The sequence below is a fragment of the Tachysurus fulvidraco genome, chromosome 10 (assembly GCF_022655615.1).
Source record: "Tachysurus fulvidraco isolate hzauxx_2018 chromosome 10, HZAU_PFXX_2.0, whole genome shotgun sequence".
NCBI classification, from domain to species: domain Eukaryota; kingdom Metazoa; phylum Chordata; class Actinopteri; order Siluriformes; family Bagridae; genus Tachysurus; species Tachysurus fulvidraco.
In genome coordinates this window covers 13762455-13906633 of record NC_062527.1, presented here as the reverse complement: position 1 = coordinate 13906633, position 144179 = coordinate 13762455, and the positions used below count along the sequence as shown (strand labels likewise).

At 37.0% G+C, this 144179-nt stretch overlaps 2 protein-coding genes and 1 long non-coding RNA gene across 9 annotated transcripts in view; 2 read left to right on the top strand and 1 right to left on the bottom strand.

The window, feature by feature from the left end:
- LOC113659989 (polycomb group RING finger protein 3) overlaps window positions 1–12387 on the top strand; it is a 47621-nt gene extending 35234 nt beyond the window's left edge. For 6 of the 7 annotated variants that reach the window (XM_027173127.2, XM_027173128.2, XM_027173130.2 and 3 more), the window contains 3 exons: window positions 4103–4240; window positions 5672–5752; window positions 7031–12387. In XM_027173127.2, the coding sequence (XP_027028928.1) occupies window positions 4103–4240; window positions 5672–5752; window positions 7031–7078 (267 nt within the window). In that variant the 3' untranslated portion in view covers window positions 7079–12387. The other variant, XM_027173132.2, reaches the window with a different exon arrangement.
- A 22818-nt stretch (window positions 12388–35205) lies between these two features.
- LOC113659936 lies at window positions 35206–85580 on the top strand. Its single transcript, XR_003444721.2, has 3 exons — window positions 35206–35551; window positions 35644–35711; window positions 85373–85580. It is a non-coding gene; the product is annotated as an uncharacterized LOC113659936 (long non-coding RNA).
- Window positions 85581–94581: 9001 nt separating this feature from the next.
- On the bottom strand, window positions 94582–133530 carry LOC113659871 (complexin-1). Its single transcript, XM_027172915.2, has 4 exons — window positions 133136–133530; window positions 131966–132080; window positions 101001–101176; window positions 94582–97627 (listed from the first exon to the last, which is right to left on the bottom strand). The coding sequence occupies exons 2-4, from the start codon at window positions 131994–131996 to the stop codon at window positions 97430–97432; spliced, it is 405 nt and encodes a 134-aa protein (XP_027028716.1). The 5' UTR covers window positions 131997–132080; window positions 133136–133530; the 3' UTR covers window positions 94582–97429.
- Between the last annotated feature and the right edge of the window lie 10649 nt (window positions 133531–144179).

Genomic DNA, 144179 nt, shown 5'->3' with positions numbered 1-144179 from the left:
ACAGCATAGCAGCCTTCAGTGGCGTCTGAGAACCTTCAGTCTCGTCTTCAGTAATGTCTTTTGACGTAAAAACATCCGCAGTGTAATTCAGAGCTCGAAGCTTCAGCATGGTTGCTGTTGTTGATGTGTAGTGTTAAGACTAGCATTGTATTGGAAATTACATCATCTCCCCACTAGCTTCACTTTTCATTTAATGGGAACGGACACAGGTACTTGACTGGGATGTTGTTCTGCGTTATCCTGGGGAATCTCTCTCTCTGTCTCTCTATTTGCTCTACAGTTCGCCACAGTAGGCTCTCTTCATGACGCATGCTTATGAGACAGACTGAGTTATTCTCTAGCAAAGGTGGGGAATTTCATGTAACAGCAGGCCTTTACAAAACTCATCCCCCCCTGCAGGTCACTGAGGTATTACTGTTGTCATCATTTCCGTTACATTTTTATCTGTGTGAAACAATATAAAAGACAAAAGAAAAATAGCTTTCCTTTACCGTTTTGCAGCTTTGTTTGAACTGGACTTGTTGTACTTCACTGACGCTGTCAGGAGACTGTTTGGTATTCCATCCCATCTTCAGCCTATCACACTGCTTAATAATGCAGGAAGTGAAGATTGGGGCTGCGAGTGTCATTTTCAGACTCTTTTACTGTCCCTCCAAGGGTGGTGTCTGAGATGTCCTCACACGTCCTGTGTACAGAATACAGAGCAGGATTTCTATTTAGCTGTGTGCTTACTTGTGCACTTTCTGCCTTCTCACTGAATGCATGCCCATGGATATCGCCTGCTGTTTCTAGTGTGCAGTGCAAAATAAAATGCTGTTATTAAGAAAAATAGTCGGATTCAGCAGTGTGAGATGTGCGTATCGTGTGTGTGTGTGTGTGTGTGTGTGTGTGGTGTCTAGGTGCACGCAGGAACCTTAACATTCTGCACTGCCTCAATTCAAAAGAAAAGATATGTGAATATGTGATAACCCTGTGTGTGTGTGAGAGAGAGAGAGAGTTTTTCTCTTGGAGTTTGCTGAATGCTGTATTCACATTTGGCGAGTGTAGTGTGTGACTCGACCAAAGGGAGCAAGATGGAGCATTTGGAGGATGGAGACCAGTGAAAAAGCACATCCATCTCTGCGGGGTTTTTATTTGGTTTTTTTTTTGTGCTTGCGTGTGTGTATTTGCACGTGTTGGTGATATTTGGCTCCAATTGCTAGTTCAAGGTCGCAGAGCAGGAGGGGGGTCTCTCTCTTTCTCTCTCTCTCTCTCTCTCTCTCTCTCTCTCTCTCTCTCTCTCTCTCTCTCTCTCTCTCTCTCTCTCTCTCTCTCTCACACACACACACACACACACACACACACACACACACACGCACACAAGAAATGCTTTACAGGCTCCATGAAAATATTTCTTAATGCTATTATGAAAGGACAAGCTTGAATATAATCAAGCTGTAATGCTGGTCTAATTGTTTTTGCATAAGAAGTCCAGCTAGCTGACGTGTAGCTGGATAGCAGTGAGAGTCGAGCAGCGAGGGACATTTGGGGATATACATGTACATGCTGAGTTTGTTCGCAAAATGACCTCTATGTCAGTTTGGGTCCATTAGAGAGAGTTTTAGAGTGTGTGTCTGTGTGTGTGTTAGTGAGAGAGATAGAGAGAGCCAACTTTGGGGTTTTTCATGCTGGTGTGTAACATTCTGGCTGTAGTTATCTCGTTATGTCCTTTACTTACATGAATGCATTTTCTGTGCTGAGTAAGCTAGCTATCTGATGTTAGACACAATTCCATGTAGCTAACATTAGCTAGGAAGCAGTGAATAATTTGTGCGAATCAGATAGACTAAAGTACATCTCATGGTCTTCTGAATTAAAGGATATATCTTTTAGGCTGTACTTAAGTGACTGCCTCACACTAGGCAATGTTTTTTATTAAAAGATAAACATGGGTTAATTTTCCACACAATATTATGCATATATTACTATTTGTTCTATTTATTATTAATATATATTTTTTACTATTTATTATTAATATAGATTATGGATTTGCGCTGATTCCAGTTTTGTGGTGTAAAATGAAGCATTTTGAATAGAGTTGAACCTCAGGCTTGTTAGTCATTAACATGATTAAACAGGCTTAAAAACAACAACAACAACAGTATAATGTGCATGGGTTTCCTCCTTGTTCCCCGGTTTCCTTCCACCGCCCAAAATCATGCATTCAGGTGAATGTTATGCTGAAATTTCCCCAAGGTCAATATTTGATCTACTTATATTTCTTCACTCCCAGTTTTAAAAGGACATGATCCACCAGACGAGTATGAACAGTTACTGAAGAAGAATGAAGGAATGATGTCTATGTAAAAAGCTCCAGAGATTAATTTTAGTGTTATTCTGACTTTAAAAAAAACAAATAAACCATTTGATGGTGTAACTGTAATGCAGACATTTATTCTGAATGACAAATCGGCGCATTCTCCTTTCATTTACATTTTCCTTTTCCTGTTAACACATATTTGAGACAACAAAGAGGTAGCTGTGGAACTGCCACATACTTATGCAGCTAATAAATGTCTGAAAAAGCAACAGTGTCTGGAAAAAGAATCCTTGCTGTATGTATTTTCTCTGTAAACAACAGTACAGCTCACTACAACAGTGCATGTCTGCTACCTTTGATTCTTTCGACTGTGATGAGTAGAAAATTTAAGACGCTACAGAAGCTTTTGGTTTTGCGAGCTGCACATAGATGTGTGCATCGAGTCTCTCTTGCTTTCATCTGGAGGTGTAATTGGCCTGATCTCGAACTGCATTAGTCATTTGTGTCACTATTTGTGTCGATTATAACTGGCCCGCCTATGCGGTAATGACCCAGTAATGATACACACATGAGCTCTCATACACAGAGTCATATTTCAGTTTGTGCCGCACTAATGGCTCACGTCCCTGCTGCTTGACTCTGGCCTGTTGGGTTTTTTAGCATGCTCTCTTTTTTGGCTGCTGCTGTGTTCATCCACGTGGTTTTCGCCAGGGATTACAGCACCACTCTCACACTGTTTGCCCTTCAGATAGAGGTGTGTTTAGCATCCATAAACACAGTCAGAACTCTGTGTGTGTGTGTGTGTGTGTGTGTTTGTGTGTGTGTGTGTGTGTGTGTGTGTGTGTGTGTGTGTGTGTGTGTGTGTGTGTGTGTGTGTGTTTGCTCGGTGTGTCCATGAGGCTTCTTAGACGCAGGAGTTCCATCCTTCTTCATTAGCGTTGGCTGCTGGAGGAGCCGAGCCCAAATTGAACTGGGCCAAAATCTGGGCCATCACTCACACACACTCTCTCTCTCTCTCACTCACACACACACACACACACACACACACACACACACACACACACACACACACACACACACACACACTCACACACACACAACTTCAGATTGGCTCAGAACAGTGACTGAGCACCCATGGCATCTGGTTCTTTCAGTGGCTTTGTTTAGGAAGTTGCTCCTTTTCAAGTGCTATAGAACAGTGAGAGGGCTTGTGTATGCTATCTGACATCTCACTGGTTATAGGAAAACAGTCCATGAACTGCATCTTGTTGGTGCATTGAAGCTGCTTCAAGCTTAAGCTCAGCTCAGGGGTTAAGGCTCGGGATACAGATCACAAGGTTATGGGTTCAAACCTCAGCACCACCAAAGCCTGCACTGAGAAAGACCCTGAACCTTCTCTGCACTAGGGCTACTGCATCTTGGCTCAACCTGTGCTCTGACCCCAGCGCAGTAACAAGCTTGGGAAAGGCGGCTGCTTTGGTTTTTTCTACTGTAGAATGCTGTAGTTTCCTGTGTGCGGCTTACTAGCTTTCTTAACTACTTTACTAATTACATTTCAAACAAAACACTTTACATGACAGATGATTAGAATTTAAATAACCCATAATTGTATGTGTGCCCGTGTGCATGTAAATGATAACGGTGTTCCTAGGCTAGATCCCAGATCCACAGCAGCTTCGTACACGAAAAATCAATGAATGAGTGAAAACATGAATGTTCTTATATCAGTGTTAATAACTTTCTTAATGCCCTCTCTCTCTCTCTCTCTCTCTCTCTCTCTCTCTCTCTCTCTCTCTCTCTCAGGTGAGCATCTGTCTGGAGTGCAACAGCAGTAAGCTCCGTGGACTCAAGCGGAAGTGGATCCGTTGCTCGGCCCAAGCTACCGTTCTTCATCTTAAAAAATTCATTGCCAAGAAGCTCAACTTGACATCTTTCAATGAGGTCAGTCCAGAAAGAACATCACCTGCCTTCTGTGTAATGCGGATTTATATAATCAGAGCGTTCCTAACTCAAACATCGTTTATATTGAACAGATACTTTTAGGATCCTACAGGAACCTGTGAAAGGAGTTTCCCTCATGTCAGGCACTTTACAATGGACTGCAGCAACAGTTCTTTCTACCACTAATCAGCACAGCACCATTTTTTTTTAAAGCAGGGGTTCTCTGGGTATTAAGTTGGATCTGAATTCTGTAGTTAGTTTTGCTGCTACAGTGGCAGTGAATCGTTATATCTCTTGGGATCTGTCTCCCCTTTCTGTCACTCCCTCTTATCGAGTCACAGTGCAGCATATCAGAGCTCGTTCACACACTGCCACGCTTTCCCTTCAAGCTTTTCCCACTGTATTTTCAGCACAACAGAAGCTCTTGTAATATCATTTGCTTTCCATAAAGTATTGCGCCGCCTGTCAGGAGCTTCATGGCCAACTTTGGAACACGGCTAATCATTATCTCTCTTCACCCGTTTTCCTCGTTGAAAAAGTCTGTGGGTGGGCTTCTGCCACCCGGCGCCGTCTGAGCCTCGCTTGCCACAATATAGCTGTCAGATGTCTTTTGTTCTCTACTGAACATGTATTCACTGGCACTGGCAATCATAATGAACGCCTAAAATAGCACAAGCTGGTGCTACAATTTTCCTACCACGCAAAGGACCAAAGAAAGTTAATGAAACAATAGTGAATAAAGACTGGGGCGCTTTTCATGATTTCAGGATTGCTGTGATGTTTGCAGCTGCTCTATAGAGTGAAACCATAGCTTGTTAGTCGTGTCTAAAGCAGGGCACCCTACTGGTTACTGGCTCCTCCAGCAGGGGGTGCTGTGGTTATTCCACACTTCGGTGTTTTCTCAGCATGGTTTGTACACTCTCGTACTCATAATACACACACACACACAGGACATTCTCAGTTGCACTGGAACGGAAACTGGTGTGTTCCGTCTCCAGTGTATTCCCGTATGTGCATAAATACACAAGTTTCTGTTTAAACACCAGATTCAAATACTACAGAGATTCCCTATGAAACCAGATTTTTATTCAATCATGTTTCCCAAAATCCATTCAGTCTACGTGTGGATTTCTGATCTCCCATTCAATTAGCTGTTCATTCATTTGTTCATGCATTTTCTGCTAGTTTACTCACATCAGATGACACTCAGGCTGGGATTTTATTTTACATTCTGAAACTCATGTGTCTTCCTTCTGAATTGCAGTAGTAATGCAGACGTTCCTCGGAGTGGCTTCAGGTTATATTTGTAGCTTGTCTAATATGATCCAGCACGAGGCTCGTTAGCAGTCTGCTACGTTCAGGGCTCTTGGGTGCTTGTTGCGCTCTGCTTTGCTTACTGGGCATCTTTTGTGTGTGTGTTCTGTTCTGCAGCTGGACATTTTATGCAACGAAGAAATCCTAGGCAAGGACCATACGCTTAAATTTGTGGTGGTTACAAGATGGAGATTCAAGGTAAATATTTTTAGTCCACTGAAAGGTTGAGGTGATGTGAAAAAGAGCACATTTTAATTATTCATCATGTTCAGAGGTTCAAGCGTGTTGGTGGATTATCCCTAATCCTCTAACACTGTTGAATTCTCAAATCTGATTGGTCAGTAGGTTTAAAGGCTTAATTCTCTATAACAGTATCTCTGACAGTAATGCTGGCTATAATTCAACATGTTTAATCTACTTGTTCTAATAGTTTCTGTAGTAATAGCTAATTACAACAGGTGGACACTCCAAAAAAAAAAAAAAAAACTATTTAAAAGGAAAGTTAGAATGTGTTATTAGTATTATGGCATTTTTATGGATGGTTGTATTAAACATTTAAGAAAGGAGTAAGGGTTAGTAAGTTTTCTACATTTAGGAATGTTTCCTGGACGATTCATCTTTATGTGTCTTTGATACCCAGGATATCAGTATCAGATACTCTGCATCACTTTCAGTGGTTTTTGAGAAAACAGAATAAATTTGATCCAATTCTGTAAAAATAAAAAGATTGGATTTTTCTTTTTGGATTGTAAATGTTTACATACAACAATTCTGACTTATATTTTTTATACTTGTAATGTGAGTGATTTTTTTGTGTGAAGTCCTGTTTTATCTGTGTTTTTTTAGTGATTTAAAAATCATTTAAATCTTAATCTGTAAATTTTAGTTTGTTTTTAAATAAATAATAACATGGGTCTTAATATACTGGCTGATACTCAGAGTTTAAGTATAATAGATTGGCACATTGTTGCAGTATAAGAGGAATAAAACACTTCAGAATGTGTTTTTACTGGAAACGAAGACTTTGTGCTGGTTGATTTAAGTTCTTGTAAACAGATATTTAATGTTATCGTGGTATGAGCGTTTTGGGTTAATTATCTGGGTTGTTGTCATTAAAAGTATCTGATGTTTCATATTATAATAATCATAATAACAACAACAATAATAATAATAACAACAATAATAATAACAATAATAACAACAATAATAATAATATATTAGAATAATCAAATAATCTATTATTCAGAGTAAAATGTACATTTCTTCTGTAATCCACTGCCATAAGCACTAAGCATGCTGTAAACACCCACGCTCAGCAAATATTCCCCCTTCCCATGTGCCCTTTCTACCACTATAGCTGTAATTAGAGGTATAACCTTTAAAGAGCAATGTCAGAAAAGAAGCTGAAGAATGGCATCACACGCTGCCCCTGTTGACCTTCCACTCACTTCAATCATACCTGTGTGTGTGTTTCAGAAATCACCCCTCCTCCTGCATTACAGACCCAAAATGGATTTGCTGTAGTTGGACAGGACGGTTGTTTTGGCCCAGGACTGCGCAGCGCACTATTTATGCAGAGACTATCAATGCCACACACACACCAAACACACACCAGTCCCACGAGACAGTCCTGACACGAGCCAGCAAACAACCAATACCAACTCACTTAATGCTACTCTGGTGATTCAGCCAAGCCAAACAGCTGCAGGCGTTCCGTCTACTCATCACCCGCTATGTCCTCGATATGTGAAAAAAGAAAAAAACAAACAAAAAAAAAAAAAACAAGAGAAAGCATATATTTATACTTTTGTACAGACGAGAGACATGGACCCAAGACGCTATAACGGTGCTCTGTTTACACACCAACAACAAACAAAGCGGTGAAGGTTTTATATGGCGACCATGGCTCATGCTTCAGTGCAGTGAAGAGCAGCCACACAGTGTGTACGCTCCTGAGTGGGGGTCCTATCACACTGCTCACTGCGGAGAAACATCTTCACTGCCCACTCACTCGTTCAGGTCTCAACCGTCTCGGGAGCACAGAAAATACAACTATATGACAAAAGACATCGTTCCTAACACGTATGAGTTGTGAATTGTCTCAGAGCATTTTTTTTCTCCTCCCCTTTTTGTTGCTTCACCGAACGTGGAGTTGTGAATAGACAAAATTTTGTGTAGTAATTTATGTTCAATTTACAAGTATTGTACATAGAAATTGTTACAATGCAAGAGAGATAAAAAACTGATAGATGAAATGTAAGAGTGAGCGAGTGTGTGAGTGCAAGACAGAGATTGACTGACAGACTGTTCAGACTGAACGCAGATTTTAATGGAATGATTCGAGGAAACCAAATTTACACCAGTTTTCCACCTGAACACATAAGATACAGTGCTTTGCATAAGTATTAACCCCCACATGAACGTTTCCAAATTTTGTAGTGTAACAACCTGGAATTGAAATAGTTAATTAGGATTCCATGTCTTCATGTTGGTTATATATCTCTTATCTGCACAAAATAACCCTGAAGATTTAAATGGGAGGAGAAATTTATATAGTTCCCATATATTTACCAATAAAGAGCATAAAAGCATAAATATTCAACCCCTGTTTCTGTCATTAGTTTCAGGGCCATCAGATGTCAAATCATTAGTTATTTGAAATCTAAATATTAAATTAACTAATTTCTGAAAGGCCCCAGAGAATGTTGAGGAAAATACCCCAAACCCTCAGCGTCATGAGCTCAAAGAACTTCCAAAACAATATTCTGGGAACATAATCAATCAGGGCTTTGGTTATCAAAGAAAATCCCACAGAGCACCATTAATGCATATTTGTACATAATGTTGCAAACTATATTGTTTTTTCATCTTTGTGGTCAATATTATGCTCAATTTGGTGTTGATCCATGACATATAATCCCTGTTAAGTTCTTTTAGTTTCCTGGTTGTAAGGCTAAAAAATGTAGACCGCTTAAGGGGGGGGGTGAATACTTACATAAGGCAGTGCATGTCCAGAATTTTTTTTTTACTTAGATGTCAAACGCATCCTAGTTTTTGAATTATATTTGAGGTGCAAAATTGGTGTTAATTGTTTTTCTTCCCCCTCAAACATTCTTTTAAAAAGTCAGATGTGTGAATATATAGGGACATAAAGACTATTTGCATAGTGAGATTCCTGATCAGAATGTGTCCTTTAACAGAGGGATGGTACCTTATCTCACTAAACACACACTTGTTTTCCCCTTGAAATTGAAGGGGGTGTTTAGTGTCTGTGTGACAATAATGGCAGTGATATAAATTAGAAAGCGGTTTTGAAATGACAGTGCTTTTAAACCATTCTCCCGAGTTATTCGTTTGCCATCGTGGAGTTATTAATGTCGTCTAATGATGGATCGTTAACTTAAGGCATATTAGTCATGCAAAATATCACACTCTTCAAATGAACAAACTGCCTTCATTAAAAAAAAAAGAAAGAAAGAAACGGTAGCTTGTATTCGGAAGCAAGCATTTACTGTTTGACGTGTGTTAAATACACTATGCGATACATTTCTATAGGGTTTGTGTCTGGACATGGACGTGGAAATGATGCAGCACAGAAAACGTAATCTGTATCTCAGCATCCGTCCCTGAGGTTCCCCTACACCACACCCAGTCTTAGAACCATATATGCAATACATAGGCTTTATTATAAGTTTAGCAGAAGCGAATTTTAAGCATTTTAGGTTTCCACAGAAGCTTTAGTAGCCCACTCCTCTACAGAAAGAATGTAATCCATATGAGTATCCATCTGTACCGTTCATCTCTTGTGTTCTGCCACTTTTTAGTGCCAAAGGCTCAAAGACACCCTTCAGGTTTCATGTTTATTCTGTATGGCAAGCTGTGTGAAAGGCAAAATGGAGAGATCATAAAAGAAAAATAGTATTTAATAATCTGAAATTGCCGTTTGTCACCATTCGTGTTTTCAGAAATTAACAATTCTTATTTTTTTTAAAACCTGGAGCCCTCTTTTAAGACGCATCGATTCATAATATTTCAGACTTTGCTATAGAAGCTCATATGAGCGATGTCTAAAGGGCTCTCTATCAGTACATTCAGTACCATTTTCCTCTCAGCTACTCAGTGATGAAATAATAACAATCAAGTTTTGATACTGAGATTTGATATCTCATTTTTAATAAAATGTCTCCTTTTTGGAAAATATATATATATATATATATATATATATATATATATATATATATATATATATATATATATATATATATATATATATAAAATAAAAAAACACCTACTCGGTAGACAGGGAATGAAGTGGTACATATGAGGTCTTCTAGCTGCTCACTCATTCTGTGTGTCTACTTTCACACGGGTAAAATGCCAAAACCAGCTTGACCAAATCTCATTTTATTTGGTTCTCCAAGTTACTACACATCTTGTTCTGTGTTAAAGACTACAGTCTCGCATCAGATCTCCTGCCTGTATCATGTTTTATCCTTTCTCTCTGGATGTGCTTATTTTGTATTGATGTCTTATAATGTGAACTATTTCAGTATGTAATGAAGAAATGTTATGCTTTACTGTTTCTAAAGCACAGGTTCTGCTTATTTGTATATTTTAGGTATTTTTGACCTAGTCCTGAATGGTTCATGAGCAATCCACACCTTAATTACAGCCGTCTCATTTTTGTGCTAATTCATTGTATTACTGGATGAAATCATGAAACCAGGCCAGCGAATCACCATGAATAGTCTGAAATGGAACAAGCACATGCGTTATTATTGTTGTTTGTATTATTTCATGTACTCATTTTCTTTTACATGAGTACAGTTCAGGATTAACGGAAAATGGTCTGGATTTGTTTTTTCTTCGTGGAGAAGGCCGGTGGTGCTGTCTTTCTTTTGAGTTGATAAATGGTGCTAATGTTTTCTACACTTTGTTTAAAAAAAAAAAAGGAAAAAAAAAAAAAGAAGGCTTATGCTTCAGAGCAGTGGATGGTAAAAAAGAGCCGCTTTTTTGTGTCTGGTGCTCTCGAATTTTGTATAAGCTCATTTCTCCAGGCTGTGTGTGGGGGGGAAATATCCACAAACCCATATGTTCTTTTTCTTGTGTTATTACAGTATAAGCAGAAATATCACGACTGCACCATCCATCCCCATCCATGCAACTAAGAAAAACAGTTTCTGGCAAAGCTTCATTACGTCTACGCTTTTCCTAAACACAGCTCCACCTGCCTTTTTCAGACCCTGCTGGTCTGAAGTGCAGTACCCTGTTACTGTTAAGTCTGTACGGGCACAAGATTTGTTTTGTTTTTGTTTTGCATGTGAAAGTGAAAATCTCACACCTGCATTGCATCTGAGAGAGTAGGAACTATTCAGGCCTGCATTAAGACATCAGCGCTACACTTGACAGACAGGCTGTAAGAAGATTATGTGAGTGCCCCTTGAATGCCCGGCACTCTGAAGGCCTCTGTTTAGAGACCTGGACGGTGCCAGATCCCTCTTTATCTCTCTCAGTACTGGTGTGTGGTTTTGTTTAGACACTTCCCTCATTGGTGATCATTCTGGATCTGTTTAGGCCACAATTTAGTCAGATACTATCATGAAAGTTTTTTTTTTTTGTTTTTTTTCCGTTTTGTTTTTTTATAAAAAAAAAAACTTTTTCTTTTCTTTCTTATACCTCTGATTGTTTTCACCTTACATTAAGCTTATCATTAATCCCTAAACCTGCGTGTGTATTTTCAAACAATTGAGCAAAGAACCTGATGGGGGAAGGATGGAGAATTCTGCATACAGAGGCATTGGAAAGATCTTCACCAGCAAGCCTCTCTGCTAGGACTGCATCCTGAACATATTGCCATGGTTACACTGATTGAAAGGTGCTAACGATTGGTCAGTGACTGTGGTTTGCCAGGTGTTTCAGTTACATGCGTGGCAACACCCATCCGTCTTAACAAGGCACCAAACTTTACACCTTCTAAACCTGGCTTTCTTTAAAAAAAAAAAAACAACTAACTTTCTAATTGCATTAATGACAAATAATTTTCAGGACCAACATTGACAGTGGCACCTTCCTATGAGCCATAAATACTGTCCAAACTTTGTTTTTTTTAAATTGTATTTATTTATACTGTAAAAAAATAATTGACTCTTTGCAGTAGCCTGTTTTTTGATATGTCATGCGATCTGGTGTCTTTTTTTTTTTTTTTTGCATTGAATTATTTGTGTGTGTTTTTTTTCTTTCTTTTGAACACATACAGGGCTTAAAAATGAACATGTCACAACTGTCCTTTCTGTCTTTCTGCATGTAGTCTTATGCCTGTAATTCCATTGAACTGATGTGTGTGTTATTGCTCTTTGGCTACAACACGCCTGCTGTAATCTGATCAGGTTCGACTGCGAGAGTGTCTCATCTTTGCTCGGATGCTTCATTGTGTTTATGAGGAGGAAAAATGTGCAATATACATCTCTCAGATGGATCCTGGTTTCAGCTCAAGAAACTCCATTGCTTCTTTTCTGTTTCCGTCAGGCGCTCAGGTCACTGAACGAATCCTTTCAGTCCTCATCTCACATACGTTCTACACTAATGTTTCATTCTCATCAACTTATACCTTTGGGGGTTGAACTTTGGCACTTAATGTGGTGCCATGTTTCTTTTTGTGTCTTCATTAACCGTATTATGATTATTTATTGCACATGTAATATGGATGGTTTCCATGGCTACACTTAAAGGAGTCTGAGTTTAAAACTAGGCTGGAGTTTCTTACAATTTTATGGACGCTTTTGTTGAAAAATTTAAAAGTGTGTATTTCATGAATAAATGCCTTAAAAGAACCATATTGTAGTCCAGTTACAATGATTCTTCTTTGTCTGTCTTCATCTATTCCTGCAGGGGAAAGTACAAAAATCTACCATCACACTATAGCTTAAAATTGAAATTAAATAAAACCCATTGTCATTTGGGTGATAATGGACAGTAAATACTAATACTAATGGAAAGTCTATTATGTTCATTCTATCCTGCTCTGTTTTATCCTGGTGAATTACTGTAACATTTACAGGTACAACCGCATGTTTGAAAGCCATTACAGTCTACAGATGCATGCACACACACACACACACACACACACACACACACACACACACACACACACACACACACACACACACACAGTATGAATGGGCCATTGAAAGGTTTACCAAAGTGGAAATGAATTTGTGTGATCTAGAGGGAGGTAATGAGCCTAGCATGCTCTTTTTCTTCCACTCATTTTTTTCTGACCATGCCACAATAGCATGGGTCTAATGAAGCAGGAAGAACAAACATTGCACTTCATTCCTGCTGTGTTATTTGGTTGCTGGGCCGAATGGCTGTGGCATTTCTCTTACTAAACTAACATTGTGACATTGTTAGAAGGAGTGAATGTTGGAACAGTGTTGCTATGGTAAACACATAAGCAGAGATATAAATGTCACTGTAAACATGCAATAATTAAAGGTTGGTGTGATCTGGGGCTGTTTGGTGACATCAGACTCTGACACTGAGGAACAATTCAGAGACCAGATTGCTGTTTATTTTTTCACATCAAGGTGACTTTATTGTTTTTTCTTTGTGATGTAACACTGATTTGGTTGTAGTGGTGTTTCTCTGGTGCCAGTGTTTTGGTGCATTTAAACTGAATATGGGAATTGGTTTTCCCAACATGGAAAAAACTATAGAAAAACAACTGGGAAATATGGCCACTAAATATAAGCTAGCTGAAGAAGACCAATAAATCTTATTCAGGCAAAACAAAGACAATGGTGTAAATAAGGATAATGTATGGGAGCATTCTGTATGTACTTTAACTTGACGTTGGCAATATGGTCTGTTACAATATGTAAGGGACACGTCATCATATTCACAAAATATTACAGCTTATAGCAGCACACTAGGCACTTAAAAATACTTAATCAATGTTTTTAAGCTTCTTATAGTCAAGGATTTTTAAAACCTTTGAAGGTTTCCCCAGAAGCATACAGTATTTGAAGAATTAGGTCAACAAAATTGACATTTTTTAAGTTTAAATATTTGTCTCAAAAAGGGTATATGTATGAATCATATTTATGGATTATTATAAATATGGATTTCTGAGGTTTTGCTTTGCATTATTAAACAAACAAACAAACAAACAAACAAACAAACAAACTCTTTAGTTTCATTTCTAAACAAGTACACATAATCACAGAGACTGGACTGGAAAAGTGTACTATGACTGGTTCTTAAAATAATATTTCAATGAGAACATTTATTAGTTTTATTGTTTGGTATGATTTTCATACCACCAATCTTTTTTACATGAAAATACTCATATGTAATTGTGTTGAAACAATGTAATCACTACAAATGATCAAATGCCAGCTGTAGGCTTAGAGTTCCTGAAGACACTGTATCAGGCTTTAACACAATGACAGCATAGTAACTTGAGCATTAGATTTGTCCAATTGACATATGACAAGAACCCAAGGGGAACAACTCAAGGCCAAGTTACTTTCATACAACACATTGTGGAGATGTCATCCTTAGTTAAGTTACATTATACCGTCAGAAACAGGCACACATTTTCATTCTTGTGGATTGAGTCTGTTCAAATGCTTACAGGAGTCCTTACTGCAACCAACAAATCAAAATTTTGCCTCAAGGAGTTTAACACAATCTAAAATAAATAAATATACAATTAAATAATACAATAATAATAACAATAATAGTAATTATATTATTAATTATATATATTTTTCTTCTCCTTGTTATGCCATTTTGCCATTTATTACATGATTTGACTGCAGCTGGTGTTTGTAAGATGTGTGTTGAGCACTAACATTTACTCTAAACCCTGTATTAAGTTGCAGCCCTCTTAGTTCCTCCTGCTTTCAGATGTCAAGTCCTTTAAAGCCTATGTGCTTGAATTGCCTTATCCTTGACCTAAAGGCTTTGGATAAACAACTCTGCCAACTAAATAAATGTAAGAGTAAAATGGTGAACACCATTTGGGAGTTGAACCTTCACATGCTCACAGTACATGCCCAGTTTGATGTCTTCCCACACCATCTCTCTAATGTCTTCTAGGCCAGACAAAGGCATTTTCCTACAGGGAAGATCTGTAGCTTTTACTTGAGCTGAGAAAGTTAGTTCCAGAAATCAAAAGTTTCATCACCGCAGGATCAGCAAAGCATGACTGCAGTGTCCTCCAGAATGATGGTTCTGACAGTAGCTCATGTCACACAGCATACAGTATGTGTGTAAGTCTTGTAGTGGTGTTTTCTTGAAGGTTTCTAGTGTATAATAGCACAAAAATATCTGAAGTAATGTTGCATCATTTGTTCATTGTCTGCCTTCCACACGTTAAACTTTGACTGCCAATATATTGCTGCATAAACCGGCCTTATTGGAATTATCATACAAATCTCTGCACATTTATTTTACAGACTGCACAAAAAATTAATGGGACACTTAAATCACACATTGAAAGTATGAAACATTCAAGTTGAAACTCTTTACTTATATACATTTATGATTTATTGAGAACAAATGTGGAAATCAAAATCATCAACCCACTGAGGGCTGGATACAAACTCGCACTAAAAATCAAAGTAAAACATTTCAATTACAGGCTTGAATGACGCATACATTTTATCATGGTAACTTATAATACATGTCAGTAGTCTGTATGACCACCTGTGCCTGTATGTTCCCTCGACAACATCTGAGCATACCCCTGATGAGATTGTTGTGGTATTGTTTTGCCTCTCTAGTGCATCTGTTGTCAATTTTATTTGCAAATTGAAACTAATTCCCAATGGTTTATGCTTCCTAACTGGGCAGACTGATATCCCTGAAGTGAAATATTGTGATGATTAAGTGTTTCTTTAATTTTTTGAGCAGTGTATAAACAATATGGATTCCACCCAGCATTATTTGACAGCTTATAAAGTAGCACTAAAAATTATGATGCAAGCAATCCAGTGTCAGGTTCACGTATAACTGAGACATCTCTGTTTAAACTCCACCCCGCACATGTAACTCTAACATGACATCTGAATAGCATTTAAATTACATTACTAGTTACATCTGAGCACAAGTTTAATTTGACTAGTTACTAGTTACTATTATGACTAACACTATATACTATATACATTTATCATTTACTCTTTACCTTTACTGAGTTATTCGTCACATCTTATCTAACCTCACTGTACATACATAATTCAACTCTAAGCACCATGCAAAAGAGGATTTATTATTTTTCAACTGCTATGTTTGTGATGAGGGAAATCCCAAGCATTTAGGACTAACTGCTGTAATTTTGTGAATGCTGTTCAAATGAATATATGACAACAACTGCTGAATTGGTCTGTGTTTATTATTGCTGTAATTGCAGCCACCCCAAAGAGTAATGATAAAATAGTGTGTGATTGCATGAGTAATTATAAGATATGAGCCACAGGCTATCACACGAAGAGCATTCTAAGTGCATTTTCTGGAACGTTTTCAGATTACATGCTTTAGGCTAGCCATTATCCACTGCCTATGCTTCATTTGTTTGCCATACGCCACCTGCTCAATGACCATAAACCTTTTCTGACTGTCATGAAGCTGTTTAGTTGTGAATGCCTTGTGACCTGCTGTCAAACCAAGCACACTAGACATGGCTTCTTCTTCAAATGATGCATAACTGCAAGCTAAGCAAGCAGCAAATGTCATGCTAATGCTTGCTCCAAAGCTAATGCTAGCTCCAGAACTGGGTTGAAACCAGTGAGTTGCAACAGTAGTTTAATTATTGGTTTGACAAAGCAACTTCTATGTTTTTCATTTTTTTTGTAACGTAGCTAGCTATTCTATGCTAATTTGAAATGCTAGCTTTGGCTGTAGCTTAGGTATTTTAAAGCATAGAGAGTAGTTTGTGGCTTTCCCAAGACTGCTCACTCATAATACACAACACTGGAGATACAATGACACCTTTACTTGAATCTGTGCCAACACTCTTTTAAAGAAACGTATGCAGTTCACACTATTTATTGCCACATGATGAGGTGAGGAAGGATTCTCTCCAAAAAAATCTCTGCCAGGTGCTGTTTTGTAGTTGGTTGGCAGGTGCTATGAATAGCACATGAGTAAATGTGTCCTGAGGTTTCTACTCTTCTCCCTTGTGAAGAATTCATGAGCACAATGCTTTGAGATCCCCTCCTTTGTTCCCCCAAACCACATACGCTTACAGAACTGACGAATTTCCGATGCAATCTACACCTCTGCAGTCCTCTGGTGGTGTGTGAGGTTAGTCATGTTGGAGCATGTATCCCTGAAGTATCCTTCAAAAATTCTGAAGGACAAAAAAAAATGCAGAGATAGGTTTCCTGTGTATGATTTGCTGTTGTTTAGAATTTTAGTGTACAGGGTTGACATAAAAAATAAATTAGCATTATAGATTTGGATGTATTTTACAAGACTTAAATAAAGAGAACACCTAACCTGGAATTGGCAAAGTTTCATTTAACACTTAAACTGATTAATATTTTTATTAAAGCATTCAAGCCTTCATCAAACTTTCATTCAATCTCTATTTTGATAGGCTAACAATAGTTCCAGAATTGGGAATAATTCAGAATAACTTGTGATGCCCACTGAACTGATTTGGAACACAAATCCTGACTTGAACACAAATCCTCATACTGGACCACATAGGCTTGAGACCAAACATAAAAGAAGCCAAAGAATCTTGTACATACATAAGGAACTAAGCAAAGTTACTTTGGAAGTGCTTAATAAAGTGGGTTTTCAGTTTGCATTTGAAAATATCCTGAGACTACCTTTGGACTGCCAGGACAAGTTCTACAGTACCACTTCCTGGAATTACAATAGACTGAAAAGGCACCTGAGTGGCCTTGTTTGAAGGTAATTGTCTAAAGTAGTGTAGTGTGATGTTGTACACCAAGTAATCATTGCATCATGTAGCTAGAGTGATATCTAATAATCCATCAACAAGGTTTTGCATTTTTTTCACCTTTTCGGAAAGGAGGGAAACAGAGCAGTTTAGTCTTGCTGGCATTCGGCCATTATGAGATGTCTGCCAGAACGGCAGAGCTACAAATAATAGCCTGGAGTTAGCTTCGAAGTAGGACAAAACTACCTCACTCAGACAGTCTTGGAATGGCTTTTTTTTTGCCCACATGTGAGTTTTGTGGTCTCAAAATCAAGGCCTGAAATACAACAAGGTTTGATTCAAACAGAGGTAATGCTGCATGTCTAAAAGGACCCTAAGAAAATGGATAAATGTATGAAAAGAAGTGGACCGAGCACTGATTCTTGTAGGACATATAACCAATAACAACTTATGGCAGTTTGCTTTAATCGAGTAGCATGAAGCTTCTCAGTAACTACCACACCAACAGTGTCCAGTTAATGTTTGATCCCAGGCTTTTTGGGATGCTGGAGTGTTTGGTGAGAAACTCAGTCAACTATATAGCAGTACTGCTCAGATATATTCTGCCCCCACACACACACACACAAAACAGAAGGTAAATCAGATCTATGAAAATCTGTGCCAATACTCTTTAAAATAAATGCATGCAGTTGAGCTTTTCATCAAAACCAATTCTGAGCACACTCACATGTAAGTGGTGCGGTTGGATAAGGACAGTGATATTAGTCTGACCTTTAAATCAGAATTGTGTGAAGACCTTAGGAGAAAAGTTGATCTGGGATTTCTCTTGTCCTTGTTGTGATTCATTAGAGGATTTTTTTAAAAATAGAAAATTAGAAAAAACCCAGCATACCTGCCATCCCCCAAAACCCACACATGCTTCTACTTGCATATGGTGTGAGGTTAGACATGTTGGCACGTGCATCTTACAAATTCTCAAAAAGCACTGAAATTGAACAAATTGATTCAAACCTCGTTGCATTTCATACTTAAGCAATCAAGTAATCTTTCCTCTTTTCACAATCTTCTGATCAGTTTCTTTTCACAGACAGCTGAAAAAGAAAAGACATCAGCCTTAACACCCAGCTTCAATGTTTGTTGCCATTGATTCTTCCATCTTAATGACTCTTTATTGATTGGTGTGTTTGTGACCCCCATCGTGTGACCTGCACATTCTATCTTTGGTTTTAAAACAGTTTATCTCAGTGGTTTATTAAACAACTTCCATATTTTTTTCTTCATCATCGCTAATGTACAGTACCTCAATCACTCTGCTATTATCATTCTTCCTTTTTATCAGTCTAAGCAGATAACAGTCCAATAACAGGCAATTTTTCTCAAATACTGGTCCTCATTTCTTAGCTGTACCTTTGGACTGGAGAATAAAAACTCAAGAAGTTTCACCTTCCCTTTTATTATGTGAGCAAAAACAATTTTCGTCTTCTCTCTTGGGAAATTCTGACGTTTTGCTTTTGGAGAGACACTCAAAATGCATCCAAGAGCAGAATTCCAGAAAGCTGATAGAAGTCTGTGTGGAAACCTTTAAGACTGCACTACTGAAGGGTCTTTGCAGTTGGGGTGACCAAACACTTGAAAAGATGTCTGTACTGTAGACTGTCCTGTAGACTGTCCTCTTTTTCACAGAAACCCCCTAGGTGCTTTGTATAATGACTGAACTTACCCCAGCTGATGTGCCACTTGAAGCAGACAGACAAGTGCAATTGCAGGTTTAATAGTTTATTAAAAACCTGGTGGCAGATAAATCAAAAGACTAAGTAATGCTCAGAAATGTGAGGCAGGTTAAAGGCCAAGTGATCAGCAAACAGGCAGACTATGGTCAAATATTAATCAAGACAGACAGAGGTTTGGTCTCAAACAGACACAATGATGGAGCTATGCTTATACAGTATGACGCCTACAGGATGAGCCTTCAAACGATTTACTCCTCTTTCAATCTAATCAGAATTTCATTCAGAATAAACTCAGTTGGATCCATTTAGGTGTTTACATGAAGACATTTCAGTCCAATTGTGCTACCAATACATTACAATAATGCATTATTTGGTTACATTTAAACATACCGAATGAGTCTGCATCATTTAAAGGGAGCATTGTGATGACAATCAGGTGAATGTCTTAAGCACGCAGAAGTTACATTTAAACAGGGATCTTAACAGGATCTTATTCATAATACGCATTTATGTATATTTATGTATATACATTATTTTTCACTTATATTTTCATATTTTATATAGTTTTCTTTTCCTTTTTTTCATTTTTCTTTTTTATATAGTTTATACTTTTTTATTTTTTTACCTCCTTTTGGATATATTTTATATCCCTAATTGCATTCCTTATGTTTGAATACCGGACAGATGCAAAAAGCATTTCACTGCATGACGTACTCTGTATGTATGTGTATGTGACAAATAAAATTTGATTTGATTTGATTTGACTGAATATACAACTTTGGGCCTGACAGCCACAGAGCAAAGAGCAGTTCCTTCAGACAGTTTCACTATGCAGAGGAAAACAAAAAAACTCTTTGATACAGTCCTAAAACTACATGTAGGATACATTCTTCCATTTAAATATCCATTATATTTAGGTCATGTACACCTGCAAAACTAATATTAAGCCTTTCTCAGGGATTGATTCTTTGTATGTATGCCAAAAAGAAAAGGCTGTTTTGATTTATTGAAGTAAGGAAAATTGCAACGCTATTTCTCTCCACCAGCCAAATTACAGGCATGAAAATATTTATACACATATTTATATGCCATATTTAGAGGAAGCTTGAAGGCAGGAGAAACATTATACTTCAGAGGACTACTATCATAAACAGGACAACACCTACAACAGTTTTAAAATTGAATTGAAAATCCAATTATATAGTTTAAAAACCTGTTTATCAAATATATAAGTGGAATTTAGAACTTTTGAGTTTAGAAAGACCTTCCCTAGAGCATTTTATAAATGAGGTAATAAGTAGCTGCATGTGCAAACACAGTACAAGGGAAAGATTCCGCATAAACATCCTCAAGGTTTTTCTTTCACTGTCCTGTTTTCATAGGATTACGACAGCAGAGCTCGTCGCCTGTGGCATATCCGTTTAAGATTTTGATCAGATACTGTAGATTCTTGGAATGGGACTGAAAAGGACTAATAAGTTTCTGAACGAAAGCAGTGTTAGAGGTAGTGTTGCTAGCAAAAAGCAATAGTATTTCAGTTCCCTTAACATAATCGTGATCTTGATTTTGTGGTCGGAACTAACTGAATACAGATCTGCTAACTGCATTGCCTTACAGTAGTTCATTTTGTTCAAATGTGAATGAGTAAATATATACAGTACTTCCACTCCAAGCTCTCTCTTCAAGTTCAGTGGAGTCTGGCACAAATGCTTCTCACTGACTGTTTCTTAGCTTCTGTATTGCTAAAATGACACAATCAATATAGGACTGATTTGCTTTTGAAAGAATTCCTGACAGGCAGTAGGTCTCCATTTAATACTGTCCTCCATTTTCCCCCTTGATTTTTAAGGCATTCTGTAAATGCTTATTTGGAATAAATGGCCTATTTTCAGTTTGTCTAGCATGCCTAAGCTTGTACAGAAGAATAGCTCATCTGCTATAATCTCAGAAACCCTCTTACTGTATATGTCTCAATCTTAAGGCATAATATAAGTGGTGATGAGCCTTTTGGACTGCTTGTGTTCTTGCTTCTTCTGTCTCATTCTCTTTCACCCTACCACTCATCTGAGTGTATGAATCTCTCTTTGATGCACTGCAGCTGTGCTCCTCTTAAGACCACATGAGTCAACAGAACATGAAGAGAGTGTTTGAACCCCATGGCAATCTATATGCATTGTGGCCTGCGCAGGAAACCGACTCTCTCTGCTTTTCATTTGTAGAATGCTATCCGTAATCTGATTGATCGTGGAAGGACCTAGGTGCAGCCTTTGTCTCAGACATTGTACTGCTTGGATGGACAGAAGATGGATTATGATGGCAGACAGAAAGCAGGCTCTTAGGCGTGGCGGCTAAGTGCTGACTCCACAGAACCTCCATACTCTCATTCTCGTATGTAGGATTTAAGCTATGTACTAGGGTGCCCTTATCTCTGATTCCCACAAAAGACACCAAGAATAAAAAGCAGGATGTTGGACCAACAAGATTAGAAGCCTCCTGCACGGAGGCTATTGTAATCCTAGCTTTATCATAAATAGCCACTACTGAGTCCAAAAAGAAACAAGAAAAAAGTGTCATTGCAGGTGGTTGGAAGGCATGGGTGATGGCAGAGGGGGGCATACCATTTAACATATTCATTATTTTAATTTATGGCAACAGAAGCTTCACACACACCCCAGTGTTTCTACTGACACAGACTCTAACACAGAGAAGACCTGCAGAAAATGTGCATGCTTTTGAAATCCTGCAAAATTGGGAGACACCCTCATGCCGGAAGATCTAGTGTCCCTGAACAGCGGCGAAATCACAGCGCTTTCCAAAAATAAGCACCATGACCTGATTTGCATAGCATGCTGATGTTACCAGTTGCCCCAGGATCTCAGAGCTTGCATACACTCATCTGATGCCACCTCACATTGCACAATGCTGATGGAGGGGTACATACTGTAGATCGATAACTATAGTATCGCTGTCCCTTTGGGAAATCTGAAAATCTGGTCCACATTCTGGCATTCATTAGAAAGAGACATGGTATAGTATGATAAAGCATCTTCAGGTCCAGTAATCTGCTAAAGCTGTGCCAAGATCTACTAAGATTAGCTGTTTCCTCTCTGAGAACAGATATAGAATAGATAACATCCACATTATATTTTTGCTGTATTGCTGTATTGCTCTGAAAGGTTTGAAACTAATAACAAATAGAACAAACAAAGGAAGCTATGGGAAAATAGATATGTCAAAGACAGAATATTTTTGTCAACTCTTCCTCTTAAATGACCTGAAAAATAGATTCTGAATGCACAAGAAAATTTAACATAAAGTATATAAGCTGTAATTAATCACAAAAAGAAAATATAATAAATAATAAAAATATAAGTATTCAACCCCCAAAGAATTGGTAATGTATGTCATGTATCTTCACAAAAATAACCCATATTTTTAAAGCGATGAGAAATTTTTTAAATAAATAAATAAATAAATAAATAAATAAATAGTAATTGCAAAAGTATTATTAGTTCTTTTAGAAAGAGACTTGTTCAAATGTTCAGCTTGCTAATGAGATAACGTTTATTATACTTTTTACACCCTATAATACTATAACAGAGACTAGCTCTTTTGTTAAATCTCTCAATTAAATTTTGGTCTACAAGATGATTTTAATTTAGATCACAGATTTAATCATTAGAAGCTTTATTAGGCTTGCAGGACCCTATATCTGAAATTCTCCACAATATTCCTGAAGACGCATTATACACTTCTGGCATCTGTTCAGCCTGGTTCACAAGGGATGTTCAACCACAAGGCTTGTCTTAGACTTGTAATGTAGGCCAAACACATGACTGATTAGTTCTTATTGAAATACAGTTTTAAAAATAATATTAAAATAGAGTTTAATTCAGAAAGGAAGTATACAGAGGCGTTAATGGCAATAATGTACATTTATCCTTAAACATTTTTAAATAATAAGCCTTAAGCCATTTAAAGGATATAATATATAGTATCTGTTAGTCATATATAATATCGGTCTGTTATTGTCATTGTAATTCAGGACGCAACAACCTGTTTTTTTTTTCTTTTCATTTTATCATCAGTAAAATAAAACCCAAAATTGACATAATATATCACGAACGAGTCTGCAGGGTGACTGATAAATGTTGGCTATGACTGCAGTTTTATATGTTTATGTGGTTCTGATCATGGTTGGGAAAAAATGGGGTGTTGTTCTCTTCCCTTCTCTGTTCTGCCTTTCTTTTTGAGGATGCCTTTACTGAGGAACCTACAGCCATCTGTATTTGCATTTTTATTTATACATTTATACCCACAGAGATGGATCCTATAGTGCTTTGCTGAAGCTTTGCTCTTTTAATCTCTTGGCTTAGCACCAGAAGTGAAGGCATATCTGTTAAAATAAAACATTCTGTGAGTACCACTGTAATCAGCTTCCCCTCTGCTAGATCACTGTGTAATTCGCTGATTTTCTCATGTTGCACAACAGCAAAAATGCCTTCAAGAACAGACAGTATGCAGATATTAAGAGTGATACTTTTATTAAGGATTAAAAAATAAGGAACTGATGTATAAGGTAGTTAATCAGGAGGCACTTGGTATCTTTGGTGTTTAGAAGAAATTAACTTGAACAGTCTGACATATATTCACACAGAGTACAACGAGATTGTCATGTGGGAAAGAATTTGAACTACAAAATGTTCAGACACAAGTCACATCCAAGGCTCCCAGGCAGCCTTTTGTCCATTGTGTAAGAGCAATCAGTTGAATGGTCATCAGTCATTTTTGACATTCTGCCTCTTCTAAAAAAGTTCACTACCTATGACTGATTTGCTGATGTTATTGCCTTTTGGAGGGAAGATGCTAAATTCTTAATGATCTTGAAAGCAACTTGGAACCATTAAAGGGAGAGAGTAATACCGTCTTTCCCATCCAGAAATAATGGGCAATTTTGCTGCTTAGGACTCTTGCTCTTGGGTGGCTGTGGCATCATTGGGATCAAAGATTGCAAGCAAACCTGTGGAAGAAAAACGTTTTTTTTTTTTTACCATTGTGCATGTGAAGAAAATGTTATTATTATTATTTTTTATTTATTTTTGCACTGGTGGGGTCACGAAGCACATACAGACTGTAAAAACCTACTGAACAAGTTCTATTACTTACTTAGTTTCCAGACTTGAAGCAAACTACACAGGAAGTCAGGAAAAATAGCATAACTTGCAGAATTATATAAAAAAAAACAGATGCGCCATCATGAAAAAAGGGCCCGGCCATTGGTATACAAATATCCAAAGCAACTTACGTACTTTGTTTTCTGCTTGTCTTGAGTGCTAGGATTGATTATAGATTCCAACTACTGGAAATGTCAAATAAAGATGCCGTGTCAATACAAGTAGGTTCAAGTGCTTATGAGAAAACAGTGAGGGACTCAGCTCATCTTTAAAGACCCATGGGAAATACATTTCACTATTGTAATACCAGTCCAGAGAAAAGACTTGATGCCTGTCTTCCTTGTGTCTTAAAAACTGTAAGGTCAAGGTGAGCTATACTTTTGGCTCAAAAGGGTATGGTGTGTGGTGCAGGATTTGAGAATTACAATTATATAATTGACAACTGGTACATTTTTGGCTTTGTAATCAAGCATTAGGGTTTCAATTTAATAGGAATTTAGAGCCCCATCACAGCAAACGGAAATGCAGCGTTGGAGTGACATAGGTGAAATGAGATCGATTAAATCCAAGTCAGGCTGCTGAATTCTAAATTAGTTGCAAGGACCCAATAGATGATGCAGGATTAGCAGCCAAGGGGAAGCTGTAGTAGTCAAGTCTTAAGATGCCGAAGGACTGAATAAGCATTTGAGTGCCCTCTCAAAGAGAAACGCTTGGGTACTTCTGCTATTGCGCAGAAGAAATCTGCATAATATTGCATACAGATGTGTGAACAGGGAGCTCACTTCCAGATTGAGATTTTGGGATGCAGGAAGAGAAAGATAGATATTATCATTACTGTAGACATGCGAAGATATGAAATTCCATCAAGAACTCAAATGGATATAGGTGGCATAGAGGAGTACATGAAGACCGAACACTGAGCCTTGAGGGACACCATTAGAGAGAATGGATGGAGCAAATGTAGACAAATTTTTTTTTTTTAAAGGCATAACAGTAGCTGTTGATGTCTACTGCAAATATTTGCATATGAGAAAACATTTGCATATGAGAACCACACAATCAGTCTTTAAGTCTTATTTTTTTGTAGTGTTTTGAAAAATAATAATATTGGTATAAATGTAAGACATTTCTTATTATATAAACTTATAATTAAATAATAAATCTATAATCCACCAATACCCCCCTCTCCATTATTCCCATATAGAGGATTCCTTATATATTTTCTTTTGACTGAAAGCCAGTTTCACATCTCCATAATAGTAACAAGTTAATTTTTGGGTGACTTTAGATTGATAGTGCAGCCAATCTCTGCTTAGCACCTGAGTTCCCTTGGCTAGTGCAATTTCACACTCCCACACACATACACTCTGCTTTCTGTGAAAAGAAAAAAACACACATTCCCAGTTATTGGCTGCAGCATCCAATTGATCTAGAATGAGTCTTTATACTAAGACAGGGGATTACTCAATTTCCAACATCTATCTGCACTCTCCCAGTTCTCTGCCTGCTGATGTCTCTGTTGTATTTTTATTTTCCTCTCTTCTTCTCCGCTTTCACACTAACATGTTCCTCTCTCTTGATCCCAGTACAGACAGGCACAGGATCACAAGAGAGTATAAAAGTGTCAAACCTGGTAAGTGTGACAAATTTGCTCAAGAAAATAACAGTTTGCATAAATGTCATTTTGTTTCAGCCTGATATTTTATTCATTAATTATTATTATTATTATTATTATTATTATTATTATTATTATTATTATTATTATTGAGTAAGACCAACTCAATGTGGATGAGAATAATAATAATAATAATAATAATAATAATAATAATAATAATAATAATTATGGACATGGTGGCTTAGTGGTTAGTACGTTCGCCTCACACCTCCAGGGTTGGGGGTTCGATTCCCGCCTCCACCTTGTGTGTGGAGTTTGCATGTTCTCCCCGTGCCTCGGGGGTTGCCTCCGGGTACTCCGGTTTCCTCCCTCGGTCCAAAGACATGCATGGTAGGTCGATTGGCATCTCTGGAAAATTGTCCGTAGTGTGTGATTGCGTGAGTGAATGAAAGCATGTGTGTGCCTTGCGATGGGTTGGCACTCCGTCCAGGGTGTATCCTGCCTTGATGCCCGATGACGCCTGGGAATAGGCACAGGCTCCCCGTGACCCAAGAAGTTCGGATAAGCGGTAGAAAATGAATGAATGAATGAATGAATAATAATAATAATAATAATAATAATAATAATAATAACAACAACAATAATTATTATTGTTGTTATTATTATTATTATTATTATTATTATTATTATTATTATTATTATTATTATTATTATTATTATTATTATTATTATTTATTAAGTGTGTTTAAAATTGGATAAACCACAACATTGCAATGTTGAACATGAGAAAACCCTGGCCCTACATTAGTGAAATGTTTTCATATACAGAATTAGATATTGATAATCTAAAATAATGCATATCCTTTGACACCTTTGGCATTATCGTTATCTAATTTGAAAAAGCATGTTGTTAGAAAGTTTTGCTAATTTGCTAACCATAACTGGCCATATGTAACTTATTTTTCTTGCTAATACTTAGACTCCCAGTGATATTATTAGTTAAATTGACTAGGCAGCAACTCAAATTTTAGCTAGTGGTAAATTTTTTAGATTGTTTAATCCCTCTAGCCCATTGATAGAAGCCTCCCATGCTTGTCGTATATTAGAAAATGCACAAAATATTCAGTGAGGAACAGATGTTCTCAGCAAGGCAGGTGGATCGGATTCATGTTTGCCTGTAGAGAACACTGTATCACACTTTTCCTTTCACATCTTCTTTAACTGCAGCCAACCTTCACAATGTCTGATTTTGATTGAAAGATCTGCCATGTTTATGAATATATCTCTCTCTGGCATAACTTACTCTGGTATCTGGAAATGTTATACCAAGAGCCATTAAAGAGAAAAGATAAGCATACACCTCTTTACTAATATCAACCTGCACCAGGAAGTACCATCAACTGTGGCATACAAAGCTGGCACATATCCCTATTTCTCTATAGCTTCCTCTCTTTTCCTCTACCCACTTTTGAGACCTCCAGGCACTCACGATGCCAGATGGCACACTCATCTGTGCTACCTCCTCTGCTAAATATTAATATGCTTGTCTCCATTCAATTTTCTTTGTCATCACTAATATCTCCTCAGGTTTCCATAAGTTAGCTAGATCAAACAGAATACTTGCATGCTGATGTGATGACGTAACTGAAGGTTTATTGGCTTTTTAAAAAAAGCCAGGTTTATTTTGGGCCATTTCTTCTTCTCTCCCCATCAAATTTATGACTCAGGGTCCAACTTTTACTGTCCCAATTAAAATGATAACAGGTTGTGTGAAAGTTGGTGTAATCTGTGATGTACTTTATCTATGTTTCTGAATAACCGCAACAAATTAGAGCCTCTCTAGCATAGTGATGAATGTCGTATTAGATTTTAGGGCTTGACAGTGAATATATTATACTTGTGTGTGTGTGGACGAACGGACGGACGGACGGATGGACGGACGGACGGACGGATAGATAAATAGATCATGACCTGTCAAGGATAGATAGATAGACCCGTCAGCAATGCAAATAGAGATCAAAATGATTCAAATTTTAATTGGTCTAATCTACTGACACAACTGTCAGTGACATGCTGCAGGAGTCTACAGTCTGGGATAGAAAGAAATAAGCCCAGATGTCTTTCCTTCAAACCAGTCTATATTGTTGCTGTTATTCTTTGCTTCATAAAAATCCAAAATAATCTACTATAAGAAATTTGTTAATCTCCTAAATCAACTATTCCAGGGTCTTGACTACACAGTACAGTGTGTCACAGTAAGTTATGGAGGTGTCCTTATTCCTGTATAGTCTCTATAGTTTCTACAGTTCAATTAAGGCCTGGTAACTATGGAGCTACTGTAACAAGCCTTTTTAGACCAACTTTTACTGGAATTTCCCTTCATTAAAGCAACTAATGAGGAATACCTTATGACAAAAAATAAAGCCCATTTGCATTGACATTCTCTCTGTGCTGCCAGTCGCCTGCAGAGTTAAAAATAAAAGCCTAGTGAATAGGACAGGAGCTATTGTGCTAGGATTATAAGTCATAGCTTTTATTTGCCCACTTTTTTTTATTAGTCAAGACAAATCTGTTGCTTGCCTGTTACTTCCTGTTTATGTTCTATGTGTCATGACATAACCCAAATTATTATTCAGCAAATATGAAATAGCCCTAAATTATGTGGAAATATAATTAGTTAAAGAAAATGCTGCTGAGGTGTGTTTAAGTATCCTTCACTATGTCTGTGCTCATTTAAGATATATATTTATTTATTCATCTTCATTAATCCTTTATCTTCAGCAGGGTTGTATTGGAACCAAAACTTGTCCCTGGAACACTGGATGCGAGGTGACGAGATACCCTTAATGGGACCCCAGTCCAACACAGGACACCATGCACACACACATTCACACACATTTTCACACCTAGGCATGCTGTGGGAAGTGGTAGGAAATTGGATAAAACCAAAGGAAAACCACATGGACACTGACAGTCTACAAAGAGAGTAAACTAATTTGAGTTTGAGTTTTGAGTGAGGTGTAGAGCTGAAGACTCTGGAGCTCAATGGCAGCAAACTGTGCCACTGTGCCAGTGCTTATGACTGTAATAATGAATTGCATTGCAATAATCTGTCATTCATCTATTAATTTCTATCTAATTTTGTATAATTAATACATTTTACTCTAGGTGCATGTTAGTGTATTTTGGGTTCACCGCATGCGCATCAAGATTCATTAGAATATGTGTCACACTGGAATATGCACAGTTAAACATGCAAAGATATTCAAGGCCGAGTTCACATCTGCAAAAAGTACGTCACTGCTCGTGTAATCAGAAAGAGCGAAGCACCTCGGGAACCTCGCTAACAAAAACAGCCTAAAACCCAGCTGGGTGAGCTCTTTAAGCAGCATGCAAGATGCATGCACTTTGTTTGATCTGTTTTTATTTTTAAAGATGTTTAGAAATATGCAAATGTGTCATTTGCTTATCCCACAGAGCATCATTTTAAAGTATGTTTAGAGATATGCAAATGTACCATTGCTAATTCTGTTAGAAGAGTTTGTCCTCTCTTTACTCGCTAGTGTCATTTGAAAATAAGAAGCTGTTGATGTGAGAATTATATTACATTAACACGAATACATGTACAAGAAATTATTTGATTTGATTTGATCTGCTGCTGTTTTTCTTTGGTAATAAACATAAGAAATCGAATAATAATCCGAATAACAGGCTATCCTCAAACCAGTCTGTAGATTTCATCTAAAGACATTTTTTGTTGAAATCATTTGCTGAAATGATTTCAGTAATTAACACAACTCTTGAAACAGCTCTACAAGCAACACGCTAATGCCTACACACTCTGGTGAACTGGTAAATCTACAGCGTTTTGCAGTAATTTGAGTTTAATGTAAGGTATATTAGGAGAAAAGTAAGACATAGATATGAAAAAATGCTGATAAAGCAGCATTACCTTTTAAAATAATGAAACTTAACATGTCGATCAACACATTCATGCGGCACTCTGTTTATGTTCACTGTCTATGTTCTGCTTATTTCATATTGCAGGTTTTGTTTTTCCAATGCCAATTTTGAAGGAAATCATGTATGATTTCTATAATGAGCTCACTTTCCCAAATATGAAGAACTCACTGAAAATAGAATGTAGAATAGAAAGTTTTAGCAAAATATTGTGTAGGACTGGTGGAGAAAACGGCTTGCTGCATGCTCTGAAGTGTGTAGATGACATAGAAATTACATGGTTGTGTTTGCATAAAGCATTGTAGTTAAAGGCATCAAGCTGAATAAAAACCACAGCCTATAATAAAGTCATGTAAAGCAAGCAGCCATTTGAACATTTGAGGTTTACTACTGGTTGATTTTATTTGATGTTTGTAATTAGTTGCAGCCTGTAATTGAGAAGTAAAATAAATAATAATACATTTGTTTACCGTGTCTATTATTAAAAACATATAATACAACATATAATTAATATGAATGTGTATTCAGAATTGGCAATTCAACTTTAAAGTTTACATCAATATTTACACAGTTATTTATGTCCGGAGAAACTGTCAAGCCAATTGTTTATTGAACTCAACTCCCATATTGTCACATAACCAGTTTCTTGTTTCTACAGCTGTTATATGAACAATGATTAAGATTATCATGGTGGCTGTTTACCCCAAAATCCCATTGGGTTACCTTTAAAACACCTGTGCAAAATGTTAATGTTATTTCTGATGAAATGCTGCTATGAGGGCAAGCAGACAAATTATTGTTAGCATGATTAACATCATCAGCATAGCCCTATTTCTTGCTTATGCTTGTTAGGATCAGTTAATCTAACAAATGACTCACACTCTGCCAAAGTTGAGACACACATAATGCTTTGTTCAAGTGTCTTCTGTTTGTGATGGCCACATTTGCATGTCACAGTTGAAGTCCTCACCTCACTCTTAATGATCTGTGTTACTGCTAATGAACAGATTAAGCTCCTTTTCCACTACTGTGATCAATAACAATGTTACAGGTCAGAGTACTGATTCTGCCTGTCCCTATGACAACTGCTAATTAATCACATGGAAGTGGGATCATACAGTAGTTATTCGTGTGAGAAGGATGTTTAGAACCATAAAGGACTCTGTCATGCACAGAATACATAACCTTCCCGACCAATAGATTCACCCCTGGTTGACAATTTCACACAGCGTACATGAAGTGACAGGCCGCTTAGCAATGCACTGCTAACGTAGCGTAGCCATTATTACTTGAGCTTGCTTTATTTAATGAGGCTTGCCACCTCTGAACCCTGTGGTTATAGAACACTAAAGCAACACAACTCAGTGGTTTGTGCATCAGTGTGTGTACTGTAGGTTATATTTAGATGAACAGTTTGTTAAATGCAAGGGCATATAGACTCAGGTGAGTCAAACGAAAGAAAAAAGAACAACATTAAAAGTAAAAGTCAAACTAAAAAAGTCTCCGCAACAAGCCGCCAGCTTGGCATAGATTATACATCTCTTTGGAAATTTACAGAAGGGATGAACAGCATTCATCTAAAATACACAGTATTACCTCAGTGGTAGTGATGGAGACCTTTGCTTTGCATCACTTTCATTTTCCTCAAACTACAGTATTCAGTGAGCTCTTGTGCCCTGTAGATGAGGTTGTTGTCACCCTGGAATAAACCACTCCCATCGGAGTCTAAATGTTTTATCACAGGATAAAAAATGTGATAAAACTAAGAATAACTTTGCATTGACTTGCCTCTGAGAGGACAAATGGAGCCAAATCATAGCAGCAAAATGCCTCCCACAGTGTAACATAGATATCGGTTCTTTCATTACTTTCAAATTAATTTGTCATTCTTCTGTGTTTGCAGAGCATATGACAGAAATCTGAGTAGTTATACTAAAAGGGTTGGCAAAACACAACTCTGGTTAATTTCTCCAAAAAAGGTATTTAATGTATTTCTGTGGTCTTTTTCCATAAACCGAATATTTATGAACGTCAGTGGAAACAACCTAACCCCTCAAAATGTCATGACATTTTCTTGCATCTCTAATGGCAAAAAAACATGCAGATAAAAGTCACATTGTAGTCTTTTGACATGATCAAGCCCTGTTAAAATAAACCCACACTGTGCATCCACACTGGGCAACACTGTTTTCATTATGATATAATGCTGGTATTCGTATTATGTTTTGCTCCCACCTAGGAGTCATACAGAATATATTGTTAAGGCTGCTGTAACATTAGTCATGTACATGCAACATTTGGCAGTCTGAGTTTTTCTCAGTGATTTAATTCAAAATCTAACCATCTCTCTCTATTATGTGCTTACAGCTCATTTGCTATTTTTTTTTTCAGAACCCAGCTGCATGTTAAAAATGAACCATCATCATCATCATCATCATCATCATCATCATCATCACCGTTTTCATTTGAAAGGTCAATATTCAAATTCAAATTTTATTTGTCACATACACAACCATAGACAGTATGACGTGTAGTGAAATGCTTTTTGACTGTTTGTGCCATAAAAGTAGAAAAAAATAGAGTTACAATAAAAATAGAAACATTACCTGTATAGTAGGAAAGGGAAAATATCTAGAAAATATCTAAAAATACTATACTGAATATGGATGAATTTGGATTGGTGGCTCATCAGTATGACCATTATGAATAAAGTGCAAATATGTGTGATAAGACTTTCAATTTCTTTTTTCTTTTTCATTTTTTATCTTCTCAATGTCCTTCATAGAGACCACCTGACCTGGTTGGTTACTAGTTTTTAGCTTTCTAATAGGATTCTACATTCCATCTTTTCTGCAAGAATTTGTTGTAGGATTTTGCATAAACTTTAAGAGTTCTAAGAGTGCCTTTCTACCAGCTAGCATTGCCTGCATCAGCAGTAACCTGACAGTACAACAGACAATGATAAACAGATCGACAGAGAAGACAGAAAGACATCTTAATGTTCTCTATATAAGACTAAACACATGACAAACACATGCACTATTTTTCATCCGTAGACTTCAGAGACGATTACCTTTAGAAAATATTTCTCTGCAGGCCTTTTCCAGGTTTAGAAAAGAAAGATTATTATTATGAATGAGTCTCAAGATGGATACACAGCTGAAGGGTTTACAGACTGGGTGAGGATGAATGGTATGAGAGAAGCATTAATCTGAACAGAAAGATGCAAGTCAGAATGCATTTATAACTCTGGTAGCTCAGTAATAATAGAAAAAAAAACACTATAACTATAATTAGACAATAAATACAGAATCAACATTAAAAAGTACATCAACAAAATATATGCAAAGTATAACACAAAGAAATATTGCACAAAAGCTGGATACAAAAGTATTACAAACTGATCTTGTGGATTATTGACTAAAGTGGTCTGTAGTGTATCTCTCTATGACCTTCAGATTGTATGTATTGACACTAGTGATGCTCCGATTGATCGGCCACCGATCATGATCGGCCGATATTGGCTAAAAATAGCTTGATCGGCGAACCCCAAAAGCGCCGATCAAAAAAGCAGATCACGTGACGTAAATTACTCGCGCGACTTTTTCACACGTGCATGCACGGCGCACAGGTAAACAACAGCAGAGCAGAGCTTACCAGTGGCAACATGAGTTCTCCCGTCTGGAAGTTTTTCAAAGTGTCCGATAAAGACGTAAAGTTAGCCATTTGCAATGTATGTCGTGATGAAATCCTTCGAGGTAGAAGCAAGCAACGGCATTTTAATACCACTAACATGATTAGGCATTTTAGAACACGCCATACAACTGAATATGCTGAGTATAAGAAACTAAACCAGCCGAAGCCAACAACATCCCCATTCCTCAACCAGTGATACATTTAAACGATGTGAACCATACAGCAGGGATAGTACGAGGTGGAAAGACATCACGTTAAGAATTATGGAATTAATTTGCCTCGACGAACAACCTCTATCCGTTGTGGAGGATAAAGGGTTCCATCGCCTGCTAAGCTGCCTTGATCCAATGATATGACCCCTCAGGCAGGAAATACCGAACTGATGTGCGTCTCCCCACGCTGTACCAAACAGTGAACACAAACATTGACAGGCTTCTGTATATATTAGCTTCACATATTTATAAAAATGTATAAATTTAGTAAATATATTAAAATTTTATTTACATTTTATCTACATTTTACAAGTAGCCTGGGCCTATGTAACCTCATACCATCCCAAGTTCATCTGGGTGTAACTATCTGCTTGGCCTCCTTGTTTCTCTGCCTTGTTATTTAGAAAGGATGGCATTGGCTTACAGTAGCTTTCATCATTTTATTTTTTGGATCTGATGTTCCTCAACTACATCAGACGTTCATAATAATAACAGAAAAAAAACCAATTGCCATAGTTTTGTCCTTTGTGGCAGTAGCCAATTTTGGTGTAACAAGCTTTACATTTTGCTGCCAATTATAAAATGTAATCGGTGTATTAAGAGGCTAAATCCCATTAAGCTGATCTGATGTGTGTTGGTCTGACTGACCCCTCTTTGTTTGGAATAATTTTAAGTTACTCTGCCTTATTTGGGAAAGATGGCCTACAGTAGCCTTAAGTTCTCATTTTCTAAAATAAACACTTGGTGGTTCTTCAAGATATTGACTGTAGCCTATTTCTACAGTTTTTTTTCCTCAATATAGTTAATATATAGTTAATTTCATTTCTAAAAATGGTGCAAACTCTGCTAGATTATAGATAAAAGATTCCCATTCCCCTGCCATTCTGTGATTGGCAGTGATCGGCAATTGACAGACCATGATCTTGGTGATCAGTGATCGGCCCCAAAATCTCTAATTGACACATCTTCATTAAAATAAAAAATATACAGTAGTATTGATTATTTATTCCATTTAATCTGAATAAAAAACCTTCACTGTATCAAGAGAGATTAATGGGTAAGTACGTCCAGAGAGACGGATAAAACAAAGGTACAGAATGTTATTAATTATTATAGAATAAATAAATATATAAATAAAGCCATGAACCTCTGATACAATATTTGAAAGAGAAACTTTAGCTAGTATATTATTTTTATTGCATAATACAGTTAATGTATTGGGGAGTAAGAGCCACTATATGTGGGTGTGATAATTACAGGGTTGATGGTAAGAGGTACAGTTTAATTGCTGAATATATTATAGAACTCACCTATAAAGCTATCTGGTGGTTAATCCTGGAGCTGGGTGGTGCAGTCATTTAGCCAGGTCTGGATTTATGATAGTGATCTCTAATTAGAAGAAACTGGGCTTAGTAAGATAGGAACTTTCTCATTTTACCCTATTTTGAGAGACAGGAATCAACACAACACAGAATCTCACTTCAAAGCGCTGACAGACATGACCACCACAGACTTCAGTTCACATCAACTGTAACCCCTTCCATTTTGTATCCCAAATTCTGAATAAACACTTATTAAGCACTACTTTAAAAAATTAGTACTGCCCCTTTATGTGTGCCTCTCTTGCAGAGAGCGCTTGCAAGGCTGCAAAGCAGAAAAACTTATGTGTAAGCAGCTGGGAGAAAACATATAGAATGTGAGTAATGCTGACTTGTTTGATTAAAATGGGTATGTATATTGAAATTAAGTTAAATGACTGGTTTATTGGTTTACATGCTCGCTATGAAGTTGAATTACTGTGGAAGCATGCTGAAGTTGAAGAGTTGCTTTCCTTGATTGTTTACTGAGACATTCTGGTGAGTGTATTCTATGTTTATATATATTTATATATGACTATTTTGTTGTTATTGTGTTATTATTTAAGTAAAACCAGTTAGAATGTATGGATGTCAAAGAAAATGTGAAGAGTTAAATATGCTAAGATAGCCGCTAAGTGTAGCATCACGATGCTAATCGTGCAAGGCCCCGTGTTCTTGTTTCTTTCACATGTAGAGTAAAATTGCTAATGTGTAAATTGTAACTGTGCTCATTTAAATGATGTAAAAGTGTGTTATCAGTGTTCAGACTGTCAAAGATGGTTAAAAAAAGGGTTTGTTTTGTCAACTTTTTCAAAGAAAAAATGGAAAAATCTTATAGTCAAAAACATGTAAACAGTTTCTTTTAAGGAATGTTTAAGTGTTTATAATGTGTTGATTTAATCAGAAAAAAAGCATTCACATATGCTGCTACAATATACATCCCTGGTTTACCATTTTTTGTGTGTGGCACTGATTCATTTGTTTTAATATCTCTCTTTTATGATGTTTTCAGTTGTTTCCCCCCCCCAAACTTGAGTATTTAACGGACACCTGCCCTAAAAGCTCCTTGAATGAATTTAGAGGAACAGACATTTAGATTTAGATAAGCCCTGAGACAGGGTTTACACAACCACCATTGCTCTTGTATTGTTTCTGTTATTTCTTGAATTTTTGCATATAAATTTTGGGAACAAAGATCGATTAATGCATGACGCCTTGCACTTGGTTTTTTAGTCTGTAGGTTTCTCTAAAAAGGACTGCAGCTGCTTTAGGACCCATAACATGCTTCACAGGGACATGCAGTGAGCTGTAGTTTTCGCCATTTAGCAATGTGACCTTGACCTTTTACTGACATTAATGCTAAATGAAATAAAGTCTGAGTTATTGCCAATAACATTTTTTTCTGGCAGCTCTAACATTTTGGAATTTTTTTGGCCATTTTGCCCAGTGACATGAATGCTTCGTAGTAACCAAGATGACCAATGGATTGATTCTACCAGTTTAATTGTATTTCACTAACTAGTTACATTTCATGGCTATAGGGGAAACGACTAAAGTTCATTTTATTGATAAAAGGAAGTTTTGGCACAGAGATGATTCTTTAAGCTAATAATCTGAAAGCCATATCAAATGTATCATTTCCACCCAACAGAGTTTTAGACTCATGGTATCCTTAGTCTGTGACCTAAGTCTGCAAACCAATATTTATGTATTCATTAATGGACTTTTGGACATTGCTTTTGATAATGCTATCTGCCAAGTAAATGCGTCACATACAGTTTAATATTTTGACACATACTTTATCTACATGTCTGTATGAGTGTATATGAGCCTGCATTATTCACTTCAGCAAATTTTAGTACATTTTATTCTGGTTAAAGGCAAAGTGTGAACGCCCCAAAACACCTTATTCTATTAGTTTTGTCTACTGGCACCACACCAGAGGCAGACTAACACTTGCACTACCCAATTACACCAAAACCACTACCTCTCTCCACAGAGCAGCCTCAGCTCAGCATGGCATTGCTGTTTGATTGAGCCTTGAAGAGTGAAAAGAATGGCCCTCAAGCAATGCCATTCATCTACACACACACACACACACACACACACACACACACACACACACACACACACACACACACACACACACACACACACACACACACACACTCCTCAAATGTCCACTGGGTTTTATTTAACCTTGAGGGTTTGGTATTAGCTTTTGTTAATTAGGTCTCTCATAAAGCAGGCACTAAACTAATAGGCAACTAGAAATCCTTTTTAAGGTTAATATAATAGAAATTTAAGTTTAAATGAATTGAAAATGTTTTCTGGATATTTGCAATTAATCATTATTTTCTCTACTATACCAAGACTTGATTTACATTATCATCAACAGAGCACATAAACAAACAAAAGACTAATTTAAACCCCTGTGAATTACACAGTTGTTAATTAGTGGCTCTTAATTTCTAGCCTCAGCCCGGCTGAAGTTCTCCAGCTTATAAATCAACTAAATTTATTTATATTATACTTATATTGTGAAAAGGTTAACATCTTCACATCTACTATATTATGTCATGTAATTACTGACAGCATTATTTTCCAGGTAGCTGGTTGTGCTTTAGATGGATCGGTCAAAGTATATACACAGTAAACAGTCACCCATCACGAGACCATCGACGGTCTATCGTATGCCTATCATCACACAGCCTTTTGACTCGTTTTAAACAATATGTTCCTTTTTGAGTGGATAATCTATACACACTTTGTATATTAACAAATTGGCCCATTATTTGAACAGATGTTTATAGTTCATAGTGTTTAGTAGATAACCAGGTCAATCCTAACAAAAACTGGGATAATTTATTTGATAAATTTCATTTGATACCTTGTTCAGAATCACTTAAATGGCCTGTGGGTGGCTTTTAAAAAGGATTCACTTGACCATCCAAATAAAGTTGTCATTATTGTAATACTAATGGCTAATACCTCTAGAGAATGTCTATTGCAAGGTCCAAGGATGTTGCTGGTGAGTTACTAGATACATGGAAACAGCTGAAAGCCTTAGAGAATGACTGTGTGGAAACATTTTTCTCATGACTGCTTCGAAACTTCTAGTCTTTACTTTATACTTACTTTATACTTTATATTGTTCCACATGAGATGTACAGTTGAGGCCAAAATTATTAGCCCCCCAGGAATTTTGGAACATTTTCCTAAAGATTGTTCCAATGTTTGCAGCATTGATAAAACTTGATATAATCAAACATTCACCAGTGCTATTTAGTAGCTTTTGGTACATTTTGGAATATAAAATACATTTTTAGGCTTGCTTTATATCAAATATAGTGAAAATCGGGTGGGCAAAAATATTAGCCCCATGTCAATTTTCGCTTTCAAAACACACCTTAATTAATCAATCAGCTTTCAAAATACACCTCTGCAGTTAATTGGCCTCCTAACAACACCTGGGCATTCAATCAGAATAAAAGGACTCCAAGGAGCAGGGCACTTGATCAAATTATTGGGCGAGACTACTTTTACTCACCATGCCAAACACAGGAAGACAAAGGAAATCAGTCTTGAGCTCAGAAAGAAGCTAATGGAGGCTCATGATAACGGGGAAGGCTATACTGCCATTTCCAAGTGTTTCACAGTGTCTAAAACTACTGTACGTTGCATCATTGCCAAGTACAAGGAGACAAATTCTGTAAGAAACAAACCTGGGTGTGGTCGTAAGCACAAGATTTCAAGAACTCTGGAGAGGAAAATAGTCAGAGATGTCAGCAAGATGCCCCAGACATCTGCCAAGACGTCCCAGAAGAAGCCCTTTACTCAAAAAGCGGCACATCACAGCCAGACTGAGGTTTGCCCGTGAACATATGAAAGGTAAAGATGAGTTTTGGGAGTCTGTGCTTTGGTCTGATGAGACTAAACTGGAACTGTTTGGGCACATGGATGTTGCTTATGTTTGGTGAAGAAAGGGTGAGGCCTTCAACCCTAAGAACACAGTTCCCACAGTTAAACATGGTGGTGGGAGCATCATGCTGTGGGGCTGTTTTGCAGCTTCAGGCACAGGGAGCCTTGTTTGGGTGCATGGCATCATCAAAAATGAAAATTATGTTGACATTTTGAGGGATAATATGCAGAAATCTGCTCGTAGTCTAGCCTTAGGTCGTCGCTGGGCCTTTCAACAAGACAATGATCCAAAGCATACATCGTAATTGGTCCAACAGTTCCTGAAGGATACCAAAACCAAGGGTCCTAGAGTGGTCCACACAGAGACCAGACCTCAATCCTATTGAGAATCTGGCGAGTGCTCAAAGTGAATGTCCATGCTCAGAAACCATGCAATTTGGACCAGCTGGAGCAACTTGCAATGAAAGAATGGGCTAAAATCACTCAGGAGACCTGTGCCAACCTAGTAAAGAACTACTCTAAGAGGTTGTTGTCAGTTGTGGCTCAGAAAGGGTACACTATTGACTATTAATGACCAGGGGGCTAATAATTTTGGACGTTTCATTTTTGCCCTTTCTTGTTTCAGCTCACTATTTCAATTAAATATCCTAATCAAACTTAGTGGACATTTTGTCTTTGTTATTTTGGAAACAAATACACTATAAATCATTTGTTGTTAATTGTCATTTCCATGGAGAAATCAAGAGTTTTGTCTAATTTCATAAGGGGGCTAATAATTTTGGCCTCAACTGTATGGTATTAGTTGGGGAGCTTGGAATGCCTGGTTATGAAAACTATTTGAGATGATATGAAAATGAATAAAGTAATCAGTGGCGTGAGACTAGTGCTAATATGTGTGCAAAGTCAGTGATGAGGACTGCGGTCTATTTATACTTTTATTCGTGTGTTACTAAGACTGTATACTCTCAGGAACAAAATTTCGAGTTCTATGAATCTGGTGTTCGTCCTTATGTCAGCTCCGGAGGTTTTGCCACTTCTTCCTATATACAGCACAATATACAGATTGCCTTTCCTCTATCCATAAGATTCAAACCAACAGTGGACCCAAAAACAGAAAGAATACATTTTTAAAACAAATAATTTCAAATCCTGTAGATTTCTGAAACAAATTGGATGAAGATTAAGAATAAAAATGAACTGATCAGGATTGAAAGCACACCATGTCACCTGCAAAGCATGAAAACATGTAAAATACAAAATGTGCATTATGGACTTGACTCATTGGTCTATATTCATATGCATGTAACATATTCAAGAGTGAACAAGCACATTTATTAACTTCCCTGCAAATGAAGCAGATGATCATGAACTAAAGGAAGCACATGATCAATTATTTATCACTTAGATTCAGGCAAATGATGGAAAATAGGGTAACTGATGTATGTTGTTTCAGAAAAACCAAAAACATATTACTTGATGATCTACTGAGTGTTTTTCTAGGGCAAAAAATAGAATGTCCTTGACAGGACAAATCACAGTGTCTGAATCACCCAGTGAACACACTGAGGATTTCACTGCAGAGTACATACTAAAACTACACAGTCACTATACAATGGTCTGTAATAGCCATTATTAATTTTCTAAGAATTCAATGTATGAGAGTACCATTATTGTCCCACTGTTTTTCTATTTTTTTCTATTTCATTCATTTTATCAGTTCTCAAGAATCCAATCAAAGTAGCATTCAATATTGTAATACCTATCTTTGTAGTAAACACCTTTGTGAAAGGCTAAATGGTACTTACAGAAAAAATCCCATCTCTTTTTTTAGAAACATCCATGAATATGCTAAATAGACTATTCTCTTGACAAAAATGGCCCTATCTTTTTCCCTTAGTGATTTGGCAGGCAGACACAAAGATTGCTGATTATGGAGTTGTTTTCATGCCTGATTGAAAGCTTTATTCTCTAAGGTCAAACTCTTTATATTAAAGAGAAAACCATTTCTTATCCTCTTGTGGTGAATTATGCTATTTTGTCGAGTACACAAGTAGCTATAATAGCCTTAAAATAGCCAAATCAGTTTTAGTTTTAGTTTTAGTTTTTAAATAAAGTTTTGGAAGTTTTGGTGACAATAAATCCATTTTTCTATTCATCCAAATTGCACATATACTTTGTTTACACTGTATACGCTCCTTCAAACTGTGTGATGGAATATATGTATAAACTTAAATACAGAACTTTAGTGTGTTTTCTAAAAATGATCACAGTAGCTAAAGTCTACGGGGTGTTATTTTATAATTGCAGTCCTCTTTAACATTTCAGTGTAAGAGGTAATAATTACTGCTGTGAACCTTGTGTTTTTCCCCTCAGCGATCATTATTACCTGCAAACGCAAGTAGGAAAGGTGCGTTCAGTACACGAGTAATTATATCTGAAGTATGGACGGCTCTTAAAATAGCCCGGCGTGTTTTTTTGTTGGGAGGTGAGCTTGTGCCGATACAATCCACTGCAGATGGTTTTAATGAGCTGTTGTCATTGCATCCCAATAGAACAACGGAGGAAAATATCACCTGACAGGAAGCGACTGGTGAGGAAAGTTTACACAGGGTCAGAAGTGCAGCAGGTTTCAAACCTGTAGGTGTTATACAAAGTGCAATGTTTGTGTTAGGATGTAAACCGTAAGCACACAATAAGATGCAAAAAAAAAAAAAAAAAAAAAAGATATGACTCTGGCGATGTCATCAGTCTTCATCAGAGTTACTGATTCTGAAGTAATGATCTAGAAACTACCCTCTCTGTCCTGCTACTGTATAAACCAATCATCTTTGTTACCATATAAATGCAGATAACTATCTCTAATAATTGGAGAAGGCATAGACTCCTATTTCAATTCCACATGCTCAGCCTGAAAGCTGAGGCTGGCGAGGGTCTTTGCGTTTATTACAGGAGATTGCTTTCCTGGAAAGTGTTGTCCATACAGCTTAGCCCTGGGGAGGCCGCATCTGTGCCTTAGTTTTACTTTGTTTATGTTTAAATGTTTATATATTACAACAGCAATATCCACTGCCTGGCCAAAAAAAAGTCCCACACAATAATATTTCATTGGACTGCCTTTTGCTTTGATAACAGCACGCATTCATCATGTCATTGTTTTAATAATCGTATGCAATACCACAACGTTTATTTCCGTTTAGAGTGGTGTTAATTTCTCACCAAGATGATGTATTGATGATGGGAGAGTCGGACCACTTTGTAGTCTTCTCCAGCACATCCCAGAGATTCATGTATGGATCCTAAGACATCTAGAGATGTACCAGTTCCAGGTGGTCTCTGCTTCATGAAATATTCGGACATACTAAGAGGAGATGCCAACGACATGTGGTCTTTGAGGACAGCAATCTCCTCATCAATACCTAATTGTTGGACTGTATATTTATAATCACGCCCTTCATTGTCACCCAAATGAGGATGGGTTCCCCTTTAAGTCTGGTTCCTCTAAAGGTTTCTTCCTTTACCATCTAAAGCCCTATTCGGACGGGACTAGTTTTACGTGGGTACGTGGAGTAATGCAATTTTACAAAACATTTTTGCATAAAGTGAGTTACCCCTCCCACTTCTGCTAGTTTTACTGAGATGTCTTGTCCCGTGCGAATTGGCCAATTAATATTACAGACGTCCTGAGGTAAAATTGCATTGCTCCACGTCCCCATGTAAAACTAATCCCGTCCGAATAGTCCTATTGTCCGTAATGATTACCGAGATGGCACATTCGGACGGGACTAAAATCGCAGAGAAGCTCTGGTAATAATTACTTTACCCCCACGTCCTCACGTAAAATTAATCCTGTCCGAATAGGGCTCAAGGGAGATTTTCCTCCCCACATTCACCTCAGTCACCTCAGGCTTGCTGATTGGAGATAAATACAAATACATTTAAATATATCTAATATTAATCCAGAATTTTTGTATTATATTAATCGTTATATTAACTTTTTGGTTTATGTTCTGTAAATCTGCTTTGAGTCAACGTCCATTGTTAAAAGCGCTATAAAAATACATTTGAATTCGAATCTGAATTCTCAGTGAGGTTAAGGTCTGGATCGTGCGGTGGCTAATCCACATGTGAAACTGATATCTCATGCTTCCACAATTTGTGCCTGATGAATCCTGTCATTGCTGCCTTAGAACATGCCCATGTCTTTAGGGAAAAAAGAGCCATTGATGGAAAAACCTGGTGATTCTAGGGTTTTTTTTTTTTTTTTGCACATGTTGCTGAAGCTAGACCTGACCAACTGAAGTAATCACAAATCATAACACTGCCCACACAGCCTTGTACAGCAGGCACTAAACATTCTTACCCTGATGCAACCCATCAGACCATCTCTATGCTCTCTAGCATTTTTTCTGATTAACCTCATTAATAATCGGTTTTCTTAAGGCCACAGGACTATTTCGTCCCAATCTGTTGTTTTCTTTGCATGTTTAAATGCTCCTATTAAAAATGAGCCATTTTTTGATTTGATTTCACCAAACATTTAAGTGATTTCTGACTGATTATGATCATACAATATTTTTTTTCTACATTTTTATTACTACATTTCTTCCACAAAGATAATAGTTAATAATACAATGGACCCAATTTTAACATTTTAACCCTTTTAACCCAATTTTAGTGGTTTTAGCAATCTCCTAACCTGACCATTCTAAAAGAGTAACATCTTTTCAAAGACCACATATGTCTTCCTACATGTTTTTTTAAGAAATAAGAAGCTCATCACTGCATCAGTTAGGGTTAAATAACATGTCAGCTGAAACATATTAATCATTGCAATCATTATCCATTGGATGGCTCTTTCGTATTTGCTCAGTTAAAACCAGGTGGTGACTATTTATCACCAGGCAGCGTATCCAATCTTTCTTGAGTTGAGTAGTATGGAAGCATTCAGCTGAGCTTCTCTCCAGCGTTTGCGAAAGTGGAGAGAAGCTATTAAATATAGATGAGATGATTAATGTGTGCGCTCCTTATTTTACATGCAAGGGCTTCATTAATTAACCTCCACCCCCCACGGCTGTATGTGAGTGGGTGGGTTACAGATGGCACTGGAACCCTCTTAATCCAACTCTCAATTTGGTGCTTCATGGCAGTGGGACTCGCTCAGACAGTTCCACTTCAATTAAAAACTCCAAGTTTGCAAAAAAGTAGCCGTGAAAACGATTTAAGATTGACAAAATGAAAATGCAGTCTCTTTCTTTGTCCAAGGTGCGGGCGATGTGTGAGATTATAAAGCACTTCATGACTCAACTGCAGCTGTAGTGAGAAGGTTTTTTTTTTCTAGACAAAGTGGGAATTGTGTCTAAAGGTCCAGATGGCTGCCTCTCATTTTTCTAAACAGCAAAAAAGTTCAGCTACATATTAGCTCATGATACTCTGAATCTAATCACATTCTTATCTTATCTGCTACAATTGTGTGACACAACCGTCGTTCTTAGATTAACCAGAGCAATATTTACATGTACAGCAATTAGAAAATGCACTTATACAGTGTTTTGTAGTCAGCATCAGGGTCAGGGTTAACTATGAGAGCTCTTCCCCTAGTTCACAACACTTCCCCTGTGATTATAATGCAACAGACGACTTTCTGAAAAAAAAAAACAACAACAAAAAACTATCTCTAGTCAATAACCTCTAAGCACATTTCTTCAGAACATCCTCCTTAATCCTCCCCCTACACCGTAATCATCATCATCATCATCTGGTATTGCAGCTGCATCAGCAGCCTTTCACAGGGAGGTAAAATTGGCCAAGTGCATCATACTCCAATATCGAAACCTAGTGAGAGGCACATGTGCAGTATCATCAAAAAAACCATAAACACCAGCAGCTTCATATTGCTGCCATTTGACCAACTAGCAAACATTTTCTTCTCCCTCCAAATCGATAATATACTATTCATCCTCTGCAGACATTCATTTTACTACACCGGTGCAACTGTCTTCATCTATTCAACTCGAATTACAAGCTGTTTGCACAGACTAATGTGTTTTATATGTGAACATTTAGTCCAAATTTGCCGTGTTTAATATCTTAAATAAAATCTTGAATCTTTTTATTTGGGTCGTACACATATGCTCAGTCAGTATGTGAAAATAAATTAGACTCTGGCATTATTTTATCCTTTTAGGTACACATTATCCTGATGTAACCAAATATGAATACATTATTTTAAGTGAACAGATGTTTTTGCCACTTAGTTACGACTAAAGCTGTGCAAGACGTAAATCCTGCAGATTTCCTCAACATGACACTGTCTTACTTCAGTTTCATGTGCACATCATGTAATATGTGATCGGATGCCCCATTCTTTTAAAAAAGTTGAAACCTATATTGATTAACTGTATTTATGAGCGACACAAAACGTGACGATCTGGTCTCAAATAAACCTGCAAGCCACAATAATCTGCTTTCAGTGTGTCTCTTAAATAGCACTGATGGATCTGCTCTGTCATCCTCTCAACCTCCAGGATGAGAGGCTCAAATTAGACCCACATTTAATTTACTCTTTAGAGAAGAACGCTAAGCCTGCATTTATGTATGACAGTTCGATCCAGTTTCTGAAGTGTTCATAACCATGGTCCTCTTTACAATATAATATTTGAGTGTGTGATCAGGACCAGGGAATTATTCAGCTGTAGGCAATATCAGGGGATTGTTCACCTGTGATAGATAGATAGACAGACAGACAGACATTTACAATGTGGTAATTATGGACAATAGGGAAGATTGTCAGCTAGGATTCTTTAAAATCTACACCTAAATTAGTGGGTGGCATAATGCTGTTCCTTCCGACCGCCCTCGTCCCTGATGGCTGCTTTCTCTGGTCTAGTTGCCTGTGTGTAACGATATGCAGTTTGCCTTGAAGCACTGGCATCATAATGCTAAAGCAGATTATTTTATGTACTGTGAAAGCAAAGCATATGCTGTGTAATTTACAGGAAATTAGGTTATCAGATACAGTGCCCCAAAGCTTTTCTATAAAATCTGAAAGAAAAAATAGTTAGCTTGTTTACTGTTAGGTGAACGTCACCTCAAGCCTGCCTGGGACTTTACTCCCTGATTGTGAAATGATGTCCTCAGTAAATATGAGGTGTTTAAGGTTTACTGCAGATTTTAGAGCAGTTCAGGATGCCAAATGCTACAGAAACCGAATCAATTCAGCTAGGCTGTGTTCAATTACCGGATATTGGTCATAATTTTCAATTATTTATGCGATGCTTTTTAATATGGAAAATACAATTATACAATTTGTCAATTATAGTCCAAATTCACTTACTGTGTTGGAAAACTTTACATGCCACTGCAAGATCATGCACATGCAGTACATGTGATGATAAGAATAAAGCACTTCCTCTAATGTGAAGGTGTCCCCTAATATTAATGTCTATTTCCATGTCGCAATCCTTATAGTTCATGAAAAATAAACTAAATAAACCTATAATCCTAACCTTAACCCTAACCATAACCCTATTAATTGCAGGATATAAATGCAATTTTCGGTGCCATTCAAGTAACAATAACAACATCATCAATAATAATAATTTAATTTAATTTTAATAGACAATGTCGGTGATATAGGTGCACTTTCAAAGGGACATCAGTTAATATCATTGTAAAAAAAAAATTGAGAAAATGATCCTCGCTTGATCTTCAGGAAATTTGTAACCGGGTAACAGGTTTAAGTGAATATTATGGGATTAAAATACACATTTTTCATCATAACCTATAACACTTCAAGCTTGAGATGTTGAACAGATTTACACATCAATGCACAAACAGTACAGTTTTCAAATCAAGTATTTTAATGATTACAATTCTACAGGAAACTGTACTGTAGTTACAGTGGGCTGGACCAGTGTCTTTGAGCTAAAGATGATTTTCGTATTGTACTCTGAGAATTGATCTGATCAGGATTCAGTAGAAAAGGGGAAAAAAATGAGGCTGGGTGGAAACTTTCCCCAGCAGTGTCGACATGCAGAATCATAATTAGAGACAAAAAGACTAAAGATAATGAACTACGACACTTGTTAATGGATTCTCATTAGGACTATTTCTGACTATATTTGCAGCTAAGGAAAAAAGAAGATAATGGTTCCTTCAGGCCAATTCTTTTGGTCAGAATCAAACGGTTTTGTTTGGCCTTTGTGTTTTCCTTTCCCAGTGAAACTCTGAACATATATGGGCACTTTGATACGAGCTCATGGCCTGATGTGAGTTTGTTACATTCATTTGTTATGAGTCCCTTTTGTTCTAAGGAATGTGGCAGCAACATTTGATCTATATTTAAAGAAACACAGTCAGAAACAGAGTTGGTGGTAAAAGCAAAGAAGTAAAAATTATATTTATTTTGCTGCAGCAAAAGGTGTCTTCCAACAGTGCAGAGTGCCAAGTGTACACAGTGAAGAGGCAAAGTTTAGTGAGTCAGCTCTCCCTTTTATCAGCTCTCCCTAGGTGTGTGCTTGTGTAGCCTGGTACTGTATGTGTGTGTTGGTACATGTACATTGTGTGTGTGCTTGTGTTTATGTGACCTCTCAGTCACCCCTTGTAAGGTCAGATCTTATCAAGCACGTGCACCCACACTCCCCTAAAGTTCCCATCATTTTAAGACATTGAATGTTTAAGGAAGTGGACCATTTGTTGTAGGACTGCTTATGGTAGGGACATTCATTCCTGTTCTCTCTCTCCCTAGTCTGACACAGAATTTACCATTAAAGCACAAAAAAAAATTCCACTACAGGAATAATGACTGTGTGTTTTGCACTTTGCTGTGCTGTGTTTTAAGAATGTTGGGCAAATGTGCTAAGACTTGGAGTTTTGATTAGTTATGTGATGACTAGATGAGAAAATGGCAGAATAGACTTTTATCACAAATAGCTGAATGGATCAGTGGGTTGTCAGAAAATGGAGGAAATCTAGTTGCGGATTATTGAGGCAGGAAAACCAGTAACCCATCCTGTGTTTTTGCTCTGACTGTGTAACTGTCCTTGTCTTGGGAAGACTGTAGAAAATGGAAGACTGCTGGGTTATACAGTATGACGAGTATAGGTGAGCTTGCTGATTTGGATTCAGCACAAGCTCTCTTCAAGCCTGTCACACTGGGCAGTGGAATTAAATGTTTGCTTCCCTGGTGGGAAAACTACACAGTTCTACAGGCTGGACTTGTCCATGCCTGTGCCTGTAGGGAAGTTTGCATTGACTGTTGGCTGCCAGTGTGCACCTGAGGACTGAATCGGAATGAAAATTGTACTGAAAGCCTTTTGTTGCTTTGCTTGGAATGAAGTATATTTTAGTCCAAGAAAGGAAAAGCCTGAGCAACATTTACATCCCTGGTGTGTGGATCTGCACAAAAGATTAGAATTAGAAATATTGATAACATTTTTCATAAATGCAGTGTTAAATAATGCCTTTCATAAAAACTACAGTGTGACTGGAAAAGTGGGACAATGGGGACAAAGCGAAGCTTGTTGCACATTTTCCCCTTATTGAACCATATTCTTATGGCAAGCCGTATAATTCAAGTTTGAATGGTGCTGTTCAAATAACACAATATAAAAAGCGGTCAAAACTGTATCGCTCAGTTACTTGCTTCCTGCACAACTAATAAGGATATGATGTCTTAATCACCTCAACAGAAAGCAAGGGCATAATAAGAGCATATAAAACAATAGTATAAGCATTTTTAATATTTAGAAAGATCCAAATACACTTCATTATCCTCACATTTACACAGTTTGTATTTATGGCTCTAACACATATTTAACCAATACTGCATGTGTGGCTAAACTTAATATCGGCTATTCGGTATATCAGAATATATTCAAAACATTATCTATTCAGTATAAATGCAGTATTATAAGTTCCAGAAACAATGTTAATTTTATTCTTTGCAAACAAGAATCCATGCTTCTACTCGCTTCTTCACATCTAGCTGGCTAGCTTGTTCACAATGATGCGTACATTCCTGCTTAACAGATTTACACACTTACTTACACACTGGAAAATGTCCATTTCAGGCATTTCAGTTAAAATATACTAATTTAATACAATTTTCTTGCATGATTTTGGCTCTAGCCTGGAGCAGAGTTTTATATGGCTAAAATTGTGAACTACACTTATTTGGTCATTTTCATTTTATCCTTTAAATTATTTTCTATACAGTGAACTGACAAAAAACATAACCAATATTTTATTAGTTGCCCCAATCAAAAATGGTTAAATAAATCAAAAACATAATTTAATAGCCTACTGTACATTACATTATACATTTATGACTTCAGTTTAGTACCTTATTTGATTCAGTCAGATTAGTATATTTTATTCTGGTTCTCTTTGCCACATGTTAGAGAAGCCAATGAGAGGCTTGGATTTAGACAATTTTACACTTTTTTTTTTTTTGAACATTTACTCAAACTTACACAGAAACACATACAAACCCACTTTAATTTAAGGTTTTATCAAATATGACCTTAAATATGACTTTTACTCACTCATGGTGTTATATCAACTCTTTATAAGAGCTGGGACCTGTTAAAATGAGCTTATTGATATAAACATATATCATATCTATACCATCAATGGATTTATTGCCATTCAAAAACTTCTACATCTAGGTTATGTAAGAGCTTCATTTGAATTACTCTTACTGATATGGCAGAAAAACCACACACAAAAGCTCTAAGCTGCACGGATAGAAGTTCAATATTATGTGATTTGGGATTCACGGTAGGATTTGGGGCTCTAACAAACTCTATACTAAATCAGGATGACGAATGAATGGAGTATGGAGTGATCTAATGAAAAAACTTTCCAGAAGCAAATTAGTTTTCATTGATCCCCATCTGTTTTCTGACCCACTGTTTATACTAAATCACAGTTTATTACTCTCACTAGAATTCAAATCACAAACAGGTCAGATAAATTACATGCAGCAGATTTAGCTTGTGATTTCAAAACTGTAAATCATTTCTAAGCTGGTTTGGAACAGCAACAGGTAACTAGCACTGATTTAATAGAAGACTGCATGGACTGACTTGTACAAAAATTCTCCCATTATCAGACATGGCATTAGTTAGTTGATTTACCAGTGTAAATTAACATAACCTGCCTGATTTGCTGTAGAATAAATACGCAGCTCTGCCACATGAGTCATCTTATGTATATAAATGATTGGTAGGTGATTTCAGTCAAAATCTCAGGACACTCTATAACTATGGTTTAAAAAATTTTTTTTTTTTTAAAACAAAAAGCCTGAATTTTGTTAGGGAATGTGATGTGAAATGTTATACACAATTCTGTATGTTCTTCCAGGAGCATTTATTATTTTTCTGCTCTGATACACTCACTAAATCTGGTAATTAACTGGTGAGGTGAACCAGAATTAGTCAACAGTGACACTTTAATAACACTAATACTGTACGTTTGTCTTGGAAGAAAAACAAAAAAACATTTTCCCCAGAGTTTGTTTGAATAACCCACAATCCTGTAGCCCGTTTACTTTGATTTTCACACCGCCTTTGTTTTTGTTTGGTGTACGGTGGTGGACCAGGACCTTCCTAATTATCACCACACACAGCATGGGTTCCCTGTTCACGCTGACTGACATTTTGATTCAGGAGCAGGAAAGGGAAAGCAATCAGCAACCAGCCTGGAGCATCCAGCAGTGTTCGCCATCCATTTGTGACATGTTTATGTCGCTTCCCCACACTGCCATCATGATGCAGGAGCCACTGTTCTGTCAGAAGTGAGCCTCTGCCTTTGCATGCTTCACTGGGTTCTGAAGCATGCTTAAGGACGCTGTCTCACAGCAGGCCACTGCTCCCTGTGTGTGCATAGCTTTTAAAAATGTCTGCAAAAAAGCAAATTAAACAGAGCAAGTTTGCTTGTGTCAGAATAAGTAAGAATATGCAGTGTTGCTCGCACATTTGCAAAGGAACAGAAGTTTAAACTTTGAAATATAGCTTTCTTAGAGAATGGATGCTGGCTATAACAGCTTCCCCTGGATTACTTATCAAATATTACTTATTTTCAAGTGTAAAGGTAGTTTGCAACAGGCCTTTTGTACTGAATGGAAATAAAAGCTTGAGATAATGCAGATGTCATTATTGTCATGATAGTGAAGTAATTTAGATGCACTTTTACCTTCAATTTTAATTGAGCTTATTAATTGCATAAGAGACTGAGAGACTAAATGTTGAATACAATACACAAATCTGAACAGAATCGTGCTTTGAAAATGGAAAAACAGATAAAGTGGAAAAAATATCCTAAAATATATTTAATATGTTGGTAACAGTTTACAATAAAAGTGCATGAATAATCATGAATAATTCAATTCAATTCAAGTTTATTTGTATAGCGCTTTTTACAATAGACATTGTCTCAAAGCAGCTTTACAGAACATAAACATAGAGAAGAAGTTAAACATAATTAATGATAAAGGAACTAACAAATAATAAAAGAATAAGAATTAACAGAATAAAAATTCTAGATTATTATTAGATATATATAGTTCATATATAGCATCACTATAGTATATAGTATTTATCCCCCTATGAGCAAGTCTGAGATGACTCAGGCAGCAGTGGCAAGGAAAAACTCCCTTAAATTGGTAAAGGAAGAAACCTTGAGAGGAACCGGACTCAAGGGGGACCCATCCTCATATGGGTGACACTGGGGGTGTGATTGTAATATACAGTCAGTTAAATGTTGTATTGGTGTAAGGTTCATGGACTTCGGATCACAGAGTCTAACTGGAGATTCTTAGCGTCGGCCTCAGCTCAGTGGACGTCCAAAGGCTTCGTCCCACAGAGGACGTTGGGAGCTGGTACAGTGTCTGGATGCCTTGGGATAGGTACAAAGAGAGAAGCAGTGGAGAGGGATTAACATATCTGCTGTTCATAAAAATGTGCAGGTCTGATGTACTAGTGCATGATATTATGGGATGTATTATGTGTACGCCTGACTAAAGAGATGAGTTTTTAATCTACATTTAAACTGGGAAAGTGTGTCTGAGCCCCGAACACTATCAGGAAGACTATTCCAAAGTTTGGGAGCTAGATAAGAAAATGCCCTACCAAATAATAATAATAATACTTTAAAGAATAATAATACTTTAATTAATACTTAATGTGATTAAGAACTAAAGCATGTAGGCTACTAATAACAAGCTAATGAAGAGATAACCTTAACGAGACTCTTATGAATTCATGCATGAAATACAGTTTATTGTTAGTACATATTTGTTGGTTATGTATTAATTAACCAGCAATAATCTCAAACAATTCCATTTATTTAGAGGATGTACAAAAATGCTTCAAGAATACATCAACACTGGTTCATTAGGTCACAGACTTAGGATACCATCAGCCTATAACTCTGTTGGGAGGAATTTTAGCACTTTTTAAATACTCGATCTCAGTGGCAGAACAGAAAAGAGTCTTGCTGTATACCTACCTCTTACCCTGAGAGATGGTGGGAGCAGTGCCAGTAGATCTAAGGGAGCAAGGTGCAGTGTGAGGAGTGATAAGAGCTTTGCAGTAAGAGGGAGCTTCTCCGTTTATGGCTTTGTAGGCAAGCCTCAGTGGTTTGAATCTAATGTGTGCAGTTACCAGAAGCCAGTGGATGGAGCGCAGTGGGGTGGTGTGTAAGAACTTGGTTGAAGACAAGTTGAGCAGCTGCATTTTGGATCATTTGCAGAGGACAAAATGTGTTCATACTGTAGGTAGACCTGCCAGCAGTGAGTTCTAATAGTCCAGTCTCAAAATGACGAGACTGTACAAGTAGCAGCATGTGTGGATAAAAATTGTTGAATCCTTCTGACGTTGTATAGAAGAAACCGACATGAGCGTGTCACATTAGGAACATGCAACGAAAAGGACAGTTGATTGTCCATGGTTACCACAAGGTTGTGAGCAGTGGCCGATTTCGCAAGATCCTGACCTGGGGTAAATCACTGGGGATGACGAGCAGTTCAGTTTAACTGGTATTGAGTTTCAGCTGGATAACTTGTAAAATCTCTTCTGCTGCTACAATTGAGGAAGGATGAAGCCGGTGGAGCCAGAGGGTTGATTAGTGAAGAGAAGATGTAAGGTGAAAGAACTGAGGAGTGAATCTATTTCTTCTATGAAGTCTCCTAGGGGACCAGGAGAGCGCTAGATGACGATGATGTAGAGGTTGATTGCAGAGGTAACTGAAACTGTGTGGAATTCAAAAGAAGAGATAGTTGGATGAGACAAGGGAAGCGATGTGAAACCCCATTTCCGTGACAACAGATCCGTACCATGCTCTATACGAAAGATTATGAGATAAACATGAATCATTTCGTTATTCATATAAGCAGCCTATAAGCAAGTGTTAATTCAGTACTAATATTATTCATGTGCTGTTATAATAGTGTTACAATATGCTTATACTGAATTAAAGTTTCAAAGGCCAATTCCTCCTAAAAAAAAAAAAAAAAGAGAAGAGAACAAAGCTTCTGTTCTCACATGGGACTCAAAGTCCCAGAATGTAAGGTAGATGTATGATTCAGATCGGCTAGCTGAAACTTTGGAATCTCGTTTATTGGAACAGAGTGTAGAGATGAGGTAAGAGAGCTGGACTAAACATCCACTTCATCACATTCTTTAAATAGGTTAAATCCCACCTGCGTCTCTGTTAGCAGGGATTATGGCATTGTGGGTAATATGGGAAACCAAAGTTAAAAAAAGAAAATTGTAAATATTTTTGAACTAGAAAAGTGAAATGATTTCATCACATTGTGGTGACTGAAAAGGTTACATTGCATATGCAAGCTGTTCAAAGTGGCTTTTTCCTTCAGGTTCTCAATAAAAAATGTATGCCTTCTGAACAAACCCATTGTTTGAGCCTGAGTGCTGGATAATCAAAGGAAATTTGTTTTGTCCTTCATTTGTGGAAGGGAACAAGTTTTACTCGACACTCTTCATCTAGAGCTTGAGTGATGATGCAGGCAGCAGGAAAGCAGAACGCTGTTTCTGTGCTGTTCAATATCACACACTGCTTGAGAGGAAGATGTATCACCTGATATAACAATATTGTCCAAGTGAAGCGAGGATGAATTCATAGCTATCTTCTTCTCGAGCTCAGCAGATGACATGACATGAATGACAAGACATGTGTTGGTGTCATTCAACAAAAAAAAAAAAGTGAATATAGCATATGCGGTTAAATACATTTTCCACAATATGGACACAATTCTATAGAATACTTTAAACAATGAACTGGTAAATCTGATACATATACATATTTACATTATTTAATATAACATTTCATGATAAAAATATATATTTCACTGCTGCTGGGGATGGCCCCATATGGATTAAATGGAGATAAATAGGCCTGCTGTAGATAGAGCCAGTGTGAGACTATTGCACCAGCTTTAAACTGCTGTTGTGGCAGTCAAATTTTGTGCTCGGGTATTCATCATTGAACATTTGATGGCTTTGACAGGAAGGAATTTGTTTTAAATCTATAATGAATTCATAAACTGTGCTAAGTTATAAGTTTCTATAAAGCTCCGGGTTACACAACTCCACTTGACTAAATACAGTAATAGTAAGGACATAATTTATAATCACGCTGTCGGGTGTCAACCAGATGAGGGTGGATTGAGTTTGGTTTCTCTCAAGGTTTCTTGCTCATATCGTTTTTCCTTCAAACATTTATCCTGGCTTACTCATCGGGGATAAAAATAATTAAATTTTTATTCTGAATTTTAGATTTCTATAAACAACATTATTTAAAGCACTATGCAAATAAATGTGCATTGAACTGAATTAAAAATAAGGCTCGTTTTTAATATAATTTTGCGTGTCCTCCGGTGTGACTAAATAAATTACTAAAAATTAAACTCTCACTTTATTATTTTTAATAATATTTTATTTCATACCTTTTGTTTGTTAATTCAGAATAATGCATCTGTACTTTGTTGCATCTCTAGTTTAATATGGTGTGACCTCTGTGACTAAAAACCTCTTCTGTATTTCCCATAAAGCACTGCATCTGAATGACAGTTGTATCACTGAAAACTGTCATGAGTAAGCTGGTTTTCATTATTAAATAAACAACAACTCTAGCTATTCTATCAGTAACATTTATTTAGCTCTCTGTTTTGCACTGTCAGGCTTAGCTTAATGATTTACGCACAGCACAATCTCATACAAAATGCTAATTAGCTCAATAACCAGCAAGCTATCTGTTAGAGACTTATCATGTTGCAATAACACCAAGTTTGTCATACTGTCACTTTTTTGAGTGTTTGTCACAACATTTGCATACGGTATCCAAAATGATTTGCGCTTAAGGAAGTCATAAGACCTCTTGCACAAGCTCTTTCTATAAAATGTTACATTACATGCTTGACAGCAGCCTGCCAAAAACAGCTGCTTTATAGTGAACTATGCATGGGCAAGCACACAGTTGGAGGGCAAAAGATGCGGTACAGAGGCTGCCTGAAGGCTTTCTCAAATACTCAAAGACTTTGATACTGCTAGTCGGGAGGCACTTGATCTTATTCGCCCAACCAACAGCAAGATCACCAAAGAACCCATAACCAGACAATTCACTGCAGCAGAGCAGAAGTGAGTCATACATAAGCCAGGAACATCAGCCTCCACTTGCTCACCCATCTCCCGTCCCTGCATGTGAAAGGGAATTTACTCTGTCCATAGCCCAAAGAAGTCATGGTCATCTTTCTCTCATTAAGGAGTAACAGGATTATATACCTAAACTAACAGCAACCTTCGGACACAGCTTAAAACAGTGCTGAACTTTAAGTGGAGACTCAAAAGTATTTTACAATGCTCTTTGTGAAGCTCAGCTACTTTCATTTTTGGTTTATTATTTAATTATCCCTCATAAAGCATGTTATTTAGTAATGATCATAAGATGATGAAATGTACCTGGATTGTAAGTCTGGATCTGCCAGGTTTGTCACCTAATGATGTTCTTGCATCATATTTTTGAGATTATCACAGATCCATGAACAAAAACACCAAACACGGAAATTATGTAGATTCTTAGAGATACTAGTGGCAAGGACAGAGTGTTTTTAATTCACATTTGATATAAAATCAAATTCCTGTATCATGTTGGCTCATCTTTTAATATGCTAAATGAATAGAGTGACCCTAGTGTAACGTCTTTTTACTTTTCTCTTCATTTCATTGTCAAATTATTTCCACAATGGCTTTCTGGTGTAGTTGGAGATTTCTTTTTTTTTTTCTCTCTCTAGTTTTGAGTCTGCAATAGAGGGAAGACTACTTTTGTTTTTCTGGTAATTGACCAAGACTTGAACTAATTGCCTTAGAAAAGAGTTGGTCATGGTGTGTAATGTCATACTGGGATTTCATATTCTTAACACTTTGTTGAAACTCAAAGCTTTTGAGTTTCACAGAGGCTTCACATCGCCCACACCAACCATAACACCTCTGTGTCATTAATAAAATACAGCTCAAGAGTAGCTCTTTACTTTTAGTGTGTTAAACTTTAGACCCATCAAGGCATGGACTCCACTAGACCCCTGAAGGTGTGCTGTGGTACAGTATCTGGCACCAAAATGTTAGCGTGGGTGAAGTGAAGTGGGACCCTCCATGGATCGGACCTGTTTGTTCAGCACATCCCACCGATTGAGATCTGGAGACTTTGGAGGCCAAGTCAATCCTCAAACTCGCTGTTGTGCTCCTCAAACCATTTCTGAACAGTATTATCCTGCTGAAAGAAGCCACAGCCATCAGGGAATACTGTTTTCATGAAAGGGTGTACATGGTCTGCAACAATGCTTAGGTAGGTGGTACATGTTGGTTGGTCCATGCTAAATATTTATTCCCTGAAAATTTTGTACACTTTTGGTAGCATTACAACTTGATTTGTTGGGATCATATATCACGCATTTACACAAACCAAGCCAGAATAATGAAATGGGGTGTAAATATATTTTGCTAAATAATGTCTGTGCTGCCTTTGAGTAGAAAACTGGACTTATCATTCAGAGGTTCATAAATAGACTTGAACAGGTGTGGTGTAAAACAAATGAGCTGAAGAATGGGTTTGGTTGTGGGGCACAATTTGAGGAAAAACTGAAGCAATCACAATAATCTATAAACAGAAAAATCCCTGCAAGACAACATTATTGCATGAAATACAGCTTGCCAAGAACATCTCCAAATGATGTGCTGTTTTATTGGTGATTTATAAAGCACCGGTGGAAGAAAACAATTTGCAATGTTGTGAAGCTTGTAAATAGAATCTGACACACCACAGAGAAGATTTAGTATATACCTGTATATTTTAAAGCCAAACTCTAAGGATGCTTTCTCAACTCTGATTTTTGAAATGAAGTTGAAAGCATGTAAATGGGCCATCAATCACATGCTCTCTTTTTGACGGGGACTTCAAAGTGCATTGTCGTAGCGGTCATTTGTCTCCTCTCTGTCATCTCTCTCCTGATGATACAGGCTCCTTCGTGATATACATTCTTTGTGGCCTTGATAGCCAGTGACAGCTTTAAAGTTTGCTGATGCACTGTTTCTGTATGCATGGCATGAAGGATTGCAGTGATCGATGGCACATTAGTATTCTGTTCACCACAGCCTGTGGTGGTGAGTTAGGGTTCAGAGATACTGTGTATAACCCTGCACAAACAAAGAGTTTAGAGTATTTCTAGTTGCATTTTCTTTAGATATAACATCTTTATGTTGATCTGGTGAATATGGAAGAACTGGTATGCAATATTACACCAGTACCGACAACATGTCACTGTCCTTGTAAAGATAATAGATTGTAATACATGTTATTGTACCTTCATTTATTTAGACTAGACTAGACCCTACCTATATGACAATTTGTAACTGAACATGCTTCTGTCTAAGATAATCAAGCACAGTATGAGTTTATGCTCCAGGAAGAAAAGCTTACAGTAAGTAGTTTGTAGTGAAGCTGCTTTTAGCTGTTTTTTTAGCAGAGGACAAAATTGAATTTCTGATTGATTGTTGTGTTCATGTTCAAAATTGAATTTCTGATTGATTGTTGTGTTGTGAATTTCTTTGTAATGTCACGTCCCAAAGTGCTCATATGAAGTAGAAACTCTTTTAAGAATTTGTAGTGGTTCAAAACTATTTCTGTTTTTATCTAGCCTACTAGGATCAATATATTGAGAGAAAAGTTCCAACATAACAAAAATGGTTACTTTCTATTCCACAGAAATGTTTATCTTCAAAGTAAACGGTGATATCAAACCCATTTCTGCTCTGAGATTCAATCGATAAAATTATGTGTAAGGTTTTCCCAACAGAGGTAAACACATCTCACACTAAAAGCCCACAGTGTCCTAACAATTTTTTTTTTGGACTTTCAAAGATAAAATATTACATTTATTCATTTATTTATTATTTATACTGATTAAAAATCCCCAACACTCAATTTCCATTCTGCTCGCAAAAACGGTTAGTTCAACTCCCTCCAATACAGTGAGAAATGAAACAAAGCTCATCCAGGACCCTGGTGTTAAAGACACAGAGCTACATAAGCCAACACAGAATTAAATGCTAAATAGTAAATAGAAACTTAACCTATTGCCATTAAAGTACACTTGTTTAGCATTCTAAAAGACAATAGTAAATAGTAAAAGACAAAAGCTGTGGAAACAGAGAATACAACAAACAATACAACGTACTACAAGACAGATCCACAATGTCAAGTTAAGAGACAAGAAGTTTTTGTCAAGCATATATAACTGGTGCAGTACATAGTGAAATAAAACAACATTCCTACAAAATCTTGATGCTACAAAACAACATAAAGCTATATAACAGAACCTGAAATTAGGGACGAGTATATTCACACAATTCCACATAAAGCGCATGTGTGATTTCTGGAAGTGGAAGTGTCATGTTTGCCCAAGGCAGCTTGTTGTTTTAAAAATGCTTTAAGTTAAAAAAATTTTTTTAACTCATTACCGGTTGCTTGGTTTCACCCATGAGGTTATGGCTTTATCTAAGTGCTGTGTTTTTTTCCCCTCTGAAGTTGTTCATCAGTTCCTGCCACCTGAAAATGATCTGTAATATCCTCAGACTACAGACAATCGATATTAAACTGACTGTTTGAAGGTTCATATTCCTCAGCTGCCATTTTTCGTTCTCCAACATGAATTATCCATAGGTTATTTAGAAACAAACAAAATAGGGAATGCATGCCTTTATGAGAGAGTGTGGGTGTGTGTGTGTGCGTATCCCAGTGGAGTTTGAGAAAGGTCAAGTTAACAGCAAGCGCTAGAGATTGGTCTGTGATTGTTGAGTCGAAATGTCCTTTCACATTCAGTTCCTGTACCAGCAGACATGAGTGAGAACACCATGATTTCACTTAATAGATGTTATCTTGAATGTAATATCAAAATGTGAACATGCTCACACAAGAGATTGGGATTAATTAGTATTTATTTAAAAGACACAATGTGCTCTCTTTTACCTTCTAATTATCATACCAGGAGGGAATCTTGCCTCCAACCCACATACAGGGAGATAATTATCTTTTTTTGTACTTTACTAAAAGCAGAAAATATTCAGGGTCTGGATATTTGTGAGATGGTATGAATTAGCATTAAACCTTCACATCTAATAGCAAGTCACACGTTTTCTAGTGCCCTTCTAAAAGGTTTCGCAACAAGCCTCTGTTGACACGTATAATGGGCCATAAAACATTATGTAGAAAGCTGTTGACAATTCAAAACACACACACACACACACACACACACACACACACACACACACACACACACACACACACACACACACACACACACACACACACACACACACACACACACACACACACAGATTTAAAGCATAGTCCTTAGCAACAAGTTTACTTTGAACAAAGTTGAGTTTTGAACAAAGTAACTTGTTCACATGGAAAATGTGATGCAGTTATAAAAATACTATAAACATAGTACTGAAACACAGGTTTCAAGAAGTTTTTTCAGTTCTTGTCTTTGACACATTATCAATCAATCAATCAATCAAATTGTATTTATAGAGCACCTTACAACAGCCAAAAGGAGCACAAGGTGCTTTCCAGTAAAACAACAATAAAAAACAAAATAAATAAAATCAATAAGAACACAATGAAACATAAAATAGCAGTTGAAACCGGGTCTACGCGTTAAAAGCTTGTATGAATAAATATGTCTTCAACTGTGATTTAAAAACACTCAGCACAGTGATGGATCGTAAATGTGCTGGAAGTGCGTTCCACAGCTTTGGTCCCTTGATGGCAAATGACCGGCCTCCAAACTTCTCATAATTGTATTTGGGAATGACCAGAGAGGTATGTCCAGAGGAGCGGAGAGCACATTATGCTCCTAAATAAGTGATAGTCATTTTAATCATTTATTAAGTCTGAAAGTGACATATGGTACACATTCAATGTTATTCTGAAGAAATGTAATGCAAATGTATATACGCTTTAATACAGTACAAAGCGGTGGGAAAAGTGGTATCTATGTAGTGTGTGTGTATATAGTAAAGTATGCACAGTATATTATGTATGTATATATGTCTATAGAATTTCTGTCTTTATATTTACTGTAATAATACTGAACAGGACTGTCTTTGCTGTCAGAACAGCCTCAGTTCTTTGTGGCATGGATTCCACAGGGTGTTGGAAACACTCATTTGACATTCAGTCCATGTTGTCATGATTGCATCACATAATTCTCTGCACATTCATGCTGCAAATCACCTATTCTACCACATCTCAAAGGTGCTTTATTGAATACAGATCTAGTGACTGTGAACGCAGTTGAAGTACACTGAACTCAAAAGTTCATGGAACAGTTTGAGATGACTTGTGCTTTGTGACACTGTTATATCACACTGGAAGTAGCCATTATAAGATACGTAAATAATGGCTATGAATGGATGCAGATGGACAGTAAAATACTCAAATAAGCTGTGGCATTAATACAATGATTGTTTGGTATTACTGGACCCAAAGTGTGGCAAGATAACCTTCCCCATACCATTATACCACCTCTACTAGTCTGAACTATAAACACAAGGCAGGCTGGGTCCATGGATTCGACCAGCCTTCATCTGTTTAGTTTTGGTGAGTTTGTGACCACTGCAGCTTCAGATGTCTGTTCTTGGCTGACAGGATTGAAGCTGAATGAGGTCTAATGCTGTTGTAGTCCAACTTCCTTTAAGTTCTGTTGTACATTTTAAGATGCTTTTCTGCTCACCATCGTGGTAAAAGGTGGTGAGAAACAGTTGACTTCCTGTCAATGGGAACCAATCTGGCTAATCTCCTCTGACCTCTTATCAACAAGGAGTCTCTGCCCAAAGAGCTGATGCTTAGTTATTGTTTTGTTTTTCACACCACTCTGTGTAAACTCTAGAGACTGCTATGAGCAAAAATACCTGGAGATCAGCAGTTTCTGAAATGCTCAAATATAAGCTGTGATTTCATATGTTTTTGTCCCATTGCTGTGAAATAGGATTTTTTTTATTTATTTTGTTGGCTATTGGCAGGATTTGAGCTTTTCCACAGTTTGTAACACTACAAAATGTCAAAAACCTCAAATCCCAGTAATAGTAAGACAAACTACCAGACAAACAACAACAAAACAATAACATAAAAGAACATACTACATTAAAATGAATAAAGAAAATATTCTATTCCGTTCAATTCAATTTATTTGTATAGAGCTTTTAAAAAAATCACATCGTCTCAAAGCAGCTTTACAGAAATACAGAAACAGAATAAAAAAAAACAAAGTTTAAAGTTTTTAAAATTAAATTATATAAATTATTATTATTATCATTAGTATATTACATTATATAAATTAAATATTCAATTATACTATATGTCTCTTAACATTTTATTCCTAATGAGCAAGTGACAAGGAAAAACTCCCTGACATAATATGAGGAAGAAACCTTGAGAGGAACCAGACTCATTTGGTTGATAGGGGACAGTAAATAAGGGACAGTAAATAATGTAAAATGTAAATTAATACAAAGGAAACATAATGTAAATGTAAATAATGCCCTTTCTACCACAGTTTGTAGGAGTGGAAACCAAGAGCTTTTGAGGAACTAATGGGTCAGTGCAAATTCTGGGGTCACTACAGACCCAACCCTCATTCCTTCCACTATTTAATTATGTGACATTTTAATATGGGTCTGTGTGAAGAACAAAGAAACAGAAAAAAAACACGTACTGCAGATAAAGAGAATTTGGCCAAGATTCAGTTAGATGCTAAAAGGCACACCAAGGGCTTTAAACTGCTGGTACATTGAATTACACTCAGTCCAGTAAAGTGCAGATTGACTGCATAAGTAATTACACTCATATGAGCTCTAATGCAAAGAATGCACTGGATAAAATATTATTTTAAAATCATATTTTATGTGATATTGAATATTCCTGTAGAGTCTACAACCTCCTGATTTGTGTCTGTCAATTAACTACATTAAAGCAATATGAAACATTTTAGGTCTTTAATCTGGTCATGAACATCTACATCACTTACTGTATGTACACTATGTGTTCCATTGAAATAATACCTCTATTTTGTTACTTAAAGTAATTTCAGATTCTGTTGCCTCACTGACAAACAAACAAACAAACACACACACACTCACACACACACACACACACACACACACACACACACACACACACACACACACACACACACACACACACACACACACACACACACACACACACAGAGCCAGCATGAATAATTAAAAAAAGGATCACTTTGATGTTTCTTCAACAGTGAGCTGATGATTCCCTCATCACATGTTCCAGAAGTCAAACTTTTTCCACATCCAGCTATGGCCTTTGCCTTGGCTGACCTTCCTCCTCTCCTATCTGTGTGCTACAGAACCAGTGTACCCCAAAACTCCGACCTCTCGTGTACTTTTTATGACCCTATGTTCCCTGTGTAATGACGGTAGCTGAGGAGGGGTTTGTGTTTAATTAGCTGTGACCCCTGAAACCTCCCTAGCACTGCTGTACAGGATTAAAGTCCAAAGCAGCTTATTATTATTTAAACAGGTCATAGTAACACAGTAACACTTGGGTGTAGTCACCATAACCAGGCATAATCACTTCTGAAAAAGACCAAACAGAATCCGTACAGTCAGTAGTGCGGAACTGAGGATTTGGAAGACAGGAATAAAACGAGTCGATTATAAACCAAATGGCTTTTTTTTATCCCTTTAATATACAACAGAGTATAAAAGTTTGCACACATCTACATGAAATGGACTGTCCGTTAATGCAACAGATTTTTGACTGGCATATAATGGAACAGAAGTTTTAGATTTTTGCAAAAGTTGTATTTTTATGTCATCTATTCTTTCATTTCTGAAGTACTCACTCGCAGTCATGTAAATATCTTTTTTTTATAATGTTCTCTAGCTCGGTCAACACTCTATTTTCTCTTTTTGTTGTAGAGAAAATGGTTTTCTGTATCTTATTGACTCATATATACTCACCTTAAGACTTACTGCACCTACTAACGAATAAATGAACTAGAACATGGTAATGGGAGATTTTTGGTTCTGAATTTTAGTGTAGACTAGACTACTATAATTTTATATGAAACAGAATATTAATCAATGTGAATTTGAAATTAAGTTCAAACTGCAGGAGGACTAAGGATTGAGATGCCAGTAAAGCAGCAGGTATTACATATGTGGGGAGGCCGCACACACAAACACACACACACACACGCACACACACATCATCTGAATAATCTGAATGGATAATTTAACTAACTTGTGTAATAATCATTTAACTGCTGCAATCTTCACTGAGATGCTTCAGTAACTACACGAAGCTCTGTAACACTTTACACTACAAGGCAGTTTTTATAGAGCTACATTACACCCACAACCAGTCACGACAACTAATATAAACCAACATAAACATTTTTTAATGGGCTATTCCGGTATCAGTTGACATAAACACATTAATCCTAATGTACAGTAATGTTGATATCATGTTTGTGACATAAGGTTGAAGAAGGATTAAGAAACTTTATATACACACATACGCTATATACACACTATATACACATCCATAAACAAATATCTGAGCAACATCAATGTCTCTTGACCTTGGCATTTAGTATAACCTGGGCACATACCTGTAGTAAAAGTTTTAATATATTGAAGAGTGTTCTTCATAACAATGTAGCATTTCTCTAACCCTTAAATAATGTTACTTAATAATTACTCCTTACTGTATTGACAGAGTTAGTGATATTTTCTCTAATGAAATAGATTTTTATGGTGAAATGTCACATAATTAATAAGGGGTAAGTTGTGGCCTAATGGTTAGAGAGTCTGACTTGTAATCCTAAGGTTGTGGGTTCGAGTCACGGGCCGGCCACGACTGAGGTGCCCTTGAGCAAGGCACCATCTGCTCCCCGGGCGCCGCAGCATAAAATGGCTGCCCACTGCTCCGGGTGTGTGTGCACTTTAGATGGGTCAAATGCAGAGAACGAATTCTGAGTATGGTTCACCATACTTGGCCGTATGTCATGTCACTTTCATAATTTCATATGACACAACAAGAGCATACTGAGCTACTAAGTCATATAGGTCTTGTATACAGTACACTATACGTTAAATGTATGTGGACACCTGAATAACATACTAATATTTGTGTATTTTCCCTAAACTGTTGCCACAAAGTTGTAAGCACAGAATTGTATAGGATTTTTTAAAATGCTGTAATATTACAATTTCCCTTCACTGGACTTAAGGAAGCAAATGTTCTGGACAAACTTCCTGGTAGAGCGGAGTTTATTTTAACAAGCAAATGGGGAATAAATGTTAACTGGGGGATGTGATAGCTAATTGATTAAGGTGTTGTACTACTGATTGGATGGTTATGAGTTCAAAACACAAGTCCACCAATCTGGGATCTTGAGCAAGGCCCTTATTAACTCACAAGTGCTCAATTGACTAAAAATGTACTGTATGTTGCCTGGGTAAGAGCATCTGCTAAATTCCATAATACTTATACTAAAGCTGCTTTAATTCTATTTGAATTGTCTAAAGCACTTTACAAATAAAGGAAATTAAATAAATATATTATGGGATGTTTGACAAGCACATATATGTCTGATGATCAGGTAATTACAAACCTTTGGCCATAGAGTATAAGTAAATTTTATCTATTGTCAGAAATTTCCATTTCATTAAGGTGTTTTGCCACCTTAACATTAAACAAAGCAGTCTTTATGACTGAACCCTGTTAAAGTAGGCCTTTATAAATGTTCATGTGGGTTTATATCATTTCTTTTTTTAATGAAAAAACAAAACAATACAAACAAAAAAAACATAGTAAAATCATGTTCTGTAATATTTCTGTTTTCATATATTTTCTGAATTTTTTTTCTACACAATAATAGTTAAGCTGACAACAAACACAAACGTACCCACCTTTCCCTCTCTCAAAGACCTGTATCTGTACAGGAAAATGTGCTCTATAATCCCTGAAAGGCAATAAATTAAACTGTGCAGGTGTTTTTCTTTATCTTTGTTTTCATTTTCCCATGTGTACAAGAGGCCAGAAGAGACAGAATGAGTTCAGTTGCAGTGGCAAAGAATGAAAATAAAGATTTTAATAAAGTTTGTGTTGCTGTATCACTGCTTGCAATTAAAAGTTCAGACACATGGCTTGTTGTATATACATGTGAGGTTTTGTGTTTTTTTTTAGGATAATAGAAGTAAAAACACCCAGGATGCAAGAAATGATCATGTTTGATCCCATCAAACCCTTATTTAAGAGAGTAAAGTTTGGGAGGTTTTGGAAATTTGTTAATTCCTTCATTTGTTCACATCGGTCCAGGGCACTGGGAATACATATACGCTGGGAATATGGGTACAAAAGTGGCTTTACAGATTTATACAAAAATATATACCAAAAAAAATATATACCAAAACCATTGTTTATGGCAATTGCAACCCTAAAGCTATTTGCAGTCCTAAAGCTATTTGTAGTCTTAAGCCATTGTAGCAAACTGTTCATATCAATTGTGCTTTAAATCCATCTTCATGGTTTCTTAAGTGGTGCTATCTACAGTAATCTCATGTATCTCCAGGCTGTCCCTGGGGAGTCATCAGCAGCAGCAGCAAGCTGAATGGGGTGATCCCTGTTTTAAATCAAACTCTTCTGTTCTGTCTTGTTTTCTCATTAGCCATTTTACCCAACTAATAACAGAGGAAATTGCAAAGAAACCCAGTTTTTCCCAGTTGGATTTGATGTTTTATATCAGACCCTACACTATGGGTAACACTATGGGTATAGACTTTGACATATTGAAAATATAATAAAACCTCTTTCTGTTGGGGAAACTTTTTAACTACTTTTTTCTGCTGAACATTTTTAATGAAGTACCATGAGACTTCAAGGTGAGAATGAAAAGACTATAAAAGTACAAAGATAACTATGAAAATCTATTGACTATTTTAATTGATGCTTGGTTACTCTGAGTGGAAAAACTATAATGTATTGTATTAGCTCAAAAACATAAACTTTTGGTATGACATCTCACTGCTTCAAGGTTCTGTACTTCAATTCAAGGTTCAATCCTATACTTGGGTTCCTGTCTCACATTATCCCTTTGTTTGTGTGGATTTCCTTCAGGTTCTCTGCTTTTTCTCACCTAACGAAAGTATACTGTAAGGTAAAATGGCCCTAGGTGTGAATGAGTGTGAAAGTCAGTGTATGGTATTATCAGTATAAAGTCCTTACTGAAATTGTTTGAATGAAAATACACACTAAAAAAAGAGTCCTTCATCAAGCCTCCATTGGTTTGTCCCTTGGGAATATGCTTTAAACTACCACAGAAATGTGTCTAAGTAAAACCAATTTAGAAAGCCAGAACCATTATCCATCTGATTAACCCTGAAGAAACTCCTTTGTCTAAGAGTGTCCCACAGTATCCCCATTTAATGGTGTTCTCCAGCCCATTTAATTGTATACTGGCCACTCTTTTGACCTTCATGCCCTGACTGCATGCTGCCTTAACATGTATTGTGAACCTAGATTGACTTCCTGACCTTTATGCCTTGACTGCATGCTGCTTTAACATGTAATGTGAACCGAGATTGACTTCCCGGCTGATGCAGGAGCAGGTCGGAAAGAATAATTCTTTCCTATTACCTTTAAATCTCTGAGCTTGAGAGTGGAGACAGCTTCCAGTGAGCCAAGCTGCCATCCATCAGATGTTCTGTTTTACCTCAATAACTCCTGTTTGCCTCAGTGTTTCAGTGTTCGGTGGAGAGTTTGATGACGCATGTCCAGGACAATAGCTTTTTGTTCCCATGTATAATCAAAGAAATATGCACCTCAGCCATTATTTTAACCATGTGGCTTTTTTTACTCTCTTGCTACAGTACTTGGTGCGGTAGAATTCAGCTTTTCAGTCAAAAAAATAAATAAAAATTGAATGTGGCCAAGTTCAGATGCTCCAGATGTTCAGAGTGTGGGGGGTTATTCTGTTACACTACTGTTAAGTCTATTTCTCTGGTTCATATTCACTTCTTGATTATATGTTGCTATATTTATGACAACATGGGTAAACACTATACGTGATCATATTTGAATATATTCACTAAATTCACAGTATACTGTGTTTTTGAAAACTACATTTTGTCTTAGAATTAACTGTTAAATTCTCATTACCCCCAAAAAAGCAGAAAATTGTATTTAAAGATTTCATTCCAATACTAATGAAAGAAACACAGCCTATATCTGCATTTAGTACCTAATCTTATTTACAAACAACATGTGTTAAAATGTTTTTACATTTTTCTAATGTGAAAGTCATGGTGTTTAAACATGAGCCCCACTGTGGTCTATTTATTTGACTCATCTCTGTTCATCCACATCAGTAAAGAAATAGTCTGGCTGATTATTTCATTCAGTTCTAGTCTGTTAATTATCTTTTTATTTAGTCATCTAAACATGTTGTATTCGATCATCTGTACAAAGTGTGTGAGTGCTCTTCTCTGCTTTAGTAATGATGTGGCAATGCAGGAGAGTTTTGTATTTGATTACAAACTGAATTGATTGGCCTTCTATAGCTATGGTGTGTAACTCTTCTAAAATTTGATCAAATTTTAAGAAAAGCACACATCTAGCGAGGTTTTAGTCACAATACAGCTTATTTACTGATGTAGATGTTTTTATATGTTTACATTGTGTAATTAAGTCTTTTGGCTCAAGTGGTGGGGGCACGGTGGCTTAGTGGGTAGCACGTTCGCCTCACACCTCCAGGGTCGGGGTTCGATTCCCGCCTCTGCCTTGTGTGTGTGTGGAGTTTACATGTTCTCCCCGTGCCTCAGGGGTTTCCTCCGGGTACTCCGGTTTCCTCCCCAGTCCAAAGACATGCATGGTAGGTTGATTGGCATCTCTGGAAAATTGTCCGTAGTCCATAGTGAATGAGTGTGTGTGCCCTGCGATGGGTTGGCACTCCGTCCAGGGTGTATCCTGCCTTGATGCCCAATGATGCCTGGGATAGGCACAGGCTCCCCGTGACCTGAGGTAGTTCGGATAAGCGGTAGAAAATGAGTGATTCACAGGTTCAAGTGGTTAAGGGTCTGGGTTATTGATTGGAGCACTGCCAAGCTTTTACTGTTGAACATCTCTGCCTTAGGTGTGCTGTATTATGGCTGACCCCGAACTCTGACTCCAACCTCCAAAGTTGGCATATGAGAAGAAAGAATTTCACTGTGTTTTAATGTGTATGTGACAAAATAAAGGCTTATATTTGACTCAATTGGGATCAAACCTTATTTTTTGAAATACATCCACAGTGACATGATTAAAGGTGCCAGGGTATCCTCATATCTGTTCTACTTTCTGGCTTTCCCTTGTAGTTATGGAGTCCCTGCTTGCACTTTGCACACACTGTACATTGTCCTTAACTATTAGGTGATCACAAGTATATCGAATACACTCACACACTCAATATAGATAGTACCACCATATAGATAGTACCACCTGGAGATGGATTTGAACTGTTGTTGCTGCGGTCACTTTTGTGCTCTGGCCTACATCATTAAATATTTTATGTCTTTAATAGAATTTAAACTTATGCTTATGCCCATACTTTTCTCAAAAGCACAAAAGCAAGGTTACACACTTGCTCTTCACTATATGGTGTACAGTTATGGAAGTTAAAATTAAAAAAATGAAAGAACTTAAAATCGCTATAATTTAGAATCACACTCTGTCACCCAGATGGAATCCCTTTTGAATCGGGTTCTTCTCCAGGTTTCTACCTCATATCGTCTCATGGAGTTTTTCCTCACCATGTCGCCTAATCAGAGATAAATATAAATTTGAATTTTAAACTAGCTCTGAATGATTTATTTATTATTTCTGTAAAAAAAAATCTTCTGAATGTATGTATTTCTGTAAAACTGCTTTCCGACAATGTCTATTGTAAAAAGAGCTATTTAAAAGTCCTAATGAATTGAATGTTTTTTCCAGACTAGTGCATGCAAACTGCCTTGTTCAGTGATATTGCTATTCCCAAGGATGGTAATTCATTAAGAAAATGTCATTGCCTCTTAATGAAACTGGTAATGACACAAAACAATGAGAATACATGCATTTGAAAGTATATAATAATTGTATGTCTGTATGATTTTGCAAATCCAGTCAGCTGACCTGTATGATTGATGATTTAATATAGCCATCTCGACAGCTGTTCTTAGGAAGCACAAAATAATGTTATTATTTCAACTCAGAGAGACTGTGTATTCTTGTGGGTTCGCTCTCTCCATAATAAAATATATTCCCAAGAACAGTCTCTTTTATGTGTGTACACATATCCTTTCACTTGCTCTCCCTGACCTATGGGAAAACCAAGACCAACATGTTGTTTATTGCTGTCCTCCCTATAGCTCAAAGAAAAAAAAAAGCTAGACCCTTTTAGACCCAGGAAATAATTTGAAAGTACTTTTGTGTGTCTCTTGGAAGCATAACAGTTGTCATGATGCTAAGCAATGAGGTTAGGGCTGGGGTAAAAATGCTCTTTCATTTCAAACTCACTTTAATCTCCTCATACACATCCAACTATTCAAAGGGTTTAGGGAATCAAATGACATTTTTATATCAGGAATGTGCTGTGTTTTTGAATTCTCTACTTTTATAAAATTCTTGAGATGAAAGATATCTGGGTTGCACTTGAAGAAAACTTTATAAGCAGCAGATAAATGAGGATGGCATACAGAGACCTGAGAAATACACACAGCCTTGTTTCATATAGCAGTTAGCAGGCATGCTAAGGGCCATGCTCTGGGAAGCTGATGGCAAAGCAATAGCACTTACTGCGAGGTCATACTGGAGCGCTAAGTGCACAGTCAGGGGGATTGGCAAAGGCATACAGGACTTGATGAAGATGCAGTGTGTCCTCAGCTGCCATATGGAAGTCAAATGACCACCATTTCACTATATCGCTGCTTGGCCACTCTGTTTCAGGTGACCCAAATTGAACTCATTCACCAAAGCCTATATGGCAGCCAGAGAGGGAAATGAATCAACAAAAGTGGCAGGATTGCTAGTTATTAGTGTCACCATCATTTCCAAGGGAACCACTAGCCTACTTAAAAATGAATGGGCTCTATTCACATCTATTCCACATCTCATTTTTGCTGAGATTAAGGGCACATTGACTTTTAAAGTCTTTTCAGATTGAGGAAAGTCATAACTACCTGATTTTCTTCTTCTTTTTCTTCTTCTTCTTCTTTTTTTTTTAACCGTTAATACTCATGTTTAATTCATTTTCCTTAAACATGTGTTCTCCTTTATCTGATTGTTTGGGGAAAAAAAAACTAAGGCAAAGCAGGATAAGGATTATTGTTACACTGTCAGGAGACAATTAGTTTTGATCTTTTGGTTCTATTTCACATCTATCTAGTAAGCAAATTACTTTCCAGGCAACCCTTGACACCATCTCTTCCATGAATTTCAATTACCCTTTTCAGAATGCGGACTCACATCCCCAGAGTCTAAAACAAATAAGTTTAATATTTTATTCCAGTGCTGGCACAGGGAGACACAAGTGCTAGAAGCAGGACTGATTCATTTATCTTGTAGCGGCATTAAGCAAGCATAAGGGCTCAAGTTCTGTCTAATAATCAGCCTGAACTAGGTGAAAGATCACGTGTGTTTTCTCTATTTTTTGGAGACAACATTCTGCAGCCCAGTAAATGTTCTGTTACATCTTTTGTCTGTTTATGCCTGTTAGCCATTTAATGAGAGTGACTTAATGTAGAACAGTGCTAATTTACATTTAGTCTTTTGACTAAAATACATAAACTCACCAGCCACTTTAATAGGAACATCTGTACCCCTAGTCACTCTATACAGCTCTGACAAATCTGCGCCATCAGAAAGCTTAGATCCATTATGGTCTTCTGCTATTTGTCTCAAGGTTCAGTGTGCGGTATGTTCTGAGATGCTTATCTGCCCACCATGGTTGTAAATAGTTGGTTATTTGAATTACTGTAATCTTCCTACCAGATTGAACCAGTCTAACCATCTTCTGTCTTCTGACCTTTCTCATCAAAAAGGGATTCAACCCACAGAGCTGGGATTCAGTGAATGTTTTTGCTTTTTACACCATTCTGTGTAAAATGAACAGGTGATCAACGGTTTCTGAAATACTTAAACCAGCCCATCTGGTACCAGCAACCATGACACTGTAAACATCACATTGCATTTCTCCATTCTGATGTTTGAGATGAACCTTAACTGAAGCTCTTGGACTGCATTTGCATGCTGTTATGGATTATGCTGCTGCAGAATTATTGGCTGTTTGGAGCAGGTGGTTAATTAATCATGGTTACTCTGTTATACAGCACATGATAATACACATATTAAACAAGTAATTAAAATAAGAGCATATTTTACTCATTCAGTTGTGCATTTTAATCTATTTTATTTGACAAAAGAGCAACTGTTTTTTTGTACAGTTTCACTAAAGTTCAGTTTAGTTTAGTAACAGTTTTAGTGTCTATTTATCAACATTCCCGTATGTTTTTATGTAATTCCCTTACTGTTATCCTTCTTAAATCTAATGCCATTTACCAAATCATGTTACAAAACGCCATTATCTTATTTTATATTAATTTTTCCTTCTCCTCATATAATGTAAATTTGTTAACTGACATTTCTGCAGTGGCTCAATCAAGCAAACCTTGGCCAAAAGGCAAATTTGAATTTATTCATATATTTTGATTAAAAGTCTGCATGTATTTTAATCATTTAGTCTTTATTATTAAAAAAGGGTTGCTGGTGAACATTTTTGTCTGACTTTAACAAAATGAACAGTGGTCCAGCATGATAACTGATAGTGACACGTGCATTGTAGTACTTCCATAGACATTCTCTGTTTGTCTCAGTTTTTCAAAACTTAAAGTTTCACTACACATTGCATTTGTTTTGGTTTTCAGGATATGGCTGGGATTGAATATTGTATTTCATAAACCTCATCCATTAATTGTGAATAGCCTGCTGCTTTTCTTTTATTAAGCCCCACGTTTATTTTATTAAAATCATCTGTTGAAAATTTGCAGAGACAGGAACGGCTTTAAAACCCTTTGGTAACGATAATCTGCTATTTATTCTGTACTTTTCAAATACCCAGGGAGACAAGAAAGACTTTAGAAATCTCTTTCATGAAAGATGTTAGGTACAGCACTAATTCAACAAGTGCTTTACAACTTGACTCACAGTATTAGATTTTAGTTTAAAACACAGCTGTTATCAGTTCAGGAAAATGTCTGGAAATATAAAGTTAACATCGGGGACTGTTTATTTTCTTTTTAATAAAAGAATGTTAATTACTTTTTATGTTTTTATATTAATTGATTTTATGTACTTAAAATGCAGTTTAAGAAATATGTAAGCTTGCAATTGTTCAGTGAATCAACTTTTTCTAATGTGTTGACTCACCGAACATACTCATTTATTAAAGATATTGGTAGTTATTTTTTATTATGCTGGGGCTAAAGAGTCTTGAAAGCTCTAATGTCTTAAAAAGTGCATAAAAAGTTTAGGCTTCCTAAAATGTGCACCACCTGGGCAACATGGTCTCATCACATTCAAGCATGTTATCTAATCAGTAATATTTCTTGCTCATTACCATGACTCTGAATCATGTATGATATGACTCAACAGTTGCATTAGAATCTAGCAAAGAAAACCTTTACAAATCATTCTTTTCAAATCCGGTGACAGTGTGAGAGAGCAACCGCTCAAAAATTTCAGCATAATGTAGGGAGTGCATCTCTATTAGCATCAAATTATTACAATCTGACAATCTGCACCAGTGTTATTCTGTCTCTGTCTCACACTAGGTGTTAAGGCATGTAATGACAACTGCTTTATAATTAGGAGTGCATGAAAGTGTGTCTCACATAAGAAAGAAACAACAAACAGCAAAACAAGAAAAAAAAAGGAACTAACATATAATGAAAAAGCTACAATTTCAATTTAATGCTATTTTTTTATACTGAACTTTTGAATGACATTGTCATAAATCTGCATATAAGCTGAAATATGAATATAAATTTATAATGTTAAATTTATCCTAAAAACGTCCAGATGTATGCAGTGAATGCTGTTTCATTTATTTATTTTTTTTATTTTTTTTCAATTTTTAAATTGCACATTTTAATGCAGTATTTACAATATCCATTAATCGTAAATTCATGCTAATCGTTCCTGATGCCCTGTTCCTTTCCAGCATGTCAAGGGTCTAAACATCTGATGCCAGAAACTTGACAATTAATACGAGCACTTAAAACACAACGTCTCCTTTTGTCAGTCCACTTTATCATCCTTATCCATCATACTCATTCAATATTATGAAAAATAGCAATTGTGGTTGTGTGTAATTGTGTTGACTAACGACATTCACACAAACCTAATAGCTGAACACATTCACCATTATGAAATATTTAGAATTCTCCACAAATGACATGTTAAACAGGAAGCTGAACTGCTTGAATTTTCTGAAGATCTTGTTTGAATTTCAGTTGTCTTAATAGTTATAATATAATATAATAGTTATGTGACAAGATCCTATGCTTGTTAGTCCAGAAGAGCTCAGATGGTAAGCTGTCTTTCCTTTTTACTGAAAATAATTGATGCTAATGAGGGTATCTTTTATATTATTTATATAACCATGATTAGTTATTTTTTACCTGTCTGTTTATTCGACTGTTTTACAGTCTTATATAAACAGCTACCCATATAGATGGTGATTTGGTGGATTCTGAAGCTATTAGCCTTCATCTTCATCTACTGTACAACAGAGCCCTAAAGCTTTGGTACAGTTGAGCAGTTGATATAGAATCTGTGACTGTATTATCACTGCATTGGTCTATTGTTAGTAGTTAGCATAGTTCTCTTTTATTATTTTGCAAGGTAACATAGTTGACTACATTTGTTGTTGCTGAATGAAGTGGAAGAACAGATTGTAGTCTAAGCTCAATAAACTTTCTGAAATGTCTATTTCTATAGGAACATGCCATTTCACATGCTAACAGATCATTGTTTTTGGAAAATTCGAACAAAGACACCAACGACCTTGTTTTCTTGGCAACTAAATTCAGCCAATTTTTTTAGGTTCAATAGAAGCTGAAAAGTTAGAATGCTATGGCAACATACTGTATTCCTCACTTCTGTCACTTTCTCTATATCAATATATTTTATATATTAAAGGTTGGTGCTACAGTTAAAAAAAATACTGGATATGATGAAACCAGTGCAGGAAAGAGCAAATAACAAATAAGACTGATGGTTGTGGCCAGCTAAGTATAAAAAAACTGTATATAATCAGAGAGTCTGTGAATATCTGTGAGTGTCTGAAACTGAGACTAAAGGGAAGTGCATAAGGGAACCTTCCAAAGGTTAGGTTCTATTTGTGACAGATAAGGGATTTCTCCATCTTACTTCGCTTTAAATTAGTTAATAATAGTGTATCATGGGAGAGCTGCTGATCTCAGAATAGCACTCCATCCTATTGACACTTGATGCTCATGGGCCAGGCCTTGCCACAGAGGAGTCTGCTGGCTTCCTGCCATCTCTTTGATTGACAGACTGATGTTGATGCAGAGTTTTCTGCATGATGACTGGACCCTGAAGATTGCAGTCCTTCTGTCAGTCTTATTCACATAGCACAGCCTGCCTACAAAGCTGATTTACTGCACATTGAGCCTCTATATACTGTAGGCATTAAAGAATTCCCATCATAGTTCCATCCTAGCACTTATTGTAATTCATGTTAAATTCCATGGCCAGGAGTCTCAGAGAGCTAAATATTGCCATGCTATATGAGTGGGAGGGGTGGCATTACTTTCTTCCCTTTAAATCAAAACAACACTGATCAATTATAGTCATCTGTGAGCTCATATTTATGAATGAGGGCATAATGTATGTTTCTACACTAATTACTAACCTTTACAAATCCAACAGAATCCCAGCTAAAAAGACCACATTCCAATAGGTAACATAAAAATCCAGTTTGATTGTAAGATAACAAAAAAAAATCATATAATCTCCCATTGAAATCAAATAATCAAATGTTTAAAATCACTGTGGGAATTCACCTCTATACCCACTGGAGTTTCTTATGGGAATCTCATGAAAATTTCAAGGGGAAGCCCATGGGAATGTTTTTTAAGAACATCATTAAACAACAACTATCTCCCATAGAGCAGCATGCAAATTTCATAAACCAGTGGCTTAATTTGGGCAAAATGAGCGTGTTCTCAGTTTGGCTGGTGTTACTATGGATGGCTTGTTGAAGCTGTGTAGATGGGTTATGACAGTGATTGAGTCATAGTGGCAGCAATGGCAGCTCCCCAGGGACTGAGCATACGAGTGCTATGGTGCAAAACGACCCCCTACGTTGCGACATATCTTCCTGTCTTTGTAAGAATGTGGGGTAACATATTGAGGGTTGATCCAGAACTTTGTCAAGTCTCCATACACACACATACATGTACACACACACACATGTATATATAGTGTGCATGCCTTATTCCTTACTTTTATAGTAGCATATGGGACTAACACATGGTACCTCAACAGGACACAGGGACACAGCTACATATGAGCGAGTTTTACAACCTTAACTGCTGGCTCCTGCAGGCTATTGATCTGAAACCCATTACAGCACTGTTTGCAAAAGCATTTCCTCGTTTACTATTCTCGACTCACTAGTAGTCTGGCAGGCTAAGAGACGTGGCACTGGGCTTTGGCTTTTATTGATATCCTGACTACGGATATCATAAGGAGAAAGGAGAAATCATCTGTTATCTGTATTCGCATCTAATTGATATGTAGGACCTTCTCCAGTCTAAACTATTACAAAGGCAACTAACCATAATTATCATTCATCCAGTCATTTTTTAAGTAACCTTCTCGTATTCATTCTGGTCTGGGCTGCGGCGGATCCAAACCCAGTGTTGCTGTGAAAACTGGGAGTGAAACGGGAATACACCCAGGAATACAGCGGGAATACCATTCCATTCAAAAAAACACACCTCTGAGCAACACAGCATGGCATGTCCCCTTACTGACATGTTTTTGGGAGGTGGATAGAAAGACGAGAACCCAAAAAAGTCACACAGACAGTAGCCCAAGCTCAGGATTAAACTGGAGACTCTGCAGTATGAGGTGGCAATGCTAACTGTTATATCACCTGAACATAATTACTACATTTTAAATACTTTCTGTAGTTTTGCTATACTCAAAGAACGATTTAATCTAATCTACCAGAAATCAACTGGAGTAACAATCATTTTCTGCTAGATGCCTATTCCCAACTTATTCTACAATCCAGAGATTTCTTGTCAGGAAGAGCAATTTGAAAAAGTAAAGCTGAAAATATTATGTGGTGCACTTTTTCCACGGTACTTAGTATATATTTAACTGATTGGTCAAGACTGAAATTCAGTTGGGTAACATATTTTAAAAGCCTTGAACACAAAGTACAATACTCTCTTGTGTTTTTGTGTCTGGTGGATTAGCTCAAATGATAGAGCACTCGCTTAGCATGTGAGAGGTAGTGGGATCGATGCCCGCATCATCCAATGTATAGTCTGCTTGGGGAGTGTGGTAGCCTAGTGGTTAAGGTGTTGGGCTACCAATTGGAAAGTTGTGAGTTCAATCCCAGGTCAACCAAGTTGGGCTCCTGAGCAAGGCCCTTAACTCTCAATTGCTCAGTTGTATAAACATGAGATAATGTAAGTTGCTCTGGACAAGGGTGTCTGCCAAATACTGGAAATGTAAATGTGTGACTCTGGGCAATTGTAGGCAATATCTAAAATGTAACATTATCAGGTCTACTCATTTCATATGAATTGTACTGCTAGATCTTGTTCTGTGTCAATATTTCTTAACAAAGAGCCCAATTCTCTCAGCCGAAGGAAGGCAGAGATGCTTGGGAGTCCATTCATTGATCAAACATCATGGCATACTTCTTTGTCTGCTGTCTTACTGAACACTGTGGAGGAGCTGGTGCATAAAATTAAAGAAAGTCAAATTGGTGCTGGTGTAAACTATTGATCAAATCAGCCCTCTGGGAAGCTGGATAGCATGAAAACAAACATGAAATAGAAGAAATCTTTCCTGTACACACACACACACACACACACACACACACACACACACACACACACACACACACACACACACACACACACACACACACACACACACACACACACATACACACACACACACAGTAGAATTTACTGTGGTGTTTTTATTCCTTTCTTTCCTTCTTGTTTTAATGATGAATACAGCTTAGTCAATACACAGATATGGGTCCTTCTTACTATCATATATGATATAACTACTTTATGGTTAAACATGAATGATTATGATCTGATTAAATGAATTAGCTTAATTGAAAATAAACACCTAATAACATATATTGCTTGTTTCATTAGATCATAAGTAAACCGTGTGCAGTCTCTTGACTATTTAGTATTTTATGTTGACTCCAGCCAACGTTTTTCATTAAAATCAATTCAAATTTAATTTCGAGTAAAAAATACTACTACAGTTATTAGTAACGCAAAAACTCTTTATTGAAACAAAAGCTGAAAGCTCTGATTGTTAAAAAATGGTCTGACACTGGAGATACTTACTGTACAATTACATACAGAAATGATTAGAACAGGTGCATTCATATAAACCTTTCAGCCAGAGCTGCTGTGAAAGAAACTTAACAAACAGAACTGATCATTCAATGGCATTATACTGTTGGAATTAGTAGATCTTTAAGATAAGACTCACTAATTAGATATAAATGTTAAGTGAACAACATTTAATCAGTATTTCTTATAAAAGTGCTGAGGATACCTAATAGTTATGCAGGAGAAATAACTATTAGAAGGCTCAGTTGTAGAATTATTGTAAATAATGAACTGCTCCTGTTGTTGTAATTGTCCAGTTATTATTAATAGTAAATTGATGTGAAGTAAAGGTAAATGAAAGACTGTTTATTACATCCTTCATACTACTTTCTTTCAGAACCAAGATGCATTTTTGAAATAGAAGCCGTTTTTAATACGGTGCAGCTCTTGCTTATTTTTGGCAGCATTGTTTACATTCATCTGTACAGTAAGACAGCAAATTATACTTCAGATATTCTACATTACATATATTACATATACTACTGTCCATTGGGCGTCCACTTAAAGGTATTTGAAACAGATCATTTTCAACATTATAATAACCTGGCTTAAAACAATAGGCAACAACTAACAATAGTTATCTTTATATCTTATGTATATCTTACCGCTTTTAAATAAGGCAGACTGGCTTGATTAATACACAAAGAAAATCTGTTACAGCACATACTGTAATAATACTGTAACTAATATCCAGTATCAACTGAAGATACTGTGTAAGCTGACATTACATTCAGTATTTGCTTATGGAATTGTTTTTGTCTTGAATTTATTTTCTTTCCTCAGTAGTGTATGAGCGTTGTCTGTGTATGAGAATTGTGTAAATGTGTAATTCTTTTTGTATGAATTATGTATGTATGTTTTTTCCAGAATACTAGATGAGGCTTTGCAAGTATTTCTGATGAATGTCACTGAGGTTTATTCGTAGCAGCACTTGGAGTCACTGACTGTAAAATACCACCATTCCTTCTGTAAAGAAAGAACAGGAAGCCCAAAAGCAGTATTAAGAAGACTGAGTTTATTACCTAAAAACCCTGAAGAGTAGTGTCAATGCTTAAAAGCCCAAAATTGTGCTGTACATTTCTATACATTGCTAAATACTATGCAGCTTCACGACAGTATTCTTTAGAATTAACAACGAGCTCAATGACCTTTAATACATTTAGAAGCTTCGAGTTTTCTCCCCCGACCTTCACATGTCTTTGTAGCAATTGGAAAAAGCATCAGCTTCCTGTCTCTCTTGGGGAATGGCTTTGTCTGAGTGAGTGGAACGAACAGCTGAAGGTCACATTGATAGCTGACTGCCTCGAGGTTTGCAAGTCACTCAGACTCCATAGGCTTTGTTTTTTTCCCTCAGTGGAAAAAGCCCCCTTTTGCACCTCTGTCCTACCTATTCCCTGAAGTGTTTGAGTGCTCTGGGTCAGAGACCGAGACAGATATGATATATAGGGCAAAATGAGAGAGGAGAAAAATACACAATAGAAAGAAAGAGAGGGAAAATGAATTCACTCCTGTCTCTCATTCCTCACTAGTAACTAAACTAGTTCATTCCTCACTAGTTCATTAAACCTATACCCGAGCTGGAGGAATGGAAGGATGCCCTCACCAGTATCCTGACTTGCAATGTACAAATATGCACTCTTAGTTGTTTGAGAGATTGAGATAGATAGAGGAGTAATATGTCTGTTTAAGTGTTTACTTTGTATCTGCTCGTGTATTTCATTTTATGTGCACTCATCTGCCACCGTATCTTGCCGTTTTGCATTATGAAGAATAGGAAGCTCAGTTCATGACTCATTTCGTTGCTTACCAAAAGAACTGTCTGACCTAAATTCATTTGCGTGCCTGTTCTTAATGCATCTGTTAGACCATTAAATGTGATATTTGCTGTAAACAAATTAGAAATAGAAAGCCTTTTCATCACACGTCACATTTAACTGCAGTGTTTGGAAAGGAAGCCTTCATATCGATTCAGTCACTTGGACATGTCACAATTCAATTACATTTCCTTGTTCTTCGGTCACCTTCCATAGGTTTGCTTTGAGTGCTTCTCCATGGGGAATGGTTGAATTATGCATAGGCCAGTAAACTCATTCTCACACAAATGGTGAGCTCTGTCATTAATCTCACTGCTTGCATCATTCTGTTGTAATCTAAATCAATAGGTAAATCTCCAATTCTGTTATTGTCATCTCAAATGGTGCTCTCAATAAGAGCGCATCAGGGTATCAGATGCAGTGGCAGTAAGATTCCTGCTTAATGGTTAAACAGTAAGATACAACAGGATTGTGAGCTGCTGCGGTCTTTTCATCAATTCTGTAACTGCTTTGAAGAGTCCCTCACGCCTCGTTTGGCTGCTGGAGCTCGCTGCCTGCTCCGGTTTAGGCTTGTTTCTTTATTCTCCTCTGCTCATGAACTTTTGCTAGTTCTGTGAAGTGTGTGATTAGAAAAAGTGGGTGGCCCTTTCAGAAGTTTCAAAGCATCTTTCCCCCACACATTTCACCTCAGTTGTCATCTGTCTGAAGATCTGCCAGAAAAATCCACACTGGTAGATGTTGCAGAGTGAGTGTTTTGAGTGTGTGTGTGTGTGTGTGTGTGTGTGTGTGTGTGTGTGTGTGTGTGTGCACGGTGGGATAACTAAACGTGCTATTAGATCGAGGTCAAAGTTCAAACTGACTGCTTTATCCTCTCTAGTGCTGGATCAAGTGAGTTTTCTGTTGGCTCGGCTGTGTGCTGTATAAAAAGATGAGGCAGGTAGACCGCTTTAATGTTTTGTCTTGCTAATGATTTCATTCTGGGAAAAACTGACAGTGCAAAACCTTTTATTGTTGAAGCTCAAGGTGTGATATAGAGCGTATATGTTTTAGGGATTTTTTGAAGTGTGCATTTGTGATGGGTTTAACACTACAGGTGATAAAATAACACCTGTGTCTACACTTTGTCACACTGAGGAAAAGCAAAGTGAATGTACTGTGTATAAAGGTGATATATTTGATTTTTTTCACAGGAATATTCACAGCTGATAATTAACACCATTTTTAAGGAATGTTATCTGATATATTATGTAGTATTCTGTAGCCTAGTATTGTATCTCTCAATCTTTTGGCATCTTATGATTTTATATCACTGTTTTCACTTGCATGCTTTACACAACTAGGTCATACAACCTATGGGAATGATTTAGCCTATTTCACATGTTCAGCTTTACACAGGAATGCATTTACAGTTAATTAGGAAGTGGTTATGTGTGAATGCAAGACGGAGTTAAGGTAATGTAAGATTTATGCACCAATCTAGATCTAGACAAGAACTAATACAATCAAAAGATAATTTCTGCACAGCAGGAAAAATGAGGTGACACCGTTTGATTCGCTGATTAACATTAGCAGATAAAAGCAACAGCAGTAGGACAAGACTTAAGTCAACAGAGATAAATCAAAATGTCTGGAAATTGGAGTGACTCGTCAATAACGAAGATAATATCCTTAATCAGACGAAATAGCATTTAATATCGAATCTTCAGCAGACTCTGAGAATGTAGCATGGAGAGAAGAGAAGAAAGATTATAAGCTGAGACAAGCTGTACATTCAGATTGATTTATAGATATGCTTTATAGATTAACTATTTTGCTTGTACAAGCACCTTGAATGCAACTTGCTGCTGCTGACGATGGCTCCACATAGATAGCTTGGAGACAAATAGAAATTGCTGTGGACGGTACCTCTTAAAAATACGAAGATGGCTTTGGACTGCAATTGTCACAAACAGGTCTGCACACAGTGATTTGATAACTTCAAGAAAAGAGTCTTTATGTTTAAACTACACAATTGCATGACCATATAGTGGTTGGACATGATTTACATGTATCACCCAAATGAGCAGGAGTTCCACATATCATCTCAGGGAGCTTTTCTTTGTCATCAGCACCTCTGGCATCGCTCATTAGGGATAAAGTAATATATTTATTATTTCTTTTCAGAATTGATCATTCTGTAAAATTACAAAGCTCTAAACAAATAAAATTGAGTTGAACTGAATACAAATGGTTCATGGTCTAAGAATATTCTAAAGCTAAAACAATGGGCCTCCTTTAGAGCCTTTTAGTAAAATAATGTGTACATTTAACTAAAACGTTCTGTTGGATTTACAGAAGTTTCAGAAAGGATGAATTTCTTTATATGTATGTTGGGTACTCAAAGTACTAAATGTATTGCAAACACAAAATGTTTACTAAATTGTGAAGGCAAAGAAAGAAAGGCAACATAGTTAGTTATTTTTAATCTCTTTAATACCAGTAAAAGGATTTAGCAGCACAGCAGCACCTGAAATGAAGTGAGATTTAAGAGAGGTGAAGAGAAAATAGTGTGACATGAAAAAAAAGGCAGAAATAAGCTCTACACTGTAACCAGGCGATCAGTCGAACAAGCACGGTACACAGAGAAGTTGCTATTTTTATACACTATCTCGGTTGAATTGCTAGAAATTTTGAACAGTGGGAAATAGAACTGATTTACAAGACAGCTTTCATCCTGGTCCTTATATATACTTTCCCATGAGAGTGACTGGTACTAAATCATCTGTCTAACTAAGGCTTGTGTCAATAGGCACACAAACCCACCCATCCTCCATTTAGACGGTGACATTTCGTTTGCTTTCGCTGAATAAAGATTCATATTTAAATAAAGCCATAAAAAGACTGTTTCACCAAATTTTCTTGATGGTTATTCCTAGTTCCTGATCTAGTAAACCAGCATGTTTTTGATTCTCCATAGCTAAAGTTGTAAAGTATGACAAAATAACTTTTTTAAAATATTTCCTTTATATATATAAAAAAAAGGCAGTAATGCAAATTATATGATTTGAAGTTGATCAACCTTAGGTAGCCTTTTTACATTTAAATTTACATGTTCATGAATATGTAAATGGGATATTCATGAGTACAAAATGTCTTGGGTAAATGAATCCCAATAAATCCTTTCATATCCGGCTTGATAAATTAGGACCATTGTTAAGAGTGGACACCAAAGAAAGAAAAATCGAAATGTCTATTAGAGCTTTTTGTGAAAATATAAAAGTATAATACAGTGATGCCTCGAGATACGAGTTTAACGAGATTACGAGTCCTTGCTCGTGTCTCAAATTGCTCGTATCTCAAAACAACTTTCCCCATTTAAATGAATATAAATCCCATTAATCCGTTCCACTCCAGTTGCTTTGTTTGTGTTTTGAATAGGAAAAATGTATAGTACCTGTATTTATAAATGACAAATATTGTATTAAAAACATACATTAATAAAAGAGAATGTTAAATAAATAAACTGGTTTTACTTTACAGAAGATGTGCACAGAGGTTGAGGAAGGATTAAACGGGCGGGATTTTGTCCCGTACATACACTTTCGCTTTCGTTCACTTACTCGTTACTGTACACTCTTAATGATATCTTACACTTAAATGGAACTTAACTAAACTTCACTAAAATTAACGAACTTAACTGAAATTCTCTTAACTAAACTTAATTGCTACAATTTCTGTTTTCTTTACATTACATAGCTTTTCTCTTCACTTGTTTTTGCCTTTTTTTGTCACTCTTCCCTCACTAATATCTGCCGGTCGTTTTAATAAAAACCTGTCCGGTTAGCATATCGGATGCGTTGTAGTCGCACAAGTTAAAATTTTTTAACAGATTTAACGGGCAAAACAGATCCGAAAATTACAGATCCACAGGAAATGGATGACTTCAGTTTTATCGGCCATTGTTTGTCGTGTGCAGTGGAAAGGCGGCTTAAACCGAGTGAGACGCGGGAAACTGAGGCGGGGGAAACAGAGCACACATGGTAGTTGGGGATCTTTGTTTCGGCGGCGGCTCGGATGATCGTATCTCACACGTGGTTGTCGGGTATCTTTGTTTCGGCGGCGGCTCGGATGCTCGTATCTCAAAAATTTCTCGTACTGTATCTCACGACAAAAATTTGGTCGAATCACAGCTCGTATCTCAAAAAATTTGTATGTCAAAGCACTCGTATCCCGAGGCATCACTGTAATGTTAAATTGTGGTGAATTTCCCTATTTCAAATGACTGTAACGTTCAATCAACCAAATTTAAGAGCCAAACAATGAAACAGCTAACAATGTTGCTAGATAGCTTTAGTGGTTTGCCTTCTAAACTCAGTTACCTGCACAAGTGACATTACAACAACTGCAACATAATTCAATACCATGTAGATGTAAAAGGTTTGTCCTTTCATTTAAATATTAAATAAATTAAATAATTATTTTAGCGTATCATCATAGCTGATAACCCCCCCTTTTTTTACAGCCCTGTTACAAGCCTTGTTTCACAAGAAAAGGGTGTGCCATCAACGATGTCACTTCCTCTCTCACTCTTTCTCTTATATATTGTGGGAGTGAGTGAAAGTGGTGTGGTAGCATAGGGATTTCCTCAGCGTGATGTAAGGCACTCTGGCAGCTGTCAGGCGCTCACACAGAGAACAAATGAAATGTGGGAGCTTGCTGCTATAAAATTAATAAGAGACAGGCACACATTAAAGGCCGAGCAGTGGGCTGTGTGTGGAGGTTGTGCTTCAGGAGACTTGCCATAAAATGTCAGTTTTAAATTTCAATTTATATCAAGGGGGAGAACATAATGAACTTAGCATTTGGAAAAAAAACCAAAATATTCATTTTTTCATGGCATGTAATACATCACTACAGTTTACATAAAAGTAACCTTTATGCCCATCAAATTAAAATTGAAAGGATAGGAGAGATGTGACAATTAATATGATGTCTGTCTCTGTTTTGAGGCAGGACTTGAAATGAGTCCCAGAGTCCCAGGGTTATCGTGTATCGACTTGTAGCCTGGCTCCTCTCACATGAATGTTTAAACGTGTCTTCTCTCTGTTTCTTTGCTCCACAGAGTCAGGTTTGTGCCTCTGGCAAATTTTCCAGCACTTGTGGGCAAACGATAGACCTTTCTTAACGTAGAGTAGCAACGGAGCAATTGGAGGAGATGGATGAGCTCCGCATTGGTGAATGCAGAGAAGTGGACACTGTTATCTCAGAGCTTGACCTTTTTTGTTATCATCTGCTTTACCCGATTGTACGGGGGCTACGATGTGTGTTTGGTGGGGCAACAGACATGCTGAAATTATTTAACAAGTATGAAAGTAAAACATATGTCTAAAATTACATCAAATAAAAATAAAAATAATAAATAAATAATAAAGTTTGATAGCTGTGACGTTTTCATGGATGGTATTCCACAGACAATTAAAATAAATGATCCCTACTAATGACCTCTCCTACTTTTTGAACACTTTCCAAGTCATCTATTAAACCAAAACAAATATATGTTATCTAGCTAAATAATTAGCTTAAATGACCGACTTATACTCCATTGACACAGCTGAACAAACTCTAACACTAATCTTTTTTCTAACACTCTTTTATCGTGATTTGATAGTGCTAGGATGAGGATACGTTTTTAATAAAGCACTATAGTGTTCTGGAGTTGCTCTGGATAAGGGTATCTTTATATGTAAATTGTATATATGTATATGTATACTGTTTGCAGTAGAACAAAACCTTTTTATTTTTTTACCATGTATTGTGTATGTTTTGTGTTTTTCATAATATAAGTAGAGACTGAAAGACAGGAGAAAATATATTTTGCTCAATTTAACGAGCAGAGTTTCTTCTAATCAACTGATGATAATAGCTTTCAATCTGGAGTTGTGTACAAGTTATTATTCATGCACAGAAATGATTCTGAATGTAAAATTAAATACAAAATTGATAATAATAGTAATAATCTAGATAATTACAGATATTTCATATTTATGTCATGATGACTACTGTATCTACAAATGCATTGAATCTTATAGAACCGTTAGATATACTATGTTTAGAGTTACAGTATGAAGAGGGTAGAGATGCCTGAGGTTGCATTGTTCTCCAGACAAAAAATATGTATTACGTCATGATTTTCAGTCATGTGAAATTTACAGCAACATGTTTTTGTAGACTGCAGTGTGTTCTGAGATGTGGACTGACTGATGAATTCTGGCACTGAGTTGTCATATAAGAAGTGTTTTCCTCTTATATCTCAGCAATGTGTCAACAATTCCTTTGTAATGTTATTAATGAGCAATATGTTGTGCTTTTCTCTATTCATAGTTACTTGTAATATTATGTGTAATAGCAGCTATTATTAACTTACAACTCTCATTTTCTCTTTTATGAAATGAAAATGAAAATGTACATATTAATGATTATAGCTTTTCTTTGTTAATTGAAAATATATAAAAGAAACCCTGACTGTTTTTATTAGGTTTAGGTTATGGAACATTATTCATACTATTCAAGTCCCTGTGTGGTGTAACTTGTTGCTATGGAAACCGTAATGTATTAGACACATTAGGGGCATTAATATACTCGCTGTATTTGATGGAGTTGCTGTATTTGTAGATTTAGAAAATTAATCAACACCAATCAGATACAGGAATTAACACCACTGTGGTATAAATATATATTTCATATAAAATGTAAGTGAATATGTAATCATGTTCCCAAAATCTTTGCACCAGAATAAAAAGGTTTTATGTTTTTGCATCAGTGTATAAAAAAAAAACATTTAATAAAAAGCATGCAATGACATTATTAGTCATTGCCCTAAAGCAAGGTTGAACAATTTAATCAGCTTCTCAAGCAGAAGGTGGGAAACAAGTGTGAAGGTGCAAACAAGACAAGAGTCCACCGAGATTCATCTGAACAATGAGATCCAATTAAATGAGAGTGATAAAAAGACAAACACTGGCGGATGATCCTTTGCCTCGCGTTCTGCCTGTACAAAATGCTATTTGCTTCCTGCAGTACCAAGAGAAATAATCTTGAACACACCCTAAACTATTATTGAGGTTCGATCATATTTTTTGTGCTCAGGCTTGTAGTAAACAGACTGTATTACTTACAAAAGTGGTGAATTGTGCTGAAGTGTTTATCACATCATTCTGTTTTCAAGAAGTTACAATGCACATTCTCTGTGCAGGGAACACCGTAGTGGGCACAGCAAATCCAAAAATAACACAGTGAGCATAATTGATTCTCCACAGGGTTCACCACAGCATGCTTTTGTGTATCCTGAAATACACAAGGATGGTCCAGAGTGAGCCCTAGTCACGAATCCCAGCAGTTAGCATGCTAGCAACAACAGTGGCTTTTACACAACATCGACGTCAACAACGACAGTCTTATAAGACCTTAGAAAACCTTACGAGACCAGAAGTGAATTGTGTAAACACCTTCAACAACACTAAAGTTCTGAGAAGGTAAAGGTCAATACTTCAGTAATTCAGCATGCTTCGAAGAGAATGCTAAGCATTCAGATACCTAGCATATTGAATAGTGATTGAAAAGACTGGAGGCTGCTGTGTTTTCCTTTCTGTAAGAAAAATAGCTGATTACATGGTCCCTTATCTTTCACAGCGTGGACTCAAACTAAAGGTAGAATTATTTGCTTGAATGCACAATGGATTGTTTATCGAGCACAAACCAATGTGAACCAGATACACTAAAAAAAAAAAAAACTTTTCTCTTTCCGTAGGCTAAGCTGATACTTCAAAAGCTGTATTGAACCTAACCCACACAGCCATAATCAGGCTAAGTGGTTCTCTACTTATTTAGAACTCCATAAAATCCACAGCAGAAAACCACTTTACACAAAGCCACTTTAATTGTTTTAGCAGTTTTATTTTCTGTATTCATTAGTAAGCATTCACCTATGAATGCAACATGGCCCTTGATGTGGTTCACATAACCTTTTGGTTTAAAGTGTAGATGTAATTAAAATGCGGTAATACTAACACCAGACATGTACAAAATAGTCACATGGCCCAGACGTTAGCATGCTAGCAGCACGTTTGGCTTTCAAAACTACAGCAGTTAGACAAGACTAGAAAGTAATGGCATGAACACAAAATAATACTAGAGTTCTGCGAGACCCAAACACTTGCAGTATGTCTCATGGGGTATTGTAGGTGCTTCATAAACAGACTAAGCTTTGTCTTAGTCTAAAATATGCTGACATTGGTGATTTTAGTGTAAAGGGAAAATAAGGAAAACATTTAACTCAGCTTTTTCCATAACATTGATGTATGGCATCTTTGTATATCTTTTGATGAGGATGTAAAAGATTTGATTTGGTATCTTCCATAGTGTGTCTGCTTGGTAATGTCCTGTTTACCCTGTGAAAGTGTAGTTAAAGTCAACAATGGACGTGGACATTGAATGCAAGTGCAGGTTTATTGATGCAAATGTAGGTGAAAAAGTAGGTGAATCCTACTGGGCAATTGCATGTGATCAACAAATGATCTAGAACAGTAAACTCAATAAACTAAACAAACCGAGTCAAAAGCTGAATTGCCTTATTGACCAGAGATTGAGCAGAGAGTTCTGGGAGTTAAAAGAGCAAACCTGGCTGTATTGTATCTTATACACTATCTTTAACCTGTCAGTCACAGTGACACTAGCCAATCGTGATCACCTGTTAACTCATGTAGAAGAAGTATTTTCCTCCCAAGTGTTTTAGACTTCCCTTTGGTGTAATATGAGTAACAGTTTGAAAATATGCAATTAAGTCCCCACAGCAAAACATCAGTTTTCCCCTAGCTCTATCATCAGCATCCTCTACTCTCACACTAATTAACTTCTAAGCACTTTATAAGGTTAGAAAAAATAAACCTGTGTCTGGGCAACAAGATTTAAGTGTATCACTCTGGGAAGTTTCTTATGATATTCAGTGAGGGTTCTAAGTTTCTAATGAACCCACTTGAGGCTTTGGCATCTTTTGAAGATCTGCTAACTCAACTCATTTTCAAGGCAACTTATTTACCATGAGTTTACTCTGGGACTGTGCAGAGAAATCTCTCTCGAGCACCAGATTGTAAGACAAATAAACATCTTCTATTAAAAAAAGTCAGTTAATAATATATAATTAGTATGCTGATATTGCTGGGGACTGGATCATTAGTATAGGCAGGTGTGTATGGTGTGCGTTGAAATAGTGAGTTGAGTATCCAGATGTTTCATCAGCCAGTCGGATAATAATAAGATATCAAAGAGCTCCTGTGGGACAGAGTAGAAACCCTCCAGCTCTAGCTAAGCTCTTCAGAGTCTTTTTCTCTAGCCTGTCTTGCATACACTAAGCTTAATAACCATGAAAGTCTGAATTACTCAATGCTGTGCCTAACAGTGAACTCTCAGGGAGAGAGATTTAGAAAGATAGAATATGAGAGAGAGAGAGAGAGTTACATGTCAGATTCACAGAGTTAACTACAGTTTTCGCTTTTCTATACATGGTTGGCAGTTTAATTTTGCAGCTCAGAGCTTAATCCTTAGATATACACAGTACGAAGAGCAACTAGAGGATTTTCTCTGAGAAATTTGCTTATGTTAAATGGCTAGTGGGGTTACGCGGATGTGTGTTCAGCACAATTAGCTTAACCTACAAGACCAATAATATGGACTTATTCAAGCATTTATAGTACAGCTATGGTAGTCTGCTTTCATTTTATCATTATGGCACATCAAAAGAAAAGGGAAAAATATTTGCACCACTGGGAAATTCTATGCAGATGCAGGATTTTTGTAAATATCTAGATGTGCCAGTTGTCTGATGCAGTCTATAAAGAACATACACCGAGAAATATTGTGCTCATTATTGCACTAAACTGATTAGCAAAGTGCTGACAATGTGGAATGTGGCGATGCTGTGAAACTTTGTGGAATATATTTTATTTCTTTCCATCTTCCCAGTCATAGCCTATAAGTCTCCTTAGTCATATCAGAACAGACTCGCAGAGTGTGAGATTTTACATGACCAGTCAGTGCAGAATAAATCACTAAGGATTCAGACTTTCTAATTGAGGATCTCTCGAATTGGACTTTTTCAATCTTCCTAGACCTCAATCTCTTTCTCTGGCTAATGTGCTGAAATGAAAAAAAAAAAACAGTCCAGCAGTGACCCCTGAAATTAAATGGCCCATAATTTCACAGATATATGCCAGTTCACATCAGAAGGAAATGGTATTTTTTGAGAAAGTGGAACATAGTATGCTAGCACCTGCCCCTAATTTCAGTAGAGTGATCAGTTTCAATAATTACTTCCGTTACTCTTTCATGTTTGACAGTAATCTCTTTCCAACATGTGTCAATCAAGATATCAGTGATGATATCCACCAGTAATGGTGTTAGCTTTACTGTGAACTAATCACTTTTTCAAATCTACAATATCGAGACACTAGCTAATAAACAAAACATTGTAGAAATTGGATTGCCTGTTGTGTCAATAAAGGAAATGGTCTGTCTAGGCATGGTAGGTGTTATTTTCTTTCTTCCCTGTTTAAAGTAAAAAAGTAAGGCTATGGTTCATTACATTTACAGCATTTGGCAGAGACCTTTATTCAGAGCAACTTACATTTTTATTCAATTTTATACAACTGACCAAGCAAGGGTATTAGGGCCTTGCAGAGGCAGCTTGGTGGACCTGGGATTCAAACTCACGACCTTCCAAAATGCAGGCCAACACATTAACCACTAAGCTACCACATCCCCCATTCATAATCTAGTATGTAAATATATGACAAAAGGATTAGCATATATATAGTAAATTTAAACTCAAGCCATTTTTAAAGAAGTGTTTGGCTCCCAAATATCCTGCCATAGGAGTTCTTTGGAGGACACTTGCCGATATTGACTTTATAGGTCTGCAGGACACCGATAGAAAGCTTGCTTTCCTGCTGGCAGGTCATTTGGAGAGTCTGAGAAAACTGTCGAGCTTGAAAAGGCCAGCCCTAACTCTGAATGCTAATTAACCTAATATTTTGTCCCCCTCTCTTTGTTCACCTGCTGTGAGACAGCTATCTGAAGTTACTATAGAGAGGACTCTTCAAGAGATACACTTCAAGACTGAGATGCCACACATGGAAGTAAGGGAATAGGCATTTTAATGCAGTGTGGAAACCGCCACTTTCTGATCATGGTACTCAAATGCGAGCTGTGCAGTAAGGAAAGATGTACCCTTGTGATTCCATCATAGCGACGTTTTGTGTGCATTCAAGCAGACAGCGGTTTTCCGCAGCTATTTACTTTCATTAGAGCTTTGAGACCATGGGTAGTTGCTTTCACCAGAGGCACCAGAGCAATGTTTTCCTTTATGTGAGCTTTCTGATGACACTGTTTGTATTGTGCAGTACCTAATAATCTGTTTTTATGAAATAATTCTAGATTATGCAGAGTATAGAAATGGAAATATGCAAATATATTTTACATGCAATATTAAAGGCAAGTTGGAGGATATGTACTGTACCTGAGGATAGTCAAAGAATATTTCTTCAGATATTGGTTTTAATTTTGCCTGAAACTGATCTTTAAATGCAGTGTTTTGAATTCTAAAGGTCAGAGCAGTTCAGTGGTGTCCAGTCTCGTCTGAAGAGGGACGGTGTGGGTGCAGGTTTTCATTCCAGCCAAACAGAAGCTACTCTACTGAAATCCAATAACAAATGATTGAACAGGTGGAATCAGTTGTAGCTCCTGCTTGACTGGAATAAAAACCTGCACTCAACCCTTTGGGGTGGTGTCACACCAGAATCCACATTCCAGTCGAGTGATAGCCCACTCACACACCTCACACTGTATTCACCTGTTTCTTGTTAACCTTCATTTTCTCCTGTCAATTTATACCAGTTCATTTATCTTATTGAACACCAAAGTTTTACCAGATCACTCCACATTTCTAAGCATTTGTCTTTCTTGGCATTTGCGTTTTTTTCCTCTTTAGAGAGGTTTATTGCCCTGCATTGTTAAATCTCTGCCTAATTTTGACCATGACGTTTACTGTGATTTGGATTGTCTCAGCCTCATGAACTAAAACTGCCGTTTTGATTGGGATGAAGAGGCAGAATTACACAAAATTACAAATGTCTTCACAGTAAAATGACTAACACAATTCAGGCTCTATTCATTTTTTTTAAATTCGTCTACATGTGAATTCCCTTTGGCATACATCTTATAAGAATACATATACTTTGTGGTGCCCACAAAATGCAGTGCCCAAGCTTCACCCAGCACCACTGGAAATACACCTAGAACAACAACTGTGTTGTGTTTTCAGATGAAATCAGAATTGGTCTTGGTAGCTACAGTATGAAGATCATGGTTACTGCATCAAAAGTCCCAGATAGTCACTGTAAAATATGGGGGTGGTTCAAGGGTATTTGTAAGTATTGACTTTCCAGAAGGTTAAGACTTGTATGGGCATCATTTTTGTCTTCATCTTCCAGGTAGGAAACTATTAAATCAGCAACTGTAACACAACTGTATTCGGTACCACGAAATCATTTTTCATCCCGATTCAAAGAAACAGTGTATAAAGTATAAAACTTAGTTTAAAGAGTGTCCAATATTGTTTAATGTTACAACAAGAGGTTTGGTAGTGTTATTCTTCCCAGGGAAAGAATATAATATATATAATATATATGTATGTATGTATATATATATATGTATATATTAATGGTTTTTACTAAAATGAATATCTTAAGACAAATCTAAACCTAAATCTGAGTCCGTCTAGAAAGTGACAGTGCTCGAGGAAGAAGTAGATAACTTTAATGATTAAGGTTTAAGGTATTTTCCTAATTGAATAACCAATTAGTGTGTAACTGTAATAAATATTTCTGTGTATGTTGTTTTAGAGAACAATGGCAATTCATTTTATTTATCTTCACATTTGCTAATTCATAAAGAATACCAATTATTCTGTAGAACCACAGAAATGTGTGTCATACTGTCTGGTGCCTTGCTTGTGCTATCATTTAATATAGCTATAGATACATTTTCTGTTAGTGAAGTAAATAAATGGCTTTAAAACAGCTTTGCGTAGTAAACAGCAGGACAGACAACTATAGAGATTTCTTTGAAGGCTTCACTAGCATGTGATTTCTAATTTTGGAGCCACAGCAGAGTATTAGATGCATTTAGATTCGATATCATTTGTTAATAAAAACAATTGTGTGTGTGGGGGGGGGTCTTTAATGTGAGTGTCAACGCTGCATTGTGGCTGTTGCAGACTGTAAGTAGAGGCGCATGATTTACATTTCATTGAAGCTTCGCTCGAGAATCTCTTTGAAGCACGATTACCAGTTTAATCTTTTAGACAACACAATCCTACCATCATTTGAATGAGACAGTACATTCAGTTCACAGCCCTTTTCACGTTTATTAAACTGATGCAAACTCGTTCGCAAAAAATATATATAAAACAAAAATAGACTGTCCTCTATCTGATTTTAGGGGAAAAAAGTCTACAACATCTGTTTGTTCATGCAGCAGTAATTCTTGCTGAGATTCGGGAACACTGCTTCGCATCTGATTTCCATGCTGGTACAAAGCAGACTCGCTCTGCGGAGCTTGTACTGCAGTGAGACATGCTTCTCAGGGAATCCCACTTTTGAGACCGACTTTATGAGCACGACACAGCCGCTCTGGCATCAGAGCAGAAACACAGGACCATGCGCAATTCTATGAAATCACTTTATTCTCAGTGTGTGGTGATTCCATTTTAAGGGAGAGTGGTACAGTGTTAAATCAGTCTAAAATGGGCATGCATTGGGGACTAACAGGTAAAGCGATTAGGAGCACAGGAGACACACAGAAGTATCTTTAACAACCTTGTCTACAGTGCACACCATATGCATGCATACAATTTGCCAACGAGAATGAGAGAAACAGAAGAAAAGGAGAGAGGGAGAAGAGATGAGGAAGAGTTTTCTTTTTCCACAGTTACAAAAGAATGCACAAAAAGAGCAACAGAGATTTTTTTTTTCTCTCAAAAATACAACACCAAAAAGACAGGAACAGGAAGAAGTCACAGACATAAAAACCACATCAAAAATCGTTAAACTTGTATCAGCACAAAGGACACAGATAAGGACAATGCAGAGAAACAACACACATTTACACTGAAGTCACAAGAATGAAACAGCTCTTAATATTCTGTCAGGCAGTTTTTCAATGCTGTGAACATCTGAATGAAAAGGACAAGCTGAAAGGTGAGGACTAAATTCTTGCAAAGTGTGTGTGTGTGTGTGTGTGTGTGTGTGTGTGTGTGTGTGTGTGTGTGTGTGTGTGTGTGTGTGTGTGTGTGTGTTTGTGTGTGTGTGTGTGTGCCTTGAGCAGCAAATATCTGTTGGTTTGGAAACTATGCCATTAGGGTCACAGATTATTGGAGAGGGATATGAGAACGGTGTAATCAGAATCATACTGTTTGAATGCGAAAGCAAAAAAAATTATTTTCTGGACAGTAGCTTCATAACTCTCTGCATAAGTATGTTGACAAACACAATATACAAACTTTAGACATGAAATAACACAAGGACTCAATGTAAAAGTATAATCCATGATAATGTGGTAATGGAAAAAGGACTTGAAAAGAAATACTTCCATATTAAAACTTTCTGTCACAAACAAGTCCACTCTTTGGTTTAAGAAAACATAGTTGTGGAGGAGATGAACAGTGTGAATGGGCAGTGCTGGATGGAGCTTTTTGGGCAGTGTTCCCACTTTATGTTAATAATTATTTCACAGGACACAACATGTGGTCAACAACACGGACTGAAGCTGAAGGCAGTTTATATACATATTAATATAACATATAAGTGTTGTGCACTAGTCCTCAGTCTATTATGTTGCACTAATTCCTTGTTTAATGGAGGATTTTTTTTTTCTACTGCCATTATTTCAAACAACAGCATAACTAGCCACTAGTTTGTTTAAATGGACTCCAGATGATTAGCACAGTAAATCCTATATATTTGTTGCTCTCAGTAGTACATGGCAGGACACATAGCTGTAGAGATTACGATGTAGGCTTCACTACTATGTGATTTCTAATATTGGAACCACAGCACAGTATTAGATGCATTTAGTTTGGATTATAATGTCTAATCTAAATGCATCTATGCTTCAAACTGCTGAGAAATAAATAAATAAAACAATCTGGGAAATCAACCAAGGCCAGATGGAATGTTTGGAATATTTGGAATGTTTGAAGCACTCCAGTGGCAGCTGATAGCTAACTACATTTCTCGAAATGTCACGCACTACACATTTTCGTTCGACAAAATTTGAACCGTGTGCGACTGATGATTTCACCTGAATATATAATAGTAAATATTTGTGATTCATTGTAAGACAAATCTCATCTGTATCATTTGAAATGTAAGCATGATTCCATATATCATACAAAGCCGCTAAACTGTTTTTCTTTTAATATTCAAAGAAAGCAACACAAAATGTCTATCCATATCGGCAGTCCTTGATATCTGATCTCTCATCAACAAAGAACGTAGACCAACTCGTTTCCACCTAATTCATTAATACAAACACATCACCACAACAACACAGACTGACTGACAACACTTAATTAAATAAAGGAGCAAAGAATCTTAAAAACACAGGCCGAGGCATCATTGAAACTCACGGCTCAGAAAACCAAACCCAGCTTTAAGCCCACGCTGAAACTCACACTGACAAAAAAAAGAAAAAAGAAATTCTCCGCTCTCTACTTTCTTCTGCAAGACACTTTTTTCGCTAGACACGTCTCAAGTCTTTAGTTTGACTGAAACTAGTAAGACAACACAGCATCTGTACACTAACATTCTTGAATTAATTATTAAGCTTGAAATACACAATGATGAAGATTGTCTGTTATTGCTGATCTGGGACAAGGTTCCCGTAATTAACCAACGGACACAAGACATCTTCATTCAAAAAACAAATATTGCACTGTCGTCACTGTCTGCTCACTTAAAGTGTACGCACAACTGAGTTGTGGGTAGAAACAATTATGTAAACACTGAATTACTATATTCATTATTGTACAGAGATGACAATGAAGATTATATATATATATATATATATATATATATATATATATATATATATATATATATATATATATATATATCTTGAGCCCTATTGGTCCAATTGTAGTAGTACACAATGTCGCCCTTCATTTTACAGTAGAAGCTAAGCTAAGCTATTTTGATTTAATATAGCACCTAGCTCTATGCTTTCACTAATTGTGACTACATTAACATGCCTGAATCCACATCAACACACTTTTAGAGAGTGGTGGTACAATGAGTTAACACACAAGAAATGTACTTTCGTTTCTAAAGGAAGAGCTTCATACGTATGTACGCTAGTATGTATGAGTCAACAAAATCAAAAAACCAGAGTTATTGCCTTAAATATCAATGTATTTCTTCTAAAAAGTCAAATGAAGTGGTATACAGTGCATTCACAAAATCTTCATGCTTAAAAAAAATAATAAAAACAATGATTCCTCCCCCTTACTTATTTCCATTTCCCAGGACTTCCAGTCATTTACTACAATTTAAAATAATTACGTTATGATAAATGGTATCATGGTGCTTTACATACAATTATACTCTTCTACTACATGAATTTAACAATAATATCTTTAACAGAACAGCAAACTTTAATCAAAAATACGATATGGTTTGGAGGACTTTCTCCAAGTTAGAATTATGGCTTTTACTCTTAGTAATTGTGTATATATATTGATATATTCTGGTATTCATATATAGTCTTTTTTATAAGCTATTTACAAACAAAATGTGTGGTGCTTGGGTAATTAACATTGTCATTCCATCATCTGGACTCTGCCATTAAATGTGTCTTTAATTTGAAAAGGAACATATACTGTATTTGCAATTTTAGTGCACAATTCTAGCATTATTTCTGGATCTAACACTCCAAATTAAAGACTTCAATGATGGCATGTTCATCGAGTCCAATGAGTTTGGAACTAATGAGTGATTAAGGGAGTAAGGGGTTGTGGGGGTGGATGTTATGGCGTTAATGACAGGTTTAATACAACACTTTTATGACTGTGTTACTTCTTATTGAACATGTCTACAAGAGGACCTGGGAGGAACTTCATGACTGTGTCAACAATACTTTCTTCTTCGTCCTCGTCGTCGCCGCAGCCGGTGGGCACTGCTTTCTTTGGGCGAGTGAGACTGCCTTCAGACGCCTGCTCCATGGCAGCCTGAGCCTCAGCCTCCTTCTCCTCCTTCTTCTTAATACCATACTAAAGATACAACAGACAACAATTAGAACAATTAGAAGTTCATTTCTTCTTATGAAATGTAATATGGCTTCTCAGATTGTTTGCAGTCAGGGGTCTCTTTAACTCTAAAATAATTTAGCAAACAGATTTGTTTTCTGAACATCATCCATTTATTCAGTTATTAAATTTTTTATATCGTCTATATTATTTAAGTGTATACAATATTTTTTGGAACAATAGTGTTTTTTATTTCTGAACATTCCACCATCTCTACAAATTACTTCCAAGTTATCGAGTCATTATTTATGCTACTTGTTTTTAAATTGTTGAAGTTTGTATAAAACCCATTTGATTAAAGTTACCATTTAAACCCATACTGTATCTACTAATAATACTAATGTGTGTAATTTAATAATACAATCAATAGCTTTAAAAAAAAAAAAAAAACAGGCAGATGCTCTGGCTTTGTTTCACAGCCCCCTGATGGCCCGGAACCCTCCTTGAGAACCACAGGCTTATAGAACTGAATAACTTGGTGATTGCTTGTCTATAACTAAACGCATGACTTCATGCATATAACTGTAAGCCCTTGACTTGAAGCCAGTGACTCAAAGCCCATGACTGAAGAGTGTAACTGTATGTCCATGACTATAAGCTCATGATGTTGGCAGACTGCCACTTGGCAAATCTGCCCAATTCCTCCACTTTGACAATTTGCTTAGCGCTTCACAGAAATACATTTACATTACATGCATTTGTTCATTTAAAATAAATGTTCTGATTAAAATGCTGTGCCAAGTCCTGGCACGGAAGACCACTTCATTATGCATGTGTTTTAGATGACAAATGGTCTCCATAGAGTCAGTGGCTCAAAATTAAACCTTATATATTTTGGCTTTCTTTAGATTTTAATGTTTCTTTTTTAATATTTGAAAGATATAGATTTTTTTTTCAAAAAGAATACTATGACAGCTGTGATAAACATTTAGATAATAGTTTCTTTTGAGACACTGTAATAAATAGATGTGTTTTTTATTCTGCCTACATATAGCACATACAACCTGGATTGTAAGACAAGGGATGTGGTTAAATATGTATATTTTTTTATTTAGAATGCAGAGTATTTGATGTTTTTAACAATTGTTTATTACTTTATACCTTCTGAAGCATTACATATCCTCAATCGATGTCTTTCTTGATTGGTTTCATACAGTATGACGGTCCCTTGATGCATTAACCGTATATAAAAAAAAGCACACACCATTCCTGTGTCTCTGCTTAAATCCTCTTCTACAATTTAATGATATTTTATCTGTTCAGTAGACTAATAACTGTTTTACCATTAATATCATACATGGATGAGCCTTGGCTTTTAAGCTCTGGAGAGTTACATTAAAGCACATTCCTGCAAAACCCTAAAGTTCAACACATTGGATCTTCTTTAGTATTTCAGTCACATCTTCAGAAAATGTCGGAATACAGTCAGAATCCTTGTGATAAATTAGACCCTTGGGGCGAGCCAAAGAAATGCCTTCCTTTATCCTCTAGATGCACACTACGAGGCTTTGCATATAAATTTTATCTGTTCTAATCAAACTCCGTTAGCTCACAGTTGGAAATAATTTACCATTTCATGCTTCCATGCACATAGTCCATTAGCTCCAAAAACCAACATAACCTAACAAAATCCTCACCATTTAACAACTGCTACTTAGTAATTCTAACAGACGATACACACAGCATTGGGCCAACAACCATTTCAAAGCCTGTTATCGATTTTACACATACACTACCTGCGACAGGCAATGAAACAGTCACCACATTGGAAAGTGTGTTAATAGGAAGTGAGAAGCTTTGTGTAAAGAGGACACATCTATTCAAAGTAGGGAATCTCACTGTTGGCACACAGTTGGATTCCTATTTAGCATTATAAAAAATTGTCTTTTCTTTTTTTAATCTTTTATGGCTTACTGATCTTACTCTTTTTTTTCTCTGTTATTTAATTTTTCCTAAATTTACAGTTTATTGAGTGGCATAAATCATATATTACCATTTACCAAAGTACGCTATATGGTTCTTTCTTATACAGTTGGAAGCACACAATTGTATAGAATGTCTTTATATGCTGTAGAGAACCTGAACCTGTTCCAGCATGACAATGCCCATGTACCGTATCAAGCATGCTCCATGAAGACATGTTTTCCAAAGTTTTTATGTAATAACTGGTGGACTGCACAGAGCTCTGACCTCAAGCCCACTGAACACCTTTAGGATGAACTGGAACACTGACTGCACACCAGGTCTCCTCACCTGACATCACCATCTGAGATCAATCATTTGTTTGTGGCTGAATGATAAAAGACTCACAGCTACGTGTCAAAATGTAATGGAAAGACTTACCAGAAGAGTGTCGGTTATTATGATAGCAAAGGAAGACATTAGGGAGTCTAATGATTAGGAGTCCACAAAGAAAATGTGTCTTACTTACTTAATATTATACATGAGCATACTTCATTATACTTCTACAAATGTAGAATGGGCAATTTCTAGCCCAAAAATCAAGTAAATGACAATAATCCTACCAAAATAAGATTAATAATAATATTTTTTTAATTACAGAAATATTGTCATAAATACTAAATGTGCCATCAGTAGTGTCATGAGTTGTGTTTACGCGTAATTACCCGCATGTGTAGTTATTCTGTATAATCAATGAACTTGCATCGTATTATCTTTCTCAGGTACTATTAATGCATCTAAAGAACATTTATATGTCCATGTAGTCCATGTTAATACAATAAAACAAATGATTTGATGATAGTGTTGATGACATGATCTATGTGCAAAATGGCATTAAATTAAAATAGATGTTTCAAATTGGTTAAATAAAGTACAGTACAACTTTAAATCCTTCATGTAATGAGTGAACAGATGAGAGCCTGTTTCTGTGTCTATCTCTGAACCTGTATTGTGAAAAACAACTCTGTGTGGCAGTTTTACAGGGGAGGTTAAGGATACTCGGTCTGTTTGTGTAAAACAAAATGCACAGCAAGGCTAAGCTGTCACTTTCCCCCTCCTCTGGATCAACACAAGCATCCCATTGTCCTTTCTACCTGATACACAGACTACCACTCGGCAAATATTTGTCTGCTTATCTCAGCACACACCTCTTTATAGCAACACAAGCATATCTGTATGTATGAGTAATAATATGGTGGTAACCTTGAGACTATCTTATAAGATTTATAAATGCACTATAATATATTGCGTGACCCCAGAAGAATTAAATTATCTCAGCTATAGCCTTAAATGAGCCTTACATTATCATATTATGTATAAATTGCTATATTATTATTATCTAAACAGATAATACATTTGTAATAAGTTCTCTTACCTTATCCCTGATACCCTGTCGAAGTGATTCTCTCTCTGCCTCCATTTTTGCATATTTAGCCTTTCTCTCTTCCTCTTGCTGTCGGAGAGCCTCTTGTCTTTCCTCTTCCTTCTTCTCGGCATCAGGGTCTTTCTCTTCCTTTTCTCCTAGCATTTTGCCCATGTCTTTGGTCGCCCCTAACAAAAGGGAAAAAGAAAACCAGACGAATCAAAGGACTTCAGATGACTAGATATCACAATGCAATACATCACCCTGTGAATTCTCTTTAACACGATCAGGATGGGGGAAAAAAGAAAATAAATGAGCTTTCTCACTTATTCTGTTTCTTTTATATCCCCCCACTGTGTCTGCTGCTGTCTGTTTCAATGCAGCGGTGGGACAGAAGGGACAATGGGTCAGAACAGTACAACATTAACACAGTGAAAGAGATGGCAGGATGTGGACCAGCAGATAATAAGTTCTGATTATCTCAACTATCCATTCATCACAAACGCAGCCAGCGCTTTTTAATGTCCCTGAATGTGCACATTAGCAGCGGCTGTATGTGTTTCATTCTAGTTCTCTACTGTTGCTTGGACTGCATTAGTGGAACGTCCGGTCTTGTCTGACTGCTGACTGTCTGCACCAAAACGCCTGCCACAATCAGTTCTAGACTCAAAGCTGTATATTGTACATGACAGAAAATTTCTGGATAAATGGAAGCTGTACTTTTCATCTAACACAGAGCACAATCGATTTACTTAATGTTTAACATGTAGTATAGTACGGCACATTGCGTAAACCTTTTGAATGTAATTTGCAACTAATGTGCAACTTAATATAATAATTCAAAACAAGGTCAAAACAACTTTCCACAATTTTGCCCTTCTGTGTCCATTAACGATAATGGAATCTGATCAGTGTGGCAAAAATGGATTAAGAGGAAGTACATGCCTTTTGTATTAAAAAAGCATCTTCATTTTGCATAAGTATTAAAATGGCTGAGATTTTATGAGACGATATGAGGAGGAAACCTTGAGAGAAACCAGACTCTAAAGTGAACCTATCCTCATCTGGAGAGTGTGACTATACAACTGTGTATCGTCAAGTGTAGTTCTATAACCAGGAGCTTTAGCGCAACCTATAAATCAGCATAATTTCTGAATTCGTTATAGATTCAACACTAATTCCTTCCAACCTGCGTAACAGTAAGGACACAACAATAGTACTTGGGTCATGTCTAACTGCATTTAACTTTACATTTTGTGTCTGTTGCTAGATATAATGTTTAGTATACAGTGTGTTGTTTGTGACATTTTAAAACATTCCTCTGTTCTGCAGTGATTTTCTTTGTGTAAATTGAAATGACTTTTTCTTCACCTGACATAGTCAGTAACCTTGAGTGGTGCTTCACTTTACGTCATATGTTAGCTTTTAGATATCTATGGGTTTTCATATTTGAGGTATACACTGGAAAATATGCAAGATGTCCTTGAGGTTTTGCTTGTCAAAGCAAGCAAAGTAATCTTTTCTCTGGAGGAAGTGGTGAGGACCACTTCTACTTTATTTTAACTGAAACCGCTAAAAAAAAGATCAAGCTAGCAATTCAATTCAACTCAATTTAATTCAATTTATATAGCTTTTTAAAAAATATACATTGTCACAAAGCAGGATTTTGATCCCTTATGAGCAATCCAGAGACAGAAACAGTGGAAAGGGAAATACTCCCTGAGACAACACAAGGAAGCGAAATCGAGACTCTAAAAAAGGAACCCATCTTCTTCTGGGCGACATCGATCCGTGGGACAATAAATCATTAGAGTATACAGTTGCAGCAAACATGTCAGATCTGATCAATGTAGATTTATTCAGGAAACTCGTATCAACTGCAAGTACTCCGATAGAGACATGACATGTCATTGCACTTTTATATAATATAATATAATATAATATAATATAATATAATATAATATAATATAATATAATATAATATAATATAATAGCTCCATTTTAATGAGGGATTTCTTTGACATATCATAAACACTCATTTCTGGCACTGTATTGAACAACTTGTGAAACAACTTTAGATGATGTAGGTTTTACAAGCTATTACTGTGTTTCATATAGTACACTTGTGCCTTTATTAGTCTGATCGATACCTGGACAAGAGACACCACTACTCTATTAGAAATGATTTTTTTTTTACAAACACAGAAACCTCTTTCACATTAAAATTCCTCAACCTCGTTCCCTTTACCAGTTTCAAATGGATTCAAAGTCTTTATATCGTAGAGAGGTTGAATTCTCAAATCTAATTGGTCAGAATGTCTTTGAAAGATTTTCTATATTAGCATGGCTCTGATATGCTTTTCCTAATACTTTGTTGTTTCTATAGTAACAATGCACAGAGATTTGTATGATTGTAAACGTTGATATGGTGAAGTTTTCTGTTTTAGATATTTATTTTGCAGTTTTTATGAGTCTCCTGTGCCAGCACTTTTTTATCAGTCAGAGGTAGCGCTGTAACTATAAATTATAAGAGTACAGACATGGGAAAGACTTTAGGACAAAGGTCTTGGTGGTTTCTTAGTAACATGACAAGCTGTGTGGTTTTTTTAAATTATTAATACCAGGAGTAAAAAAAAACAAAAAACGGATCGTGATTAAATAAATAATCTATTGAACAATGAGAACTGTTTCATGGACGTTCAAAAACATTAAGTAAAAATAAATGGATCAAATGTACGTCGTTCTTTAATTAATTTGTAAATTGATATGCTGTAAGTTGTACCTTTGCGACATAGGGTATTTGGAAATATATTTACATGGATTAAAATATTGTGCTTTATAAGATAAAGGCAGCTTGTGCTGATAACTCGAGGGCCATAGTGAATATGAGTAAATTTATAAAATAGAGAAATATAGGTACATAATTCATATTTTGTTGGTAAATGGAGCAGTTGAGTGAAAACAGAAACATCCTCACATCCTGAGTGACACCACAGTGGGTTGTGTTCTTAAGTTAATTCATTTTTGCCCTGAATATCCTGGATGCCGTTAGCAACCTCTGGGTCTGATATTCATCGGCATTTATTCCCTGTGGTCAACATTTCGCCTAGGGAGAGTCAACATTAAGTGTTCCTTGGATAATCTTGCATCACAGACATTTTGCTAGAATATATGATGATAGAATAATGCAGTCAAACCATTTCGGTGTCCTGTATTTATAGACCTACTGGTGAATTAGTCCATTAAATTCCGAGGTTAGTGTTCAGTTATTCAAGTGATGCTGCTATGAATTATGCAGTAACTATATAGTAAAAAAAACTAATTGCAAAGATGGGAACTCCTGGGAGTAAAAGATACAGGGCTACAAAAAAAAAAATACAAAATTATTTATTCAGGTTTATACAAAGAAAAGAAAAGACAAGTAGAAAGTTCCTGTTTTGCTAAAAAAAAAAAAAAAAAAAAAAAGATTATTTTTGCTCTTGCCAATGTTTGTCAAACAACCAAACAATTTTGATTTGGTTAATGAGAAACTACGTTTATTCACAAATCTGTGTGTGGGTGTGTATGTGTTGGCCGTTTGCAATACATCTCTGCACTTTCTTGCATTACTGATGAGTACATTTACACTGCAGATTTCTCCGGTCTGAGCTCCTACTTGTTTCATTATCTGTTTTTAATTAAGGCTGTTTTCTCCTGCATTGCTATCTCTCCACCGTGCAGCGCTGCTAATCTGAGCTCTTAAGGCTAATTAGCTCAAGTGATCGTGACAGAGTTGCCATGCCGCCAAGTGAGACAGCTGTGTCCCAGAAGCCTTTGCGCCATTGCAGTGGAGATCTGTGCTGCCAACTGTGCAGGAACTCAGCAAGTGGTTCAGCCAGGCACAGTAAGATCACCCTGTGATCTGTTTATAGCAAGCCGGTGGCTGGCTTGAACCTAAAAAGCCTGGGACTGCCTTGTTATCTGTACTGCGGTTAATACTGAGTGGAGGTTTTTTTTGGTTTTAAATGTGTTCACAGAAATTAATTTGAGTGGATAGATTTGAAAGAATTATAACTGAATTATTGATAAGAAATAGAGTTATGCTAGTTATTACTAGAGTAAATCCTAGTTATACTGAACATTTGACAGGCTAAAATTACTACATCATAATAATAAGAACCAGGTTTTAATATGCAAATGCAGGATATTTAGAAAACTGCAGATGCTTTGTAAATTATATTTCATCAGTCAGCGGGTATAGCAGGACTTGGTAATATAGCTGAATTTTAATGCAATTAATGTGTTTATCATATCATAACTGCCACTAACCCTGTAATGTAAAACTTGTGAAACTATAAAAACTGCAGATGCTGTATGTTTTATGCAATTACAGAATTATTACTGTGACTTATGCAGTAATGCCTGTATTATACAGACGATGCAATATTTTTTATATATATTTATATATATATGTACACACACACACACAAACACACCCATCCAGGATGTCCCCTGCTTGTGCTACAGGTCCTTATGTAACCATGTGTCGGATACACAGTACAAAAAAATGGATGGTTGGATATAATAATTGCAAACAGACAAAAAACAAATAGATAAAAGATAGTAGGAGAGGAAAATTACTAGGATTGAAATACTGTTCTATACAGTATAAGATAAAGGCTTGATAACTTTATTCTGGATCAATATTCTAAAGCTCCCGACCATATTTTAAGCAAAAAGGTGCTTCTTGGGTATTGTATTGTTATCCTTTTTATATGGAACCACCACACTGAGCGATTTATTATTCATTCTGTCATTTATTCATTCATCCTAAATAACCACTTTGTCCCGATCAGAAAACTATTACAGAAGAAAAACAGGGGACTTCACCCCAGAGAGGCACAACAGTCCCTCCCAGGGTATACAAATCTGTTATTCTATTCTGCATTCTATTGCCTTAGAATGATCCAAGGTTTTTATACAATATTAGAACGCTGTTCTCTTTAACAGTTTAAAATAGTTTAAAATTTTTGGAATTCTTAAATCTAATTCGAATCTGTGTTGAATGATTTTCTATAACAGCACGGCTCTGACAGTAGTGCTCAATAATGCACTCATGCTAATGCTTTATTGTTTCTATAGTAACAACATCCATAAGGATTTGCATGGTGGACACTCTTCAGTTTCAGCACGGGTGTCTCCACGGGGCAGAATCAGACCCAAATGCAGGGATTAAAAAAAAGGGGTTCATTAAGAAAAACAACAAAATTACAAACACATGGAAAACAATAAAGAAAAGATTGGGCAACTAAAGTCACAAAACAAAAACAGAAACCAGGAGACACAATAAGGACTTCAAGCACAAGGTATACAGTATATAGGGAGGACAATCAGTGAGACACAAGGAACAGGAGTGCAGAGGCGGGAACGGATTAAGGCTCGGGGCAGGGCAAACACACATGAGCAATAAACAAAAACAAAGACACATGGCACAAGACATAAACAAACTGCTACTGGAACACCCGCTAGTGCACAGGTAGGAAATCCATCCATGACACTAACAATCTGAGGTGGAGCTGTAACTTTAGATTTACAAGACAGGGGACATCTTGATAAACCTGCAAGCTATTTTTTTATTATTATTATTTATTATTAACTTCTAGAAAAAAAAGGCTGCTAAGAGAATGACAGCATTAAACATAAAAAATATGTGTATAAATGTGTTTATGATATTATTTAATTAATAGGAAATTAGAAACTGATGTGTTGAAAGTGGAATAAAACACTTTGGACATGCTAATATAGTGCAGTGTTGGCTCAAGAAGTTAAGGGTTGAGGATCGGAGTTCAAGCACCAGAACTGTCAAGCAGCCACTGTTGGGTTCTGCATGCATGTTGCAAGCTCTTTGCTCTAGGGGTTCTCTATCATGGCTGACTTTGCTCTGTATTTCACTACTACAATGTGACAAATAAAGGCTTCTTATTGGAAAATATTCAACTTTAGTGTGGTACATATAACTCTGCTTCATGACTGGCTGCAGCACATCAAACAACAGATTACTTTTCTGTAACTCCGTTGGGTTGAAGCTTCAGTTAGTGGAAAGCTTTCTCTATGCTCAATCAAGGTAACAACTATGGAGCAGCATTTCTATTGTCACACTTCAAGGGTGTTCTCTACAAGCTGACACTGCTCTGTCATTCAAGATTCTAAAACAGGTAGAAGAGATGTGATGTGATGCTCCATTTTGAAAAATCTCTGACCGTGACTTAAAATGGCCTGCATTATGCAAAAATCTGCAGTGCATGTGTGACAGTGTGAGAGAGGATGAAAGTGATGGAACTGGTATGCTCAATGGCTTGCATGTCCTTGAGCCTTTGTGTGTGTGTGTGTGTGTGTATATGTGTGTGTGTGTGTGTGTGTGTGTGTGTGTGTGTGTGTGTGTGTGTGTGTGTGTGTGTGTGTGTGTGTGTGTGTGTGTGTGTGTGCCCTCCCAGTGCGAGAGTGTGGGTGGAGGAGAACAAGCTGTGCCACTCTGTGTGAGCATGTGTGAGAGAGAAAGAAAAAAGTGTGCAAGAAATGTATGCATTGGTGAACACTTCTTCGCTTGCGAATGTGTGAATGCATTCGAGAATATGTGTCTGCAGGACTGCTTGTATGTGTGTTTGCATGTGTGTGTGTTTGCACATGTGTATGTGTGAGGGAAGGTCATGGCCATGCACTGAAGGACAATGAAAGGCGCAGTGGAATCCCTGTGGAGCTGAGACATGCATGTGGAGCGGGAGAAGCTCAAGGACTCTGTGTTCTATCTCTTCCATCTGTCATTTAGTGACACCTGCTCTAGGAGCAAAGCCCAGCGCCCCACCTTGCCTCCCACCGAGACATCAACTTCTCTCTCTGTAGAAAATAAACCACACAGAAACCTACAGCCTGCAGCAAGCCCTTGATTTAGATACTGTACAAACAGAAGAGAGTTGACTTTTCTACTTGTGCTATTACAGTACATCATCGCTATAAATTTTTTGGAAGTTTTAAGGCGCATTAAAACTGATCAGACAGCTCGCAGCTTTTCTTAAGACCTAATTTTCCTACAAATCTTTTTAGGTTTTTACCACGTCGACCCCTTAGACTATAGTTCATTTAGTTATTGCTAATTCCTTTCTAGTTTTTCCTAGGAGTAGGAGTGCAGACCTACATGAAGCGATCACAGCAAAGGTGGACACCTGTTCTTGAAGGATAGCCATTCTAGGTACAGTATGTGTAAGTATAGACCGGGGTGGCCAACCTGTCAGAGACCAAGAACCACATTTTTTACTGTGTTACCGCAAAGAGCCACATCATAGCACATGGACACACATGAACATCACCTTTTTTTCTTTGTCATTTTGAGAGCACAAATTTACTCAAATTTTTTTTGAGAGCACAAGTTTACTCAAATGATCTTGCTCCTACTGGGAAACTTTGAGGTATTTTCATCCCACTCACATGCGCGTTTGACGAAAATACCGCATTGAACTCAAGCAAAGCAAACACGCACATTAAAAATACACAAATACAAACTTTGATATGAACGTAAGAGCCACATGAATTGATCAATAGCTGATAGCCTTACCTAATCTTGCCATATACCAGATACTTATAGTGTCAAGTACAGTAAAGTATCTTGAAAAGTGAAAGGTTAAAATGAAAGGTGGATGTCATTCATGTATGTCCCCAAGATGTTATTTTTTTGGGTTCCAGTCTAAAGGATGTCCTTTCCAACACCCACAGAACAAGCCAAGAATATCATCTTACTGCTTGAGAAATATGACCAATAAGTACAAGTGCAGAATGTCCTTTCATTGTCAGATGATAAGATGGTTTTCTTTCATTGTCATAACTGTAGTCAATTCAAATATAGAAACTGTCACAATAGAGCATTTCTAGCACTTTTAGCAAAGTAAATGTTTAGCTAGTTTTGCTGTATGTCATAGATTGTTGTTGAGGCAAGAAAACTTTGGTGCTATGAGAAGAATTAGAATTTATTACCTGTCTCCTGCTGACCATGGTCTGTTTTAGGTGATAACCAAATGTTAAAAAACACCCTTTTAGGGCCTGTTAGGGATCTGTCCAGTGAGGCATAGTGAGAGAGCTGACCAGCAGAAAGTGCCTTAATAAGTGTTTTATATGAACACAGAGACTAGACTACATATACACTGAAGCTTTCTTACTAAACCTCTCTAGAGGAAATGGGATGAAATGGCACAAGATACGTCATGGAAGATTTCATTGCTATTATCATCCCCAGCCTGCACACAAAGTGTAGTAATATGGAAGTGATGGCAGAGCCTGGAATTATTACATCTCTGATGGTGTGCATCATTTAACTTCCTGCTATCTAGTAGACAGGGATGCAGGGTGGTCATTTAAGTAACTACAGAATTTCAAGTAATTAAGCACATATTATTATCTACAAAGTATGACTTTGAACTTTTGAATATGATTTTTTTTGTTATTATTTAACATTCATTCACAAAATTAAGAAAATTTGTGACTTAAGTAAAAGAAGGGGGTCAATTTTATGCAAATAAAGATAGAAATAGTGAGTCAACTAGTGAGCTGAACTATGTGGATGCAAATACGCTCAATATAAAGAATTTAAAATAAAATAAAAAATGTAATAAAGTATAATCAGGAATACGAAAGTTTATTAATGTTATAATGAGGTTTGAGGCAAGGATAGAGCTTGGACATTTTTAAAGACCTACACTTAATAAAATCCAACCACAGATGAAGAAAAGAAAAGAGACTGTGTTTTGTTTGAATCTAAATATTTTGTACTTGGTACCTAAATATTTTTCCCTCTTTTGGATAACTGTGAATATTGAATATTGAACTGTAAAGAGTGCTGTACTTCTTTCTCTTGAATTTGCAAGCACGAAAGCTCCTGAACCAGTAGACGTTATTGTAAGTAATCAGTCACACCACACTAGGCAAGTCAATTTCATTACTCCTACTCATTGCATGATCCTTTTTTTAAGCCATGTTTTATGCCTTCTGTCGGTTCCTGGTTTTAGAGATAAGGATGCACGAAAGCCATGTGTGCATAAAGTGCTACAGTTACGCCTAGGACAGGATGGTACACTTGGTTGGGTACCAAAGATCGTGCAACACTTACAGCCCATTTACAGCTCATATGTCACTGGGCATGTGGGAAGATGACAACAAGGCTGAAACTACCTGTGGTTAAGAAATATTTCATGTAAATACAGAATTAAAGCAAATTCAGAATCCTGTCATTCAGGCCCCCTGATTGCCCTTTACTTCACTTGTGGTAGAGTGAAATATTTTGAGCAAACGATGGAGATGAAAGAGAATGAGAGAGGAGTTATTGAGGGGCCTGGCAGGTGGAGCCCATTTTAGATTCAGCTGAAATATGCACATACGGTCTAGGTGAGGACACACTGATCATTAGCGCGCAGTACAAATTCACATGTTCTGCCCAAAGGTGTTCAGCTCACTGGGTAAAACCTTTAAAATAATGTATATCATTTATCTGTAGAGATCTAAAGCATCTTATTCTCTCTTTCAAAAGGATCTCAGATTATCATTTGGACCTACTGTACCTTATTTCAATGCTCAAGCACAAAGCAGCATTTGAGTCAACTAGCGCTAATAATGGCAGGTGAAAGAAGAAAAGAGAAAAAAATGAGAATGATTCATGCAAAATAGAGTACACAGGACTTAAAGAGCTGCTATAATAAAAGAGAAGTGTAACACAAAGAAAGAAGTGTATGCAATGACAAGAAAAAATTCACAGCAGTCTTGCAATCTTTTATACCATCGCTTGTCAACTGTTGGGCAGACCCAACTAATGGAGATTTCAGCAAGGCATAGGCATGGGCTTTTTTACAGACTAATGTATGGTTTCTTATAATCTTTTAGTCGGAAATACCAGGTCATTCTGACTACATTCAAGATAATTACCTTGCAAATGTTTTTTTTTGCACTGAAGGCTTTGAAAGACTTTAACAAATAGAAATAACAGCAGCATTTCCAAGCCACAAACAGCATCACAGACCGCCACCTTTCCATAAAACTGTCAAATACTGTACAAATAGTATTAAAGACAATTGAATAAAATACTAATTCAAGAGAATTTACTGAAATACATTTTGCTAAAATTTTGCTAAAATATATTTTAGTAAAAACTTGGACTTACTAATATATTAAGCATCATTTGAACTTTTCTAATGATAATAATATAATATATAATATAATAATATAGAGGGAATATAAAGAGATAAACCTTTTGCATTTGCATACTGTGCACATGCTCCCTTGCCCTCTATTATGTATTCACCTGTCACATAGCAATCTGACTTCCCAGGGGCCATCCCGATGGAACCGGCCTTTAATGGCTCTCTTTAACTGCAAAGTTGATTTGACTTAAAAATGCTGATTAGCCATTAGGCTCCATTACAAATTACATAGTGCATGTTTGGATTGTCTGGTGCTGTAATTGTCGTTCTCTCTCACAATTAAACCACAACATTGTCTACTAGGTTATTTGCATTCTACTAAATTGCCTTTATTATTTCATTCCTATTTTTCATACAGTATATTCAATTCTTTAAGATTTTATTCTAGATCTCAGATATTTACTTAAACCCTTTAATAACCTTTAGCTTGTTAAAGTTATTTATTTATTCCAAAGCGCATTGTTCAGTATCTACAATGTTATTGTCACAAATGAGGGGTTTAGATGTAGTGGGTAAAAAATCTCAATGCTCCTGAGTGATGCGACAGAAAAGTGTTTGGCCTATCATCTGGAGATCGTGAGTTTGTTTCCAGATTATGCTACATCCATCAATGGACATGAGCCCAAGAGAGCAAAATTGGCTATGAGCACAGAGGGGTGGTAAACCCCTATCACTCACAGCGACACTAGCCAATTATGGGCATCTATGAGCTCATACATGCATAAGGGGCTAGACTGCACTTTCTCACTTTATTACAATATAAACAGTAAAACTATACAAAGGAAGAAGATTTCAAGGCTCCAACTATCATGCTATTACCACCATACTCATCTTGTACATTGCTAACCAGCCCAGTTGAGTTTCTGATATAATTGGAAACAACTGCATGTACAGCTGAGTCCAGTGTTTACTGAATTTACTACTTCAACACTGAATTTCTCATTACTGTGAATTTTCCAGCATCACTGGAAAAGGTTTATTAAAAAAAAAAAAAGGCTCTTACACATTTGTTTTTAGAAACTAACAGAAGAATCTAACCCATGCTGAGAACACTGATTTTCCCCCCCTCTTCTACCTGCGCAAGCAATGACATCAGTGCAGAACATATGAGAATGAACCATAAAAATAGAGCGCCAGCAACAAATTAACACCAGAATAACACACATAACTACACACATAGGAAATATTTTAGTTTAAGCATGTTTAATGTGTTGCCAATTGGACTGCAACAAGACAGGTTTACTTTTGCTGAGACCTTTTGTTTTAGATATTATACTGTATGTTAGACTTTAGTTTATGCCATTGATGAAGTTCTATTGCTGATTTTCCTTCTTAAACATGGTCATAGTGCAATCCACACTGTTATATGCTGAAATGCGAAATGCTACATATTCTGAAGGTTGTACAGCTGTACAATTTTTGATTGGCATTTGATCAAATTTTATTTTCCTCTTGACTGGACTGCTGTAGACTGTTGCGTCTTTTCTCTGTGAAGAGTGTTGAAAGGTCAGACAGAATTTTGTATATCCATTTGTTAAAGTTTTTCCGAAAGTATATTAGCATAGGGTTTGAGCACTGGCTAGATTGACTGATGTATAAATACGTTTTCTGTGGAAATATGTCTTTCATTTTTCATTTAAAAGCTAATATTTTCATTTAAAATTCTTTCTGAATTCACACGCAACTAGAAATGTTGCATTGGTTGGATGTCGGTGGTCTACATGAATTATTTTATGATTTGCTGATACACATAGGAAGCCACAGAAACCAGAGTCATGACATTAGGGAATTAAATTCACAAATCAAAACAAAACATACATCCTACATTCTTTCTCTTTGCCTGAAGTGATGTTTGTATTTTCTTTATTCCTCTTGTAACCTGAGACATTAGGCAGACTCGATTCTACAATATCTGTGACAACGGTGGCTCACCAGAGCGCCTCTGTGATGTCTTCTCTTGAAAAATCACTCTTGTCGTCCTCCGTGTGACTCCCAGGAGTTGGCCATCAATCACACAGTCAATCTGATTCCACAGATAACTAACATCATTATTCAAATGGGGTTCACCCACATTCTCCTCACCCTCCACTCCAGTTTTGGAGAAATCTGTTTGGCTTCACTTAATCACACAATCTGTGAAAACCCATTTCAGGGCAATCCTATTCCCAGCATGAGGCTCCTGAGGGGTCAGAGCGGCACTGTTGGGGATTTCCTGCATATCTTATTGGAATGCTATATTTAAATGCCTTCTCTCTAGTGGTTAAAATCCTGGATATTTTTTCCCTAACCCGTCCTTTTAAATGCATCTGTCACAGCCAGGCAGAGCTATCACTGTTGGTGAGTGAAAAAATCACCCACGGCTTCAGAGAGATTTGTTCAGGCCAAGGACAGTGTGGTGCTCTTGAAGATTTATAAGTTCCCACACATAGCTAATGAGGTTTGTTTGTTTGTTTGTTTGTTTGTTTGTTTATTCCAAATGCATGCCTACTTTGATCTCATTTAGTAACGAAGGGGAAAATCAATGCTGTTAAAAGATTCTAAAGACTCTGGGTTTAATAAAACAAGTTACTTCCATGCTAAATCAGATCCTTGTTCTTCTATTGCATCTCTTAGATATTTTATTTTAACTACTTTTTCAGTTAGCCATGTCACAATCTTGGGGCAGTTATCTTGCTGGAACCCGTATTGCACAGGTAACATCACATTTAGTCTTTTTATTTGTAAATGGTTGACTTTATAAAAATTCATAGCTCCACTGCTGATTCAGCCTGTTGGTCCAAAATACTCCCTACCCTCCACCCTACACTTCAAAATTGTCAGACTGAGCTATATAGTAATATAGTTGGACATTTCAAGGCTTACAGACTGGAACACATTTTTCTTTCTTCTTTTTTACTACACCGAAACAAATACATTTACATACAGATGTACGGAGGAATTTCTCAGATGCAAATACAGAGCATATTTTATTAAATAGATTGTGCCATTTCTGAATTCCAGTGTATGAATTTAGACACTGAACCCTCTAAATGTCTGCAGTGAGATTAGGGACAGGCCTCATTGTGGAAATTACAACAGCTGGAACTGAGCCTAATTTGGTGGTCATGGTGAGTAGAGGCTTACACGCATCTATGATTTACAGTTGTGACACCAGTCAAGGGACACCACACAGAAAGTGTTGATCAAAAATACTAAACACTAAACGCTCTCATCTTTCACTTGTATTGCCAAGAATGATAGATAATAGTTATCAGTTTCAGCATTTAAACCTGTGTTTGTTACACAGCAAATGGAGGCTTATCAATTTCCAGAGTGACTCGAGGTTTGGAATTCACCACAGTTTGGTGTTTATCTAGCTCAGGCACTGCTCTTTCAGCAAAGTCTATCAACATCTGTGATCCAAATTGTACATGGCCCAAAGGATGCTTCCCAATACTCTAACTGATTGCCTCTTTGCTTTCTAGATGCTCCATCTTAAAACCCATGACCTGAAAATTGACCAAAGTCTACCCACTATAAGAATGTATCAATTCTCTAAATTCTCTGAGGGAATCAAGGAGTAAACAGAAAGAAGCACTGAATGAGCCCGAATTAACTGAGGCTTTCTGTGCTGCAATCTTTTTTGTTGTTGTTGACACTTGCATGACGTAAGCCTTCCAAAAACAGTCCAATAAAGTCATATTTAAACCCTCGTATGCTATTTGAGTTTGTCATCATGTGTTGTGTATGTGCACATTTTGTGCCCAGTGACAGACAACACTGCTATGCAACGAGATACCAATAAGTAATGTCACTAGGAGAGGGTGTCCAAGACCGCAACCATATGCATATACTGTATCTGTCATACAACAAATACTAATTCTCATAAAGTCATCTCCATACATTTTTTATTAAAAAGAAATAATTACTTCTTCCAAATGATGAACCATTAAAAACTTGCAGTTTGACCAATTTAAGATGATGTACCATTGTTTTGTTTGCATTTTAAGTTTTTGTGCTTAACCGTTTAGCTTCTATAGAGTTATTGTTGCAACAAGTAGCAAATACAACAAGCACAAATACAGTAGGGTCCCATTGGGACAGGAGTCATGCTACTCCATGCTGGGAGAGGAGTAACAGACAACAGTTAATGACATGGATACTATACTGGACGAGTGTCCAAAGATCATGTTATATACTGTAGCAAAAAATTCTGAATTATATCTTAGTGTCAAAGTGTGTAGATACATACTGTCTATGTAGTACTGGAGGATTATGGCATGGATAATGTCTGTACATTAGAAATGTGTGTGGCCTTTTGTCCTAAGGCTGAGAAAAGTCTCTTTCTTTTTCCAATGACAAATCTGTTTGGAATAATTTGGTCTTGAAATTTTGGTGAAACCTTTTCAACGCTATTTAACAATGTTTATGAAGAAAGGAATTATGAAAATAAAAAATCCCCCTAAGGCTGTAACATATCATGATTTACAGTGTGATAGTCTTGACATAACAGCAATCTCAAGATGCCAGGATAAAAAAAAGTGTGACAAAGGATTTCATCAGCTAATATTATAATAATAGCCTACTTCTACGAGAGGGTCTAACCTTGTTCTTAGACCATTAAAGACTCTATGTAGAATCCTACAACAGAAGGCTTTTTATTTCAGAACCTCTTAACTATTTATGAAACCATTTACCATCCGATTGAACAAGTGAAAAATTTAAAAACTTAGTGTGGGACTTTAGCTACTGTTACTTTTATGCTGTTTATGCTAAACTGAGAAAAAATGTCTATACTCTAACATTTTTAACATTTCTAATAATGTTAAACACTGGTTAGTTCAGACAGCAATCAAGCTACTCTACAGACGGAATCCACATACATTTAGATGCTTAGATGGTTCCTCTCTTATCTTTCTAGGAGAACATTTAAACTTTTACAGTGTGTAGAACAGCTGTTACTAAGAGGGTTCTAAGTAGAACCTCTTTCGGAAGTTATACTTAACTACTGACAGAATCTATAAAAAAGCACAATATTTGAATGTGTGACATTTATACCACTCCTTGCTCTTCTTCAGCTGGCACCATCTTAGAGAAAACGCAGATGTTAAAAAATATGTCAGAAATCCACTGACAGAGCTGGCAGTTATTATGATTTAGTTGTAGTGCCTTGCTATAAAGGAAGGTTGAGAATTGAGGTTAGCCACACATTTCTGAGCTGTTTGCTTGCTTTCTGTTTGGAGGCCATAGGTAATATACAATATATATATATTCTCTAAACGTATGCTTTGACTTGATCTGCCCTTGGTAAACTGTATTCATTATATGTTTGAATTGATAAAGTTCACTAACATAATTAACCATTCATAATGAATCAGATTATAGAGATTCAACACAGAACATTGCACAGAACATAATCAAAACATTGGAAAATGAGCATTTTTTTAGATAAACATTGGGGTTTTGCATCAGTAAAGTGCAACATTTGGGAAAATTTAGTCATCAGAGTTTTGATCTGGTGTAATTGATCAAACCACTTGTATCAGTCAGTGGTGCTGCATTAATATCAAACACATCTCACCCCGGAGCCTGGGTTTCCTTTCTACACTGCTCACTGAGCCGTACATGCAACCATACTGCATTTGTTCATGATATGTGTAGCTACACCACTCATAGCATGTATGATTCGGTATGTGTATAAATACTGCCTTTGCTCCATTCCATTGCATACGCCATTACTAAAAACCCATCTGACAGAAGCTACTCACTCGGAAAATTAACCTTTTATAGCCAAGAGGAGGGTGACGACTGGCTCAGAATCTCTAGGGGTCTCTAGGCTTTGTTCAAAAAGGTTCAGTGTGATTGCATACAGTAGGTGCCAGCTGTTGGCTTATCTTTCTGTCAGTCAGAGAATGAACATCATGCCTCAAACATGGCCATTAACTACAGAGATGGCTAGTGTAACTGACATATTGGGATAGGTAATGAGTACAATTTTAAAGGAATGCTGTGAAAAGAACAACAATGTAGTGAGACATTTTGAAATCACACAATACATAAGAGGATTTGAAGTCACGCTTGAATCAAACACCTCAGGCTTATCACAAAGTGCTCAGTTGCAGAGATTGTACAAGTTTGATTTCACTATGAACTTTTTAACTCGTGACACAACACACTATCTCCTTTAAGATCCTGCCCATGAAAGAGCAGATGCTAATTAATCAGCCTGATTGCATCCTCCTAGCATTTCTCCTCAATCGCAGTCATTAGTCATTAACGGTTCTAAGCACATACTATCCCAAATTAGTTCCTTCATGCTCCCTTCAAAACTCAGCGTTCCTCTTGTACTCTCATTAGCACAGCCCAGCATGACACCAATACGACTTGGAGTAGGGCTCCAGAATGACATAAGCATGTTACATGACTGGGTCACATGATCCTGATTTTGAAATGTAATTTATTTAAAAAGACTTTTCTTGGATTTGTCTATTCAGGAATGTTGACATGGTGATTTTTATTATGCTGCAATGGAATGAAGAATCCTTTGAAGAATTAATCATCTTGTAGGGATTTATAAGTACCATAAATACTAGGTGCAATCAACAACAATGTTCAGAATGTATGCATGTGTAACAAAAGCAATAACTTTCAAACATTTGATATACTATGTGAAAAGGGGGCAAAAAATATCGCAACCTCTAATGAACAGTAAATTTCGCACCCTAGACTGACTCCTCCATGCTTGACAGAGTGCCTTAACCTTTGTTATTCTGTGTCTGTCGTTTCCCGGATAACAGATGATTTGCATAAAACTTATCAGATTGTTTAGACTTCCATTTAGGAAAGGATAAAACCTCTGACCTGTGGTGTCAGTGCAATGGAAGGGAAAAAATTCTAACCTTTCCTTTCAACCATCCATCGTTAGAGAGACAATGGTTTCTATGTCAGCCCTCATTTAGAGCCATTACAGTGCTCTCACCGTGCATTAGCCTCAAATGGGGCGCTAATTACATGCTGAGAGTCTTGCTGGTCTTGTTTCCTCTCCCACTGTCTATCGTGACTTAAATAACAGCGTCTGACATTAATGTTGGCCCTTCTTACTTTCTTTTAAGAAGCCCCCGGTTTAACGGTTTCTGCTCTCCTGCTTCAGTGTTCTCTAAGTGATGCCTTTGTAAATGAAATGCTGAATATTTGTGCACAAACTTTCTTTACGTATGTCCCTTTTGTCTGTGCCACCACGCATGACGTTCAAATTATCCACCTGCAGTAAAGGTTGATTACAATTGATTTTGCTCTCGCTGTTAATCTCCACACATCTGTCTTTCTTTCTCTAACTCTCTCTCTCTCTGATTGCTCGTTTATCATACCCGACAAGATTATCAAGAGGGGAAGAAACTGTAAGTGAAATAATGGCCTATCTCCAAAACCCAGAGGTTTTGGTCTAGTGCCTTTTGCCTTGAGTTTCCTAACAGACAATAAGGGTATGGATGAGTCAGATATGCAGGACTTCTGTTTCCAGGACAAATGAATCCTAGAAATTTCTGATTTTTACCTGAGAAGATAATTGCTGCATTTTTCACAAAAAGAGGGTAATGTAAATTCTTGGTGGCATTTATTTATGGTCATTGGCTTTAGTCATTTTTAACTATACTAATTAAAATGATATTAATACTAATTATATTAACTGAAAACACTCACTGGTCACCTGTACACCACTCATGCGATTATCAAGTCTATCGTTAATGCAGCAACAGTGTATTGCATAAAATTGTGAGATACTGAGCAAGAGCTTAAGTTGTGACATTTGAATCAAACACCAAAATGCAAAATGGGGAAAAATATGACATGACTGACTTTCACCTTGGCATTGTTGTGGTGTCAGTAGGGCTGGTCTGAGTCTTACAGAAGCTGCAGACCTCCTGGGATTTATATACTGTACACACAATGGTACAAAACCATAAAATACCAGAAAATAATACAGCGAGTAGCATTTCTATTGGTGTAAAGGAGTTATTGTTGAGCGTTCCATCTGACCCAACTGGTTCAAACAAAGTCAGTTTGGCTTTGCACTAAACAGTAAATTACAATTTGTGTTGGTTAGTTCATTTTTTCTTAATAGTGCCTTTTCAATTTACAAGAATGTTTACAATTTCTGCTAATGACTTAAACCAAGAACATTTATTTGAGCAAATATTTACTGTATTTGTAATCATGCCAGTGGACCAGCTGGAGCCACGATTGACTGTTTTGGTTTAGCAATTTTGTCCTCAAATAACACAGAATTACAAAATGGCCATAGTGATTGTATCAGGTCAGTGACTCAGAAGGGAATATTTTTTATTTTTTTCTTCATGCTTTAGCCATTTATTTTGAGGGCACTTGATGTTTAATGTTCATTTTTTACTGATAGGAAAACCACAATAATGTTGCATAAATATTTGTAGACACTGAGAGAAAAAGAGACTTATTCTTTTATCAAACTGACAGATAAACCCCGGTCAAGGATAACTCTTTACCTTATGCTATAGCTCATATATTAAAAAAAGCCTGATAACTAAAAAAAAAGAGCTTTTCATTCCACTGTGTTCAAAAGAAGCTTTTTATTTCCATCACTAATAGTAGAAGTTTGCATTTAAATACCCAAAGACAGAGTTTAAAAGGCTAGTTATTTAACTCAAAGTTAAAATTGTAAGAAAAGAAAGAAAGACTTTGATGTCCTTAGTCTACAGTAATGGGTTGACCTATTTGTGTAGAAGGAGGTTCCTCTTTTAGGCCCTCTTTAGGGACTGCCGTAAAGTGATGGTAGATCAACAGAGGTCTTTCTGATCGCCCACATCCTTTGCGTAGGTATTGCCACTGAAAGCGCACAGCACTACAAAGACATGAACCTCACAAAAACCCCTCCATTATAGCAGCCAGGAGGAGGTGGAGGTTTACTTTTCCTCATCAAAGTAAGTTCTAAAGGTCATTCAAGTGGAAGGATGTAGGAGTAAAACTTGATTTTTTTTTTCTTAATTCTGCCTCTCAAGAACACGTTGCTAGTTGTACATACAACTGACACCTTTATTGCTAGTGCAGTGCATAACTATAGTTATACAGTTTATATAAACATTTCGTATTCATAAACTGGTAGTTCCGAGAAGTTTGGATAAGCGGTAGAAAGAGTGAGTGAGTGAGTGAGTGAGTGAGTGAGTGAGACTAGTTGACTAGTAGAGACTTTTTATTTTTATTTATTTGTATATAAAAGCACCCTGAACTGCAAGATACTGCACTGCCCCAGCAAGGTTTTAGCCAATTTCATCTGCCAATAAACATGCAGCTGAAAAGATTCTGATAAGCCAGTGATGAAAATCTGCTGTTCTTTTGTCCTATGTAATGTCTTTCCCTTCTTCAGGATATTACCATTTTTACAAGGTTGAAAAGGAATCTCCCCCAACAGATGGCAAGTGACGCAGCCTTCTGAAAATCCTAGTAAAGGCCAGAGGCCAGGGGCAATGCTCAAAGCCAATACTCCCGTCACTGCACCAAGCTGCGTACACATGGTCATGCCACCATACCCTGGGACTGGAGGTGCTGGAGGCAACATATAACCAATACTACATATTCAGCTCCAGCCAGTTGTCTTTCATTCGCTTGAGTTGTGCTGAGAGAGTCCCACAGTGCACCATATGGAGAACATGTAAAATGTTCTGAGTTAGTTTGCATACATAAGAAAAAAATGCATGCAAACTGGTTTAAATGTTCCCAGATGATTTAATCTAGCTGAATCCATCTATAAATAATCTTTCAATATTCCATATTTTCTTTAAGTTAATGTCCTGCCTGTATTTAAGAGTTGTTGAATTTGCACATTACAAATGACAGACATTGCAGTACAGCTACTGTATAATCATCATGTACTCTTGTGTAGATTCACCTATTTAAATCAGTGCAAAACTGAAGCTAGTGAAACAAAAACAACTAAATATTAAACTACACTATTTGGCCAAAAGTATAGGAATACCATGACCAATACACCCACAATTGTCCGCCCCTTCAGATTTCAGACCTGAGATTTCCCTTCACTAAAACCAAGAGACTCAATCCTTTTCCAGCATGACGATGTAGAAGAACCTGAGTGATCTGAACTTACCAACTTGCGAAATGAATTGGAAAGCTGACTGTTTAAAAGCCCTCACCAGACATCAGTGGCTGACCTCGCTAGTATTCTTGTAGCTGAATGAACACAAATCCCCACAACTACACTCCAAAATCAAGTGGAAAGCCTTCCAAAATAGCAGGAGCTATAACAGCAACAAGGGGAAATACATCTGGAATGGGATATACAAATGCAAATGAAGTGTGTGACTGGTCAGGTTTGTGTGTCTACAGTATAAACATACAGAACATCTGTCAGTAATGCACTTAATACACATGTGTAAATCTTGTGTCACTATCACAATATACATCACTATTACTATTATGCTATATACCAGTAAAAACTTGTACATCTAGGGGTCTCAGTGCCAGGTGGACGGCACTGGCACCTTACCTCATCTTTGGTTTTCTTCAGTTGCCTTGGATTGGCTATTCTCAAGTGTGTCTGAATGTGTGTGTGTGTGTGTGTGTGTGTGTGTGTGTGTGTGTGTGTGTGTGTGTGTGTGTGTGTGTGTGTGTGTGTGTGTGTGTGTGTGTGTGCAAGGTGCTCCGTGATGGACCAGAATCCATGTCACAGAGTAACTTCAATCCCAATGCTCCAGGGATGGGCTTTAAATACATATATGAACCCAGATAAAGAGATAGTTGAAAATGAATGAATAAACTAGTAAAATCTCACCATCCTTTTTCTTGTTTATGCTTTGTTGTGTAAAGAGCATGAAGGCGAAATTGAAACGCAATACTGAATTGCATTTCATCGACTCACAATACTGTATCATATTGAACAGATTAATAATTCTGAATCTGACACTGAATTGAATCACAAGACTGAACATAACTTGTCTCATATGATACTGTGCTCTTCATTGTATCAATCTGTACAGCTGTAAATTGTATCATATTAAATCACAGGATGCTGTTATTATTTTTACACCGGATCACTGGCTACGTTTCGAGATGTTTATCGTATTTACTCATAAGGACAGATACCTATCCCTATTAAATACAGTAATGGATATGCTTGAAAGCTAAAACTAATTAGCAGCCTGACTTACAATGTTCATTAACGTAAGATTCAGGAAGGCCAGGAAGAGAGCAATATCTGTAGAATGCAATTACTATTCACAAATGCTGGGAAGTTATTGATGGTTACCTGTTGATGGGAGAAGCGAATTCAAATTAACAAATGGCCACTTTCACAGAGGGGAGGCACCTCCATTACTCGTAAGAAGGCCGTAAACCCATCTGTATGGAAATCAGAGAATGGAAATAGGTGCAATAAATTGCTTAATAAATTGCATGACCTTGAGCCACAGACATACCAGGCCTGCCATGGCACACATACAAATACACCAGCCTCTTACACACACATAATCAATCCATCCTTCACATTAAGACATCCATGACTACCACACTAGGCTTTTTTAAGACCTCTGATCTTCGTTAGCATGAATGCTGGATCTCTATTGGGACAATCAAAAGAGAAAAACAAGGCAGCACCTGGAGCTGTATTGATCTGAAGAGCACAGCTCTCACCTTTCCGGGTCTGCAAGAGACTGTGCACTGCCAGAGAGAAAGAGATAGGAAAAGCAGGAAAAGTGCCCAGGTCTGCCAGATCTGCATACTGCCTAGCCAGCCATTTTGGACACAAGTCAAGGGCGTGTGATAGGACAGCCAAAAGAGCTCATTTCCGATGCCAGTTATTGAAGCAGTTATCTCTAAAGGACACAGGGCACCTAACCGAGGACCCAAATGCTGAAGGGCCACATTGTGGTTACCTAATTACTGATGTCATTAACCTATTTTTGTGCTTTGAAGTTCCTTTATGTAACTGGTGCATCAAATTCTTCTTTCATTTGTTAAGATTTTGTTTATTATTAGATATTTTAAAGTAAGGTTCTATTTACCGAACCAGTGAATGTACATTATTTTCATGTGTTTAAGCCAGTCATCCCAGATAGGACACATATCTAGACAATGTTGGCACAATGTGTCAAAATGTCAGTATAATGATGTTTTTTTAAGGTATTTCCTTATATTCTACTTTTTATAGCCATGGATAAGGTGGAAACATATTCATACTGTGTTGCAGACTGTATTCTGTAGTGGTGAGTTACCTAGATAAACAACAACCCCAGAAAGAAGGTTATCTTAAGATAAATCATGTGAGCAAAATTGTGTGAAAGGGATTTGAGTGAATCTGCTTATCACATGGTGAGATTGGTGATTAAATACATAATAAGGAAAACAGAATACTTTCATACTAACATTGATGGGATTAAATCACAAGTTATGCTTAAAGGTGGCTGAAAAAAGTCACATTGTGCCAATGTTCTTTCCAATTAGTAAAAAAGGTCAATGCAATGTCGCTGGAATGGTCATTAGCATATGAGTGCTATCAGGAATAGTCCTGGTTCAATAGGCAGTACAGGTTTTTAGTACATTTTTAGTACATTTTATTTATAATGTTAGCAATAATAATGTTAAATATTAACTAAAAGCTCCAAATAAGTATTTTTTCTACATCTGGAAGAAGCACCCATACTAGATAAATGCTAGCAGAATACAGTATATAATATTTTAGCTAATGTTTATCTAGCTGTCCCCACTACAATACTACTGCTTTACTGAGCATGTTTAGCTATCCAAAAATGACAATTTAGCATGTAATAATGTAATTGTACCTAGTAGCTAGGTAATTTTCTTTTAGCTGACTAATATAATGTTATTATAGCAGGGTTTAACTTGAATACAGAACTGAATAGTAAGTCACATTGAGTATTAATTTAATGTTTATATTGATTTCTCGCAAACTCGGAGACACAAAGATCTCAAAAGATCTCTTCACCTTGATATATCCCAAGAAATAATGCTTGTGTCTGCTTCTATTTTTGTAAAAGATTTCTCAAAATTAGGTCACACTTGCAAAAGTGAGACTATGTAGCTGAAACTGAGTTTATTGCACAGCAACTCCATCACTGAATGCTTGTGTTTGTGTGTGTGTGTGTGTGTGTGTGTGTGTGTGTGTGTGTGTGTGTGTGTGTGTGTGTGTGTGTGTGTGTGTGTGTGTGTGTGTGTGCCCTAATCTGAGGCAAGGTGAACAGCACCCTCAACTCACCAACCACAATAGAAGCTAATCATTACCCAAGCCGAGTATGTTACTGTATTGATTGTCCTCTTAAAGGTTTTTGTAAGAAGGACAGTACATTCAAGCTTTACTCTTAACTACAGAAGGTCAAGCAGGTTTAAATGAGACTGCAGAGATGACAATGAGCATGCAATATAGTCTTCTTAGACATAACTGCAGAAATATGACGTATTAATAAACAAATAGTTAACTAGCTAGCATGCATTTGCTTACTTCATAGTTCAATTCAATTAAATTAATTTATATAGTGCTTTTAATATTGGCCATTGTCTCAAAACAGCTTTACAGAACACAAGATATAAGCTATATAAGATATAAGCTATAAAACATAATACGAAAAATAAAACATAATACAAATAAAAGTCAGTATTAGCACTAAGGAGCCCAGCCATCCTGCGCACTGGAACCATACTGTCTATAGTCTACTTTGTCAAGCCTATAAACATACGTTGATTATAGGGTAGGCTTTGCAGCTATGATGCTGTTTGACAGTCTTTAGTCATAGGCTTGTATGTACTGTAACAAGATTCTAGCTGTATCTATATAAAGATAGTAGATTATATGTGTTTAAAGTTATTTTCAGACTGATGCTTTATACTAGTGCTAACTTTTTTAATGCTTTTGACATCAAAGTTAAAAAAAAAAAAAACTCAAACGCTCTATTTAATAACAACCTACACACTGGGACTTCCACATAAACAAGTTGTGTCAGATTAAATTGCCAGGAGAGAGAAGACAGAGGAGGAGTGAGGAAGTGCACTAGTGTCAAGGCCAAATTCAGCACTCAGTAGTGCACATTAATGGTTACAAGTGTGAACCTTACAGTCACAAGGGTGGCTGAATGTGTGTTTGTGTTTGTCAGTGTCTAGAACCAATAGAATTAAAGTATGTAATAATTCCTTACTGACTGCATGTAAATACCTGGTGAATAACACATTATTTTAGAGCACTTTATTCAGTCTTTTATCTTAGTGAGAATGTGACCACATCCTGGACAGACTGATGAGGGATCTGGTGTATACCTTGGGAAAACTGGGCTTCAGGCCGTGCGTCAACATACAGACATGCTTCACACACTTGGGGCAGTTTGTAAAATGTTTTTAGGCACATGAGAGGAAACTGGAGTTCATAAGCAGAGCATGTGAAGCTCCACACAGTCAGTAAGGTAGCAGTAAACACATTACGTGGATACATGGGTACATGTGCACCATATACTTGTCTAAGTGATGACACCAGGATGCACTGTCACAAGAAGACAGCCTGGTGGATACTGTGCAATGGTCAGGGCAATCTTCTTTTTTTGGGAAACTCTGGGTCCAGGCATTCATGTGGACATCCATTTGACAGGTGACACCTACCCAAAACATCATTGCAGACCAGGTACACCTCTTCATGGTCGTAGTGTTGATGGTAGTGGACATTTTCAGGAGGGAACTGCACTCTGCTACACTTTACACTTTGCTCAGGAATGGTTTGAGTAACAAGATAAATAGTTGATGCTGTTTAGCCTCTAAATTCCCCAGATTTCTATTCAATCAGGCATTTGTTGGATTTTCAGGTACAAGAATTCAGACCTGCAGTAGAATGGATAAAGGAGCATCTGATAATATCTTGCTGCCAGATACCACAAGGCACCTTCACAGGTCTTGTAGAGTCCAAGTCTCAGTGGGTCAGAGCTGTTTTAACAGCACATGAACGACCAACATCATGTTAGGCAGGAGGTCATAATGTTTTTGTGTTTCTGCTAGAAACATAGGTTTCCTCTAGGATTTTTTTTGGTGCTGGTGATGGTCTCCAGAAACCATGCAGTTTACCTGACAAATGAGTATCATTCCAGTCAAATGTTTACTGCTGCTGCAAGAAAACACTGACATTTTGGCTATACAAGAATGACAGCAACTATAATTAATGTTTAATTAATTTTTTTTTGCAGACAGTCATCAATTAAAGAGACATAAATAAAAAAGTCACTAGTCCCATGAATGTAACAGACAGCTCAGAATAATTTTCTGCTAACTAATAAAAATAGTAGATAATGACACTGCTGCTAATAACATTTCATTCATTTTATAAGGGTTAAGGGCCTTGCACAGGGGCCCAGCAGTGGCAGCTTGGTGGACGTGGGATTTGAATTCATAATATTCAAATTGGAAGTCCAACCACTAAGATACCACTTCCAGACAGGAATGTACGGTATTTAATGGTACACAAATGATACAATGCTACGCATATTCTCAAATGTACCACAATTCTGCTTATTTGCAGTTGGACCAGGATCATATCTCCATAACCTGAGCATTTTCCACACTGTCTTGATTACAATCAATGTCTTGATTAAAACACAGGCAAAGGCACTGCTGCTTTGCCAGAGTTTGTTTATCTGTGCGATTGTACAGGGAACAGTGACTAGACCTTTCATAAGGAAAATAAATTTACATTTAGGAATTGAGTAAAGTAGTATTTGACTGAGTGACAGGAATCTGAAGTCTGTATTTGAATAATGTGTCTGAATAATTTTCTTTGCATGTCAGCATGTTCTGTCTATAAGACTATAAGAGACCGCCCTTTAAAGCGACCCCTGGTGACCAGCAGCATTAATTAAAGATGTGTACTTTTACTTGCTACCTAATTTTCTCCAGTAGCATGAATCCCATTTTACTTTCAGATTTCTTTTAACATGAACAGTGCAGATTTACTAGAAAACGATGGTTCCACAGCATTATCTACAGTATATGAGATAGTATCTAGAGCAGGTAATGATATCTGTGGCATCCACCGGTGGCAGTGCACTTAAATACCACTATTTAAACAGTGACTATTTTTATTTTATTATTTCTATATTCATTTGTCATCTATTCATGTTGTTTATATTAATTTAATTATACATGTATTATTGGATAAAAGGAGGTGTAGAAAACTGTAAAGAGCCGCATCAGCAGGGATGTTGAACTTGTCCCTTAAGTGAATATTTTTATATATAAAAAGACTGGTATTAAGACTGGTATTTACTAGATAATGGAAATAGTGGCATATACATATACATACTTATATAAAGCATGTGTGCGTTTGTGTGTAATCGTAAGTGTTATTGCTGTATGAGGCTGAAATTTGCCAGTGTGAGGCTGAAAGTGCTTATGTGTGTGTGTGTGTGTGTGTGTGTGTGTGTGTGTGTGTGTGTGTGTGTGTGTGTGTGTGTGTGTGTGTGTGTGTGTGTGTGTGTGTGTGTGTGTGAAAGAAAGAGAGACAGAGAGAGAGAGAGAGAGAGAGAGAGAGAGAGAGAGAGAGAGAGAGAGAGAGAGAGAGAGAGAGAGAGAGAGAGAGAGAGAGAGAGAGAGAGAGAGAGAAAATGTATAAGAAACAGAGAGTAAAAACTGGACTGCAAATTATGCCGACAGGAGGAGATAGTGAGCACACAACATACTGTCCGGACACATTCCCCAGGAAGTGTAATTCTTGGTGTGTGTGTGTGTGTGTGTGTGCGTGTGCGTGTGCGTGTGTGCGTGTGTGTGTGTCAGAGAGTATGTGTGCGTGTAGCATATTTGCACATTTTTAATTTCACCACTCATTGACTTCTGCAGTCACTTCTATGCTCATTTTCACTCCCTCTTTTTTGATCACTTTCTGTTTCTTTTCATCCCTGTGTCTCCCTCTCTCCTTCTGTCCTTTCCCCTTCTGCCATCAGGATGTACAAACCTCTTTTTCTTTTTCCCATGCTACCCATATTCCATATTTCACTTAGTATAGAAGCGTCTTTCTCCTTGTCTGTCCAATATGCTGAATCATTCTCCTACAATAATAAGCTCTCGAGCTGCGCAGACTCACGTTTCAACTAAAAGCAGAACTGTTATAGGATTTTGCTGCTCTAATTCCTCATAATGGTGCCGTGATCGATTTTTATTGCTTCACTGGCCATAGTCATAACTCAATATCCACTGCCAAGCCCGTCCCTTAGTGAAGAGATCTCCACCTGGTATCACCGCATCCGCACATTGATTTCTGTCCCCCGGGGTGCATGCTGCAGGGACAAGCTTGCTTATGGATCATCTGGTTGAACAGTTAAAAATCCTGCCTGCTCAGCATCCGTGATCAGTCCTTTGAATCAATATCGTATCAGCTTTCACACAGCCCAGCAGTGATTTCTGATCCACAGGGTTTTCTGGCAGAATTAGATGCACCCTGTTGATGTGGCACTGCTAGATAACATGAATAGCATGAATGCTTGATTTAGCCAGGATGAATGATGTTTATTAAAGTGATGGTAATACTATTAATGAGGGGTTTCTTTCATCTGTTTCAAAATCATTCAGTTTTAAAATTATATCATGGTATACATGCACCTACTGTCCACCCACTTCACTGCAGTTCTGTTCATTTTAATTCAATTCCACTTATGTGGATCTTCTAATTATATTTGATTAGTTTGTCCATGAGCAGTGACTCTCTGCTACTCTAGTCATGACCTAGTGAGGGTTTGAGGGCTCTGCTTGGCATGATCGTGAAGCAATGAAGCTATGGCGATTCAGCGTGCGGGCCATCGGTAATGAATCTGTCACTTCAGTTGCCATCACTTCACTGCAGCTCCACTTGACCCAGCATATGATCTTTAATGCTGACAGGACGTGGTGGCTGCGGCACAATGACACTGAGAGCAAAGTAGAGATAGAGAACACAAATCACATAGATTTTCTGGTGTAGAAAAAAAGCAGCAAGTAAATTCTCTTTAATTGTTGTGTTCTGCTTGAAGAAACTTTCGGAGTTCCACTGTGATAAAAAGAGTTTAACAAAACCTTTCCTGTAAAAAATATTCCTTTAAGAACTGTGACTATTATGAAAAATAATAGAAGAGTTCTCATTCAAAGCAGGTTGAGATTAAACTCATGTTGTTTCTCACAGTGTCAGAAGTGGTTAAGGATCCAAGTTAGTGATCAAAAGTTTGTGAGTTTGAATCCCAGGAAGGCCAGGAAACCACTGTTGAGTCTTTAACAAATGATTGCATCCTCTCTCAACTGTAACACCGTTAATTTGAGTTTTTTATGCTCATGCCACATACTAAATACACCCATGAGACATTTTTGACTCACTACCTGTATAGAAACCAAATGTTCCTGTAATGGTCCACATGATCTGTCATGCTGTGATTTCTCTAAACAAGCTTGGTTTAATAAGGACAGTAGAGTGAAAAAAAGAAAAGAAAACAAAAGGCAAGCAAAACGGTCCTTGTGTGTAAAATTGTGTGAAGCTGACTTTTCAACAATTGGCAACATTCAGTCCAATATTTCTGCTACACAGAAAATACATACTCTGGAAGATGAACTGAAAAGATTCCTGGAACTGAAATCAGCTGTGGTCCATCCAATGGAAAGGTTCCTAAAAGTCTCTGGTTTTCTGAGGGTTGTTGCACTCAAAGGATGCCTCTTCACTATTGACCAGGTTTTCCAAAGGAGTGTCTTTCAATGCATATGACACAGAAGCAGCCTCTTTATCTTCTTTAGACCACAAGTCAATGCCACAGGTGAGACCCAAAGATTACATATTTATAGGAAGTCTGTCTAAACCGTTGAATTTAGAGAGTCATTAAGTATACACATTTAATTGTATACAAACATGCTACTGTGAAAAGACATATGAAAAGACACCTTGTAGACATCTTCACTGTTCTATTTCAGGGTTGAGCTGCATTGTTATCAAGGCTTGAGTGTTTGAATTGTAGATGAAATGTCTTGCACACAGAAAGTGAAAATGGCATGTTTGTCAGCTTCTATCTATCCACCAATCCGCATTTGGACTGCAGGCGCTCGTGCATGCCTGTAGCACATGCTACATGTCAGCCTCATTAGCACTGTGGGTCTGCTATGCTTTTTCCACTTCACAGGGTTAGAATCAGCATGAGAAAGAGACAGTATGGGAAAGACAAAGCCAGAGATGAGTGAGTGTTTGGAGTAGTGTGTGTGTGTGTGTGTGTGTGTGTGTGTGTGTGTGTGTGTGTGTGTGTGTGTGTGTGTGTGTGTGTGTGTGTGTGTGTGTGTGTGTGGTGTGTGTGGAGGTGGGGGGTGGCTACTCTGGGGAGTATATGTGCTGCAGTCTCTGCTATCGATGTGCACACGTACGGGAAAGTGAGTACTGTAGGTCAGTCAGGGAGAAAGACATGTAGGATAAAGTTTTTTTTTCCAGAATTTTTTTTTTGTTTAAACATTAATACTATTTAACAGCAAGGTAAATGCATACTGTATGTGTGAGAAAATAAGTGTTAGGATGGCTGACTTCTTCTTTGTTCCTGATTCTGCAATCATGCTCTAGAGATTTTTTCCCTCATGAATGTGATTGTGCCCCTACGGTGGCGCCTTGGTGGAGTGAAGTGCAGATAGTGTCTCCACTGGCTGACCTTGGGCCTCTAAATCTCTTTCAGAGACAGGCCCATTATTTCCCCTCAGCCTGGGTTTTATTATCTAATGCAGGTCGGGACTGCCCAGTGGCTGCTATATGGAAATTGCCTGTGTGTTGATTTACTGGACTGGTCAAAAGGGTGGACTCTAAAGAGACGAACAAAGGCTCCTAAAAGCTTTCATATGACATTTTTTCTTTTGTCAATGAATACATTTTCTCATTTTTTCTCTACTTTCTCAAGCGGTTATTTCCCCCCACACACTGTTCAGTTGCTTTCACTCATTTCCTTTATTACTAGAGCTGTGTACTGGACCTGACTGACATGCTGCCATCCCCAGCAGCGGGTTAATGACATGGATCTCATTAACACCCACCCCCTTCTTCTTCTTCTTTTTTTTTATTTTTTATAAATCATCCACTGTGTGTTCAAAAATCCATTAAAACAAAACCAGCTTGTGTCAGTCTCTATTAAAGCAGGTAGCAAAATCCATAGAAGAATAGTAGCCTTTGTTTGAAAGCGGTTAAATTGTTGTAGTAACGGCAAGAAAATTAATCCACCTCACAGTTTACCCTTTTAAGGTTTAGTGCAACACTCCAGTCTTTTTTCCATACTCCTTACATTACTAACATCATAATTGTGCATTCCATTTTTTTGATTCAGACAACTGCAGTAATTTACCATAAACCTAATTTAATGCCTATTTGTATCTTTATTGAATTTTCCTAACAGCAAAAAAAATAAATAAAAATAAAAATTAAAAAAATGCATGTTATCCAATGCAAGACCCATGCACTTACAAATACAGACGCAGACCCACTTTGTTCAGGTGACCTCAGAACAAAATTTCTACTTTTTATATTGAAAAGGGAAAAAGCATCTTTAAAGTAAAGCAACACTTATTTCAATTCCATCTACCCAGACAAATCAAGCAGTGCAGTGAAAATCCAGGTCATATTGGATTTCATTAAAATTGAGAACTGGTCATGAGTAAATCTGCATTTTACACCAGAATTTTACAAAGAGCTTAGTCTGTTCTCTGAAGTATCCCCGTGGGACTATGTGGGACTATTACGCGCCCTCATGTCTGGAAAAACGACTGTGGGGAACTTACCTCCCAACGCTTGCTTCATTACAAAATTCATCTTGATGGCTTTTGATTCCTATTTCCTTCTCAGTCAGATGTTACATTTACTTCAAGCTTCTTGTGTTGTCCCTTTTCACCAGCTCTATGAAACACACATGCGTATACACACACACACACACACACACACACACACACACACACACACACACACACACAGGCTAGGTAAAGCGAGAGCTCTGTCATAGCTGTAGCACTGTATGAAATTTAACAGCAACTAAACAACAGAAACTATACTTTCTTTGCTTTGGGGAATTACTTTATTATTTCAAATTTGCTATTATTTCCATCTCTAGATTGAAATTACTCTGAGCTAGGAAATAATAACTTGTTCATAACAGGATAACCAATGAAGGTCATTAAAGGTCAATGCAGCACACGAGGTTGAAAAAAATGTGTGATCCATAATAATTTATATTTAAACTGTTTTTCAACTTATGAGAAGTGGGATCAGTCCATGGAATGACAGATGTTTTTCTGAACAATTCGGAGAACTCTGAGAAGCGCATGACACTGCAGCCTAAATGTCACTGCAGCGACCTGTACCATTTTCAAAAGACGTGCGTGCTTAAAAACTAGTACGATTTTTTTAAATGTATACATGAATTCACAAGACACTGGAGAGACTCAGGGCAACCGACTGGTTAAAACTAATCCCATAAACTGTGTGAAACATGTTAACTTTCCCTAATCTGATAAAGACAAAAAAACAAAAACAGATTTTACTCATCCCAGTATATTTTTTTAAAGAGCTTTATATGATCTCTAATGCATCTCTGAGCTCACTATCGATGTGTGAAACTGTGCGCTATTATCCTCTAACACGTCTAAAACGCTTGCATACTCAAAGCTGCCCCAGTTCTTTCCCGATGTGCCTGTACTTGATATGCGAAGGGAAAAACACCACAGAATCACTTCCTTGTTGGTGAATATTTCAGCACCATTGCTGCTGGAGAGCTCCGGTCCGTCCCACTCCACCGGGCAAAGCCAAACGCCTCGCTACACACACACACACACACACACACACACACACACACACACACACACACACACACACACACACACACACACACACACACACACACACACACACAGAGAGTGAGAGAGACAGAGAGACACACACAGAGAGGTCATAATTACCTGTCCGGTGAATTCAGATCTCTCCGATACACGACGATCCTCCTCCAAGTGAAGTTCAGATGTACTATCAGTGCAGGATTCTCAACTGCAAGTCCCTAGCATCTCCGACTTCCGGGTAAAGGAAAGAAAGGACGTCCTTGCTTTCACAGGCAGTGAGTGTGCGTGTGAGTGTGTGTGAGAGAGAGTGTGTGTATGTGTGTGTTTAAGAGAAGGGAAGCGCAGCTGCCGCGGATGGAGGAACTCACTGAAACGTCCCACACGCTATGTGAGCGAAGAGAGAGAGAGAGAGAGAGAGAGAGAGAGAGAGAGAGAGAGAGAGAGAGAGAGAGAGAGCGCAATGATTAACACCGCCTAGTCTTGGGGCGCCCTTCCTCCCTGTTCTCCTCTTCTATGCTTTCCTCTCTTTTCCTTTTCCGTCCCTTCCTCCCTCACTCCATCCCTTATTCCCTCCCTCCCTCCGCGCACGCTCTCTCCGGAGCAGCACCTTCTTAAGGTCACCTCGGTGTCTCTCTCTGTATTACTGCTTAGACGAGTTCGCGCCGCCGCTCGCGCGAGGAATCGAGATTCTCTTGTCAGTGAGCCCGATTGTTTATTTTAGCCACTGCAATATATGGGCTAATGCAATTAGATTTAGACGTGCTTATGAGGATGTGACTCTGAGATGCGTTTTCTCCTCGGTTTGTCCTTGGAGCGCGCGGGGTTTTTGCGCCGAAGTGATTGGTCACGCACGATTGATCTCACGATATCTGCGTCCCAAACCGCAATCGCATTCCGCAATCGCACTAAACTGTCTACTATGTCTGAGCAGCACGCTGCTGACTGCAATACGCGGTTCTGGCATGGATCCAGCGCGTGCGTATGTTATCCCGTTCCCTTAGCAGAGCACGAGTACCGATATTCCGTGGTTTAATACTTTGAAACTGAAAACCGAAGCAGTGTACTATATACCCATATATATAAAATTACTCATTGGCCATTTTATTGGATACACAGAGAACAATAGAAAGTATGTACACTTTATTGAATTAGGTTTTCGATTGATTCTACAGTAGGTTTTTTTTAACTGAAAGCAGATTGTGCAGCCAGGGAGTACTTTAATGATAAAATACACACACTTTCAATAGGAACACTTGTACCCCTGCCATTCATGTGGCAGCGGCACAATAACACAATGCACAGGTCAAGTACTTCTGTAAATGTTCATATGAAAATAGAATCTCAGAGACTTTGACCATGGTTGTTGCTGTCAGATGGGCTGGTTTGAGTATTTAAGATGAGCACAGAATTAAAATAAAATAAAAAAATAACCATTTTTTGTATACATGTTGAGTGCTAAAGCATCCCAGTCCACAGCATTTCAGAGCTTCATGCAGATGGACTACAGCTGCCGAAGAACACATCAGACTGAACTTCAGGTTAAAGTGGGCATAGTCTCACCCAAGCTAGGCAGCTGAAGATTGGAAAAACATTGTCTAGTAGTTCCTTCAGTCTTTACCTGTCCTGTCTTGGTTATACAAACACAACACATTAATTATTGTCATTATCAATAGGCTACTTGTTTCTGATTCATCAGTCAAATAGTTTAACAGCTATAAGTACTTAGTAATAAATATAATATGACATAATAATGAGACTGCCGGAGAACCACCGGATCACAATAAAACTATAAGAAAATATTATTTGTACAAGTAAGCACAATATTGACACTAACCGATATATGGTGCTAGTATAAGTGTATCTGGCTCAGCAGCTTTGTTAGGGTTTACAAACACTGTGTATTCTTACAGCTACTTTATTATACACCTTCTTTCTTACTTCATGTGTATAATGAAGAATAGTAAGCTACATTTTCTGTAGCTGTTTGTTGGTGTAAGTTTGAATCCACAATACCACTGGTTGTAAAATTTTATCTGTTCATCACCATGATATAAAATAAAAACGCTTGGATTCACCCTAACAGGCAACATTTTTCTGCTTGTACAGTATGATTTTTAACATTCATAAGCCTTATAAGCCTTTGAGATTGTTGCATGAATCATTAGAACCAGCATGCCTTGTGCCGAACACCATGCTAAAGTCATTAACTTGACACATTTTGCTCAGTTTAATTCTAAACTAAATCAAGAAATGCCGGTGAAGGGAATTAGCTAAACTAATTTATTGGGAATTCAGTTTAAACCTCCATGATAGCCATAAATTCTTGTCTAAAATTACCAGATGTGGAGCTGTTGCTTTCATCATGTCTGCCATGAGCACCTCATCTACATATTTTCTTGCTGATATGATTTATATGTTTCAGACTTAATGCATATTTCTTTGATATTCCAACCATAATCTATGCAGGGTTTTTTTTAGAAATCTGAGGTGGACAAATTCAAAGGTCAAACAGACAAGATTAAACAGGTACTAAACAGAGAAAAGAAACAAACAAGGTCAAACCAGAATATTGCACAGGCTTTTCAAGTAATATAGGAGCAAGATTTTTGCAATAATTTAAATTTTGTGGTGTGTATTTACAGACTGCATTGTGACTGAAAACAGGTGTGTTGAGTAATCTGAGAACTAAAAGCAAGGCTGCAGGCCATAAGATGAAACACGTGTTTTCCATCAACGCAGACAATGATGTTACATTTGCGTCTGTTTGGGGACATGTTTATGAAATGTATAGAGGTTTTTGTTACTCGGGCTTGTAAATGTTGATATACAGCTAAATCCACTCTGAAAGCTCTCTGTGGTTTAATGAATGATTCCAATATCTGATTATTCCCATCTTAACCATATGCATTAAACCTTAATTCTGTCTTTGTGATTTTGCTGTTAGTGTCAGTTAAGTTTACGGTATAAATAATATATATTTTTTTTTACTAATGTAAGCATCTCCATTTAATGTTTAAACTAACATGGACTGTGTAGCGTCATGACAAATGCAGCCATTTTCTTTATCTCTGTATGTGTAATAAGAGATCTGCTAGTCATTATTGTTTCTTTTGGGTAAAAATTCATTCTTGATCACATCTAAACATGTCTACACTCTCAGCCAAAACTGAGCAATATTCTGATATATTCAGATAATTTAGTAACTATAGCTATAGTAACTAATAGGACTGTCATTGTGAATTTATGAAGTGAGGAATGTTAATCAATCTAAATGACATTACTGCAGGTTTTGGTTGCCTTAGGGATTGAGAACAAATTATGGAAATATGTCATGAAGGTATTTATCAGTATTTTTCCAGTCCTTGGTGTTGCTGTCACAGAATGTATGTAAATTCCAGAGGTCTCAAGTCTCACTCTTTTATTACGCAGCAGTTGTAAAGCTTTGTTTTCAAATGCACCTTTTGTCCTAACACCAGGCATGAAGATGATTTATGTATCAGAGAGCAAAGCTTGGTAATAAACTCGGATTATGAAGTGGAGTGGGTGGAATTTCTGAGCTGACATTTGGAAATATTTCAGCCACACTTGTTGTCTCTAACTAAGCCTGAGCCCACATAAAAACAACAATGGCCAGGACTGAGAGTACCAGCCCTGTGAGAACACAAGAAGAACATGATATTAGGAAGGAAGATGATAGCGATAAAGATGATGTGAGGTTCATTATGAAATGCAAGCTGTTTCAACATAAGCAATGGAAGAACCAGTGGGAATAATGATTCTTAGAGTTATTTGTTTTTGCCAAATCTTATACAAGAGGGTTTTTTTTGGTTAAAGTTTACTTAAAAGTATTGTTCATAAGAAAAGTATTCAGTGAAAACTGATATTAACTACCATAAATTTTTACCGTGTATTAAATGGAGACAAATGACAGAAATACAGAAACTCATGCTTAACTAACTCTTGTGTTTATAAATAAGCACTTGATTCTCCTTTGCACAATTTTTGTTCAGGATTATACACAAAAGATTGTTTACAGGGAAGGATGATGCATGTGTATACACAGAGCAGCTCTGAGGTTAAAAATGACCCAATTAACAAAGCTTTAAGGTCAATAAAGTAGCTATCAAACTCTCCTGGGTGTGTGTGTGTTTTAAAGCACAGCAGTTATTGCTGTAAACTTACTGTACTTTTATGTCTGAGTCTTAGACAGCTAAAGGAACAACCTGGTTTTACTATAAGCATTAGAATAATCCCAAACCCTAAATCTGGTTAAATTATGAACTGCTGGAAACCAAGGCTCCCACACAGTGTGGTTTATGGCAAGTAATTCAGTTTCAGCTCTGTAAGAGGAAATGAAAGAAAGAAAGAAAGAAAGAAAGAAAGAAAGAAAGAAAGAAAGAAAGAAAGAAAGAAAGAAAGAGGTGGGAGAGGACAGAGTAAGAGCAATTTAAATAATGGTCGTTCTCCCTTATCTAATAATTAAAAAAAATTACTCAGAGCCTTCCCATCTAAATATGAAAGCAAGTTAATCCATGCCCCCCCCCCAATTTCTACACTTTGTTGCTTTGTCTCCTCTGTGTCCTCATTTATACCAAAATCAGAGCCCAAATGCAAAATCCTCTGACAGAACAGTGAAAACCGTTATACTGTAATGCACGTACATTGGAAAGACTAGACTTGAAGGACTAAAGTACATCAAATAGCAAGTAAGCAAACCAGCACACACAGACATGCAATCTGGAATGTCATTAGTTTTAGGGGCAGATGAACTGTATCTTCTTTCCATAAACACATCACTCCATTTGTACACATTTTCCCACCCTACTCAGTGTGCAGGCTAAAAGGAGGTGTTCACAAATCCAAAATCAGTACAGAAAATAAGGAATAATGCAAAGCAATGCTTGTTTCCTCTGCGCTTCCCCTCTGCCCTGAGGAAGCATTCCTCCACCTGCTGTGCTTCCTCACTAATGGATAAGTTTCTTATTTCACTGTGCAAACCCATTTTGCCTCCAGGTGAGAACTACGCCTTTGTGATAAAGCTGAAGTATTTTACAATGTATTTTAAATTTCATTAAGTTTCCTAAGAGGGAAAGGTTTCTAATGCCTTGCTAATTGATATTCAAAAGCATGCGTATTTTGCTGCAACTACCCTTCAATAGACGGTTTGTGATGCATTCTATAGATAATTAAATACAATTACCCATTACACCTGTACATACAGGCAATTATCCCATCATCCATGTAATGTGATGTTTAACATCATGCAGTTACATGTCAAGTTTGAAAAAACACTGTTTTTTAGCTCTCCGGTTGTCCACTATAATCTCTCCTGGCCTTCAATCTGGCAGTTTAGTCTGAAACAGAGCACAGTTTGCATTAATGTGAAAGTCATGTCATGTGGATCAGGAAGCACAGCATGATACTGAATCTGAAACTACATGTAGGAAGTGGTGTGAGTTCATCTACACTCTAACCATGCCATAATTCCTGGGAATGTGAACGCAACTTGTACTCAGGTCCACACTTGTTCAGGAAGTAAAGTAATCTGTTTTAGCCGCTGAAGACATCACTAGTTTCCACAACATACTTGTACCATGAGGAACGTTGTGGGTTACAGAAGAGGTGACCTGACCGGCTGCACTTAATAAAAGACCCAATATAATAAGAATAAGAATAAACATGTGTTCTCCATGAACTTTTGTGATGATGCAAGATGAACATAATTTTATTGTTGTTCAAAAGAATGAAACTCGTCTGAAAACAGGCCAATGCAACAGGGGGTTCAGAAACAATCACACAGATTCAGACAGCAGCAAACATGCCCAGCATGAAAATCTCCTCAGGTTCCTGTGCTTGAGTGACAGGAGCATAACCCATTGTAGTGTTTAGCTGTTGTATCCATTCACCTCAAGATTTCCAGTGCTACACATTTTAAGTTTCTTTTCTACTCAGTTGTAAAGTATGGCTATTTGAGGTACTGTAGTCTTGTCAGCTCAAACCAGTCTGTCCATTCATCTATGAACTGTTTCTTTGTCTTTCACACCTTTCTGTGAAAAAATAGTATTGTGTATTGTGTGAAAATCCCAGATCAGCTGTTTCTGAAATACTCAAACCAGCTCATCACAGAGATCACGATTTTCTTCTATTCTGATGTTCAATTGCCTGATTTTATTAGTTTTGCTCCTGCTGTGTCATTGGCTGATTAGATAATTGCATGAATAAGCAAGAGCACAGGTGTTCCTATAGAATAGAATAGAATAGAATAGAATAGAATAGAATAGAATAGAATAGAATAGAATAGAATAATAGAAGATAAATGCCTTCATAATGAATCTTTAACAATTAGTAAATGCCTTGAGGTGGATTCATCTTAAGGTGGAACCAATTGCAACAACACCACCAATGGTCATAAGAAAAATATATACAATGGTAAGAAGATGCAATGCTGTGGCTGATTTCTTTTTGTCCCACACAGTAGATTCATGCAGCCAATCAGGGACAGTCATGTTTAAACGCCCACTAGGTTTGATCTTCATTTGACAAGCCTGATTTCATTAACACAGACTAAATTAAAGTAAAGCAGGTGGACAATATGTGTATATACATAAAGGAAGATATGCAAAACTACTTAAATATGATATACACAATGTTACAGTGTGTGCAATCTGCAAAATACAGCTAAGGAATGTATACAGTATTGACTTTGCACTAGGTCTGTGGTGCTATAATGTTTTTTTCTTAGCATCTGTAAGTTTGTGTTTGATTTTATGCAATGGCTGAAATCATGTGATATAATACATCCCACAACCCTAACAGTTCCATTGCTGAAATTTTCCACAGATTCGATTTTAGCTCTTGTCTTATATCACCCCTAGTCATTACTACATCTGTAAGACAAACTTGCTTAAAGTGTCTGTTGAGCCGTCTTTCACTCTAGCACCACTCACATTCTTTCACTCTCTGCCTGTCAGTAAGTGAGTCATGATCTGCCCTTTAACGCATCTCTGGCAATAGACTTTCTATTTCAGCTTCCCTGCCTCATCACAGACCAATCTATAGGGAACACACCTATCAGGTTATGTAGTAATGAGTTAGTCACCATCAAATCTCACCTCACTCAAGACTGCGCTAATGCTTGTGTGAGAACTTTCTCTGCAGGATCCTGATCTCTCACATTCTTTAAATACACTGACCGAACCATACTGGTTCTTATTGCCACAGACTTCATGCTTGTTCATAGGGCACAATAAACACTGTGAAAATACATTCTCTAACATGGTCTTCTTGGGCATTAATTCAGTCTTTTTCCCCCATAATGTATATTGTAGCAGGGGCTGAGCTCTCCATGCCTCAGAATTTATCTACTTTCTCTTCTGCAACTCTATCAAGCCTTTCTGTCTGTCCCTTTTTCATTACTTTCAATCAGGATTGCATTTATGAAGGCTTGGACATGATTCATTGTGATTAACCTTGCAAAAGCACTTTTAACTTTCTCATTAGAAAACTGTCCTGTGCATCAGATTGGAGATGAAATTTTTCTTACATTTCTTTAAAAGGTTTTCAGTCCATGTCCTAGCAGTCTTATGCATTGCATTTTTGTAGTATGTATTCTGTAGTATGTCTAGTTATATACTCAGTGTTTTCTGTAGAGTGTAGCCTAAGCTCTGGCTCAAACCCAATTATGAGCACAGAGTACATTGTGCCACTTTCCAGCTTAAATCTTATATATAAATACATAAACAAATTGCATATCACTCATGATCTTTGTGTACTGCCTATCCCTACAATGTAGTTTCCAAATTTCTCCTATTTACCCTGGTATATCTACCATGTTACACCTTGATAAAAAAAAAGAAAAGAAAAAAGATATTTCTGACTTTGTAAATTCATCTTCCTATTAGTTTCACTCAATCTACTGACAAAGGTTGAGGTTTGTTTTTAAGATTTGTAGAAACCAGAAGCACTTAATGAACACTGTGAACACAATGTATTGAATAACCTTCAGCACATCTGCTTCTTCATTCTGCTCTACTACATTCTGCTCGAATACAGTCTGCTCTACTATTTTCCTCTCATTGAGTCTTTGTTTTTAGAATTTCACCTTTGATAACAATTTATCCTGCCACTTTGTCACTGTAAAACATGGCTAGCAATTTATTACTAACGCATTATCTCTTACATTATCTCACATTATCTCTCAAGGTATAATGTAGCTATATATCAAGACTCCTTTCTGTTCTGGCACTGAGGTGGTGGATTGGACCAAACTGCTGCTTCCTGAAACACTTAAAATAGTGCAATTCCATGTTTGTTTTATGTATTAAAAAATAATTGTGCTCCCAAAAGAGTTTGAGGACAGTGGTATCGTAAGTCTGTAACCTTGTGAACCAGTGTTGGTGTATTCATTGAGACTTTTTTGTAAATTGTGTATTCATTGAGCATTTTTGTAAATCACTCTGGATAAGTGTCTGACACATGTCATGAATGTAAATGTAAGTGTAAACATTATTTGGATTTTTTTATCTTTTCAAAGCCATTTGCTGAAATAGGTTAAGTCAAAAGTCGTAAGTGTTGAAATGCCATTTTATGTGCATTACATGGCAAATGCATTTAATAGCAGAGTACATATTTTTATAAGATAACATGCTATCCTATAACTCTTGAATCTGTTGAGAAAGCAGTTTACTTAAAGTAATTACCTAATTAGATACAGGAGAGCTGCTCTGGGGAAGCTTTGCTTTCTGCTAAAGTCAGCGATTCTTTTTCAGCCCTAGATAGCAATAACCTCCACCTTTAAATTGCTGAGGTAAAGTCACAGACACAGTTGTTCCCCACTTATGTAAAAAAAAAAAAAAAAAAAAAAGAGCTTTTGCCAGCATGCATCTTCCTTAGGAGTGTTTCTGTTGGGAAACTGAGTGGGCACTACTTTGGCTGGCAGTGATAACAACTCAGGGCAGGGTTGATGCCTGATACTTCTCCAGTCATCCATAATACGCAGCAAAACCATCTACAGGTGACAAGACCGAGACACAGTTTTAATGCCAAGCCACCTGCTTTGTGTGAGCCAGTAAACCAAAAATAACCAGATGGCACTCAAATATTGAAGAAGAGAAATCAAGGCCATCACATCCATGGGTGAGAGGAGACCTTTATTCCCACCCCACATGTTAAAATTCAGCATGGTGGTGTAAATTAGCCTGGTACTTGGCTGGCCCACTTTCAATGGTGTTACATTAATTATCTTCCCCTAATTGGAGTAAAATACTAACAGTGTCACTGTTTAAGTTATAAAGGCCAGTAGGAGCAGAATCCTGCCTTATATTTGAGCCTAGTTTAAAAAAAAGGAGGTGTTATTATTACATATGGTTACTTAGAGACAGCTGCTCAGGGTGTTTATGGATATAATAATTAATTAAAATGAGCTGTTTGTTCAGCTTATCCTTCAAACCTGTGACATGTTCTCTGTAATTGTGAGTATTTCAAATGATCCAAAGTATATGAATATTTTTATTCATGCCATAACTTAAAATAGTGAATTGAACACATGAGTAAACAGCCTACATCCAGCACACATATTAGGATTTCATGACCTTAATTTAGTATCTTGTGGCTAAATTAATGTGCACAATTATCTGCTGGCACACCCAAACAAAGGAAAAAGATATCCACAAAGATTTGCTGGATCAAGTGCTATTTTATATCTATGAGGAGTAATGACGGTGGAAGAACTGTGGTTAAATTAATTCAAATTTACAGTCATTAATATGAATATTTAATTCAGACTATTCACAGAGCAATTTACTGCCAGTATATTAGGATGCAAAAAACACTTTAGAAAATGCACACCATCAACATGCAGCAGCAATGACTTCATGAATTATTTCAATGGAAAAATTGAGATTATAAGGCAGAAAATTTTGACTACTGATTTAAAACCAAACAATTGGATATCTAATGCTGTTGATAATAATTTACTCTTTGTGATTAATACTTAGATTGCTTTACTCTCCTTTGAGACTTTAATTTTAATTTCTGTAGCGATTTTGGCTTGCGAAGCAAGGTAAATATTTATAAGTAATTATAACGTGTTATAGTGACTCCTAAATATTTTAACCTAAGTTGAAATTAACGGTAATGGGATTAACATTACACTTATTTGGTCTGTTCGTCCGCCGAACAGGCCGTGTAACCTTTATTAATTCTATGAAGGAAGTATCTTCCCGGCCAAAAAAGATTCATTCCCCCTTTTACTTTATACCGTAATTTAAATTAAATTAACTTAATAGAGCATGTAGTTCAGACCAGATGTTGCAGGTACCTTAAGTTTGTGAGCGATACTCAGAGACAATCACTTGTGGCACAAAAATATGGCATTTAATGAATGAGACAAACACAACATAAAACTAACTACACAAACAAACAAAAGAAATAGAGAAAACAAAAATAAAAATACACAAAAGAAATTAAAATTGGGGAAAGGGAGGAAGAGACTGGAAAGAAGAAATTAGAGAAAGGAAGGAAAGGAATGGCAAGCTTAAACTTCAAAATTAATCACACCCTAACTGGGAAATCGTCACCGGAAACTTAAATTCACCTTAATACAAAGTTCATACTTAAAATACGCATCTAAATTGGTTCATAAAGGAAACGGTTACTTGCATTGGCTTACTGCACAAGAGTCCGGCTGCAACAGAGAAAACTCTGAAGTGTCAGTTAGGGTGGGGTCAGATGTTCTTCCAAGTTCTCCTGAAGATCAGAGCAGTTGTTCTTGGAAGTGAAGCTTGCTGGAACTTCTTTGAAGCTGTTCCAAGCTGTTCCGAAAGTCTGACCACGGATTGGTGGTGTTTGTGACAATTTAAAGGTCGCGAACTCCACCCATCTTTGGGGAGATGGCCAATACTATGGCCTGAGATTTCGGAGGGAAAAACTTCCTTTGTTTCAGGTGTCTGTGGGTGTGGTTTAGCTATAAAACTTTTAGATGACTTTGAAGTTTTATCCAAGGTATATTAATAGGGTATGGTGCCTTTCGTGCTCAAATAAAATACACCATTGTTTGAGAAATAAGTAACCGATAATTTTGTGGTCATTTGGATACTAAACATGAAGGGTAATGACGGTATAAAGGCAGCGGTACATTACATACACAGATCAGTAATCAGAGTGTAAC

Bases quoted from the DNA above. Each gene is read 5' to 3' on its own strand.
- LOC113659871 (XM_027172915.2), bottom strand. From the start codon at position 131,996: ATGAATTTTGTAATGAAGCAAGCGTTGGGAG. The intron at 101,177-131,965 runs GTAAGTTCCCCA...CCCTTTTGTTAG, and splicing joins AATGAAGCAAGCGTTGGGAG to GGGCGACCAAAGACATGGGC. The intron at 97,628-101,000 runs GTAAGAGAACTT...TTGTATCTTTAG, and splicing joins GACAGGGTATCAGGGATAAG to TATGGTATTAAGAAGAAGGA.